The sequence below is a fragment of the Paramisgurnus dabryanus genome, chromosome 24, assembly GCF_030506205.2.
Source record: "Paramisgurnus dabryanus chromosome 24, PD_genome_1.1, whole genome shotgun sequence".
Classification (NCBI taxonomy): Eukaryota; Metazoa; Chordata; class Actinopteri; order Cypriniformes; family Cobitidae; genus Paramisgurnus; species Paramisgurnus dabryanus.
Genome location: NC_133360.1, coordinates 25,088,730 through 25,232,908, shown reverse-complemented (window position 1 = coordinate 25,232,908; position 144,179 = coordinate 25,088,730). Strand labels below are relative to the sequence as shown.

The 144,179-nt window shown below is 36.7% G+C and overlaps 9 protein-coding genes across 11 annotated transcripts; 5 read left to right on the top strand and 4 right to left on the bottom strand.

Annotated features, from left to right (window-relative positions):
- Positions 1-1,727: 1,727 nt before the first annotated feature.
- glis2a (GLIS family zinc finger 2a) lies at positions 1,728-19,624 on the top strand. The gene is made up of 7 exons (XM_065259621.2): positions 1,728-2,095; positions 10,541-10,690; positions 11,597-11,736; positions 12,375-12,545; positions 12,799-12,932; positions 14,527-14,645; positions 17,974-19,624. The coding sequence occupies exons 2-7, from the start codon at positions 10,558-10,560 to the stop codon at positions 18,633-18,635; spliced, it is 1,359 nt and encodes a 452-aa protein (XP_065115693.1). The 5' UTR covers positions 1,728-2,095; positions 10,541-10,557; the 3' UTR covers positions 18,636-19,624.
- Positions 19,625-20,008: 384 nt separating this feature from the next.
- Positions 20,009-26,101, top strand: LOC135741012 (beta-1,3-galactosyltransferase 1-like). The gene is made up of 2 exons (XM_065259622.1): positions 20,009-20,064; positions 24,650-26,101. The coding sequence occupies exons 1-2, from the start codon at positions 20,027-20,029 to the stop codon at positions 25,806-25,808; spliced, it is 1,197 nt and encodes a 398-aa protein (XP_065115694.1). The 5' UTR covers positions 20,009-20,026; the 3' UTR covers positions 25,809-26,101.
- A 6,346-nt stretch (positions 26,102-32,447) lies between these two features.
- LOC135741231 (beta-1,3-galactosyltransferase 2-like) lies at positions 32,448-33,348 on the top strand. The gene has a single exon (XM_065259888.2). It carries the CDS (start codon positions 32,558-32,560, stop codon positions 33,296-33,298), a length of 741 nt encoding a protein of 246 aa, XP_065115960.1. The 5' UTR covers positions 32,448-32,557; the 3' UTR covers positions 33,299-33,348.
- A 6,794-nt stretch (positions 33,349-40,142) lies between these two features.
- LOC135741271 (beta-1,3-galactosyltransferase 2-like) lies at positions 40,143-41,104 on the top strand. The gene has a single exon (XM_065259918.1). It carries the CDS (start codon positions 40,148-40,150, stop codon positions 41,102-41,104), a length of 957 nt encoding a protein of 318 aa, XP_065115990.1. The 5' UTR covers positions 40,143-40,147.
- A 5,744-nt stretch (positions 41,105-46,848) lies between these two features.
- On the top strand, positions 46,849-47,991 carry LOC135741229 (beta-1,3-galactosyltransferase 2-like). Its single transcript, XM_065259887.2, has one exon. It carries the CDS (start codon positions 46,849-46,851, stop codon positions 47,863-47,865), a length of 1,017 nt encoding a protein of 338 aa, XP_065115959.1. The 3' UTR covers positions 47,866-47,991.
- Positions 47,992-54,453: 6,462 nt separating this feature from the next.
- capn2l (calpain 2, (m/II) large subunit, like) lies at positions 54,454-71,227 on the bottom strand. The gene is made up of 21 exons (XM_065259609.2): positions 70,926-71,227; positions 68,892-68,961; positions 65,257-65,375; positions 65,014-65,147; positions 64,768-64,936; positions 63,087-63,170; positions 62,910-62,995; positions 61,598-61,672; positions 60,297-60,457; positions 59,767-59,936; positions 58,736-58,747; positions 58,403-58,614; positions 58,091-58,127; positions 57,944-58,009; positions 57,809-57,866; positions 57,635-57,699; positions 56,752-56,820; positions 55,612-55,690; positions 55,296-55,412; positions 55,153-55,211; positions 54,454-54,914 (listed from the first exon to the last, which is right to left on the bottom strand). The coding sequence occupies exons 1-21, from the start codon at positions 71,160-71,162 to the stop codon at positions 54,891-54,893; spliced, it is 2,103 nt and encodes a 700-aa protein (XP_065115681.1). The 5' UTR covers positions 71,163-71,227; the 3' UTR covers positions 54,454-54,890.
- A 612-nt stretch (positions 71,228-71,839) lies between these two features.
- LOC135741132 (calpain-2 catalytic subunit-like) lies at positions 71,840-114,028 on the bottom strand. Its single transcript, XM_065259777.1, has 41 exons — positions 113,777-114,028; positions 111,751-111,820; positions 99,553-99,671; positions 99,286-99,419; positions 98,760-98,925; positions 97,985-98,068; positions 97,812-97,897; positions 97,667-97,741; positions 96,889-97,049; positions 95,536-95,705; positions 95,440-95,451; positions 95,127-95,338; positions 94,630-94,666; positions 94,036-94,101; positions 93,883-93,940; positions 93,738-93,802; positions 92,286-92,364; positions 92,077-92,193; positions 91,909-91,967; positions 88,789-88,807; positions 83,296-83,537; positions 80,516-80,585; positions 79,833-79,951; positions 79,604-79,737; positions 79,291-79,459; positions 77,239-77,322; positions 76,724-76,809; positions 76,571-76,645; positions 76,000-76,160; positions 75,751-75,920; positions 75,617-75,628; positions 75,292-75,503; positions 74,965-75,001; positions 73,366-73,431; positions 73,205-73,262; positions 73,061-73,125; positions 72,794-72,862; positions 72,486-72,564; positions 72,261-72,377; positions 72,079-72,137; positions 71,840-71,983 (listed from the first exon to the last, which is right to left on the bottom strand). Exons 1-41 carry the CDS (start codon positions 114,011-114,013, stop codon positions 71,960-71,962), a joined length of 4,134 nt encoding a protein of 1,377 aa, XP_065115849.1. The 5' UTR covers positions 114,014-114,028; the 3' UTR covers positions 71,840-71,959.
- Positions 114,029-115,716: 1,688 nt separating this feature from the next.
- LOC135741010 (calpain-2 catalytic subunit-like) lies at positions 115,717-129,821 on the bottom strand. 2 transcript variants are annotated; one of them, XM_065259618.2, is made up of 13 exons: positions 128,858-129,821; positions 127,785-127,854; positions 126,150-126,268; positions 123,378-123,511; positions 122,995-123,160; positions 121,543-121,626; positions 121,366-121,451; positions 121,218-121,292; positions 120,479-120,591; positions 118,316-118,485; positions 118,076-118,087; positions 117,753-117,952; positions 115,717-117,118 (listed from the first exon to the last, which is right to left on the bottom strand). In XM_065259618.2, the coding sequence occupies exons 1-13, from the start codon at positions 129,092-129,094 to the stop codon at positions 117,079-117,081; spliced, it is 1,506 nt and encodes a 501-aa protein (XP_065115690.1). In that variant the 5' UTR covers positions 129,095-129,821; the 3' UTR covers positions 115,717-117,078. The 2 variants fall into 2 exon arrangements, with proteins under 2 accessions (XP_065115690.1, XP_065115692.1); XM_065259620.1 differs by lacking the exon at positions 115,717-117,118 and having other exon boundaries at positions 117,831-117,952; positions 118,042-118,087.
- A 148-nt stretch (positions 129,822-129,969) lies between these two features.
- LOC135741009 (calpain-2 catalytic subunit-like) lies at positions 129,970-141,401 on the bottom strand. Of its 2 annotated transcripts, XM_065259616.1 has the most exons (13): positions 141,093-141,401; positions 139,570-139,639; positions 139,157-139,275; positions 137,530-137,663; positions 137,042-137,207; positions 134,716-134,799; positions 134,535-134,620; positions 134,385-134,459; positions 131,794-131,954; positions 131,529-131,698; positions 131,314-131,325; positions 130,975-131,180; positions 129,970-130,142 (listed from the first exon to the last, which is right to left on the bottom strand). In XM_065259616.1, the coding sequence occupies exons 1-13, from the start codon at positions 141,327-141,329 to the stop codon at positions 130,103-130,105; spliced, it is 1,560 nt and encodes a 519-aa protein (XP_065115688.1). In that variant the 5' UTR covers positions 141,330-141,401; the 3' UTR covers positions 129,970-130,102. The 2 variants fall into 2 exon arrangements, with proteins under 2 accessions (XP_065115688.1, XP_065115689.1); XM_065259617.2 differs by lacking the exon at positions 129,970-130,142 and having other exon boundaries at positions 130,989-131,180; positions 131,280-131,325.
- Positions 141,402-144,179: the final 2,778 nt, after the last annotated feature.

Here is a 144,179-nt window from a genome sequence, read left to right as displayed (position 1 = left end):
AAAAGGTACAGTTTTGTACCTTTATTTCTGACGTGTAGGCTAGCGGTGGGTGTGTCAGACAGAGTTACAGCATGCATGAAGATGAAAAAGGTGTGTATGGACTTATCTAACTCTGGGGGATACGGTGAATAGGCTAAAGTCCCCAAAAGTCGGCGTGTTTCTTTAAGTGCTATAATTGTGTCCCCAGTGCTTCTATCAACCTAGAAAATGTGAAAAGATCAACCCAGTAACTTAGTTTTGGTAAATCATTCTCTGCAAGCATGTGAAAAAATAGCTCATTGAAATTTGGCTCCCCTTATGATGTCAGAAGGGGATAATGCCGCCCTCTAATATGCACTATACAACCACAACACTGCCATTTAGTGCAGAGATCAGCTCATTTGCATTTTAAAGGACACACCCAAAACGGCACATTTTTGCTCACACCTAAAAAGTGACAATTTTAATATGTTATAATAAATATATCTGTGGGGTATTTTGAGCTAAAACTTCACATATGTGCTCTGGGGATACCAAAGATTTATTTGACATCTTAAAAAAGTCTTGTGAAATGTCCCCTTTAATATTACTGAGATATTGGCTGTTTATTAATACTGTGTATCCGAGTAAAACCAGCCTCTGAAATGAAATAAGGCAGGGCTGGATTTGAATTGTCCATCGAGATCTGATTGGATCATTTGAAGTTGGGTCGTGTTGCTAATTGCTAATCGCAGCGATATTCTCCCGGGCCCCGCCCACCTGCCATACTTTATGATGGGAATTAAAGAGAGATATTTTTAGGAGGGGAGGGGATTTGCATTTTTGATTAAAGATTATGAGGGCACATGAATTTTTTAAAATTAATCAAGCTCACAGATAAATAATTTGTAAAAAAAAATACCACAATATTACAAAACAAATTAAAGTTTTTTTATTTTACTTTTATTGCGACTTTAATGCCTGATTCTGCAAAACCTTATTCTCCCAATTCCTACCAATACTTAAACTTAACAACTAATTTACTAAGTATTAATAAACAGTAATTATGAGTATATTGAAGAAAAAGTAGTTAATAGTTAGTTAATAGTGAAAATTGGACCTTAAAAAGTGTGACCAGAATTATTTATGTACTTTTATATGATTTATTTAACTTACCCAACACTGCTTGTGAAGTGAACCTACAAAAAACTTCAGAAAGTGATTGAATAACCACTAGACGGCGCTCTTCCATTGAATAAACGACGACACAAAACTCCACAGTATTACCATGTTTTTAGACACTAGTTTAAATGACATGTTTAAACAAGTATTGTTTTAATACCACTACTGCATGACGGTACCAACCATAGTACTGGTTTGTCAAGGTAGCATTAATCCTATATGAAAAATACTGTAGTATACTAATGTAGCCTACTTACTATAGTAAACTGTAGTACATCCTAGTATTCATACTATAGAATACTTACTATAATAAAGTATTAGCTTTAGCAATCTGTAGTAAATACTACTAAATATTATTTACTATATAAAGGGTTAAAACTATAGTAGTTTTAATGTGGGTATATAAGTAGAGGCTGTTCCTATTTTGTTTTTCCCCTTTGACGGACTGGAGAGCTCCAAATCGAGACAGTTTCCAGTTTTCATGATCCGAGACGCATGTCGTCACGTCTCCGGTGGGCGTGGCCATAGAGCAGGGCGGGACAGAGAGTGAATACATGGAGAGAGAGAGAGCACATCTGGAGGAAAATAAAGGATCATCATTTAATATCCTCCACCCTGTGTCTTATTCTCCACCCTCTCCGTCTCATTCTCACTGAGACACGAGCCTGGAAACAGTCGACAGGCGTCGTAAGCAAGCGACGCTCCTCTGAAATGTATTTATTTACGAACAATCTATCGTAACTTGATATCTCTGACTTTCACCTACGCTGTCAAAAGCGCTTTTACGTTTTCAATTCAAGCGTCAGTTTAATGCGCGAGTTGGATATGATGATCTGGATCCAAAAGTGTTGATGAAGACATCTGGCGTTTCAATCTGATCGGATCGCGCGCGACTCAAGCCTTCTCATCGAGTCACGTACCGACTGTATCGCGGAATCCATACGTCAGTGTTGAGGTAAAACCGCCGAGCGCATCCAGACGTGTCGATGTGTGCGTGTTATTTGCATTTCATAAATTGAAGTTCAGTTTAATCCAGACAGTCTGACCTAGTTTACCGAATACATTTTGAAGCGTCTTCAACAAGGCTTTGAAAAGTCATAAACAGATCACCTGGTGTTATATAACTTGTGACGGTCGTGTCAGGACAGCTACAGGTGTGATAGAAAGACACATGCGCGGGTGACATTTATATCCCAGGGGCGGTTTTATTATATCTGTGGTCAAATATTTGTTTATTATGACTGTTTGACTTAACAACTTCTTAAAATAAAGACGTGTCGTGTATATATCTGCAGTCTCGTTCTGTTTGTGAAATTCAAGTCTCATAATTTAATAATGAGATTAGGAGAATCAAAGTTTGATTTCAATCTATGACATGATCAGTATTAAAGATATCAGGGTAAAAATTTCACATAAATACATGTATACATTATATAGGATGATTTTATATAGAAAACAGTAAATCAAATAAATTGACTGGCTGTTTTTTTTACAGGCAGGGTCGCATTTAAGAAAATATATCAGTATTTTAAATCCATATTTTATTTTCTTGACTAATGACGAGTTCCTGTAACTTAAAAAAGGTAAAAATTGCATAACTTATTATGATGAGTTAAACCAACGTAAAAATGTATCTCACTTCTTTAAAAAAAACATAGATGTAGACAGATTAATCGGTTTTAGTTTATCGGTGGAACCGATTATAAAGTGATTAATTTGCTGAATAAATGCTGCATTAGGAGAGAAACAACAGTTTGTCTCAAGGCTGACACGATGGCAAATTGTTACACAAAAATACATGCAGATAAATTCAACCCATATGTTTAATTTCATGATTATTACCATCGATTTGCATAATTGTTTTCCAGCTGGTTAGTTTTATCCATATTGTAAGTTAATAACCAAAGAAATAAATATTCGCAGCTGTTGGCTACTTTAACTATCCAACACATCAAAATCTGATTTCAGTTCTTTTTTTATCATCACTGCGATACATATTTTTTTATTTTGATTAGATAATCATTAAGTGTCATTAAGACTACACATATACATTTATTATTTTTTTATTTTACCAGTGGGAGTTTTTCACTGATTTACTTTAATACTTATTAATATAAGTAATATATTTTTATTTATACTTTTATTTAATTTAGCATATGTTCACGGCTCAGTACTGTTTTTTATACTTTTGTAATAGATTTCAGCCCTGTTTCACTTTGAGTGTCATGTTTGTTTTTATCCAGTATCCGTTTTAAAAATTATCGGTCGATTAATCGGTTATCGGAAAGCAGGAAAAAAACATTGTTATCGGTAAAATCCACTGTCGGCTTTTATCAATTTTTATTTTTTTTAAATAATCTGTTGATTAATCAGTAATCTGTAAAATCCACTATCGAATTTTATTCAATATCCATAAAAAAACCTAGCGATTGATTAATCGTTGTCGGAAAGCAGGGAACAAACTTTGTTATCAGTATCGGTAAAATCCACTATCAAATTTTATCCCGTATCTATTTAAAAAACTATCGATTGATTAATCGGTTATCGGAAAGCAGGGAACAAACTTTGTTATCAGTATCGGTAAAATCCACTATCGAATTTTATTCAATATCTATAAAAAAAACCTAACGATTGATTAATCGGTTATCGGAAAGCAGGGAACAAACTGTGTTATCAGTATCGGTAAAATCCACTTTCGAATTTTATCCAGTATCTATTTAAAAAACTATTGATTGATTAATCGGTTATCAGAAAGCAGGGAACAAACTTTGTCATCAGTATCGGTAAAATCCACTATCGAATTTTATTCAATATCCATAAAAAAACCTAGCGATTGATTAATCGTTGTCGGAAAGCAGGGAACAAACTTTGTTATCAGTATCGGTAAAATCCACTATCGGATTTTATCCAGTATCCATTTAAAAAAAAACTATCGATTGATAAATCGGTTATCAGAAAGCAGGGAACAAACTTTGTTATCAGTATCGGTAAAATCCACTATCGAATTTTATTCAATATCCATAAAAAACCAATCGATTGATTAATCGTTGTCGGAAAGCAGGGAACCAACTTTGTTATCAGTATCAGTAAAATCCACTATCGGATTTTATCAAGTATCTATTTAAAAAAACAATCGGTCGATTAATCGGTTATCGGAAAGTAGGGACCAACTTAGTCATCGGTATCTGTAAGATCCACTATCGGTCGTCCTTTAAAAAAATATGGAGTGAAACTTATTGAAAAACCTAACCGGCCACAGTTCTTGGGGGTTCCCCGTTAATGTCTAGAGATTAGAGCTCTGTGATCTACATATTTTGGGATGTTTTTGGTGCCGAGCCGACGCCAGGCCAAACCCATTCCTGATGCAACAAACTGCAACATTAACCGAGGGTCTGAGAAAGCAGCCTGCAGAATGAGAGACAGATTGTGGCTCAATGTGTGTGGTTTAGTGACGTTCCAGTGGGTCGTGAGACATTGTTTGTCGTGATGTGTGTAATCCTGGCTCGGTCATACCATCCGTGTTGACTTTATATTGTGGTCTGTGCTTTTAGCGTCGGGGTTTGTCGAGTTCATAGGATTTGTGAAAGAATGGGTGAGGAAGCCGAAAGGAGAGATGAAACCGCACATTCTTTTCTTGTGAAACACCAACTACCAATGGCTGCCTCCCGAATTGGGTGTCCTTCGTAGCATTGTCCTTATAAATCTGTGGTATTACACCTATATGAGGACACCCGTGCATGTTTACTCTTTCTTGGGCAATGCATTTGTTCGTTTCCAAAAGAAACACTCCCTTCCTCCTGTTCTTGTTTTTCTCCATCATCCCTTACATCTCATTTTATTTTCTCAAGCCCCCCCCCCACCTTGGCTTGGGTTTGAGGTTGGACGGAGTTCCTGGAGGCCTTTACAAATCATGAGCAATCCAAGGGGGGAAATGGAAGGCATGGAAAATGAGGGCGAGAGTGGAGAAATATGAGTGCGTCTGAAGAATTTAAAATCGCAGTTATTCCACATCGTCCATTTTATTCTCGAGACGTGTCGTTCCTGTAGACCTTCCTCTGTGCTCCACATCCTTCTGTTGCCGTGCATGATAACCGCTTTGGCGTGTTGGGGCCGCAGCTGGTCCTTGTTATTGTTTATGAGCTTGGCTCTCTCTTTGCATTTCTAATGTACACTTAAAAGCGCAGTGGAAACAAATTGGGTGAATCTGCTGTGGCCAGAGGAATGTGTGTTTGTGTGTGTGTCTGGATAACAGACCGTACGGAGAGAGAGGGAGAAGGAAAAATGGGAATTTTAGAGGAGGGGAGGTTGTGTTGACCTTGTCTAGTTGCCAGGAGCAGGGGGTGGAGAGTGAAGGAGTGATGAAGAAAGAGAGAGGGATGGTGTTTGGGGTTTTTGCCTACTGTAGGATGTTGTTGTTTCTTCCTCATCAGTGATTCATTATTTATGTGCTTGGTTCTCCACCCTCATCCTGTTATGGATTAATGAGTCTGTGAGGGTCAGAAATCAACCGAATGAGACAAAAATATATAATAACGGTAATTAAATGTAAAAAAAAGTGTATCTTGTCTATTAGCTTGTCTATTTGCGAGGCAACAGCTATCGGATCACACAGAGCTTTTTGGCATTAATGTCCAGAACACATGGTTAGAATAAAATGTCCTTATAAAGGAAAAAATGTCCTGAAAATCAAATCCAGATGGCAAATATTGCCCCTGAATAAAAAAGTTAATTTTTGACAATGTGTGGTGTGACACTAGTGTGTGTGTGTGTGTGTCCTCGCTGTTATACATACACACCCCAACCTTTCTCTTTTTCCTCTCCCTTTTCTCTGTGCCAGACACCAAGATTGCAAGAAAAATAATAGGATTGCATCACTGAGTTTTTGGAAAGAAGGAAAGAAATTTTCACGTTATTGCATTTTACTGGGAGTCAACGAAAGGGGGTAAAGGACAGAGTTATAGAGACACTTTGAGTTATTGAGCTCATATATAGACACTTTCGGTTAGATACGTATCCAGTTATAGACCTATAAAGACACTTGCATTAATATACTTTTAGCTGCGGTGTTGTAGTAGGTGGTAGCAAGGGTGTAGCCACAGATCAAAAAGCTGAGCCTTTATGGTACGCTCATCCTTAAGGCCGACATATGGTGCATTATTTACATGTGATGCAATTTTCGGCATCGGTAGAGTATGCGAGTACTGTACGATTGAAACCCTGCGTACATTGTACGCGTAGGTCGCACATGTGCCTACAGGAGAATGTTATATGTAGCCCAGGAGATGCATTGCATTTTGTCGCAAAGTCCATGCGTCGAACGTATGTGTACATGTACGGATCAAATAAACGTTTGCGTACACGTAAAAAACAGACTATACTCCGGGATTTAAAGGCACAATATTTAATTTTCCCAGCTAGAGGTCGCTCAACAACGTCCACAGCTTGATGGTGCTGTAAAGAACATGAAATGATGGGAGCTGTAGTCTTAGTCTTCACAAGTCATATTCATGGATGATGTATTCACTCAATTAAAGTTTTACAACAGTTACAATATAATTGACTAGCAATTGACAGTTAACTAGCCCTGATGTAAGATCTTAAAGGAAAACACCACCGTTTTTCAATATTTTACTATGTTCTTACATCAGCTTAGACAAACTCAGCCTGAAGTGCTGCAAACAAAGTGTTTTTCCGTCAAACAATATAGTTCTTATTTTTTAATCACCAGGTTTTATTTTGTGCCACCATACTTACTCGTGTAACTACTCATGTAACAGTCTTTAAATAGGGAAAACATGTAAGTGTTTGGTGACTTCTTAATTAATTCCTGTTTGGATCCTAAGGAATGAATGTGGCTAGGCTAAATGCTAACACATTCACGACGCTATGTACAAAGATTAAGTGCATGCATTAAAAAAAGATAGGTATGTATTCATTAATCTAAGTTGAGGTAAGAACATAGTGAAATATAAAAAAAAATGGTGGTGTTTTCCTTTAATACACCACTGATAATATAGTTACGTATATTATATTGCATTTCTGTCAAGCGATCCTTCTAAAAGTCCCAACACATACAACACATACTTTGAATGTTATAAACCACCAATATGCGCTGTGCAGTGACACATGAAATGGACCTTGGATTAACCAACATACTTTGTAAATGAGCATGCAAGTGTGAACAGGATTTGTAAAACGTCTATTGGCATATAGGTAATGTGGTTGTTAAAGCCACTACGTTTCCTCATTCCTGCGCTAGTACAGAAAATAATTAAATGGACAGATGATTGTTTATCTAGACGTCATTGCGGCAGAGAGAGTTCAGAGGTCACTGGTAGTCATACCATGAGGTCCTGAGGACACAATGGCACTTTTTTACTGTTTTCTCAAGATTATACATATGATGCAGAATCTTTATCAGGTCTTCCTGTGTTTTCACAGAAATATTGTCTATATATCTATATCCTTCTGCTTTTACCTGTATGTCTTAATGTCTTCATACTGCATTCCATTGCTCAGCAAAGGATTTTTTTATAGAAATAAGATGTCCCCTTAAAGAAGACAATTTTGTTTCTCATTGTAAATAAATACAGTCTTGTTCAAAGTAATAGCAGTACAATGTGATTAACCAGAATAATCAAGGTTTTTAGTATATTTTTTTATTGCTACGTGGCAAACAAGTTACCAGTAGGTTCAGTAGATTCTCAGAAAACAAATGAGACCCAACATTCATGATATGCACGCTCTTAAGGCTGTGCAATTGGGCAATTAGTTGAAAGGGGTGTGTTCAAAAAAATAGCAGTGTGGCATTCAATCACTGAGGTCATCAATTTTGTGAAGAAACAGGTGTGAATCAGGTGGCCCCTATTTAAGGATGAAGCCAACACTTGTTGAACATGCATTTGAAAGCTGAGGAAAATGGGTCGTTCAAGACATTGTTCAGAAGAACAGCGTACTTTGATTAAAAAGTTGATTGGAGAGGGGAAAACCTATAAAGAGGTGCAAAAAATGATAGGCTGTTCAGCTAAAATGATCTCCAATGCCTTAAAATGGAGAGCAAAACCAGAGAGACGTGGAAGAAACGGAAGACAACCATCAAAATGGATAGAAGAATAACCAGAATGGCAAAGGCTCAGCCAATGATCACCTCCAGGATGATCAAAGACAGTCTGGAGTTACCTGTAAGTACTGTGACAGTTAGAAGACGTCTGTGTGAAGCTAATCTATTTTCAAGAATCCCCCTCAAAGTCCCTCTGTTAAAAAAAAGGCATGTGCAGAAGAGGTTACAATTTGCCAAAGAACACATCAACTGGCCTAAAGAGAAATGGAGGAACATTTTGTGGACTGATGAGAGTAAAATTGTTCTTTTTGGGTCCAAGGGCCACAGGCAGTTTGTGAGACGACCCCCAAACTCTGAATTCAAGCCACAGTACACAGTGAAGACAGTAAGCATGATATGGGCATGTTTCTCCTACTATGATGTTGGGCCTATTTATCGCATTCCAGGGATCATGGATCAGTTTGCATATGTTAAAATACTTGAAGAGGTCATGTTGCCCTATGCTGAAGAGGACATGCCCTTGAAATGGTTGTTTCAACAAGACAATGACCCAAAACACACTAGTAAACGGGCAAAGTCTTGGTTCCAAACCAACAAAACTAATGTTATGGAGTGGCCAGCCCAATCTCCAGACCTTAATCCAATTGAGAACTTGTGGGGTGATACCAAAAATGCTGTTTCTGAAGCAAAACCAAGAAATGTGAATGAATTGTGGAATGTTGTTAAAGAATCATGGAGTGGAATAACAGCTGAGAGGTGCCACAAGTTGGTTGACTCCATGCCACACAGATGTCAAGCAGTTATAAAAAACTGTGGTCATACAACTAAATATTAGTTTAGTGATTCACAGGATTGCTAAATCCCAGAAAAAAAAATGTTTGTACAAAATAGTTTTGAGTTTGTACAGTCAAAGGTAGACACTGCTATTTTTTTGAACACACCCCTTTCAACTAATTGCCCAATTGCACAGCCTTAAAGGGATAGTTCGGCCAAAAACGATATTAAACCCATGATTTACTCACCCCCAAGCTGTCCGAGTTGCATATGTCCATCGTTTTTCAGACAAACACATTTTCGGATATTTTAGAAAATATTTTAGATCTTTCTGTTCATTAAATGTAATGTCACGGGGTCCAGCAATAGTCCACGACCTTCAAGTCCAAAAAAGTGCGTCCATCCTTCACAAATTAAATCCAAACGGCTCCAGGATGATAAACAAAGGTCTTCTGTGGGTAATCCGTGCGGTGTTGTTGTAGAAATATCCATATTTAAAATGTTATTAACGTTATAAACTACCTTCCGGTAGCGCCGCCATCTTGGAGTGATCCGCATTCAGGATGAGAGCTTACGCAGCGTACAGAGTTTCTCTGCTGCTGCTCTGTGCCCCCGCCCTCCGAATTTGTCATACGTCACTAAGAAAAGTGCGTACACTACGCTAATACTCTCTCCTGAGTCTAAGATGGCGGCGCTACCGGAAGGTAGTTTATAACGTTAATAACATTTTAAATATGGATATTTCTACAACAACACCGCACGGATTACCCACAGAAGACCTTTGTTTATCATCCTGGAGCCGTTTGGATTTAATTTGTGAAGGATGGACGCACTTTTTTGGACTTGAAGGTCGTGGACTATTGCTGGACCCCGTGACATTACATTTAATGAACAGAAAGATCTAAAATATTTTCTAAAATATCCGAAAATGTGTTTGTCTGAAAAACGATGGACATATTCAACTCGGACAGCTTGGGGGTGAGTAAATCATGGGTTTAATATCGTTTTTGGCCGAACTATCCCTTTAAGAGCGTGCATATCATGAATGCTGGGTCTCGTTTGTTTTCTGAGAATCTCCTGAACCTACTGGTAACTTGTTTGCCATGTAGCAATAAAAAATATACTAAAAACCTTGATTATTCTGGTTAGTCACATTGTACTGCTATTATTTTGAACAAGACTGTACATTATAGCAAACAGCATTAGAGAGATTAAAGGGACACTCCACAATTTTTTTTTAAATATGCTCATTTTGCAGCTTCCCGGGTCTGGAGGTACCAATTTTAGCATAGCTTAGCATAATCCATTGAATCTGATTAGACCATTAGCGTCTCGCTCAAAAATAACTAAAGAGTTTTGATATTTTCCTATTTAAAACTTGACTCTTAATGCTAAAAGTGGTACCACTAGACCCAAGGGATCCAATGGATTCCCAAAACGGTAAAAATCAAATGTTTAACTCTAGGGGAGCTTGAAAATGAGCATATTTTCAAAAAAGTGTCCCTTTAAGAAAGAAAAAGAAAGAGAGCATCTGCTTAAATAAACAAGCTGTTTTGATTTCACCAGGTTGGTGGATCAAAGCTATGCTGTCATTGGACGAACCCCTGGACCTGAAGATATCCTCCGGTCGTGACAGGGCGATCAGAACGTCTATATGTGCACCGCTGCACTTTGCTCGTGCGCGGATATCACGAGCGTCACATGCCTCCAGTCCTGGTTAGTCAATCTTTGCATGTTATATACAGTGGCAAGAAAAAGTATGTGAACCCCTAGGAATAAACTGGTTTTCTACAGTGATTTGCCATAAAATGTGATTTGATGCATAAGCTACCAACACACAAATAATATGTAACAGTTTCAATAATGTCTACAACCCTTTGGCTGATAATCGTGGGTTCTTTACTTCATTGAGTGTTTTGAGTTGTGCCTTAGGAGTCATCTTGACTGTGCACCCACTTCTAGGAAGGGTAGCTACAGTATTAAACTGTCTCCATTTATAGATGACTGATGGATGTCTAAACATTTTGAGATTGTTTTGTATCCCTGAAACTGATGCTTCTTAAGGACAGCAATCTTAAAGGATTAGTCAATTTTCTTAAAAGAAATCCAGATAATTTACTCACCACCATGTCATCCAAAATGTTGATGTCTTTCTTTGTTCAAGAAGAAAATTTTGTTTTTTTGAGTAAAACATTCCAGGATTTTGTTCATTTTAATGGACTTTAATGGACCCCAACACTTAACACCACCATTTTTCAATATTTTACTATGTTCTTACCTCAACTTAGACGAATGAATACATATTTATTCAATGTGTGCACTTCTTTGTACAGCTTCTGACTCAAATTAGCTTTCATTAAAGGAATTAGTCTACGAGTACACTTACATTTTCCTCCAGCACTGTGAATGTTTAATGGATGTTTTCAAAAAAGACACAAGAAACTACATTTATTTGTGTGTTGTCAGCTTATGCACATTGTGTTTGTCTATTGTTGTGACCTAGATGAGGATCAATCACTGAAGAGGGGCTCACATACTTTTTCTTGCCTCTGTATTTTTCCATCAGTATTAAACTTTTTAAGGTGTGAGCTATGAAGAACTGACCCAGTATTTTCTCACCAGATACAGATGATAAAGACATGTCAGACTCTTCATCGTCCACTGTAGTGGATCTAAGTCTGTCCCCATCCTCCTCACCCTCACCACCCTCTCCCATAGACAGCGGTGCCAGCTGGAGTCCCACAGCACCTCTGCTGGCTGTGGTGAGTAATACACTCAAAAAATGACTTTTTTACTTAGTATTTTTGTATTGTTTTCAGTCAAAATATCTAAAAATTCTTAAATTAAGATGCCTTTTCTTGATGAGCAAAACGACCTAAGAATATAAGTCTAGTTTTTAGACAAAAATATACAATTTAAGTGAATTTGTGCAGAAAACAAGCAAAAAAATCTGCCAATGGGGTAAACAAAAAAATGTTGAACATTTTTCTCAAACACTAAATTCAAGAAAAATTCAAGAAAAATTTGCTTACCCCATTGGCAGATTTTTAGCTTGTTTTATGCACAAAATCTCTTAAATTTGATATTTTTGGTCTAAAAACTAGACTTATTTTCTTGGGTCGTTTTGCTCATCAAGAAAAAGCATCTTAATTCATGAATTATTTGATATTTTTACTGAAAACAAGTAAGAATTTACTAAGATTTTTTTTCTTGAAAATCATTTTGTGCAGTGTACTAGTCTGAACCCTTTTTAATATCAATAATGATGCATTTGCATGCAAGAAGATGGTTTGAGGAAATGTTTGGGATTGTGGTTTAGTGGTTTTCTGCTTTTGGTCTCCTATCCAAAATTACTTGGAGTTCCAGAAGCATACTGTAAGTTTCCCTGTTCAACTCACAGGAATCAGAAAGCCCAGCCTACCATGAGGAGAGCGCATCTCCGCCTCCAGGTTTTCGGTTCTTTCTGCCGATTGGTGCGGATGGTCCTCTGCGGCTGCCCTCCACAATGCTGACCGGTCAGCACTCGCCTGAGCCCTTAGCGGATGAGCAGCTGGCCTGCCGCTGGCTAAAGGTGAGCTGGTAGTATTGTTTCTGGAAAAAATAGGAAAATAGCATTTAAAATGTAACATTTTTTATCAGTATGTGCGTTTTTAGGATGGAACCCATGACCTTTGTGTTGCTAACATAAACAATGAAGCTAACAGTCAGCTACATGTCAGATAACATCTGAGAGATTTAATTGATGGTATTAGCATTTTAAGCTGCTGTTGTTGTTTCTTCCCATCTCTGTTTCTCATGCCCACTGTGCTGTCCTGACTCTATAGTGCCATCTGCTGTTCGAAAGCCTGCAGGAGTTGGTGAACCATGTGAACGACTCCCATGTCAAACCGGAGAAGAATTCGGGATACTGTTGTCACTGGGAGGGTTGTGCACGCAAGGGTAGAGGCTTTAATGCCAGGTCAGACTACACACAAACGCCTTTGTTTGTAAAGAAATGTAAATGGAGGCTTGCCATACATCTGTACTGTAAATAGTGATAATTTTAACACACATTAACCAAAGCTCTAACTAAAAAAGGGTTTACTTTATAAATCATTTGTACTTTGAAGTCACGCCTAAAGCAAAGTTTTGCAACGTTAGCTTACGTCAAAAAAAAAAAAATTCTAAAAATTTTCTGTGTAGATACAAATATCTAAATATCCTCTTAACAAGATACATTCACTTTAAAGGCACTATATTGAATAGATAAGACTTGTTTTCATGAAATGCAACTTTAAGTTTACCTCACGAAATTATGTTTCTATGTTTATTTATGCTTATTACACGGCTTGTTAAAATGCTTGATTCTGATTGGAATCAAAATGAAATGTAAATATGTATTTTAATGACATGTATGACATTATATTTACAAATGACTAAACCAAATAGTGCTTTATAAAGTGTGACATTTTAATGCCTCGAAAGTAAAAGCGTTTTCCTCATGGTCTGTATTTGCAAATAAACTAGCAAATAAAATCAATATTAAAGGATAAGTCAATTTTCTTAAAAAAATCCAGATAATTTACTCACCACCATGTCATCCAAAATGTTGATGTCTTTCTTTGTTCAGTCGAGAAGAAATTATGTTTTTTGAGGGAAACATTCTAGGATTTTTCTAATTTTAATGGACTTTAATGGACCCCAACACTTAACAGTTTTAATGCAGTTTAAAATTGCGAAAAGATTGTCATTTTTGACAAGAAAAATAAAAAATATGCACTTTTAAACCACAACTTCTCATCTATCTCTGGTCCTGTGATGCGCCAGCGCAACCTCACGTAATACGTCATCACGTCAAGAGGTCACAGATGACGAATGCGAAACTACGCCCCAGTGTTTAAAAGTGTGGAGAAAGAGGACCGTTCAGACGTTGTTGTTGGTTGAATAATACTTATTAATGTCTTTGTGTCAGTTTATTGTTTAAAATGGTCCGCAAATGTGCGTTTCATATATGTAACACGTGACCTTTCCACGACATGACGCAATTACGTGAGTTCGCGCTGGCTCGTCACACAGCTGGAGGAAGACGAGAAGTTGTAGTTTAAAAATGCATTTATTTTTATTTTTTGTCAAAAATGACAATTGTTTCGCTAGATAAGACCCTTATGCTTCGTTTGGGATCGTTTAGAGTCCTTTGAAACTGCAATTTTAAACTGCATTAAAACTGTTAAGTGTTGGGGTCCATTAAAGTCCATTAAAATGAGAAAAATCCTGGAATGTTTTCCTCAAAAAAACATAATTTCTTCTCGACTGAACAAAGAAAGACATCAACATTTTGGATGACATGGTGGTGAGTAAATATCTGGATTTTATTTAAGAAAATTTACTAATCCTTTAATCTTACATTTGAGCACATATTGGTTCTAGTTATAAATGCCTCCATCATTCATATGATTATCAATCCATGTGTAAACCTATCAAAAGCTCTACCCCTTCTTGAACATGTTGAGAGGTGTTTGCTCATGGATAACGTTCGTATTTGAGTGCTGATGAAATCCATTTATTTTGCACAGGTACAAGATGCTGATTCATATTCGTACTCATACAAATGAGAAACCTCATCACTGCCCTACCTGCCAAAAGAGTTTCTCACGCCTGGAGAACCTTAAAATACACACACGCTCACATACAGGTGAGACATTTACTATGTGGATTGGCTACTATATATAAAACACCTGAAAAATATACAATATTATAATAATATTCTAATTATTTATGTCTGAAGTCCAATTTTTTTCTGGTTTCACAAAGAAGGCTTAAAGGGTTAGTGCATCCCAAAATTATAATTTGATCATAAATCACTTACCCCTGGGTCATTCTAACGCACCAAGTCCTCCAATTGTCTTCAGAACACATTTTAGATATTTTTTATGAAAACCATGAGGATTGTGACTGTGCCATAGACTTTAGCTTGATTTACAATTCTTTCCCCAGAAAAGAATAAAAAAGGCATTAACTTCCACAGTAGTTTTAAAAACAAATACGATGGAAGTCAATGGGTACCGTCAACTGTGTGTTTACCATCATTTATCAAAAAATCGTATTTTTTATTTAATGCGTTAATAACAAATTAATTTTAACACCACTAATTTTATTAACGTGCAATTAACGCAACGCATCTCTCTTTGACTCTTCGTCTAGCCCATAGTTGGATAAATTGAGAGGCAGCCTTAGACAGAAAAAGTGACCCGTGATGTAAAAATAAGAACATTAAGCTCTCGTCTAGGGAATCCAATGCTTTAAATGGACGTTGAACATCTATAATGATCTTTCCTTGTACGTTTTCTTTTAGACCATCCTAAATCCTTAATCTAATACAAAGGATGCGTGTTCATCAACTTGCGCGTCTCACTTTGGTTTCGCAGGAATTAGAAAACAGGACTTGCTTGGTTTTGAAAGAGATAATAAGAGAGATTAAGTTTGGGACCTGATTGATGTTTAAAGAATTATTAATAGCAGCAAGCGGATGGTTCTGTTGAAAATGTAAACAGGCTGGTGTACATTTAAATAAAGCATATTTGTCCACACCCATGTTGATTAGAGTATTAAATAAAAAAATTGTTACATTAAGGTTAAATTTAAAACAGATAAAAATCAATTAATCATGAGTTAACTCATGACAATCATGCGATTAATCTGGATTAAATATTTTATCTAATTCTATAATATTTGCTTCCCAACTATGGAAGTTAATGGTTACAGCAGCCGGGTGCTTACCGTCATTTATCAAAATATCTTCTTTTATGTTTATCAAAATAAAAATGTTATTCAACATGAGGATGAATAAATGATGATTTTTTTATTTTTGGGTGAACTGTACCTTTAAGTCAAATTTTCAAGCAATTAAAAATAAGTAATTAGGCTAAATAAACTTAAATAAAGTCAACCGAATTTGTTTGTTTATAACCTCGTACAACCTTTACAATTATGCATTTTATCCAAAGCGATTTACAATGTATTAAATGTATACATTTATCAGTATATGTGTTTCATGGGATTCGAACCCACAACCTTTGCCCAGTTATTGGAATGCTGTACCAAGTGAGCTACAGTAACACAACACTACACAAGCCATTCAAAACCCGAACAATGTATTGACACCCATAAGTCAAAACTTTGGCTTATAAATAACACATGGTTAAGGCAAAAATATAAAAAAAACTAAACTAGCCTACTAAACTAGCTTTTCTTAGGTAATTTTCTTATTTATGATCATAATTTCTGTAATAGGTTCACTAATATATTTTTGTAGGTGGTTTGATTGACACACACATAGCAAACTAATTCTACATACGGGTCAGTGTCAAAAATGGTTTGGCAAAAAAATTATTATAATTTTTTTTAAACATGTTTTAAAAGAATGCATCAGGTTTATTTCGATAGACATTGTATTTATGTTAATTTAATGCAATAAAAAATTACATTTGCACCATTTTTATGAAAGTTAAGACTTAATGGACCTGAAAATGTCAAATGGTGTAACCGCCAATAGGCTTTATGCCCAGCTGCACTACTTCCTGAACTTCAGCCAGCTTCTTGTTTCCTGTCTGCCATTATTGGCCAAACTGATAAATCCAGGTGTGTCTGATTATTGTTTTTGTGACTACTGATGTCAGGCACACCTGGATTAATCAGTTTGTCCAATAATGGCAGACAGGAAACAAGGAGCTGGCTGAAGTTCAGGAAGTAGTGCAGCTGGGCATAAAGCCTATTATGCCAAAAAATGAGAAATATTAAATATTTTATTAACCTTGATGGCATGTAAGCATAACCATAAAAAACATTTTTTAAATATAATTTTACTAGTTAATTCTAAATGTAAATTTTCATTTCATTTTTGTAACATTTGTCCTGATATATGCTGAAAACAGCTCTGTTTTCTAAATAATCTTTGACAAATAATGTAAAAATGTATGTAAAAAATCTAAACTACATAATTATATTTTATTCCACATTTTTTTAGAATATATTTATTAGTGATGCACCGATGTATCGGCCGCCGATATTTATCGGCCGATTTTTGATGAATTTGAAACCATCGGCATATGGGCAATAGCACGAGACAAGCCCAAAACCGATTGTTTATTAATTAACTGCATAAAGAAATCCATTATATGTAAAAAAATTAAAAAAGAGTTAATGTTGTTAATAAAATAAATGCTGAATAGCCAAAACCAACTTTGAAGGTTGTCATGCTGTCTTATTATATTTGTTTTAGCTTAATTTGTGCCTCTCTTATTATGTTGGTCAGTTGAATGTTAATTAGATCAAATCCATGTTCAGTAAAAATAATATGATGTAGAAGTAAACTAGCTAATAGACCAACTGTATAGTGTTGTATACAAGTGTTTAATATCGGTATTGGCATCGGTATCGGCCAGAAGTTGTCTGTTTAAATCGGTATCGGCCCAAAAAAATCCTATCGGTGCATCCCTAATATTTATATTTTAATTTAAAAAAATACTAGTTACACCAATTGACACAGACCAGTTACACCACATTGACATTTTTACAATTATCCCTGAAATATTCTTTCAAAATGAAAAAAAAAAACAGAAATTTTAGACTTGGTCTTCAAAAAAGAGAATGTATGCAAGTAATCTGCAAATTTATTTTGAAATTTTAACCCTTTACATTTAATTGAACCATATGGACACAAAATAATCAACGTGACGGCATTGACCCATATATTCAGGAAGGATTTTTGGTATAGTTTTGGCATCCCTAGTGCACAAACACTCCACACTTTAACACACATCACATTTGTCCACATTCGCAGTATAACAGGTTTTAACATGCCTGTATGCACCTCCCTGTTTGACTGACCCTTGCATTCCTTCACTACACTTTTTCATTATCCTTTTTTAAACACAAAACATTTGTTAACCTTAAAATAAACTGATGAGAATGCTTTAAAGCTACAGTATAATAATCCTTTTCTTGTCCTTTTGCCCTGCTAGGAGAAAAGCCGTACATCTGCCCGTATGAAGGCTGCAACAAACGCTACTCGAACTCCAGCGACCGTTTCAAACACACCCGCACGCATTACGTGGACAAGCCCTACTGTTGCAAAATGGTAGGCTGTCTGAAACGCTACACCGACCCCAGCTCCCTCCGCAAACACATCAAGGCGCACGGTCACGCCGTTGCACAAGATCAGGGCAGCTCGACCAAAGTGGAAGGTCTGATGAGAGGAAGTCATTCGGAAGGTCCTTCCCCAATGGATGGCAGAGGGATGGACCCTCGGTACCCAGGGAGGTCTCATTTTAACCTGCCTGGGGTGGCAAGCGGCTTGCTCGGATCTCATGCCTTGAACACCCTTGCGGGATGTCCCCTTGGCGGTCATCCCCTCGATCTCTCAATGCTCAGCCCTCTATTGGGAGCAGGACCTGTGCTGTACCCCAGCTCTCATGCTTTAGGGCTCGGGAAGGTGCCGATCCTTCACCCTCTGCTGTTACCGTCTCTAGGGCTCAGTGGGGGGAGAAGGGAAATGGGGGTGGAGGAAGAGGAGGATATTGATGACGATGATGATAAGGGCAGGTTGGGAGCCGGGCGTAGCCCTCATTCATGGGTTGTGATCCCCCCAGGCATGCTATTTTTGAAACAGGTGGTGACCACATAAAGGGGCTGGTTAGACTTGTTTACATTGCACAACATGATTGTCGACAAACACGACTGTCGACAATGTTGTCCATTTGTCTGGATACCTGCTATATATACACTTTGTCTATAATAGTGCCATATAATAGTAGTAAAGGAATAGTTCACCCAAAATTTTTGATTTAACCAAATTCACTGTTTCTTTAAACCATACAGAAAGAAATGATAATTTACGGAACTCGTTCACAAAAATGTGTTTGTCAATCATAAAACTGCATTGCCTATGTGGTCATAATGGTAGATAAGAGCTCAATAAAAAAGGACTTTGAAGTATAGGAGAGGTCGCAATTCAACGACAACCGAGTAAACCAAAAGCTATTTAAAAGACGTGTAGCTTGACCGCTATAAATAAGTAAAAGCATGTATTGTTATAAATGCTTTTTGTGTCTGTTTGTTTAAAGACGCGACATCGATTGTGTCAAAATCTTTCACCATTTGTTACCCATTATTCGCAGATTTTTAAACGTTTATGCATGGCTGACGTATCTCACTGGTGTACAACCGGATCCCAGTTGCTCTGGGAATCCCATATCTAAAGCTTTTTTGATGACGTGGCACATTTAATATATGCCACGCACAATGAACGAATGGTAAGACTATGGCCTGTGATGGCCAGCGCGAGTATTTTATTGATATATTTGCACAGTTGTATATTTTATCAAACATATTTTTACCAGTACCAAGTGCCTTCTGATGTAAGGTAGTTAGTGACGAAATATAATGTATGGAATACATTTGGATTGTATATTGTCTGTATGTATGTATATATTCAATAGGCTACTATCGTATGTAACCGCAACGTTTTTTATTGACAATGAGGCTCATTGAGCTAATGCTAGCTATCTTGCTATACCGCAGGACATCTGCCAATGTGACTGGAATGAAATGTATGGAAAAGGCCTAGATAAAAACTATGACTCATACATTCAATAAAAGAAATGCAATATTAAAGTTGTGTACAGCGTCATTTCTAAGAATTTAAGATTATGCTCAAAGCCTGCGCCCATTCAAATGACTGTTGTTGAAAAGGACCTTTTGTAAATAATAAGTGGTTGAGATTTTGACATTGTAACAACAATGTACTGTAAAACTGACATAACCTGTTTCCCATTAACTATTTGTATTGAATGCTTAATGGTGTGGGTATAGTATGCGTGTGTTATACTTTCACATATAATCTTTTCAAATAAACAAAACAATACTAGTCTGACTCCCCACACCTATCCCCATTGCCAATGAATACCCGTATCAGGTAGAAGGAGGCGGGCTGTCTGTAATTGTAAAGCAGCTGTAACTTTCAGGTTTACTGTTAGAATAGCTGCTGATTGAATACAGACACACACACACCGAGACATGGAGTTAAAAATCTGCAACAGGACTGGCTGGATGAGGTAAGCTGTATGATTTTTTTTTATCTATTAAGTCATCTATAATAATTTAAAACGAAGTTGAAGTAATTTGATATTTTATATGGTGTTTTGCTACTCTAAGCATTGGGTTAAAAAGAGACAAACCCAGCTGTTGGGTTAAATTAACCCAGAAAATGTTTATAATATCCAATATTTTCATTAATTTTCATTTTTGTCTTGCTAGTAAAATATCTCTATGCAAATATAGTAAAATTATGTGATGTTAGAGTTCCTTCACTCTTAACCCGAATAAGTTGACATTACTAAAAATTTCCGAGGAAACCCATTTAAATTGTACATTTAACTTAAAATTTCTAGTTCAGTAAACTTAATTTTAAGTTGATTTAAATTGTACTATCAATTGCTTTGTTCAACAAATCTACGAGTTCAAAGATTTTCTATTTTGAATTCCTTTATATTATCTTTGGTGTTATAAAATTGGCTGCAGGACCGGATGGCTGCTTGCCTGAGTTGGGCTATCTTGAACCCACCATTCCCACCTATCGTGTTGCAAGTCATGTGCTGTTCATGTTGTAAGGTGTACTGACTATGTGCTTATGTTGCTAAGGTGTTTTTTTCCTGTTCCCAAACTGTACTCCCTTTGGAGCATAGTCTGGGGGTTTGTCTTTTTTAACCTAACCTTCCTCATGTAATGCTGTATTTCTTCTATATGTTCTGTCGACCTGTTCTGTCCACCCCATTGTTTTTTATGTATTGTATGTATGGACAGGTTGATGGTTTAATTTCGTTGTATTGTAAAGTACAATGACAATAAAAGCACATCCATCCATCCACATCCATCCATCCATAAATGGTATTTTAACACAAAATTTATGACTGACTATAAGTCAATCATAAACGTGATTCTCAGCAACTGTGTTTACTGTCAGTACTGTGTAGGGAAATACAATACAATGTTCTGAACAGGGTTCATGTAAGGTAACACTGATCACCTGAACGGTGACTTCACAAAATTATCATTTACAACAAAACAACATCAATAATATAAGAGCTTAAAGCAATATGACATTTTATTAACAAATATTTAAGATAGTGAAAGTTCTTATCAGGTTTTATTCTGCAGAAAATAATCAAAATATTCAGGCGCCAAGAATTATGGGTATTCTCCACAACAATTTCAGTTTACTTAAATGTTTTAGTTTAATGGATTTTGTATGCTTAAAAGTTAAAGTTTTTAACTTTGGTCCAAAACACAAAATATTAAGTGATGTTTACTTTATTGTTTAAGTAAAGATGACTATCTGGGTTAAGAGTGTTGTAACTGTATAAAAAGATTTCTTGGTTCAACTTCGCATTAAAATTTTGAGTTCATTCAGTTTTACTTTTAAATTGTTTTTGCTAATATTTTTTATTTGAATTGAGGCATTTTTGGGCAACCAGGTAACTAGGGGTGGGTGATAAATCGTCTGCAATTCTCATGAGTAAAGCAGTCACTCCAGAAAAACGCAGTTATGCGATCGCATGATTTAATGCATAATCAACCAAAGTCTGCATATTTATGCGGGGGACGCATTTTTTCAAATACACCGCACTTTCGCAGCATAAATGCAGATTTTCGTGCGCAAAATATGCGGGGCTTGCATGATTTCATAATCCCCGCATTTTCGTAGTAAAAATCACATATATCTTAGCAGAAAGTTGAAAAATTTTGCATTAACCTCACACAATCGCAGCCATGTCTCCTGTTGCCATGGGAACTTTATGAAGTGACGTGATTATGTGATGTGAACATCATTGAAAAGATGCAAAAGCTGAAAATATTGTTTGCAAGCTCCCGCAATTTGCGCATAAAGTTGAATAAATATCCCACATATTCCATTGCATTTTTTAAAGAAAACCTGCCGCAATATCAAGAATTTTTGCCGGCAACAATCACAAAAAAACTCAGTGTTTTTCTGGGAGGACTGGTAAAGCCATTTTGGTAATTAGTAATAAATCGCCATCACCTGCTTTCAGATGGAGCGGCATTTACTACATAGAGCCATAATTCCCGAGAAGCTAGGCGAAATCGCTTCCATAATCGTGGACAAATCGCCTCTGATAATGTATGCGATTTTGCCGAGCTTCTTCTGTGAAATACGGCTCTGTGTAGTAAATGCCGCTCCAACTGATAGCAGATAATAGCGATTTAATCACGAAACAGGCTTTACTGATGAGATACGCATGAGTATCGCAGGCGATTTATTGACCAGCCCTGCAAGTAAGTTAACTTACTTTTTTAAGTTGAACCATCTGGTTTTTACGTTTTCATTTAATTTGTTAGATCTATGCCTAAAAAGAGAAAAATTACCAAAGAAATACCCTTAGTCCAAACCATATTAACATTATTTTTATGTCTTTGTATGTCATAATGTAGTTGCTCTATTGCAGTACTTTCCAATTCTGGTCCTCGAACATTCAAAAGATGTCCCCCTATTTAACACACCTGATTTAACTTATCAGCTTGTTAGGGAGACATGTTTACCATTTTGCAAGGAGGCTGATAAGTTGAATCAGGTGTTTTAAATAAGGAGACATCTAAAACTTTTTGGGAGAGGGTGCTCGAGGACCAGGATTGGGAAGCACTGCTCTACTGAATCTAATGTTATAGAAACACTTGACCTAATAGCAGTGAGTGGACTTGAGTGGACGACATCAGTGTGTCCAAATGAACAATGCATTATCCCCATTAAAAATATGTACTATGGGGGTCCCGCAAGGGTCGATTTTAGGGCCGCTGCTCTTTAGTATATAAATGACCTTCCATTAGTATGTAATGATATTGATTTGGTGATGTATGCAGATGATACCGTGTTGTACACTCATGGGAAGAATGCTACAGAGGTTGCTTTAAAAATTAACGAATGTAATGCATAAGGTTGTGGAATGGTTACATAGCTCATGTCTCACTTTGAATATTGAAAAGACTGTAACCATGTTTTTTAAAAATAGATGTAAACTTAAAGAATGCCCTGAGGTCTAAGTAAATGGGCATATAATTAAAAATGTGGACGAATTTAAATATCTGGGTGTTATCCTGGACCCAACTCTTACTTTTAAAAAACATGTAAAAAAATTGAGTAGTACACTTAAATTTAATCTTTTAAATTTCAGACATATAAGAAACTATCTTACTATTGAGGCATCAACTACTTATTTAAATGCAATGATTGTTCCGCACTTTTTGTATTGTATGACAAGTTGGTCTCAAGCAAGTAAGACAGCATTGAGACCACTTGAATCATAATATAAAACAGCCCTTAAGATCCATGATAAAAAACATATCAATATCACCACTGCAAAATAATGACTTAATACAATATTTTAAGTTTTGAAAATTTGATAATGTATTCAAATGTTTGTCTACTTTTTAAAATAATTCATAATGGTGTCGCTCCTCCACTAAAAAAAAGTATTTCACTCAACTCAGAAAAAAAGAGCTACTCGATCAGCCACTAGAGGAGAGTGCAATATTCCAAATCGTAAAACTTCTTTTGGTAAATCATCTTTTTCTTTTGTGGCTATAACTCAGTGGAATACTCTCCCCACACACCTTATTACGTGTACAAATCCTTTTATCTTCTCGGGTTTGATAAAAGCTTGGTTACTGTCACAACAAAACTGTACACACTTGTGATGTGTGTGTGTGATTGAAATTGGGATAGGTAAGGATTTATTGCATATTTGTGTTTGGGTGGGATTAATTTTTGGAAGGAGGATTAATTGAGGAAATGAAAGTCTTAATTGTAAATTAAGAGTGATTGTGATGTAAAATTTTAAATTTAAATGTTCTTGTATTTTATTTGTATGGAATTTTATATTATTGTGTTGTTGACCTGTCTAGGGACTACAGGCGGAAAATAGCACTTGTGCTACAACCTGGCACAAGGCATCTTTCCTTGTTTTAATACAAGGTTAATGTTAATTTTGTGCATCGTACACGCTTAAATAAAATGAAACTGAAACTGAGTGGCGGCTGGTGACTTCTTTTATAAAGGGCGCTAGATGCGAAGTTCGTCACAACATGTATGTAGCCCGTCATGTGTGTGGTTCGTAATTTCAAAATATGTGATCTGAGCGTCGAGAGATCCTGTGTGCATCACGTGTCTTGTAAAAATAAGTGCCTGCTGCAGACACGTCTAAAGGGTTTATTACAAAAGAGTGTTTGCCAGATACTCGCATAATCTCATGCGTAATCAAAGTTTAGTGTTAAGGGAGTGTCTTGCGTGTATTGCATAAATTGACAAAATAAGGGATGCACACAGGATTTCTCCACACGCAGAACACATATTTTGAAAAAAGGAACCACACACGACACTCCGAACACTTATTTTGAATTAGCGCCCCTCGGTTAAGCAGTCACGAGCCGCCATTGCCTAATAGCAATTTGATTTGATACTTATGGCAGCTAAGGTTAAAAAAAAAAGTGTTCATATTAGTACCTCAGAGGTAGTGGTACCAAAGAGTGCATATTTATACCTAAATAGTACATATTAAGACCTTTTAAAGGGTACAGCTTGGGAGCATTTTTTTTTCTAAAAATGTACTTATTGTTTCTCTTTCTTAGATATCATCTGACTGAGGATAGATCTCCACACAGATGTCACATTAGAAGAGGATTAATTTTCCTAATAATATTGACATTCTTACTGTCACTTGTTCTGTACATCTCTGATGTCTCTCACATCCTACCTATGACTTCTAACACTTTATATAAACACGTTGTAAATCGGATATCATCGTATTCTAAAGTAATTCCCTTGGAAATACCTTTTCCACGTCAAACTCAAATTCAACAAAGTAGTACTACAAATTCAACAAAGAGTACTACAAATTCAACAAAGAGTACTACAAATTCAACAAAGAGTACTACACAAATAACATCCACAGTAAACTGGGTGCGTTATCACGTAGCTTATCCGTACAACTATCATTTCATCCTGGATGAACCTGAGAAATGTCAGCAGAACCCATTCCTGGTCTTGATGGTCCCTGTGGCCCCCCATCAACTGAAGGCTCGGAACGCAATCCGGAGCACGTGGGGAAATGAGACCACGGTCCGGGGAAAAGCAGTGCTGACTTTGTTCATGGTGGGCTTGCGTGATGGACCCAGTAGTAATGAAACCCAACAACAGCTACAGGAGGAGAGCCAACAACATGGAGACATCCTGCAAAGCAACTTTACGGACTCATACGTCAACCTGACCATAAAGACGATGGTAATCATGGACTGGTTGGCCACTCGCTGCGCTCAAGCGTCTTTTGGCATGAAAGTCGATTCTGACATGTTTTTGAACCTGGAGAATTTGATGAGCCTCTTATTGGCACCGGAAACACCCAAACAGAACTACATCACGGGCATGGTAATGAGAGGCCAAACTGTGATCAGAAACCCAAACTCAAAATGGTACGTTCCAGTGGAGCTGTACCCAGAACCATACTACCCAGTATACTTGTTGGGAATGGGATATGTTTTCTCCAACGATCTTCCCCCCAAAATAGTTGAGGCTTCCAAGGAGATAAAGCCTTTTAACATAGAGGACGCATATGTGGGTGCTTGTCTTAAACGTTTAGAAATTCAACCCTCACAGCCCCCAGACCCTTCTAAATTCAGATCCTATTTAAATAAATATAACCGGGATGAGTTTCTGAAGGTCATTACAACAATCCTGAATTCTCCTCAGCAACTATTAGATTTCTGGAAGGATGTTAAAAGGTCTGCATGAAGAAAATCACATACATCGCATCACGTATGAGTTTTCTGTTTGAATTCCTGATGTGGTGTTTGTCTATACTGTGGATCAGTTACATTTATGTAAAACCGTAGAGCGGTTTTAAACAAGTTTTGTCATTTTTTGATACATTGTGTGTTATTTTGTGCGTTTATGCATTTGGCGGACACTTTTATTAGTACATTTATCCGTATGTGTGTTCCCTAGGGATCAAACCTACGACCGCTGTGCTGCTAATGCAATGGTTTTTCGGTTGACTATAGGAACACTGACAATGTTTGATGGAATTTTTTAGATGGATAAAAATTAATGTGCAACGTTGTTACATGCATGACGTTTAGGAAACTCAAATAATGCATAGTAGAAATTTTTTTTTATTTATTTATTATTTTACACAAGGATTTCTTTGTTTTTGTGAAGTAGGCTTTAAATGTATGAGACCAAAAAGTGCAAAATGTTGTTTTCAGCTGTGTGACCCACCAGGATGTTGGATGGCAAGAAAGCAGCAGTTAACATTGGGCTCTCCATAGAGAGGCAGCTCAAGCTGGTTATTTTTTTATTTGTTTCAAGCTATGAATATTTAAATAACCTCTCAACAAATAAAAATAAGATATGAACTGTAAAAAAAATGTGTTGCACTTAAATCAACTTCAAATTATTTTTCAACTTTTTAGTAATAAATTGCTGTATGAATTATTAAGTTAAATTAGCTTAAGTTATTTAAATTTTATTTGTATAATTTAGAGCAACTCCTTTACTAGTCGAGAAAGTTGAAATTAATTGTAAATTAAAATGTATTTTTACAGTTTACAACTTTTGGGCACCTGCGATCTATACAATGCACCCGATTCCGTATTTTATAGTCCCTAAAACTGCCAGATTACTCCAATTTGGCAATCTTTGCATATATTTAGTGGAAAATTTCTCACCACCAGGATTAAATTTATATTCATTTATATCATATTGTATTATAACTAAATCAAAATAATGAAAATAACAATAACATTTAGTCTGAACACAAGTTTAAACTAATATTTTCACATCAATTTTGCATGTTTACTTGACAACGTAATAAGAAAATTGTGCAATGATGATGATTTATGGCTAAAATGCAATAATTAACCATAACCTAGGTCAGGAACATTTCCTTGTCAGTTTTATTGCACTACAAACATTCAGTATTTAGGCTATAAATCACCCACTCCTTAACCTGTGGACAATGGACAATGGCAGATAGCGTTCTCTAGCCCCGCTAACGGGGCGTCCCCCTAAGTGTGTGACGACACATGAAAACTATCAATAAAAATATTTTGTGTCATTTTCAACAAAATGCTGTTTTTAATTGCTAAAATATAAAAAAATATCTTTGGGCTGAACTATATAGTAGGGGTTAGATTTACTAGGGATTTCTAACTGTGTAAAGCCTTTCATGTGTTATAAAGGCTAATCTGAATGTGTTAAATGTCTAATATATATATATATATATATATATATATATATATATATATATATATATATATATATATATCGGGGGGTCGCGCACTCGAGTGTTTGTGTGCATGCGCTTCAGACATCAGCGTCAGACATCGCTTTTGAGTCTTGTCAGTCTTAGTAACTCTTTTAACATCAATCAGGTTCCGAACTTTATCTCTCTTAATAATTGTTTTAACATCAAGCAAATCTTGCAGTCTATTTTCTATAATTTCTGAATGCTTTAAAAACAAATCCAAAAAGTGAAAGAAGACGGATCTTTGCTTTAGATTAGATTTAGATTTGGGACGGTACACCTCTCAGGAAACGTGCAGATAAAGATCATTTGAGATGTTTAATGACTATTTAGAGCAGGGTTCTCAAAGTTTACATTCAAAGGTCCAAATCTGAATTCTCATCATTTTCATAGGTCCGGAAAAACTTAAAAATCATTCGTTTATATAACAAATCAACACAAATAGTTTGGGAAAAACAAGTGTATTTTGCATTTAAAGTAAAATTTTTTTTTAAACAAACACAAGAAATATGCCAAAAGTACCAGGTGCAAAATACAGAGCAACCTAATTAGAGAAATGGCACAGTTTGTTCTCCATCAGATGCATAAACCGTGGCAAAAAAGGTGTGGTTGGTAGGCAGAGACACTGACCAAAATTAGGGGTGCACCTATAAACTGGCTGATTATGCGTACTATGCTTCTCAATGAATTACGGTGAAATGCCGCTACATCCAAAAGCCAGGGGGCGCTCTTGGGCAGAAACTTAATATGCGCTGCAGACGAAGAACCAGACAAACGCAGCTCCAGGAAATGTCTAAGGATATTTATATTGCTGTTCTTCAAACCTTTTCAGGTATTTCATAATAATAATGAATATGTATAAAGATTAAGTGTTGCTTTTTCAAAAGCCTGTTTTAAACGACTCAAACAAACAGTGATATCTGGGTGTGATGGCTACAGCATCACACAGGAAATTTTAAAAAAAGATTATACTCTTAAATCTAAAAAGAAAAAAACCTACACGAATGGTTAACAAGTTTAATATGCATTTGTAAAGTAGCAAATGCACACATTTAATCAATCACATAGAAATTAATGCACTTGTAATATGAAGTAGACGCGGATCCGTATCCGTTATTAACGCGTTAATTTTGACAGCCCTTCTATAAATACTAAAATACATAATCTTACGGTTACAACAGAAAGTCACATGAATACAAATCAAATTAAAGTAATTTAATCTAACAATACATTTAAACTGAAAGGAATGAAAGATTCATGCGTGCTCACTTTCTCATAATTAACTTAACATAGGAAACTTACATAGTTCAATAAAGCACACAAGGCAGGAGACATAACATTTTTCAGTAGCAACACATAAGAATCCTCCATGTAGCATGAACAAAGGGCAGGGGCTGTGCACAGGTGCTGTCTAATAAAGTCTGTGGCTGATTAAGGCTAATTAATTAAAGGTGTGGTGAGCTGCATGGGGAACTTAAAGACAAAGTGAGCGTGGCAACAGCAAGACGGAGGGGAAACTTCCAAACAATGCTGAACAGGGTTCGTGTAAGGTAACACTGATCACCTGAACGGTGACTTCACAAAATTATAATATACAACAAAACAACATCAATAATATAAGAGCTTAAAGCAATATGACATTTTATTAATAAATATTTAAGTTAGAGATGGGAGAAATGAAGCTTTTCGAAGCTTCAAATCAATTGAACCAATTGCTTCGAAAATTGATTCAGTTTTTCGAAGCAGTTCGAAACACCACACACGCTGGCGACCCCTGCTGGTCAAAATAGTGTAAAAGCAGATATGTCCAAACATTTTGCACTTTTTTTTTTTTACAAAATAATAGCAAGATTTGTCGTAAAATATGTTTTAAAAATTATTTAACCTAATTAAGACATAGCTAAAAGTGTATTGTGTTTTTAGTTTTATTTAGGGCAAACAAATCATTAAAACTAACTACCCTTTTAATTATGCACATTTTTGTCATTAAATCTGTCTATAAACAAAAAGTAGACAGAATGGGAGTGTAATTAGTCAGAAGGATAAATGTTTTATGAACTTGCATAATAAAACTGACCCGAGTTCACCTAAACATATTAGACACTGCTCATGTGATCAACTCCCCCTAGTGGTGAACCATCGGATTTTCGAAACAGTTATGATGTAATGAAGCCTCGTTTGCTAAAATCACGTGACTTGGGCCAGTTTAAAACACGCTCCGAACCACTGATTCGAAACAAAAGATTCGTAAATGTTTCGAAGCCTCATGAAGCACTGCTTCGAAAACGACCATCACTAATTTAAGTAGTGAAAGTTTTTATTCTGTAAAAAAGCAAAAAAAATCAAAATATATAGGCGCACAGGATTACAGGTATTCCTCAAAACAAGTTCAGTTTACTTAAATGTTTTAGTTTAATGGATTTTTTATGCTTAAAAGTTAAATGAACAAACCTTTTTAACTTTGTTCCAAAATACAAAATATTAGGTGATGTTTACTGTATTGTTTAAGTAAAGATGACTATCTGGGTTAAGAGTGTAACAAGAAATTACCTTACGTAAGAAGTTACTTCTATACTGAGAGGATATTTACAGACCATGTGAACCCATCTTTGTATGATCTTTTCAAGTTAAATAAAAAATATTAAATACAGAGGTAGGATGTTAAAAGGGCAGAGTTCATATTCTGTCTCAAAATGGCACGGTTGGGTACACTTAGATGTTCTTAAGATAATCTTAAGAAGTACTAAAGTATATTTTTTTGTATATTTAGAACAGAAAAGTGTGTGAAAATAGAGCACTATAAGTGCATTAAGAACATTTTCATCTGGAAAGTTAAAAGTAATGTAAGAGTTTATTTTACAGCCTTTTGTTGTAATCCCGCAGTTTTCAACTGTAATTGGACAAATGTAAAAATTGGGCTAGTTTTCATTCCTTTTGGGCGGGTTTTAGGTTGTCATTGGGCTGGAAATTTTTCCTGGACCTGGCAACCCTGAATCACATGACTTAACGCATAATCAGCCAAAGTCCGCATATTTATGCAGGGATGCATTTTTATCAAATACGACGCACTTTCGCAGCATAAATTGCAGATTTCTGTGCACAAAATATGCATGATTTCATAATCCCGGCATTTTCGTAGTAAAAATCACATATATCTTAGCAGAAAGTTGAAAAATTTTCATTTACAAGCGCAGCCATGTCTTCTGTTGCCATGGGAACGTTATGAAGTGACGTGATTATGTGATGTGAACATCATTGAAACGATGCAAAAGCTGAAAATAATTTTTAGCAAGTTCACAAAGTTTTTGCAAGTTTACCGCGATTTATTCAAGGTATGCAAATTTTGCAAGTTCGCACATTTTTATTGCATAAAATTGAATAAATATCCTCTATATTCCACTGCATATTTTAAGAAAACGTGCCGCAATATCAAGGATTTTTGCCGGCAACAATAACAAAAAACTCCACGTTTTTCTGGAAGGACTGGTAAAGCCATTTTGGTAATTAGTAGTAAATCGCCATCACCTGCTTTCAGATGGAGCGGCATTTACTACATAGAGCCGTAATTCCTGAGAAGCTAGGCGAAATCGCTTCCATAATCGTGGACAAATCACCTCCGATAATGTATGCGATTTTGCCGATCTTCTTCTGTGAAATACGGCTCTGTGTAGTAAATGCCGCTCCATCTGAAAGCAGGTGATGGCGATTTAATCACGAAACATGCTTTACTGATGAGATACGCATGAGTATCGCAGGCGATTTATCAACCAATGCTACAGTTAAGTTGAACCAACTGGTTTTTACGTTTTCATAAATTTTGTTAGATCTATGCCTAAAATGAGAAAAAATACAGAAGAAATACCCTGAATCCAAAATCGAATTAAATTTTTTTAAGTCTATGTATGTCATAATGTAGTTGCTCTATTGCAGTGCTTCCCAATCCTGGTCCTCGAACATTCAAAAGATGTCCCCTTATTTAACACACCTGATTTAACTCATCAGCTTGTTAGGTAGACATGTTTACCATTTTGGAAGGAGGCTGATAAGTTGAATCAGGTGTTTTAAATAAGGAGACATCTAAAACTTTTTGGGAGAGGGTGCTCGAGGACCAGGATTGGGAAGCACTGCTCTACTGAATGTAATGTTATAGAAACACTTGACCTTATAGCAGTGGCGGCTGGTGACTTCTTTTATCGAGGGCGCTCGATGTGAAGTTTGTCACAACATTTATTTAGCCCGTCATGTGTTGTTCCTTTTTTCAAAATATATGTTCTGCGCATCGAGAGATCCTGTGTGCATCACGTGTCTTGTAAAATTAAGTGCCTGCTGCAGATGCGTCTAAAGGGTTTATTACAAAAGAGTGTTTGCCAGATACTCGCATAATCTCATGCGTAATCAAAGTTTACTGTTAAGGGAGTGTCTTGCGTGTATTTTGTGAACGTGAGCGTTTCTTTTATCATAAACGGTTTTGACGCGTGTGCAGCAGGCACTTATTTTGACAAAATAAGGGATGCACAAAGGATCTCTCCACACGCAGAACACATATTTTGAAAGAGGGAACCACACACATGACTGTCCGAACACTTATTTTGAATTAGTGCCCCTCGGTAATGCAGTCACGAGCCGCCAATGCCTAATAGCAATTTGACTGGAGACTATAATGGCAGCTAAGGCTAAAAAAATGTGTTCATATTAGTACCTCAGAGGTAGTGGTACCAAAGATTGCATATTTGTACCTAAATAGTACATATTAAGACCTTTTTAAAGGGTACAGCTTGGGAGCATTTTTTTCTTTCTAAAAATGTACTTATTGTTTCTCTTTCTTAGATATCATCTGACTCCATACAGATGTCACATTAGAAGAGTATTCATTTTCCTAGTTATATTGACATTCTTACTGTCACTTGTTCTGTACATCTCTGATGTCTCTCACATCCTACCTACGACCTCTAACACTTTATATAAACACGGTGTAAATCGGATATCATCGTATTCTAAAGTAATTCCCTTGGAAATACCTTTTCCACGTCAAACTCAAATTCAACAAAGTAGTACTACAAATTCAACAAAGAGTACTACAAATTCAACAAAGAGTACTACAAATTCAACAAAGAGTACTACACAAAATACATCCACAGTAAACTGGGTGCGTTATCACGTAGCTTATCCGTACAACTATCATTTCATCCTGGATGAACCTAAGAAATGTCTCCAGCAGAACCCATTCCTGGTCTTGATGGTCCCTGTGGCCCCCCATCAACTGGAGGCTCGGAACGCAATCCGGAGCACGTGGGGAAATGAGACCACGGTCCGGGGAAAAGCAGTGCTGACTTTGTTCATGGTGGGCTTGCGTGATGGACCCAGTAGTAATGAAACCCAACAACAGCTACAGGAGGAGAGCCAACAACATGGAGACATCCTGCAAAGCAACTTTACGGACTCATACGTCAACCTGACCATAAAGACGATGGTAATCATGGACTGGTTGGCCACTCGCTGCGCTCAAGCGTCTTTTGGTATGAAAGTCGATTCTGACATGTTTTTGAACCTGGAGAATTTGATGAGCCTCTTATTGGCACCGGAAACACCCAAACAGAACTACATCACGGGCATGGTTATGAGAGGCAGAACTGTAGTCAGAAACCCAAACTCAAAATGGTACGTTCCAGTGGAGCTGTACCCAGAACCATACTACCCCGTATACTTGTTGGGAATGGGATATGTTTTCTCCAACGATCTTCCCCCCAAAATAGTTGAGGCTTCCAAGGAGATAAAGCCTTTTAACATAGAGGACGCATATGTGGGTGCTTGTCTTAAACGCTTAGAAATTCAACCCTCACGGCCCCCAGACCCTTCTAAATTCAGATCCTATTTAAAAAAATATAACCGGGATGAGTTTCTGAAGGTCATTACAACAATCCTGAAATCTCCTCAGCAACTACTAGATTTCTGGAAGGATGTTAAAAGGTCTGCATGAAGTGAATCGCATACTGTACATCGCATCACGTATGAGTTTTCTGTTTGAATTCCTGATGTGGTGCTTGTCTATACTGTGGATCAGTTACATTTATGTAAAACCGTAGAGCGGTTTTAAACACGTTTTGACATTTTTGATACATTGTGTGTTATTTTGTGCGTTTATGCATTTGGACACTTTATTAGTACATTTATCCATATGTGTGTTCCCTGGGGATCAAACCTACGACTGTTGTGCTGCTAACGCAATGGTTTTTTGGTTCTCTAGCCCCTCTAAAGTGTGTGACGTCACATGAAAACTATCAATAAAAATATTTTCTGGCATTTTCAAAAAATGCTGTTTTTAATTGCTTAAATATAAAAATATATATATATATTTGGGCTGAACTATACAGTATGGGTTAGATTTACTAGGGATTTCTAACTGTGTAAAGCCTTTCATGTGTTTTAAAGGCTAATTACTTATTAATGTATTGTATTATCAGTAAAGATAAAAATTCAGGGCCGGATTCACAGAAATATTCATAAGAGAAAAATAAAAAGGATATTACTGAAAAAAATACCTTAAAAAATTGAGTAAATAAAAAAAATGTTTTTTCAGTGTAAGATATTAGGCTAAAAAACATGTGTTTATTTTTTACACATTTCTGTGTTATGCTCTTTAACACAATATGTAATTTTAACATCATAATGTGTCATTTTGTGTTGATTCTGTTAAAATAAATAACAGTGACGACACAAGATGTGTTAAAAGTAACACACGATGCGTTGTTCCAACACTGAAAAAAATTATTCATTTAATTTACTCAATTCTTTTAAGGTAAGTGGTTGCAATCACTTTATTTAAGCTACATTTAAACAAAAATTGTCCAATAAATTTTATTTTTCAATTTTTTTGGTTTTAAATGTAGCTTAAATAAATTGATTGCAACCACTTGCCTTAAAAAAAAAGAGTTAATTGAATTAATAATTTGTTTTCAGTGAATAATAACACAAAGATATGTCTACATTCTTAAAAGGATATGTACATTTTTAAGCTTTTAACACATTATGTGTCATGTTAAAATAGCGCACAAGTTGTGTTAAAAGTAACACAAAATGTGTTGTTTCAATAATAACACAGAGATGGGTGGATTCTGGGACAACGCATTTAGTGTGTAGTGATGTTGTTCATAAGTACAATTTATTACACTGAAAAAATGTATTCATTCATTTTTTTTAAGGTAAGTGGTTGCAATCAATTTATTTAAGCTACATTAAAAAAAAAAAAAAAAATCGAAAAAATAAATAACATAAAAAACGTTTGTTTAAATGTAGCTTAAATAAATTCATTGCAACCACTTACCTTAAAAAATTGAGTTAATTGAATGAATCAATTTTTTCAGTGTATCAAGTTCTCAAATATTTACATGAGAACATCTCTTTTTTTTTAACGATACACATAACACTCTTTATCTTTTTAAGACATCTTGATCATAAACCCAATATACAGATGCATATCTATATTTCTATATCTATATACATATATTCAACATCAATCCCTAATATTCCAATCGGCCTATCATGCAAATCAAGCACTCTGTACCATCCGCGTCCGGCTCCGTCTTACGTGCATTGTGAATTAAACAGTCCAAATTGCATTTTGTAACTACACAATGCAATGTCAGATTTGAAACAATTAAATTAACTACAAATATTTTACTTTTGGAGATTTAAGACAACTGTGATGTTATCCAAACTTAAATATGTTATTTAAGACAGCTTCTGTTTTGAGAATTTTAATTCTGAAGAAAAATTTTTGGGTTAATAAAATATATTTATTTGAGTTACAACCATATTAATGGATATTTCCTTTTGCTCCATTTTAGCTATTTAAGAAAACGTGCAAATTCGTCCTATATTGAAATTACTTAAATTTAACACTCATAGTATCTCTCATTATTGAATGCAAGGATAAAGCTTTATTTAAATAATGCTATGGTCCAATAAGTACAGCGGAGAGCTGTGTTTTTAAAGTCAGTGGCAGTTCTGGGAAGAAGAAAAAGGTGTTTTGCATGAAACACTAAGTAAATATGGTTTAGTTGGTTCCCTTAGCGACTACCACAATAAATGTATGCAGAAACTTTAACAGATCATGTTTTCTATTAATGTTATCTACTTTGCTTCCTCTTATACGGCAATTTCAATTCATCTGATTGTTTCCCCTGACACACCCTTTATTCAGCTGGTTTTATTGACACTACTATCTGCCAACGATCTTTCATATTGAAACATAATGATACCACCTGACCAATCATAGAAAAACACAAGAAGCAGTAAGACCCTACCTTCATTGACTTTAGCCCTTAAACAAACCTCCACATGCTATCATTCATATGACAAAGTCTAGCGAAAACATGGGCATCTTGCACACCATCCCAACAGAGTAGCTCACTACATCAATATACTCTAAAACGGGTGCCCAACCCTGCTCCTGGAGGGCTACCATCCTGGAGACTTCAGGTCCAACCCAGCTCCAACACACCTGTCTGTAATTATCAAGCAACCCTGAACACCTTGATTAGCTGCTTCAGCTGTGTTTGATTGGGGTTGGAGCTAAAATCTGAAGGACGGTAGCCCTCCAGGAACAGGGTTGGGCACCTCTGCTCTAAAAAGTTAAAACAATTGACTTGGTTATGCAAGTCAATTTAACCTATTTTAAAGGAACAGTATGTAGGATTGTGGCCAAAACTGGTACTGCAATGCAAAAACTTGTGGCTAAAACTGGTACTGCAATCTCACAACTGGTCACCAATACACAACATGAAAACATAAACATAGTTGAGGGCTGCAACTCCACTTTTTAAATGACAAAATCCTGGCCAGACCACTGTCGCCGGTGATATAAGTTTTTGAAATGAAAATGATTTCTTAATGTCTAGTGACATATCAGGGCCATTTTATGATTAATTGACATACATTTCTTACATACTGTTCCTTTAATTTTTGTTAAGTTGACAAAATATATCTACCACATTTCTGTTTCTACCTGTCTAAGTTCTTCACAGCTCTAGTATTTACAAGGTCACAGCTTAACATTCACCTTGACTTTTGCATCCCATGCAAATAATGCAGGTAGGATGAGTATGAGGCTGCTGGGTAATCTCATAGACCTTAAAGAAATGTCACATTTTACAGACTGCTAAAAGCACGTATGTAGAGTTAAAACACCAACACAACCACAGCTTTGTGAAATATGGCCAAATGAGATATGATGGACTGGTAAGATGATAACCCATAACATAGGGTGGAAGAATCGAATGGAATAAAAAGGTGGGAGGAGCTAGGAGGAAGTTGCAGATAAGACTTTGGTGGACTTTGGACAGATGTGTCCCTCTTGTTCTCAGGAAAAAGATAAGGTATGTGTTTGTTATCATATCTAATGGCTTTATGCAGCTCGGAGTAAATGGCCTTAAGTCATTAGAATTGTCTGTTGTTTTTTTTAAATAGCAGACTGAATTTACATTAGTTATACACTGAATATAATTTGCATTTAAGCCTGTCAGCATAATGACCAGACATCTGAAAAATGTTGAACACTAAAATATTTTTTATTTAGTGTAATTTTACATTATATATTGATTGTTTGGATATTACTTGAAGTATAAAATAAAGGTGCTACAAAAGGTTCTTCACAACGACGTCAGACAAGCACGTAACTTGAATATAAGGTTATGCTTACTCTGGAAATTTATTTATTGATATTTAGGTGAACAATCCAGCAATATTAGTATATGCACTCTAAAAATGGCTGGGTTATTTTTTTGACCCATAATGGGTAAATATTGGACAGGACACATGCTGGGTTAAAATTGACACAATGCTGGGTTGTTTAAACCCAACTGTTGGGTTATTATACCCCATGGTTGCATAACAACACGCCAACATTGGGTCATTTTTAACCCAGCATGTGTTCTGTCCAAATATTTACCCATTATGGGTCAAAAATAACACAGACATTTTTAGAGTGTACCGTATTTGTATCAATGTCATTATTCACAAAAATAATGAAAATTTTTAATTTACTCAACCTCAGGCAATCCAAGAAGATTTTTTAGCTGACATTGTGGTGCCTGATGCCGATTACCTGATGCTTTGGATTATCGGTTATAAATAACGTTCAGCTTCGTTTCTGGCACAGATTCATAGATTGGCAATTTATGGTCAGGAGATGCAGGGATTACTTTGTGTTGCATGTATCTGTATTTTGGACTTTTAAAGACACGGTACCCGGGGACTTGCCTTATCCTACTTATACTACTACTATCAATCAGGACCTTAAAATCTTCTTTACTGTTCTACTGAAGTAACAATGTCACTTACATCTTCTAAGGCCTGAGGGTGAGTAAATTAATTGCATGTTTTATTATTATTTAATATATTAAGTTACAACCATCCAACCAAAAGTACATTTCATAGATAACTAAAAGGGTGCCTGGAAGTTCATGAGAATACTAGCATCCGAGAAACTCCAAATGGGACCTCATTTTTAAGGTCTTGTCACAAGCAGCCATTATACAAAAATAATGTGACCACTTGGTTTAAAAAGTGAAAGGTGTTCTACCTAAATGTGCATTGTTTAACTTTAAGAAGGATCTCTTGACAGAGATGCAATATAATATGTAAGAAATAATTGACGACGGGCCGTTGAATTATAAGAAAATAATGCACACCCAAGGTGGTAATGCGGCACGACGTGAAGCAATTCATCAAGGGAGTCAATTCCTATATGCCCATCTTTACAGCAGAAAATAATGCGTTTACAGCCTGGTACAAAAAGTGTTTTTGGTCTATATAGCTTATATTGCCCTTCACGATAACTGTGAGGGGAGTGAATTTTTCTGTAACTCATCCGTTTAAATTATATTAAGTCTTAATGTTCTGCATAATTAAGGTCGTGGCCACTTGAGTGACGGGTGAACTGCCACTGCTTTCACTATCACCGAGCTAGGCGGGAGCAACCAGCCACTTCAGCTTCACGCACGTCACACCTCTTTACCCATTTCCGTTTATCTGTGAGTGCACGGGGACGTGATGCCAAGATGGCGACGGCAGATCCTGCCAACTATTGGCCTCAAAAAAGCTCTTCACAAACCTATGGGTGACTTCACAGACACTACATCCATATTTTTTACAATCTTTGGTAGCACCTAAAAAATCAGTTTTATAAACGAACATTTTCTCACTTTAAAGGTATAGCAGGTATTTCCCTGATTTTTTTAGGAGAACCGCCCCTCCACTTTTTTAAAAAAAAGCACATAAGCAACACTCGACCTACTCCCGAGAGGGAACGCCTATTAACGTGTGCACGAGAGAGCATGCACGAGCCTAGTTCTTCTCTTCGCTCTGTTTACAAGTTGCTGCCGGCATGGTTCATACATTGAGATGTTTACCATGTCTGCATGGTGCGTTACTTGTGCCAGGGCTAGCATCGCTAATCATAGCTTACATCAACTTTTACTAGCAGTAATTTTAAATGGATTTCTCCAAATAGCATGCCAAACTTTACCTGTCCAGTAGAAACTTCGCGACTGAGGCATCAGTGGGAAACCTAACCTGTGTGAAATATTCTCCCAAAAACACTCTGGTCTTGTTTCTTTTTTTTTTCTTCCTGTCATACAATTCGTAAGCAGTTTTTGAAAAAATACGGTGAGAACGCGAGCTTCAATGAATGGCTAAAACCGTAGCCCACCACACATATACACCTGAAAGAGCGCATGCGCAGAAAGCGAACCTAGGGACGAGCACGTACTATGGCCTTACGTAAACATATCATCAGAATGATTGACAACTGGAATGACCAATAGTCTTGATGATCCACCCGGAAAAGAAAATCTTCCTCTATACCTTTAAGTGAAAAATTTAAAGGGACACTCCACTTTTTTTAAAAGAATGCTAATTTTCCAGCTCCCCTAGAGTTAAACATTTGATTTTTACCATTTTGGAATCCATTCAGCTGATCTCCGGGTATGGCGCTACCACTTTTAGCATAACTTAGCATAATTTATTGAATCTGATTAGGCCATTAGAATAACGCTAAAAAATAACCAAAGAGTTTCAATACTTTTCCTATATAAAACTTCTTCTGTAGTTAAATTTTTAACTAAAAATTAAAAGTTTCTAGGCAGATATGCTAGGAACTATACTCTTATTCTGGTTTAATAATAAAGGATTTTGCTGCCGTAACATGGCTGCAGCAGGCTTAGTGATATTACGCACTGCCCAAAAATAGTCCCCTTGGTAACTTTCAATAGCAGGGGACTATTTTCAGGCGCTACTTAATATCACTACGCCTGCTGCAGCCATGTTACGGCAGCAAAGTCCTTGATTTTTACACCAGAATGAGAGTATAGTTCCTAGCCATATTTGCCTCGAAATTCGCAATTTAGTCTTAGTACACGATGTAACTACAGAAGAGTCAAGTTTTAAATAGAAAAAATATCAAAACTCTTTGATTATTTTCTACCGCGATGCTAATGGTATAATCAGATTTAATAAATTATGCTAAGGCTAAGCTATGCTAAAAACGATAGCGGCAGATAATGATCATATTTTCAAAAAAAGTGGAGTGTTCTTTTAAGGGAAAAAACTTCAAAATATCTTCAATTGGTAACCTAAAATATTTAAACATTTTTCACTTATAGTGAACATTTGAAGGCGTTACCGATTGAAAAAATTTTATCCAACTTTTCATAGAGTATAGTAAAGTATCTGATGAATAAGATTTAAGTATTCATAAGATGAATGTAATATTTGTCTATAATATAGTAACCGATGTTTCATTGCCTTTATTTCAGCCTCATTCAGACAGATGATCCATAAGACTTGGCTACTGCCTAGTCTCCTGATTCTAGGAAATATTTTACTGCTGTGTTTCACTGTCGTGACCCTTGAAAGACGAAAGCTGTGGAGGCTGCCGAAAAGATTAGGACCCTACCATGTTGCTTACCCTCAAAGATACAAATTCATAATTGATCAACCAGATAAATGTGCACAGCAAAATCCTTTCGTGGTGATTATTGTGCCTGTGGCGCCTAATAACGTTGATGCTCGCAATGCTATCCGAATGTCATGGGGACGTGACAAGCTTGTCCAGGAGAAAGTGGCGCTCGTTCTGTTTCTCCTCGGCTCACATTATGGAACCGATGCGGACAGACTACAAGAACAACTCCGGATTGAGAGCGAGCAGTACCAAGACCTGCTCCAGAGTAACTTTAAGGATACCTATAGGAATCTAACCATTAAAACAATGGTAATGATGGAGTGGCTAAACAAGAAGTGTCCACAGGCGTCTTATGCCGTGAAGGTGGATGCAGACGTGCTCCTCAACATTAGAAACCTTATGAGCATGCTAGTGAATCTGAATCCACTGCAAAGGAACTACATCACTGGCCTGGTTTTGTTCGGCAACAGTGTCCTGCGAGATCGATCCAGCAAGTTTTATATCCCTCATGAAGTCTACCCCAAATCCAGATATCCTCCGTATCCTCTGGGAATGTGCTACATCTTTTCTATGGACCTACCAGAGAAGATTGTACGTGCTTCGATGCATATCAGACCTATATTTATAGAGGATGCATATGTTGGCATGTGTCTGAATCGTTTGGGTATTAGACCTAAAAAACCACCAAATATTCAACAGTTTGTGGTTAAACCGCCTCATTACAATCGCTGTCTCTATTCGAAACTAATAGCAGTACTTACAAACAGCCCAACTAAGTTGGTTGCTTACTGGACAGATATCCACACCTCCAGGACACCATGCTGAGGTGTTTATTAAAGCGATTTTTGGTAGAAAACAGTAAAACACAAAAATGATTTAGCTTGGTTTTCACAGGCAGGGTCATTTGCGTTTCTGACCGCTTTAAAATTGGATTTGAGTGAATCAGATCACATAATTTTGGACCCATTTTAAACCTGTACATAGTGCTGACTACTTATGATCCCATGGATGTTATACCAGGTGTAAACAGGGCCTGTGTATGTGCTTGTGAGCAATTTGCATCCTGAACTAAAGTAACAATAACAAGACTTGGAAATGTAAATCTCCTCTTTGTAGAATTTACATTTCTTGACTACAACTATGACCTGTCAGTTTATAAAGTTATGACCTAAGGTTATGTAAATAAACCCTCATGAAATATACAAAGTTTTTGTATTACTTTTGAATGTTCCAATTTTAACAAAAAGCAGCTGTAGCTAGAATTTCATAGGAAAATTATATTTAGAGATTTTTATTAAATTGTGTATAAAATTAACATACAACTGTATTTTTCTGTTTTCCCCCCTAAAAATTATTTTCAGGAACCTTTAAATGTAAAATAAAAAAATATATAGCACAAATATATTATCAGGATTCAAGCATGTTCAGAAAATGGGGAATGATGCTGTACAATAAGTTATAGCATAAAATATATGTCGAATTGACAAAAATAAAGATTTTTTCAATGTGGATACAGTTGGTTATTAGTTGTTCGGTTAAAAGTTTTTTTTGACTGAATCATGTATCACTTAATCATGGTTCACTAAAAATTGCTAATGAAGATGGTTTCATGTAACAATTTTAATAAAACAAACTTTGCAATAACATACCGACAATATGTGTATGTTGTCTATTCTGTTGGTAACCAGGTTGTAACACTGTTATAAGATTGTGAAAAATATGTCCGGATTCAAACATTTCAGACATTCTAGCATAATATTGTAGCCAGCTTTAATGTCAAAGTTGGCTGAAGTGAATAAAAATGACGTACAACTCGAAGACGCTGTCAATGCTTCCCTAAAGGGCCCATATTATGGAAAATCAACTTTTACAAAGTGTTTAGACATAAATGTGTGTTGGGAGAGTGTGAACACAACCAAATGAAACAAATCCACCCTCTCCTTTTTACTCCATGCTTTAAAACAAAGCAATCTCATTTAGACATGCTATTTTGATTCTCTTGTTAATGTGATGTCACATTTACAATGCCCCACCCACTGCCACTGACTGACTGGTTAATTTTAGCCAACAGCTTTTCTAAAAGTGTTTTTTTTGTGCTGTAGCACATTTGCATTTAAAGACGCATAAAAACAGCTTCTACCTAAAAAGGGCCATTTTGTACACTTATTTTAAGATTTTTTTCTTACCCCATTAGCAGATTTATTTGCTTGTTTTAAGCACAAATTGACTTTAATTTAAAAAAAATTGTCTAAAAACTAGATTTAAAAAGATGCATGTGCCTTTTTAGGTCATTTTGCTCATCAAGAAAATGTTTTTTTTTTTTATTTAAGAATTTGTAGATATTTGTTCTGTAAACAAGGCAAACATACTAAGTAAAAAGTCATTTTTAGCAGTGGGTCCTTCAAACTTAAACGCAAATAACAGTGTTATGTTTCCTTCTGTTATTCTGTTATTATCTGTAGGGGACAAAAAGGAGTTGAAATGATTAATCATTAAAAAATTACTGGTCGTCCCTCTTTTATCAAAAATAGCTGAAACATAACATGTTAGGTCAGAATCTATGATATATGTGCTTCCCATACGAACTTCAACTTTTGGGTTGACAAGATATATTAATATTAGTCATAATGGGCCACACCTGACAAATAAAAAATAAATCTACTACATGAAACAGTCTATCAAAATTCTTTTCACTCTTTATGTCACAAGAGTCTGGGGATGAAGCATGCCAAGTTTTCTGTGCGAATCAATTGAGCCGCCTGGGACGAGTTTGATAAATTTGCTAAAATTAATAAATGGCTAAAATCATCACCTAAAACATCTTTTATTGTGACATTGTCGCATAATGTATGGGTTATACAATTTTATAAATTCTAAAAAAAACTGATTTGTGGGTAGGCAAAGTGCAATAGACCCTTTTACTGTTTGTACACAATGATGACGTGGCAGCGTATGCGTGCGCATCTTGGCAACGGAAGTATATATCTATGCCACCTGCACCTACAGGGTATGCAAAGCATCCACAACTTCCAATACTTAACAGACACGGCAGCAAACCAGAAACAGGACTTGAGTCTGGTTTTGCTTTTAGGTGATGTTATAGGGTTGCCAGTAGTCAGCAGCAAAGCCATACAAATAGCCTGAACTGCACTGTATGTGGGCTTGAAACGTTGCTATAAGTTTATGAAGTCATGGTCATTTTAAAATTTAGACTTGATATCAAGAATAATTTTGAATCTCTTTATCACAGCCATCCAAAACAATAACTGAAATATAAAATAACTATTACTCTGTGTAGAGTTCAAGGTTACATGGAAAAGTACAATACTACAAGGCTGTCTTTGCAGAAACTTACATCATAGTTTAGTTATGGCATTTACCAAGGGGGTGCTAAAAACTGCTAAAGCTAACCAGCCAATTTTTAAAACATGGGTATGCACAAAACAATGCTGAAAACGTGCATACGCCAGTTCCCACGCAAAGGTTGTGATCCATAAAAACAAAACTTGACTTGCAGGGTGGGATTTGAGGTTGATTCATGCACTTGCAGGTCATCTGTGATTTATAAAGGGACCATTGCTTTGTTTTATAAGTCTTAAAATTTTATGGCATATGTCATTTTTGGCTTTTGTGCGTTCGTAGACTATTAGTGAGGATCCTACACACAGTTTTATAAATGAGACCCCTAATCTTTAGGTCTAATAAAAGGTTTATAAACTAACTTACACACAAACTAAAAGTCCTACCTTCTGTATTCCTTGCAAATAAATGCACAAGGGCTTAAACCTTGAAATAAGGGATAATTCACCCAAAAATAAACATGATGTCATTATTCTTTTCAATCTTATATACTTTTCTTTGTTCTGCTGAACACAAAGAAAAATATTTGTAATCAAGCAGAAAACCGGAGCGCCATTGACTTCCATAGTAGGAATAGAACATACTATGGAAGTCAGGGTGCTCAAAAACGTTTTATTTTCAAACTTGCTCAAATAAAAATATACATTTATACAGGTATGTAATAACTTGAGCGTAAGTAAATGCAGACAAAATTTTCATTTTTGAGTGAACTGTCACTTATAGTTTAAAAGATTATGACAGAAGTAGGCTAGAATATGTAAGGTGTATTAAAATATTAGATTTATAAGCCAGAGCCTATTTGCTATGAACATTTACCATTACTGTACTTTTATGCTCATTCGATTTTTAAGATAGAATAATGTAATAAGATGTTTTAAAGAAAGATGTTTAATTGTTCAGATCTTGAAAACGTAATGTAAGCCCTCTCAAATAAACAGTAGCCTACACCTATGCTATTTTACTGTATGAATGACTTTATAGTGTAGTCAGGTTGACTCAAAAATGATTTTTTTTATTTTAGTAACATTGATTTGAAAATGGAAGAAAAAAGGGTTACCTGACAACATAAAATAAAGGTAATGAACCGTAAAGGTCCGCAAAGAAAAAACGCGCTACTCCACGGTAGGCAGTGGGGCTCAAATTCAAACAGCCTCGGGTGTGGCTTGACGGCTTTACACGGGAGACACCTGTTGTTTTAGATATGGACGCATACGAAATGGACGCTTTTGTCCGGGGGCAAACATACCGAGGCAACACTTGAAAGACTGGACTGAAAGACAGCTGAACACTTTTTATAAATAAAAGTTTTGGTTAATAAACGGCAGGCGAACGAAGACCAGGCAGTACACAGCACAAACAGTGACCGTTGGTCAGGTGTTCGCCTCACTTTGCTTCATCCCTTTCCACACGCTTCGGAATTTAGTGTAAGTACGTTTCTTACCATCACTTGCAAAGTTTGCTGTAGATTCATACACTTAACTGCTTCTGAGTCCATTACAGATGATTACGGTGTTAATTTACCTGAGATTCATAACCGGTTTGTTTTCGTCTTAAAAAACTCAATAGGTTGTCAAGGAAACGGCGCGTGCAATATAGGCTATTATTAATGAGATATCGCGAGAATTCGAAAGGAAAATATGAAGCGTTATTAAAATTTTTAACAAAAGTAGCACTGCAAACAGAAAATATACAAAGTGGTTTTTTTACTATAGCGATATGTTAAAAATATGATTATTTCCCTTGCTGCTTTGCATTAGTAGGCGAGTTATTACGGATATGAAAAGTCTTGTCCGACGTTATATTTAGGATATAACTATTTCATCATTCATATAAGAAGCCTTATTTATCATAATGAGGTTTTTAAAATCTTAGCCACCATTACGAAGAGCTCACCTTGTAGCCTAGTTTAGTTTCGTTCAACCTGCCAGTTGGTTGAATATAATCACAGTATCCTGACAAGGATGAGGTTTTATTTAAGGGCAGAACCAGATTTAATAATAGACCCAAATGTTATTCTATCATGTTTTCCTTGAGTACCTCGTCATGGCATTGTCAAGGTAACACTGACTGTTTAAAAAGATGCATGTGCTTTTCTCCCATAAGACCTGTTGTTGTTCTTCAGAAAAATACTAAAACGATAACCAGATTATTCATATCACACTTTATTTGTAAACAGAAATACCTTTAACTTTATAATAAGTCTGAGAACTTTAATTATTACTGACGCCTAATAATTTTTCTACATAGAGAACTGATTTTATTTTATTTTATGCATTAAAGCAATGCACACGTTTTAGAAAAGCTAATAATGTAATTTTTAATCCTAAATTTGATATATTACTTTATTAATCTATAATATTTATACTTTTTAAAATTCTGATATATTGGTATATTTTTTTGCATTTCTGTCTCTTATGTTATTTGGCAATGTTCAGTTTACCCCATGATGGGGTAAAAAACAAGAAAAACCAGAAACTACTCCAGTTTCCTCCCAAAGCCTAATACCATGCACAATAGGTAAATCCCTCAACTTGTGTATCGAATAACCAGTTTTTTAGCCATAGATGCTGGAATGGCATTTAGAATAAACAAACAAATACACAGAACAAGAAAAACTACAAAATTCTGAATTGTGCAATTTCAAATTTAAATGCAATTTTAAGGCCTGGTTTTACAGACAAAACTTAGCTAAAGCCAGGACTAGCCCTTAGTTAGATTAAGATGTTGAAGCATCTTTTAACATGCGATTAATTGACTATTTTATTGCTTTGACATTTAATTCTCATAATTTTTTTTCATTGTTTACGAAATATTTTCTCATATTTTTGTGATTTGTTAAATTAAATATTTTGCAAGGTTTACCTGGCAGTAAATATTAATAGCCTACACATAACACATATAATCTGATACGGTCTCGTTTATACAGGCGCTACAGCTCCCCCTTGTGTTTTTAGAGAGATATGCAATCATTGCGGTGATCTGAAATCATCACGATGAAGTCAAACAATCGCGATAAGAGAATTATTTAATCATTGTGACAGCCCTAAGTGCAAGTAATTATTCAAGTCTTGTCTGTGAAACCTGGGGTAAATTTACATATTAAAAAAAAATATGCGTTTTTTTTAATAAAAACTTACAATCTTTTTAATGTCCAAAACTATTCACATTTCACAGCGTTTTGTTTTCGTCTAGCTGTGCCGGTCAGACAGATGTCCTATCAGAGGTGGTGTCTGGTTGGTCTCCTAGTTCCAGGAACTGCTTTGCTGCTGTATTTAACATATAACCCTGTAAGAAGAAAATGGGGAAACCAAGAGGAGTACCCTTTTGTGAGAGAAACACATGACAATGAAACAGGAGTGGAAGACTTAATAGAAGGGGAACCAGATATGTACCATGTCGCTTACCCTCGAAAATATAAATTCATCATTGACCAGCCACATATATGTAAAGAGAAAAAACCTTTCGTGGTGGTCATTGTACCTGTGACCCCTGAGAACACTGAGGGCCGCGATGCCATCCGAAACACATGGGGTGGAGAAAAGCCTTTTGCGGACAAGGTGGCGCTGGTTCTGTTTCTTTTGGGCTCACATAGCGGAACCGATAAAGAGGCATTACAGGAGCGACTTTACAATGAAAGCAAGCACTACCAAGATCTTTTGCAGAGTAACTTTCAGGATTCCTATAGGAATTTAACTATTAAAACTATGGTGATGATGGAATGGCTAAGCGAGAAGTGTCCACAGGCGTCTTATGCTGTAAAGGTGGATGCAGACGTGCTCCTCAACATCAGAAACCTAATAAACATGCTTGCGAGTCTGAAAATGGTGAAAAGCAATTACATGACCGGTCTAGTTTGGTTTGAAAGCACTGTTTTAAGAGATCCATCTAGCAAGTTTTATATGCCATACGATGTGTTTCCTAAAGACTTTTACCCTCCGTATCCTCTCGGCATGTGCTACATCTTTTCTTTAGACCTACCGCTAAAGTTTCTACAACAGTCAAGGCGAATTAAACCTATTTTTATAGAAGACGCATATCTTGGAATGTGCCTGGAGCGCCTGGGTATCGTCCCTACCAAACCACCGAATATGGACCAGTTTGTGGTCATACCACCAAAGCGGTACAATCGATGTTACTATACTACACTAATAGCCGTGATGACGGAAAGCACAGACCAGCTGGTTACCTATTGGACAGATATCAACTTCTCTAGCACAGCCTGCTAAGGTGTTTGTATGATAAATTTGTACAATATTTTCGATTGATGGACCAAAAATGTTTCCTTAAGGGTGTTTATTTCTTGACCTCCTCAATAATCTAAATGAACAAAATACAATCAGCCTCTTCAGCATCCAGTTTTCATACAAGCTTACATTAATCTGCATTTAAAGCTACCCCCCCCCATTTGAATGAGGAGCGTGTGCTTAATTGGCTTTATGCCCAGCTGCACTACTTCCTGAACTTCAGCCAGCTCCTTGTTTCCTGTCTGCCATTATTGGACAAACTGATTGATCCAGGTGTGCCTAACCTCAGTAGTCACAAACAAACTGATTAATCCAGGTGTGCCTGACCTCAGTAGTCACAACAACAATAATCAGACACACCTGGATTAATCAGTTTGTCCAATAATGGAAGACAGGAAACAAGGAGCTGGCTGAAGTTCAGAAAGTAGTGCAGCTGGGCATAAAGCCTATTATGTAAGGATTAGTTGGAAGATGAATTGAACTGAAATGAAGACGTGACCTGTGTTATATATAAACTTTTTAAGATGTTGTTTTATTTGAACCCATACACATCATAGAGAAATGGTCATTTTCAGGAACAATATGGATAAATAAAGGTAAAAATGTTATTAGTGTCCTGACATTTTTGTTAAATGAATATGGAAGTTTTGTTATTTATTTATTTATTGTTATGTTAAGGGATTTTGCTACATTGTTCAAGAAAGACTGTAGCTCAGTGCAATGTTTTTAAAACTCCTAAAAAAAGCAAAATGGAACATTATTTTACTCAAAGTATAGTTACAGAAGATTTGTTATATATTGCAGGTGTTGCATTTTGTGATTTTTATCATTGAAACACATTTTTTTTTGATATCTCACAGGCACAGCTCTAATAAAAATTCACAGCTCCTACACTGCAAAAAAAATATTTTCCAGAAAAAAAATTATTTGTATTTTTTATCTTGTTTTCAGTAAAAATATCTAAAGATTCTTAAATTAAGATGCTTTTTCTTTATGAGCAAAACGACCCAAAGAAAATAAGTCTAGTTTTTAGACCAAAAATATCAAATTTAAGCATAAAACAAGCAAAAAAAAAAAAAAAAAAAAAAAAAAAAATGGAATTTTGTGTTTAATAAAAATGTACAAGATTTTTTTGCTTACCCCATTGGCAGATTTTTTTTTGCAGATTTTTTTGCTTGTTTTATACACAAAATCACTTGAATTTGATATTTTTGGTCTAAAAACTAGACTTAATTTTTTGGGTCATTTTGCTCATCAAGATAAAGCATCTTAATTTAAGAATTGTTAGATATTTTTACTGAAAACAAGACAAAAATACAAATAATTTTTTTTCTGGAAAATATTTTTTTTGCAGTGTAGGAGCTGTGAATTTTTATTAGAGCTGTGCCTGTGAGATATCAAAAAAAAATGTGTGTACAGAGAAACATATTGCGACAACATTGTAAATTGCGAAGGGATTTTTGATATCTCGAACGTTGTTGCCATGGCGACGCATCAAAGTTTACTTTAATTTCAGGCATATTTAAGGCTCTTGGCGTGCTTGATTAACTTAAAATTTGGCACACACATCAGAGTTGTCGGCTGTTATGTGTGGACAAAAAGGTCAGACAAATGTGTGTGTCTAAAGTGGCTCACTAGCGCCTCCGTGTGTCTAAAATGTGGTTTTCTTTTACCTACAGTCCCCAAATGGGTCATAGCTATAAGGGTTTTTGTTTTACTTTGGATACAATAAGATATGGTTTTTAATTCCGGATCAGTTTTCCTCTGCTGTGCCAGAATATGTACATTGACCTGTTTATGAATGTGTGTGTGTATGAGGTATCTGTGTCCTTTATAAAAGATGAAGAAAATGAATAGCTAAAAATCGAAGGACTAATAATTTACTGTAAATGAATAGCAATAAAGCTCTGGATGAACGTTGAAGTTGTCATTTTAACTTTTGGAGTGCTGTCTATCTTTTTTTAGCCCACCACCACCCCCCCTCTTCGGAGGACAACTTTATTATTTATTAAAGCAAATTATCTACAATATATGTTACAATACAGACAATAGATGTATATACAGTGTATTATACAGTGTTATTTGTGCACTATCTATTTATCTATCTATCTATCTATCTATCTATCTATCTATCTATCTATCTATCTATCTATCTATCTATCTATCTATCTATCTATCTATCTATCTATCTATCTATCTATCTATCTATCTATCTATCTATCTATCTATCTATCTTTGGCCCGCCACCACCCCCCCTCTTCGGAGGACAACTATATTATTTATTAAAGCAAATTATCTACACAATATGTTACAATACAGACAATAGATGTATATACAGTGCATTTATACAGTGTTATGTGTGCATTGTTATATGTCTGTCTATCTATCTACCTACCTATTTTTGGCCCGCCACCACCCCCCCTCTTCGGAGGACAACTTTATTATTTATTAAAACAAATTATCTACACAATATGTAACAATACACACAATAAATGTATATACAGTGCATTATACAGTGTTATTTGTGCATTATCTATCTATCTATCTATCTATCTATCTATCTATCTATCTATCTATCTATCTATCTATCTATCTATCTATCTATCTATCTATCTATCTATCTATCTATCTATCTACCTACCTACCTACCTATTTTTGGCCCGCCACCACCCCCCCTCTTCGGAGGACAACTTTATTATTTATTAAAGCAAATTATCTACACAATATGTAACAATACAGACAATAAATGTATATACAGTGCATTATACAGTGTTATTTGTGCATTATCTATCTATCTATCTATCTATCTATCTATCTATCTATCTATCTATCTATCTATCTATCTACCTACATATTTTTGGCCCGCCACCACCCCCCCTCTTCGGAGGACAACTTTATTATTTATTTAAGCAAATTATCTACACAATATGTAACAATACAGACAATAGATGTATATACAGTGCATTATACAGTGTTATTTGTGCATTATCTATCTATCTATCTATCTATCTATCTATCTATCTATCTATCTATCTATCTATCTATCTATCTATCTGCCTGCCTGCCTATCTATCTGCCTATCTATCTTTAGTGTAAGGTGTTTACTTAGCCTCCAAATTCTCCAGATCTGAATCCAATCGAGCATCTGTGGGATGTGCATGACAAACAAGAAAATTATCAGCATACATTTTCCTTCTTTTGTATGGCAAAATCTTTAAACTTAAATCCTTGGTGTATGTTTGTGATTTACAGATTCTGTAGAATGTATAGAAATTATTTCTCTAGTGATTTTTTTGGCCACCCTAATATGGGTCTAACTTTACCCGACCACCCCTGAAAAAAAGCTCAAGCTACGCCCCTGTCTTTAGGGGTTTCTGAATAGTTATTGGACATTTAAAAACAATGTAACGTTATTTAAATTTCATTAAAATATATAATTCATTATAATTATATTATAATTAATATAGGGGAGAGCGGGGCACAACCTAAAGCTTTTTGACTTCGGCTCTATCATTCAAAATTATTTAAGTTATATAAATCATATTTTTTACACAATCAACACACACATCTCTGCTACAAATGAGCACTTAAAGTTTGTTTGTGGGACCTACCGTTATCATACAATTACACCGAAAGTGACAGGAGTGCAAACGTTACAACTTACCCCATACTGAAAAAGACCAGCATAAGCTGGTGAGCTGGTTTAAGCTGGTGTCCCAGCTTGGTTTAAGCTGGTGTAGCAAGCTGGTCTAGCTGTGTTTTGGTCACTTTTAAAGCTGTGCCTGGCTGGGAGGACCGGCTTAAACCAGCTACTGCCACTTTAAACCAGATAAAACTAGCTCATACTGGTCTTAGCTGGATTTTTCAGTAGGGTTTGGTTAATTGTTAAACACCTGCTAGAAAAATTGGTTAAAAGACAAATAATTAAATACAATTGTTTCTAAATACTTAAGGTGGAAGGGTGAAAGGGCTGCACAATTAAGACAAAAAAAAATCATTATTGTCATCAATCATTTTTGTGTCAATTTACACAACGCTCATACCTGTCAACATTTCAGTACCGAAATCTGAGAGACTTACAAAACGCCAAAAATGTCCCCGTGATAAACAATACACGATACACATTTAAAAAGTCGTGTGTGTTGTTGTATTTGTCCTCGAGATATCGAAGTCTTCCGTCGATCTGTTGTCAAAATTTATTAATTGTGTTTTTCGCGGTATCCATGCTAATTATACTAATATATCAAAATTGTGCAGCTGGGTTGTAGGTTGCCAGGTTGAGTTCACAATCGGATTGAAATTTGTACGAGGTATTGATTGTGTGAGTACGATGCGTTTCGTACAAGATCTGCCAACTGGACAACCTTAGAATATTATTTTGATGTGTGATTTGTTGACAGGTATGAGCTTAATAAACTGTAATAAAAAGCATGTTAATTAATTATCATATTACCAAAAGCAGATAGAGTCTAACACAAGTGTCCGTGCTTCGGAATCTTTCCTACCTGTCCTGCATTGTTTCTCAGCTAAGTGTTTTCGACCTTTACAGCTCCTACCCCTACCACTTATGACCAAACTCACTGCAAAATTCGCTTTATATAGCTGCGTCCCCCATTGTTGCGTCATGCGTTCTAAATTCCATGATGTCATCTGTGTTAACATCTGGGTCACGTGGGTACCGAGTCATCCAACCAACCACGATGGAGGAGGCGGGAGAAATTCCACACAGACAAACCGGAGGCTTGTTCGACTTTAGGCGGCGCCGCAAGAACCGACAGCCGGATGACGTCAAAGTACCGCGAGAACGATTAGAGAAAACATACGAAGTCTAATGTCGTCTCGCTCTCGCGGTACTTCGACATCATTCAGCTGTCGGTTCTTGCGGTGTAGTGCAGTGTAAATGAGGCACTACACTTCTTAACTTTCAAATAAATGTTATGGTTCTCATTCTTTACTTTTAACTGTGTGTTACAGTTACAATAATTAAATCCACTATCATGTTTTATTTTATCTAACATTAAAAAAACGATTTTTCTTTATAGACATTTTCCATCTTTAAATTATAGGCTTGTAAATTTGTTAGACTGATAAGAGACTTTAATATATTTGAGGATGAATCACCCCTGTTTGTTCCATTTTATTCCTTTATATTTTTTTGTTTATTTCTCCTAATTTTTGCGCGCCTTGCTATTGCTTTTTTATGTATGCCATTATGAGTGTACATTTTGTTCATACTTTTTATTCATGAAAGTCCACTAGATGGCACCATGTTTATTTGATTCAAAGTTTAAGAGAGTGCGCTTGACTTCCATTATAGGAAAATATTTTGGAATTGTGATAAATGATGAAGAAGATATTTTGATAAATGATGGTAAGCACCCATTGCATTCCATCGTATTTTTTATTCCTGCTATGGAGTTTTATATTTATTTTAAGAAGACAGCCTACAACAGTATGTCATATTTGCAAAATAGAGATTTTAAAGATGTTTGGGGATATTCACACATAATTTATATACAGAAAAACAAGACAGCAGAGTTAAAAAAAACACACACATCATGGTTTTTCAAACCATTAAACATTTGGACAGGCTGTGTCATCAGCATTTCCTATTTGAGCAATTTTTAATATTTAGCAAAATCATATTAATAGTTCATTCATCATCATTTTTTGGGCACCTAAAATACTTTTGAAAAGTAAAATACTTTTGAAAAGTATTTTTTGTTTGTACAATTATATTTTTCGTTTCCTCAGGTTGGCGCACGCGCGCCACCGCGCGTTCTCTCGCGCGCCTCTTCTGACGGTGGAAACCGAATGTGCAAGTACTGAAATTAAAGATACATAACATCATTCATACAAGTAAACACCGGTAGCTACATCTTTTTGTCACGAAAATACCAAATAAAAATTATATCAATCTGAATTCTTGCTATACAATACTATTCAAAAGTTTTGGGTGAATTGAATTAAACATGCCTCATTATCCTACAATAATTTTTCATATATAGGTGTATACCAACATTTTAACAAGCTATTTTTGTGTAATAGATCAGAGTAGATGGTAATTCCGGTTTAATAAGCATTTTATTCAAGGCTAAACCTCAAAAATATGGTCGATAAAATGGCATTTTTGAAAATTCTGGGTTAAAGATGACTATACTGAAGATGCTAAAATATAATATAAATTTAATTACATTTTTTGACTAACTCCTATGCTATTTCTTTATAGTCACCAAAGATCGGTCCGTGGACCCCATTTACTCCTATAGTAGGATTAAAGAATACTATGGACCTGAATGGGGTCCACAAACTGTTTGGTTACAAAATTTTTTCAAAATATCTTCCCTTGTGTTCATCAGAACAAAGACATTTATGCGGGGTTGTAACAACATGAGAGTGAGAAAATGATGACACAAATGTAATTTTTGTGTGAACTATCTCTTTAAGTATTAATAAAGAATGAATAAGTGACCCTAAAATATTGATCAGTAGTGTATCTGTTAGCAAAGAGTTGCAATGATCACAAAAAATGTTTTTAACACCATTTTTCCACAAAAGATGAGAACAAACCAAAGTCACACAATTTATTTACTTCCATTCATGATTACACTTCAGTAAAAATAGAAACCTTAAGCCGTTTGTCTGATGTATTAATAAATAAACCAAAAAAGTCACAGTCCAACTTTTTCACCCATCTTAACCATTATAAACTCTAAAAAGAGGAAATTTCCCTTCATACCCCCTCATTATAATTTGTATAATTCAACTATTATTACTATAATAAAAAATCCAACATCATCTCTTATTACACCAAGGTGTAAAGCACATTTTTAGCATCATGTGTGTAATATGTGGAGCTGCATGTGTGGCAGAGCCGAGACTAAATTACATTAATCATAATGTATCAAGCACCAATAGACTACTTGAGTTTTTTGTTAATTTCTGGATAATCCTTAGATGTCACAGTGTAATGCACAGAAACTAATCCAGATCTCAGCAATCTTTCTTCAAAGCATGGACAGGTTCAGCCACTAGAGGGAAACAAAATACAGTTTTAATAGCAGTCACCATATGCATAAAAAGATCATATTGTAAAGAATTTTGTTACTATAGAGGTCTAAAAGTTATAACTGACAGCCCTAAAAATATGTCTTGCATGATTCTTTGGGGAACAAGTTGCACAAGTGTATATAGTTCATCATGAAAACTATTTTTATAGACCAAATACTTCTGGACTGATTCTAGATCAGCATTGGGTCAGAAACCTACCTCCAACATGTTCAGCTCTACGGTTCCGTTCTTGTCTTTATCCAGCACTTTAAATATCTCTGCAATGACAAGTTGCCACATTAGGGTTTATATACGGAAATGCATTAATATTTCAAATCATTATTTTATCATTAAAAACTTACTGAACATGGATTCCAGACGCATTAGGCAGCTCACAAAGTTGTCAAAGTCAATGGTAAGATCGGGCTCACTGTATCGAGCTACCAGTACCTGATGTAGAGCGTTGTTTAGAGAAAAGCCTGTGGTATACAAATGACAACAAATCTTTAATACTTTCTATAATATCTCTGTTGACTCGAGAGCTGCAGTAGATGTGAAGAAATGATATTGTTTAAAGAAACAAAAATCTTACAGAATAAAAAACAAGGTATGGTTTAGATTAGAAAGACACGAGAATGAGTAAACTACCGAGTGTTATTTTAATAGGCAAGATCAGACCTGATTTCTCTATGGCTTCTCTTAACTCCATCGAGCTCATTGTGCCTGAACGATCCTTGTCATTTTTACAGAAGATGTCCTGATGGGATAAACACAGGAAGACTATGATGATAGCACACTTAATACATCCATCTTAAGAGCAAATAATCTGCATGTGGCATCATGACATAAGGAGGTGCATACGAGACGAGAAGCGCAGGTGTCGCACACTAGACGTTTACATTTAATAGCGCAAGCTTGCGCAGATGCAAAATATGCATTAGCAGAATATGTTAATCGTTAACAATTTGGAACAAATATGTTATTTCATGTTTAAGGAGACCGGGTGTGCCTCATAAGCCTTGAAAAGTGAGGCCTCTGGCTCTTTGATCGCCCCCTGGTGGCTGGCTGCAGTACAAGTCATAAACCCGCCATCTCCATTCAAACGAATGGGACTCTGCTCTAAATAAAAAAAATTATTTACACTTCCAATAAAAGTTTCCGAAAGATGGTTTTGGTCCTTTCAAGTAGTTTTTATCACGCTGATATATGTTCAAGTCTTCATTATTGTGGTAAGTTTCATTTTAGCATGTAATTTGATGCAATAGAAACGGGGCGTGACGTTATGAATTGGTCGCGCGGAAGTTTAATACCGCGGCTCCGCCTCTGGCTCCACGGACGATTCCTTCTGCGCATGCCTTGGCTCCAAACTGACGTTTTTACGTAACATGGCGGCGACCGTGGTCGGACATTTTTGGCTTCAATTTATTACAATGGTGGGAGCCGACGTCACGTCGTCCATCTTTTTTTACAGTCTATGAAGGAGACATTTCACAAGAATATATTAAGATGTAAAATAAATCTTTGATGTCCCGAGAGTACGTATGTGAAGTTTTAGCTCAAAATATCATATAGATAATTTATTTTAACATGTTAAAATTGCCACTTTGTAGGTGTGAGCAAATTTTTTTTGATCTTTGCACTAAATGGCAGTGCCGTGGTTGGATAGTGCAGATTAAGGGGCGGTATTATCCCCTTCTGACATCACAAGGAGGAGAGCCAAATTTTAATGACCTATACATGGCGCCATGTGGCGTGGCTCGCGTGTGCGACCTCCTATAGTGAACAAACCGTAGAGATGATAGAAGTATGAAAACATACCAGATAGGTCTCAACTTTGGTCCAGAGAATCTTAAACTCCACCAAGCCTAGTTTTCCAGTGCCGTCTTTCTGAGACATGAGTAAAGGGAATAAAATACAATACACATGCATCCTTAAAATAACAGAAACCTGTGACAAACCATTTGTGCGTTCACAATTTAAATAAACATCGACAGAAGTTGCGTGACTACGAAGCACAACGGCACAAAAAAAAAGAAACTAATATTTTGTCACTTGTTGCAGCTATGGCAGGTTAGAAGGAGAATTTTAAAGCTATGCATTGTAAAAAAAAAAAAATAGTTCAACTTAAAGCAAGTTACCTGATTGCGTTAAAATTTAGAGTTAATTTAACTTAAAGGAACACTCCAACTTTTTGTGGACTTTAGCTTATTCAGTGTATCCTCCAGAGTTAGATAAGTTTATACAAACCTTTTTCATCTCTGTGCATGCCGTAACCCTATCTGACGCATCCACCGCTAGCCTAGCTTAGCACAAAGACTTGATTGGAAGCAGTATGCTAGCTGGAGCCATTTACTTCCAGTCTTTGTGCTAAGCTAGGCTAGCCGTGGGTGCGTCAGACAAGAGTTACGGCATACACAGAGATGAAAAAGATATGTATGCTCTTATCTAACTCTGGGGAATATGGTAAAAAAGTTAAAATCCCCAAAAGTCGGCGTGTTCCTTTAAAAATATCAGTTGACACAACTGTTTTGAGTTAACTCATATTTTGTTTAAGTTAAATTAACTCAAAGATTTTAAGGCATCCAGCTAACATACTTTTTTAAGTTGAACCAACTTCTTTTAACAGTGTCTGTGGATGGTTTAGCATGTAAATATGTTAACAAAATGTGTTATACAAAATTTTATTTGTTCAGAAGGATACATCCAGTAAATTCACCATGTTGCGACAAGTGTCCAAACTAAATCCATCGGTTTTGATGTCTTGACCTTCAACAAAAGTTTTAAAATAATTAATAATTACAATATTTAATAACACCGTATAATCACAAATAACACTACTATATGTAATCTATATGTAAAAAGTCTACGAACTTACGTTTAGATATCACTTTGTTCAGGATAGTTCTCAGCTCAAAGGGAGAAATTTCCTTGTCCTTGAAAAGGTAAAAAATTTGGTTATGGTTACGCAAAATACATTTGAACAAAAATTAAAATTTTGTGTCCTACTCACTGCCCCAGATAGTTGTCCAAAGAGATTTCTGAAGCGGCTATCAATGTCAGACTCGTTGATTTCGATCTGTAACATTGATGATAATAAAAAAATCAAAATAACAAATGTTTATGTAATAAAATAAATGAACAATTAACAAAAAAATACCTCTGATCCCTTGAATTCATTAGGGTCATCAAGCTGTCTAAAAAACAAACACATTTTGGTGACGACAAACATAAATAAACAGTTTAACATTATTGTACAATATAATATGCAGTCCTCCGCACATAAGGATTTAGTTTGTGATAACGCCAACTAGCTGACATGGCTAACTGTCATTTGGATAGAAAATATTGATTATATTGAGACGAAATGTACAGTGGATATATCAAATCAGTGGATGGTGTGATTGACCAATCAGAGTCGAGTACTCCAAAAATCAACAACACAATAACAATTCATCCACAATAAACTCACTGGAACTCCGCCTGCTTCTCGGAGAACACACGGACGCAGAAGTCTCCATCCATATTGGGTTCAAAAGTGGAGGGTACGATGAGGTACTCTCCAGGAGGAAGACAGAATCGAGAGCAGACTTCTCGTAGGTTGACGAAGGTCTCGGAGCGAGCAGCTGAAGCGTTCCTCACGAAGAAATTACGATCCAGATGGACGTTCCTCTGACCGACAAACTACAATAGTTGATGATATATCAGGTAAATGTTATTAGAAATAAAGTTTTAGGTGAAACAGACCAAGATAATGTGTTATGTACAGTACAGTAGCAAGTTGTAGCTATATTGCAGTCCATACCTCTGGTGGCACCTGTGGATGATAATATAGGAAATGTTTAGCAAGTGTTGTTTGGGAGCAAAGAGCACCATAACTTTACACTAATTCATTCCTTCACTTGTGTGTTTTTCATTCTGTCTACGCTGGAGATGAATGGCCTCTCATTATCAAATTTGTAGCCTTAAAACAATTGGTCCGTTGTTAGAGAACATTATAAGTTGCGCTGTCGACAACTTTTAAGCGGTCACTGCATGATATGAAGCACCAAACTATCCGTTCATTGACCATCTGATGCCTATGCCATGTAACATGAAAAGTTTGAATCATAGATATATATAAAGGCTAGATTTCTCGGCCACTCTGCTTGCCAAATGAGTGGAACGTCCGCATTTGGCGGCCATCTTACCACAGGCAGCTCGCTCACTCATAGCATTGACTTTTAATGGTGCATGTACTTTTAAATGACCATAACTTGCTTAATTTTCTACCAATTATTACACGGTTTGGTTTGTTATAAACGTCAAAGATGTACCTATGACACTGCATACTTATACTAAAAAAAATTCATGAAACGTTAAAGCATCCAGAATTATAGCCACGTTAATAACGTTTGTAAGAAACCAGCCGTTTGAAAATTGGTAGAAAATTGAGCAAGTTATGGTCATTTAAAAGTACATGCACCATTAAAACTCAATGCTACAAGTGAGCGAGCTGCCTGTGGTAAGATGGCCGCCAGGTGATGACGTACGAGACTCCGCCGTAACACATCTAGCCTTTATACATATCTATGGTTTGAATATTAACATTTGCAATCTGATTGGTTGGCTTAGCACAATTTCTGCCAGTTAAAGTGCATCAGTTTTGTTTACGAAGCACTAGGGATACAATAAGTGGTTTTTAGAGGAACTTATCACAGGATCACGGCCTTTTTTAGGCATAGGCGCACATAGATGCCTAGTGAGCGCAATGTAAACTTAAAAGTGTGAGACTACTCATCCAGTACAGACACAATGTGAGATTGGTATATGACTGCTGTAGTTCTGCTTTCGTACCTCATAGATGGCAAAGCCTACTGTGTGCATGTCTTCTCCCATCTTTCTCATTTTACGGCGGTTCTTCTGGATCAGACCCACGACGAAGCTGCACCCAGTTTCATTATCGGTCGGGTCATCGTCCTGTTCCTCCAGTTTGATTAAAAACTGAGGGTTCATCCAGAACGAGGCTATAGGGAAGTTAATATAGGTTAACAGAATCTGATCTGGATATCTTGAGATACTGAGATCCTGATATATTTCAGTCAATTTTTGCACTGTAAATAATTCAACTTAAAATATTAGTTGACTCAAAAAAAGTAATATTTTGAGGTTTAACAAAGTAACTTACTTTTCTACAGTGTTTACGTAGATATTTTAGTTTTTTTCTAGTTGTGGTTGTATGTACTTAATAATAGTGGTTTATTGTTTTTATTTTGATATTAATCACATTCATCATTAATAATTCAATCTAATATGATTTCCATGCTAACTAGTTTAGTCCAATTTATTGGGATGTTGTTCTGTTGAGGGTTAATCCAGCACATTACCTGGATAGTTCCTGCAGCCACCAGCGGTGGATCCTCTTCTCCAGTTACCGTCAAACTTAGAAAGCGCCCACTTATTAATGGTGTCATCTGACAGAGCATCAGGTGTCAGGTTACAGATCTCCACCCGTGAGTAATTACTCAGAAAATCTGAGAAAGACATCCTGAAATACAGAGCAATATCTCTTCAATCACAAACATTGGGGTGCTGGATTTTAGTAGAAAACGTTTCAGGTAGACATTTTGTGAAGTAACAAAACTGCAGATATTTAAAGAGAAATTATTTTGGATTAAACTTAAAACATGTTCATCAAAGGTATTTATTTACATTTTAGTGCAATCTTATGCATCTAATGGACTTTTTATACTAAACGACAGTTTATCCCATGATATAAGAGCAATTATACAACTGGCTGTTGAATGCTTTATTCTGATTGGTTGAGAAATGTTCCACAGGTATGCATTATTTTTCAATAAACGCACATCTGACCTATCAAATGTGTTAAAATAACCACTAGAGCAATGTTTGTGGTAACTGTGGTATAAGCAGAATAATTGACGACAGGCCACTGGATTATAAGACAATAATGCACACTCAAGTTGGTAATGCGGCGCAAAGCGTTACCACAAACATCGCTCTGGTGCCTATTTTTAAGACATTTGACAAGTTAGTGTGTGGTTTACAGAAAAATAATCAACACCCATGGAACATTTTTCAGCCAATCAGAATAAAGCATCAGAATAAAGAAGGGAACCTTTAAATATAATGCACACCTGCTGTGTAACACCTGGCGTTGTGACGCATTAGGCTGTGTATTGTTTTTGAATAATTCAACGGCCGTTGTCAGTTATTCCTTATGTATTTAAAAAACAATCATATTTTTGTTTGTCATAAAGTTTTTGCAAATTCATTATATCTTCATGATGCTTTGAGTTACGCTAAATAATAATAAAGTAAGAAAATTAAGGGGGTTGCACACCGTACGCGCAGCTAATCCCTGTGCAGCGTCTAGGACAACTCGTAGGAAGTGCACATTAAATAGCGCGAGCTTAGTCAGATAGCGTCTACTTCAAAATGCAAAATATACGTTAGCAGCCAATGTTAATCGTTAATGATTTGGGACATATATGATGTAAGTGGCGCGACAGGAATTTGAGCAACTTCCTGAGTCAAAGCTGGGCAACGTGGACAGGCGGCACCATGTGCGTATACTCATAGAAAACAATGTTTTCAAAATTTTTTTGAATGGCGCGTCTCAAAACACCAAAATTAAAAGATTTATATGTTTAATATGTAAGATTACCAGAACTCTCCATCTTCTGCTTTACAGCACAGTCTCTCTCGGTCACTATCGCTGATGTTACTCCATTCTGATGACCTTATAGACCAATCACATCATTAAATAACAGTTAACAAACAATGCATCATCATATTAACTTTGCCCAAACTGACAAACTACAGCAAGTAAAAGTGCATACATTCCAAACAAAGCTAATTTACCTATAGAAAGTCTTAGAGGGACACTCCATTTTTTTGAAAATATGCAAATTTTCCAGCTCCCCTATAGTTAAACATTTGATTTTTACCGTTTTGGAATCCATTCAGCCGATCTCCGTGTCTGGTGGTACCACTTTTAGCATAGCTTAGCATAATCCATTGAATCAGATTAGACCGTTAGCATCGCACTAAAAATTAACAAAGAGTTTTTATATTTTTCCTATTTAAAACTTGACTCTTCTGTAGTTACATCGTGTACTAAGACTGACAGAAAAATTAAAAGTTGTGATTTTCTAGGCAGATATGGCTAGGAACTATACTCTCATTCTGGCGTAATAATCAAGGACTTTGCTGCTGTAACATGGCTGCAGGAGGTGCAATGATATTACGCAGTGCCCGAAAATAGTCCTCTTGGCAACCTTCAATAGATTTTAATTTTCTGTTGGTCTTAGTACATGATGTAACTACAGAAGAGTCAAATTTTAAATAGGAAAAATATTGAAACTCTTTCGTCATTTTTTTGCGCGATGCTAATGGTCTAATCTGATTCAATGGATTATGCTAAGCTATGCTAAAGTGGTACCACCAGACCCGGAGATCGGCTGAATGGATTCCAAAACGGTAAAAATCAAATGTTTAACTTTAGGGGAGCTGGAAAATTAAAAAAAGTTTTTAAAAAGTTTAAAGATCCTACACTGTAACAAAAACAACCTTTTAAGGGCTCACAAAGAGTGCGAACAAAAGCCAAGTTAAACTAAACTACAGTTTCTGGTGTCAAAAGTGCTTTTGTTTAAGTTTATACAGACAAGCATTACATGAATAACTAGGTGTAAAATATTCAGTATAAAGGTGGGGTTATGTTGATGTAAAATGAAGAAGAGTTGGTTGTAGGTAGGTGTAAACGGATTGATGTTTAGGAGGGGCAGTCCTTCCTACACCTAGGGGCATATGGGCGTAAACAGTTCCTGTCACTTCTAGACTGCACGTCTGCAAAGTGTCATGGGTGTGACTCTTTTCTATTATGCAGCCTAAGCTGCCATATGCTTAAAATATAATGTTTTGTAAAGGATAAAGGGTCTTCTGTGTATCTTAAACAAGAAGCATACAGAGTTACCCACCCATCACTCCAGGGGCCGGTCCATTCCACCTGACCCCAGGGGTTTCTAATCCGAATTATCTTGGTTAGTTGACCCCTGCAGTCCACCTGTGCAGACAGATAATTTGTGTTAAAAATAACATGTATTGATTTGTTTTCCAATTCAAATATATTGCTAGTCCACAAAGGCAACGCTGACCTCTTCAGCTCCTGTTACAGAGTAGGCGTGTCCTTTAACAAGCTTCTGTTTGGTTATCGCCTCCGAGTCAGCCGAGCTGGTGATCTGAAGCAAACCGAAACATCCTACACGTTACTAACAATTACATAACCAGTTGCACAAGACATAACTAGTTGACACGTTGTTATTACGGTTTCACAATAGCTGCACAACAGAACCAGTTATTTTTCATCTGTTCTGGTTACACATTCCTAACGAAAAGTGTTTCAGCAAATTGTGATTTTTTTGTGATTTACTGTTTTCTACATAAAATCATGTAAAGAGGATTCTGTAATAATATAACCTTGATATCGTCAATATTGACTGAGTAAGGTCATGTCGATGATTAAAATCATTGTGAAATCCAACTTTATGCTCCCAATCTCATAATTAGATTATAATGGGGCGTACGCACCAAACGCGAATTCAACAATTTGCGCGAGTTAATTGCATACAAAGTCAATGCAAAGACGCGAATAGATGCTAACTCATGTGGGCCGATGGGAATGACACGAAAAGAACGCGCGATTGCAGCGCAAACATGAGCTATTTGTCTCAAACGCGTCTTCACGCAAGTTGAAAATATTTAACTCAAGCGAAAAATTCGCACGACACGAAGTTAAATACCTCGCGTTTGGTGTGTACGCAGCATCTGGATTTGACATTTCTAGTTGTCTTAGCAGCAGCCGTCTATTTCTCAGCAACTTTAACTTAAATTTTTTTAAAAACAATTTTAACTTAAATTATGTCAACTATTCACAGGTCAAAACTTAAATTGAATTGATCTGCAAAACCAATTTGTTTTAATTTCATGCTGCATTTTTACAGTGCAATTCCCTAGTGATTTTTCCCTCATAATTTTGACTTATTAGCAGTAGGCTAAACATTGACAATTAATCTGATAACTAATAAATCAGGGTTCCCACACCTTAGTTAACTTCAAATTTAAGGACTTTCTAGGTGCAATATCCTCAAATTCAAGGACTAAATGTGGGGACACATTTCAAGTGAGAGCAAGGTTTCATCGTGTTACCTTTTAAGATACATTGTTACAGTTCCCTTTTGAGGGAACTCGCGCTGCGTCACTGCGGTGACACTTTGGGGACGCCTCCAAGGTTAAGTGCGTCTGAATGTGTATATCAAATTCAACCAATGGTGAGGCTTAACAACAAAGACAGGGTGACGCGGGAGCCAGGAAGTATATCACTATCTGAAATATTGCCAAAGACGTCGTTACAGGGATGCAGGAAGTATGGCAAGGGAGACGCAGCGTCTCGTTCCCTTCTCAGAGAACAACAGTTACATATGTAACCCGAGACGTTTTTATGTGTCAAACAACACAATTATGCAAAAAAGCATTTTGTTATGAATCAACATTCACATACAGAAGATATAAGCATTTAAAGCGAACAGTTTAGCACGTGTGCTTAAAAAGTCTAACATTTTTAAGATATTATCCTACACTACACAGGGAATAACATGGATTTTTTTTCCAGAAAACCTCTTGCATATAATAGATTTAAGCACTTTCAATGACTGTATATATGTATGTATATTTTCAAAAATTTCCCAGCGCCTGGATTTTTTCCCCCCAGATTCACAAACTGTAAATTCACGAACCCTGTAAATGAACACATACACACACAAACATGAGGTTTCTTACATCTATCGAGCAGCCAAGCAGTGATCCCCAGCTCAGAGCCTTTTGGATGGTTTTAAAGAGGTTTGGATTGGCTTTTGCTAGTTCATGGGCCTCGGCGATGCCTCCCGTAAAATCCTCAAAACCCTCTGTGGTGGATCCACCGGAGAGAGCTTCATAACAGCCATTCAGCCTGAAAACAAGAATGTTTATTACCATACATTATTATGCTAAAACTGTGACTTTACTGGGCTAAATATACACACTTACTTTGCGTAAGCTTTTTCCAGGAGAGCGCTCCAGAACTCTGAACCTTCAGCCGAGTGAACAAAAAGCAACTCGCCGTTCCTGGTGGGCAGACGGTCATCAATGACGACATCCACCCAATCACCAAACTGCCAGAACTAATAAGATAAGGGCGATATTGATGTTACAATTTTGTGTACTTTTGAACACGGGTACATGCTGTGTAATTTGTTAGTTGGTTGTTTGAGTAAACGAGAAGTTATTAACCTGGAAATGAAATATTCCTGCATAATCACAATCAAAACTCTGACCAGACGGCACCACACGAGCAAACACGTCCTGATTCAGGGTTAAAGATGCAATGGCCGCTAGAAGCCAACAGTCACCTGTAAAACCATAAGCAGACATGACACATGTTAATGATAAAAACCTGATTTACTTTGAATTGTAACATTGATTTATGTTCTTGTTGTAAGAATTTAGTTCAGCAAAACTTGTGTTGCGTCCGAAACCGCCTACTTCCATACTATATAGTAGGGAAGAGTACCATTTTTCAGAAAAACATACTTTTAAAAGATGATGTTTAGACCGAGATATATTTTTGCTGTAGTCAATAACTCACAAGTGTTGTTTATCAATACCAGGTGAAATTTTGAACAAATGTAAAAATAATTTAGTATAATTTCACTTTAAACATAAGTAGCGCTTTGTTACATTTGACCCTGTCATCAGGGACGAAAGTAACACAACAGAACAAGATAGATTTTTGTGTTACACTTGTTTTTAGTAAATATACATGACTTTGACCTTGTAAATATGTAACCGCAAACATATTCTGTAATTTATCTTTACAAAAAAATAATGAAATTACAGTTTCATTTTAAATTTCAGTTTTATCAAATGTTTTAAAAGCAACCTGACACTACACACTTGAATTGTTGAAAATAAAACATTTTTTAACAGTTTGAACACTATAAAATTAAATTAAATCAAATTAGAATTATATAAATTTTCAACATAATGCAACAGTTTTAGCAGCGGGACAAAACTAACAAGTGTTACTTTCGTCCTGACAGGAATTCCTGACATTTTAACCCGATTTACTTTTATTTTGAAAACCTCTGAGATGGATGTGTTACAGCACTAAATAACCTGTAGATTGATCAGTACTGTAACACATGAAACCAGAAACACAATGCGTTATAAGTAAAACATTAACGCTTTATTATAATTTACTTATTATGGTTGAAATCAGCTTTCTGGACCTAGACGCGCAAAACGGTGACGAAATAGCGCGATTTTTGTCAGCTCTGTCAAGGGTTGTGTGTTAAAGGTGCTGTCATAGTTTGGAATGCAAATGTTATTAGGACTTTGTTACATTCGTCCCGCGTTACTTTCGCCCCGGTTCTCCCCTAGGCCAAAAGCAGTAGACGAGGTGTGTGTCCGAATTAGGGATGCTAAACAATTAATCGCGATTAATCGTTAGCAGAATAAAAGTTTTTGTTTACATCACATTTGTGTGTAATCTGTGTATAATAAATATGTATATATATAAATATGAACACATTAATGTATAATTTTAAGAACAAAAAAAATGTATATATTAAGTATTTATATTTATATATAATATAAATTATACATAAATATACAAATGTATATACACATGTAAACATTTCTAAAACATATACATGCATGTGTGTACATTTATTTATACAAAGTTATTATACACAGTTCACACACATATATGATGTAAACAAAAACTTTTATTCTGCTAACGATTAATCACGATTAATCGTTAAGCATCCCTAGTCCGAATTCATGGAATTGGAAAAACAGTAGGATGACCTTCTACTTCCAGCAAGACTAAGAAGATGTGAATAAAGTGTTTACATGGCCGGCCACATACGCCGATTAAAAATGTTTTAATACAATTATACTTGCGATTATTAATCACATTATTTTTATCGAAGTATTGTGTTTACATGAGGTAAGGTTTAATCGCAATATTGCCAAAATCCTATTATGATCGCATTATAATGGTGAATGTAAACGTGGTCAATGTGTAGTAAATCAGTGTCCTTACCAGTACCTCCCAAACCCATATACACAACATATTGATTTGTGATCCAAGGTAGCTAGCTGAGACACACTTGAACAACATGCTACAAGAACGAACTTTTACAAAGAGAACTTTCCAAATTTGTGTCTGTATCAAATGAAAGGGGCATTTAGTAGAAGCTGTACAAGAAATGCCATTTTTGAGAAATGCATTTTCTGTTTAATGGTACTTACATTTTAATAATAAAAAAATTGGGGTCTTTACTTACACTCTTATATATGCACGGTTATTTTCAACTCCGCGTTGGGCCCAAAATGGATGAACCCAACCTATTGGATTGTAATTTATACTAGGTTGTTGGGTCAAATATACACAAATTCTAGGTTAATTTAACACAATGGCAGGGTTTGTCCCTTTCTAACCCAATGCTCGAATGAAAATCCCCCAGCATTTTTTGGGGGTATAGCTCACTGGGAGTGAATCTAGGCAAAATCCAGTTGTGTTACAGTATCATGACTAAACTTAAATTCCTGTTGACCAAACCTTTAACCGTCATGTTTTCAGACACCACCTGTACTATTATTCTTTGCCCCACATATTGTATAGAATCATGAACTTTTCTTTATAGCCACCCAACTCTGTTAAAAGCCATCGCGGCCTGACCACCATGTAATGACCATTGTGATTGACAGGTCTGCTTATGTTTTTCCGCTGAGCTCATATCTCACAAACATCTTCCATCACGGTTAAGTGGAAAATATAGCTGCTATGGTGACACACAGAATAGGTACAGCAGTCATCTGAACCGCAGGGGAGTGGCGCATGATCCTGAGTGACTCAATATTTGGGTTGTAAGGAGTAGAGCAAGTTTAACAGGATGTTTGTTAAGTATGCGTGTAAATGCGATTTGGAGCAACACATACAAATACATCTGAGACATCTCCATATTCCGAGATTGGAATTCCCTTCTCATTCTCAAGTAAGAAACTCATTAAAGAGCTTTCAAATATTCAAATAAACTATTCTTAAAACGACTCAACAACTGTTTTTATTGATTCTTTGCAGAGTTAAAGTTAGATTTGTTCCACGAAGGCCATTTATTGAACCATCTACAGAACGCCTACCCCAAATGAATACCATTCTTTTTTGAATGTTGATTGGTTCTTTTAACTCTTTCCCAGCCATCGTCAACTCAGAGGAAACGCTTCCCTGCCAATTTCAAGATTTTCCGCCAAAATTTTCTGGAAGGCATTAAACTTTTGTGAAAATCATGAAAAACGCTGGCGCTGGCTGGCAACTTAAAAAAAAAACGCTGGTGGGGAAAGAGTTAACTGGAAGGCGGGACTTTCATCGCCAGTGCGCTTATATTGAGTGTGCATCAGTCCCGTATTTAAAGTGCTCAATATTGTTAAATCCAATATCTTTGTTATAGCTCATCCATACAGTAATTTACTTAAATAAACATAATAATTGTAAATGTTACTATGAAAGGTTAAGTTTAACCAAACCGGTGGTGTAAATTCACAGATGTGCGAAGAAAAAGCAGAACAGCTATGGCAGCCTAACGGTTAAAGAATTCAAAGATAGAAAAAAGTATTTAATTGTTTTCTGTTCTTTATAAATAAATATGTGGATCATTTGCCCTCCCATCAGTCTTCTAAAGAAACCCCCTAAACCAGAAAACCTGCTTTTGTGGCTTGTCAATAGCTAACGCATATCAAAGAGACGGACATACAATACCGTTCTTTTGTTATTACCTTTTGTAAAGCTCCATGGTTAACTTACTCAACAATAGATTGATATTACAGCTAAATGCTGTTTAACACAAGCTATACGGACTCACCCAATGCACCCTGACAGATGTCGGTCCTGCTCGCTCCTCCACTAATAAACGTTGGACTGGATGTCAATTCCTGTACCACAAAACACACATATCAAAAACACAAATCACAGGTGAATCACTGCGAAAAATGGGGTCACCATAAAAAAAAAAAATTGAAATAATGTAAACCAGGGATTTTAACCTTTACCAAAATTACAGTAAGGAATCTCAAGACTGATACTAACCTGTGCCCATGTGCAGTAGCTGAAACAACCTCGATAAATATGTTTTTTTTTTTTTTTCGTAAATTAAGCTTAAGAGCATTATGACTCAACTTGTATACTTAAATGTTCTCATTTCTTTGTATGAATTCAATACTTGGCTTGATGGCTACATCTGGTGGAAATTTTGTGTCAATAGCCCACTTATGTCAAGTTTAATTGTTGGTCAGAAATATTGTGTTTTATTGTGATTTTAGCGCATGATTCTAGAGAAATCTGTCTTTCCCCATTCCAGTAGATATGACTTTAGTCTTGCATGACAAAATGAAATGCCTCAAAGCATTGCAAACATGGCCACATATTTTTTTTACATTGTAATGGCACGACTTCCCTAAAGGGACTTTTATTTCATTTGGTCATTAAGGCATATAATTTATAATCCATTATAATGAATTAAAGATTTATATTTTAATTGTATAAACTGCGGCTCTGTTTAGCATTACTACATCAAAGTTAAAGTATAGTTAGAAATACATTTTGAAATGAATAAATGTCTGCATTTGTGATACTTTGTGCATTTTACAACTTCTTGTTTATACAATACATGCATGTTCAAGACAGACAGGAATGGTTTTGACATCCAACCCTGTGAGTACAATAGTAAACATCACTCATACCAGCTCATATTCACTTTAATGGCCTCTGAAAGGCTTCTGGTAAGCCATAATCCATTATGGGCTTTGCAGAGTATACGCATGCAAGTAAAAATGATAGTATGCACACTGGAGGAGTGTCTGTACTTCCTGGTTGGTCTGGTTGGTCGAGTTTGGATTAACATGTAAAGGTTTAACGTTATTGTCGGTTTATATGTTTGTTGTTTTTTTCTACATAACAAACATAACATTTAAGTAGCATGGTAAGTGGCTGGAAAGGCAGGATTTGAATTAAGTCGCAATTAAATTAAAATAAAAATTAATTATTTATCTGCTCATTATTTTAATTTTTTCCATTTATGTGCCCTCATAATCTTTAATCAAAAAAAAAAAATCTCATCCTCCAAACGATCTCTCTTTACTTCCGGTCACCACGGGGACAATCGCTATTCGCTACGTCGTTTCATGGTGACTTTAATATCAGGTTGCAAAACATAAATAATGTTAATGGTACGGTAAAGACCTGTTGATTGGTTAACCATTATATATTACACAAGGAAATCCATGACATTTTACTGTGAATGTGCAAACTGTGTTTTAATTTGTAAAAGCAGTGCAATTGCATTTTTACTGTACGTTTTAAGCAACCGCGTGCTGCCTAAAGCACTTTTAGTTACTGTGAGGGTTTCATAATCTGTTCAAAAAGCAAACTTACTGGAAACAGAAATTATTCAAGACTATGAACCAGATCCAATGGCCTCCAGTTAGTATAAAAGAAAGTCAAGGTCAAATTTGTATGATGTGAAATATTATAATGATGGGTGTGAACACTTCCACCATGCAAATGTCTGTGTAACAAATAACAAAGAGCTATATATCAATCATATTGTACACTGCATTTTATTTCATATATTATGTTTTGTTGTAAATTCATGTAGTTTACTGTATAACTTTATCACATTTTTTAAGCTTTGATAAGTAATACAATTAGAAAAACAAACCATGGTTTTATTATAGTAAACGGGTAATACATGTTTTACGGTATATTTACCAAAGTTGTAATACAAACACATAACTACTGTAATAAAACCACAGTTTATTAACGTATTTCCTACTACGTGCACTTAATGTATAATGTTTTATTTTGTTAACGCAATATTTATGTAGCTAACGTTACTCACCGTAGGTCTGAGCCATTTAACCCCGCGCACTTTGGGTGAATTTGGTCCCAGTTCCTTAAATCCGAGCGCGGCTGGAATTGCTTCAAACGCGTCGTCTTGATACAATCTTCCGCTCTCCACACACTCGCGCTTCAGAGCTTCATAATCCTGATTCAGGAATTTCACCGCGTTCGCGTTGGTACCGATTCCCGCCGCCCGTGCCCGGTTCTGTTGGAGCGTAGCCGCGATGCCCGACATCTCTGCTCGTCAGTAAACAAACAGTGAGCGCTCACCTGAGAACACCGAGCGTTAAATGACGAGGGCGTGGGGGCGGCGGCGCGCGAGGATGGAGTGCAACGGGAAATGAAAGAGAGATGGGGAGCTGGCACGCGACGGTTTTGATACAAAAACAAAGTTTTGTATATTTAAAATCGGTGAAGTTTAAATTAATAAGCTAGGAGCTGGTTTAAGGTGCAGGTGGTTTTAAGATGGTCCTCCCAGCCTGGCAAAGGTCAAGCTTGTGGGTCAGCTGATCTTACAGCCTGACCAGCTAAGGTGCTACTAGACCTGTTAAAACCAGCTCACCAGCTTGCTGGTCTTAGCTGTATTTTTCAGTAGGGTAATTTAATAATTATTAAATTATTATCTGTATTACTCAAAACTAAAATATTTGGGTAAATAATTTAATATGTATTACATTATATTAATATTAATTATTAATATTTAATTATATATATATATATATATATATATATATATATATATATATATATATATATATATATATATATATATATATATTTAAATATAAATAATTATCATATAAAGCTATACATTTTTGGATTATAATACTTAGGAATACTTGTAAGCCTCTTTAAATAAAATGCATATATGTAAATGTGATATAAATGTATACATTTGTTAAGTAGACTGTATGAATAATGCAACACAGCTTTATTTGATTTCCATCTGATATACACCATGAACATAATGCATTTTGAAGACAATTCCAACTCGACCAGCCAAGGAATTTTCTCCTGGGAATTTTCTGTTTTTCAGTTGAGGGCCAAGCAAAGCCACTATAACACAGAGCAAACACAAACACATAATCTGTAATGATACACTGATATTATACAAAAATAATGCATAATCTGCAGTAACATTTGCACTTCACCTGCAGGATATCCAGCTCGATTTTCCCTGTGTTCTTCTTATCGAACAATTTAAACGTTTCTGCGTAGATAATAAAAAATCAGGTAAACTATTTCTGCTAAATTTACAGATGAGATTAAACTGGATCTGATAGTTAATGGGACATGAAATCATCTCTTCTTTTAAATCCACATCGGAACTTACTGAAGAGCATCTCCAAACGGATCAGGCAGCCCACAAAGCTATCAAAGTCAATGGCGTACTCCTGGTCGGCATAACGTGAGACTATCACCTGAAGTATTTCCCCGTTCACCTGGAACCCTTTGGAGAAAACGCACAGATACAGATTTTATCATGACTTTTCACATCAAAGCCAAAAAAAGTAATCCGATAGGTAAATCATATAAAACTAGTTGAAATGACAGTTACCTGCTTCTTTTATTGCATCTCTCATCTCGAGGGAACTCAAAGTGCCTGACCTGTCTCCGTCACGTCTTTTAAAAATTTCCTGGTGAGAGAAAATAAAGTTTAATATTTACATCACCAAACACAATAAAACGTTTTCATAGCTTTTCTGCACAGATTTTGCTTATTCGTGGGATTTCTTTGCTTATTTTTAATATCTTCAACTTGTATAATTCAAGTAGTGACAACTAAATTTCATTGAATCCATGTTGCCATCATCATATTTAGTATATCGAACTAAATAACTTTATTATTGATTTGGTGTGATATACCAAATATTTCTGGATCTTCAGCCACAGGGTGTGAAACTCCACCAGACCAAGTTTGCCACTGCCATCTTTCTGGACTGAGGGTCAAGGGTCATGACAGTGTTTTGATAGTCATGTGACTAAGACCGCATTCTGTTGCTGTGGGCTTATGATGACATTACACTAGATGTAACTATATGGATAAAAGTAATTTTATACCATTTCACAACCAATGTACAGTCTAGTAATCCATGTATAATTTATTCATATGATCCAGTGAGGAAAGGATACATCTAGCAGGCTGATCATTTGACCACACGTTTGCACACTGAAACCATCAGTCTTTACATCACTTCCTGTGTAAAAACAATACAAAATCTTACTGTGTGAATAACCAACAATCCTTAAGTTAGTCTTAAAAGTGAACTTTCTTACTTTTAGACACAATGTGGTTCAATATCTTCTGTAGCTCTGGGACAGACACCTCTGAGTCCTGAATAGAAAACATACAAAATTACACCTCAACATTACTGTGATCAAAACTGTAAATAAAATAAAATAAAAATAATAAAAGACTAGACAGTCGTTCGACTCACATTTCCAGCGACCTGCATAAACAGGCGTTTAAATTGTGGGTCCACATCACTCTCAGATATATAATACTGAAAAAAATAAAGAGAAATCATGTGCAAATGTTATCTGATTATGTTGTATGTTAGATTAAATTTAAATGACAGAAAGACATACTATAGATTACACGTATGTAAATTTATATATGTAAATGTGTAGTATAAAATCATTTTTTATATTTATGTACATGCTAGGGCAGCAAGATATATTGAAATTATTAAAATAATGCAAGTATGCAAATGATTCGAGCTTTGTGACATGGTGCATTATCCTGCTGAAAGTAGCCATCAGAGGATGCGTACATGGTGGTCATAAAGGGATGGACATGGACAGAAACAATGCTCAGGTAGGCCGTGGCATTCAGATGATGCCCAATTGGCACTAAGGGGCCTAAAGTGTGCCAAGAAAACATCCTCCACACCATTACACCACCACCAGCAGCCTGCACAGTGGTAACAAGGCATGATGGATCCATGTTCTCATTCTGTTTACGCCAAATTCTGACTCTACCATCTGAATGTCTCAACAGAAATTGAGACTCATGAGACCAGGCAACATTTTTCCAGTCTTCAACTGTCCAATTTTGGTGAGCTTGTGCAAATTGTAGCCTCTTTTTCCTATTTGTAGTGGAGATGAGTGGTACCCTGTGGGGTCTTCTGCTGTTGTAGCCCATCCGCCTCAAGGTAGGCATGGGCCGATTACCGGTTTCAAGGTATACCGAGGTTTAAAACGGTCAAGGTTTCAAAACCACTAAAATGTTCTGTGATACCGTCTCCAAGGTATGAGCTGTGCTTATACAAAATTCATTAAATCATGAAGTCATGTGATTGATTTGATGTTTACATTTAATATACATTACGAAAATATTATATGTGTTGAAAGCATATTATAATTTAAAGGCTTTATTGTACCTGGCTTTTGAAAATAACACCTTTTAGTGTTGCAATGGCAAAACCGCAACACCGTGAAACCGTGGTATTTTTGCTAAAGGTTATCATACCGCCAGAATCTTATACCGGCCCATGCCTACCTCAAGGTTGTGCGTGTTGTGGCTTCACAAATGCTTTGCTGCATACCTTGGTTTTAAAGAGTCAAAGTTGCTCTTCTATCAGCTTGAATCAGTCGGCCCATTCTCCTCTGACCTCTAGCATCAACAAGGCATTTTTCGCCCACAGGACTGGCGCATACTAAATCTTTTTCCCTTTTCACATCATTCTTTGTTAACCCTAGAAATGGTTGTGCGTGAAAATCCCAGTAACTGAGCAGATTGTGAAATACTCAGACGGGCCCGTCTGGCACCAACAACCATGCCACGCTCAAAATTGCTTAAATCACCTTTCTTTCCCATTCTGACAGTCAGATTGGAGTTCAGGAGATTGTCTTGACCAGGTCCACACCCCTAAATGCATTGAAGCAACTGCCATGCGATTGATTGATTAGATAATTGCATTAATGAGAAATTGAACAGGTGTTCCTAATAATCCTTAAGGTGAGTGTATATATCATGCAGCCCCAGTAAAAGAATAGTACATACACTGTTGTAATGCATGCAATTTGTAATTTACCTTTTTCAAGTTTGCAGTGATATCTTCATCCATTGGACTACACAGAAAAAGACAGAAATTTATCCATCATTCATTTGTTTGTTAAGGGTAACAATTTAAATGTGGGGCTGGCTTTTGAGTCCAAGTCAAGTTAATGTAAAAGGTCAGCTATTGTTAAAAGGTTTAATGCTGATGTGTGTTTTATTGTTGCCCTTAGTAAAATGAAAGAAGAGTACCACTATGTGGTGAAAATGTAAAACTACACTAGCACTCATTTTTAAAATGAAGCCTATTAAAACAAGCACTCTCAGCTATCTCATAGTATTACAAAACACGTTATAGACAAACCTGGCGGCCACCTCTTTCTCTGTAAACACACGCAGTATGAAACTTCCCTTGCGATGGGGCTCAAAAGTGGAGGGGATGATGACATATTCTCCAGGAGGCAACTTAAAGCGCTCGCTTAATTCTCGCAGGTTGATGAAGGTGCTGCTGTCAGCAATCGGTTTTGTACGCAGCAGCACATCAGGGCCGAGAAGAACATTACTGCGACCCTTAAACTGCAAAAACATTCAACAAACACAAATAAACTAAATGTGATAGAGAAGATATTAAGATGGATTAGGTGCTCCACAAACATTCAAAGAAAACATTTAAGAAAATCTGTACACACCTCATCTGGAACCTGCAACAGACATACAAAGAGACATTATTTTAGTAGATCAAACTCAAAAAATTCTGATTTAAAAGATTAGCTGTAAAACTAGTTTAATTGTTTATATCTGCATGTAACCAGTGTTAGGTTACCTCATAGATGGCAAAGCCAATCGTATTCAGGTCCTTTCCAAGACGTTTATCTTTGCGCCCATCTTTTTGCATCAGTCCCACCAAAAAAGTGCAACCATCTTCTCCATCATAAGGGTCATCATCAACATCCTCAAGCTTGAACACAAACTGAGGGTTTGAGGAGAACGTAACTGGAAAGAGAAAGTGCAGGGAAGACTTAGAAAACACACATTTATGTTGTAATGTGATCTTTTGATTGGTTTAAGATACCTCTATTGTTTCTGCATCCTCCTGCGGTGGATCCCACTCTCCAGTTGCCGTCAAACTGGCAGTAGCTCCAGCGACCCACCTCTTCACTGGTCAAAGTGTCTGGAGTCAGATTACAAATCTCCAGCCTTGAGAAATTCTGCACAAAGTCTGAATATGCCATCCTGACAGGAAGAGAAAGAGCAGGAAATATTAGATAAATTAAATCTGTAATAGTTCGGTAGGTCAATGGAGTACGATAAGCGCATGCGGGAAAACGAGTGAATCGATTTTCGAGTCGATTCATTAAAATGAATCGTATGAGCGAACAGATTCACTATAACGAATCGAATCTTTGAAGAAACCAACGTCACCAAGCATGGTTTATTTACGTTAATTGAGTATTATACATTCGCAAGTCATAATCATGTTACTACAATTTACGATTAACTAAGAATAATAATCAACTTTTTAATTGTTTATATTCTGAAAAAAGACTTGATGACGTAAGCAGCCTTGAAGAAATGCGACCTCCGGAAGCTGCAGCCTTCGGATTAAGAAACGGCAACAGATGGATTTTTTCAAGCTTTCTTACCAGAACTCTCCATCCTCAGATGAATAACCCAGTTTCGCTTTCTCCTCTGGAAGGACATTATCCCACTCGCTGGAGCTGAAGAAAAGATTTACGTACAGAGCTGTCAGGTGAGATTAGACCATGACAAAAAGAATGCGTCGGGAATAAACTCACTTATCACTCCACGCGCCCGTCCACTCCACCTGACCCCACGGGTTCCTGACACGAACCAACTGCACTGGACTCCCCATGTAGTGAACCTGAATTTAAGAGCCACAGTCCTTTTCTGTTATTAAAGCATTTTAGTAAGTTTAAAGGAGACATTTCACAAGGCTTTTTAAGATGTCAAATAAATCTTTGGTGTGCATATGTGAAGTTCTAGCTCAAAATACCACATAGGTAATTTATTATAACATGTTAAAATTGACACTTTGTAGGTGTGTGCATAAATGTGCCGTTTTGGGTGTGTCCTTTAAAATGCAAATGAGCTGATCTCTGCACTAAAGATATCCCCTTCTGACATCACAAGGGGAGCCAAATGTCAATGACCTCTTTTTTCACATGCTTGTGGAGAATGGTTTATCAAAACTAAGTTTTTCTTAATCACATTTTCTAGGTTGATAAAAGCACTGGGTACCCAATTATAGCACCTAAACATGAAAAAAGTCAGATTTTAACTCGTGTCTTACCTCTTCTGCGCCAGTGAGGGAGTACGCGTGTCCTTTCACCAGCTTCAGGCTGGTCACTGCCTCTGTTTCATACGCACTGGTTATCTAGGAGAAAGATACTAGTTTAGGGAAGGTAGTAGGGATGGGCATTCGATTAAATTTTTTTAGTCGATTGTCGGGAGAATTAACGATCGACTATCGATTAATCATTAATTTTTTATAATAAATAATTATTATTTAACTTATTATTGAAAAATGTTGAATACAAAAATAAAGCTTGTTTTCCTCCATGAGACCTTTATTACAAGATCAACTTGTGGCAAACAGTTAAACTACATTTAGTTAGACAAACGGACCATATTATGCGCTTGAATATGCGGCGCTCTAAAGCAGCGGAACCTGCAGCTGCGAGCCACATTCTTAAACAGAGACCTCATTTGTTCAAAAAAATCATGACCTCTTCATGATTATTTTTTTGAAATCAAAACGGAAGGTCACAGATAACGGAGTATGGTGTCAAATATTGTACCCTGGTGGTAAAATGTTGAATTGCTGCCACACAGTGAAATTCATTTAATTGCTTCAAGACACACGCTACGCTAGGCAACGCAACCTGCATTAGATAAAAAAAGTATTCGATTAATCAATAACAAATTAACGCCATCGACTAAATTCTTAACGATCAATTATCGATCGTTGGTTAATCATGCCCATCCCTAGAAGGTAGGCTACACAATTGTCCTGATTTAAAAGAGTAGTTAAAAGCAGTGGCGTCTCTTAGTGTCTTGTGTGTATTTTGTGAACGTGAGCGTCTCCTTTATCACAAACGGTTTTGACGCGTGTGCAGCAGGCACTTATTTTGACAAAACACGTGATGCACATGGTTCACATGATGCAACAAACACATATTTTGAAAACATAAGCAAAACACACGACACTCCGAACACTTATTTTGAAATTGCGACCCTCGGAAGAGAAGTCACGGACCGCCACTGTTTAAAAGAAAATTGAAAATGATCCCATTCTTGTGACAAAACAAACATATGACACAAGGAGTCATATAGCAAGAGCCAATGTGATTCTTTGTTACTGACGTGCAGCTATATTTTAATTTACCGTCCTGATCTGTTTACATTAATACACGATGTAAGTTTAAAATATTTATCGTTTTCTCGCACAAATGTGTTGCTTCACTGCACCCAATAGATACATTTCTATTATTTTAAAGTGCACCTATTTCATTGCTAAAAAACAATGTTATTTTGTGTTTATTTTTATAATACAATGTGTTTGCGTGGTTTATGGTTAAAAAACATTATTTTCCACATACCGTACATTTTTGTAGCTCCAAATATCCCTGTCTTCCTTAAACGCACGGATTTTGTACAAAACTCATCGATTTGATAAGCGCAGTGGCCAGCTAATCTGTACGTTGTGATTGGTCTAAATACCTCTGACGTCAGCCAGAAATGTGACGCTCCTTACCATGTTTGAAAGATTCGCTCACAATGCAATGCTAGCAGTCAAAGCGGGAGGAATTATGATAATGTCGGTCTTGTCTATATCACCAATAAATCCCAGGAAGTAAACTGTTGCATACAATCTGTGTGTTAGTTGTAGTCCACGAAAAGAGATTTACGTTGGAAACGATAACTCACGTCATTGTTTACTTTTGGGGTTTGTACATTTTGCATATCTTACACACCAAAGGAAATCAAGTTATTAAAAATATAATAAAAGTAATGCATTTGGGACGACATGATGGTGAGTAATTTATGAGAGAATTTTCAGATTTGGGTGAACTACTTTTTTTAGAGATTCATCAAAACTGACTGCAGGTATTTAGTAAAAAACAAAAAATGGTAAATAAACCTTCATTTAAATATGGGCGTGTCCAAGCTATATGCACATGTTTTGGGTTATATGCACTGCTATTTTTAGTAAATCTCCCACAACACACTCACATGCAAAATTAAAAGGTTTCTACATGTCAGTGTATGTTATGTTGTCATTGCCTTTACATTTTAGCCCAATTAACATACAATAAACCCAGTAGAAGTGAAGTATACTCACATCGATGGAGCACCCAAGCAGAGAGCCCAACCCAAGTGCTTTCTGAATGATCTTAAACAGATATGGAGGGGCTTTACTCAATTCATAGCTCTCAGCAATCCCTCCCGTAAAGTCTTCAAAACCCTCAGTGGTGTTACCACCTGTCAGAGCTTCATATGAGCCGGTGACCCTTTTAAAACATAGCAGGAGTTATATTTTTGTGCATTCACTACTAGGTGTACTAAAACAAACAGCACTGTGTAAATTGACACAGTCAAACCCATGACTTTGCCATTGTCAATGCCATGGTCTACCAGTTAAGCTACACACTCACTTTGCATAGGCCTTCTCCAGCAGGGCGCTCCAGAACTCTGTACCTTCTGCCGAATGAACGAACAGCAGCTTTCCGTCTCTGGTAGGCAGACGATCATCAACGACAACATCCACCCATTCACCATATTGCCAGAACTAAAGAAAGTAGTAGATCGGCATCAGTCGGACCACTTTTTTGTCTGACGTGTTTTGAACCACAGTCGTACAATTTAGACGCTACTGAATCTGACCTGAAAGTGATAGATGCCAGCATAATCGTCCCCAAAGCTCTGACCAGGCGGGACAACACGCTCCAAAATGTTGTTATCTAGGGTCAAAGAGGCAATGGCTGCCAGAAGCCAACAGTCACCTGCACAGAGATCATGAGATAGATTTGGTTATTCTTGCTTTTATGCAAACTCGCTTACAGTGCACACAGGGAGGAACCTAGGCTTAATGTGTTGCTTAAGCATCAACATGGGCTTAAATTGATCTTGCAATGAAAAAAACCTTGTTTAAACCTATCACCTTTACAGTAAGTTTGCCAATATACTGTCTGTAAGCACTAGATCACACCACCATATACTGCAATGATGTCATTATTTCAAATATAGAGATTGTATTCGTGGTCACGGTGCACAAAGCAATGTCCACTAATATGAGTCTGTGTGAGTCTAGGGTGGAGTGCAGTAATATGAAAGTCAACATAAATAAAGACACACCAGTGTTACATCAACAGATAGCTACATGATTTTTTATCATAACTAAATGGCAAATCAGATATTGTAGTAGTTGATAATAAATAGCCTGGCTATAGTTGCATATACATCACCAGCTGTATTTGACACCCTACCTGTTAAAAACAACATAATCACCACGTTAGGGGATTCATAAATAATTCAGTGTTCAACCATAACATGTTACTTCAATTCACCTAAAGCCCCTTGGCAGATGTCAGTCCGCTTGGCACCATCCACAATAAACTGAGGGTCTGAACACAGCTCCTTTAAAACAGGGAAGATCAAAGCACAGTTACAACTATGTTTATTGTTACACATGAATAGCAATGTCATATTTGCTTTTAGCAAACAGAATACACAAAAGATTAGTCATACAGATATGTGTTTGTTTCTACAGGATACGGATGATTATAATAGCAGGTATATTGGTGTCCAAAATCTTATAGAGCATATTTTATTGATTGATTGATTTATTATAAGAAGTGAAAAACATACAATATATGACTAAACACAACAAAGACAAAAAATATATTATTATTAAGCAACGATAATAAGCAAATAATAAACAATTATTAATAATAATATAGATATTTAAGTTACAATTGTATTAATAATAACAATAATAATTCTATAAAAAAAATGTGGTACTCATTGTCATTGATCACGAGATGTTACAAACCTTAAAAATATAATATTTTTAGTTGTGGGCAAAGATTAATCAGATAAAAAAATGAGCTTTTGCATAATATATGTGTGTGTGCTGTGTGTTGTTATTATTATATTACTATGTATATACAAAACACACACATTCATGTAAGAATGTAACATTGTAACATTTCAGTGGCGGCCCCTGACTTCTTTTTTCGAGGGCGCTCGATGCGAAGTTCGTCACAACATTTATGTAGCCCATCATGTGTTTGGTTCGTTATTTCAAAATATGTGTTCTGCGCGTCGAGAGATCCTATGTGCATCACGTGTCTTGTCAAAATAAGTGCCAGATACTCGCATAATCTCATGCATTATCAAAGTTTACTGTTAAGGGAGTGTCTTGCGAGTATTTTGTGAACGTGAGCGTCTCTTTTATCATAAACGGTTTTGATGTGTGTGCAGCAGGCATTTATTTTGACAAAAAACGTGATGCACATGGTTCACATGACGCAACAAATACATATTTTGAAGACGCAAGCAACATGACATTCCGAACGCATATTTTGAATTTGCACCCACAGATGAGCAGTCATGAGCCGCCACTGGAACATTTACATGTCTATATATATATACACAGACCAAAAGTTGGACACACTCGTTCTTTATTTATATATTTTTCCACATAACAGAATATTAATAAACTCGTCCAAACTATAGCATAACACAAAATGCAACTGTGGGAATTATGTTGGTGACTGAAAGCATTTAAAATAAATCAAATTTTTTTTTATGCAAAACCATACTCGATTCATTTAATCAAGAAGCTTCTTGAAGTTTTACTTTAGACTGAATTTTAAAGAATATTGAAGGACTTCACATTTCATCTGGGCTCTTATTGACAGATATTTCTTTAATATTCAGTGCAAGTCATCTATTTTAAAAATAATATTTTAAAATAAAAATTTTGTTTTCTAATAACAGAAATTAATCTGTTTGGCAAGGTGTAGTTTTTTCTACAAACGTAATTTAATGCATTTAACCATACACCTTCAGAATAAATGATTTTTAAAATCATAGTTAACATTTTAGCCAAGTGTGTCTAAATTTTTGGTCTGTACTGTGTATATATATATATATATATATATATATATATATATATATATATATATATATATATATATATATATATATATATATATATATATATATATATATATATATATATAACAAAAAAAATATATAAATAAAACATTTCTAAAATGTATACATGTATGTGTGTGTGTTTAAATATACATAATAATTACACACAACACCACACACAAATATTATGCAAAAACTCCCTTTTATTTTGTATGCGATTAATCACAAATTAATTTCTGCCCACTACTAAATATTTATATATTGTAAATATTTGTATTTAAAATTGGTTGAAAATAATAATTTCCTGTTGAGAGAGAAGAAGAGATATTATCATTATCAGATATATCATATTTAATGCTGTGGCTAGTGTATATTTAATGGCCAAACGGTTAAAACAGTCTTATTTATATGACAATGGGAAATAATCAGCCAAACCTGTTGTATAAACAGACACTCAGACATCTCACCTCAGGAAACCTGAGTGGCTGTCGGTTGCCAAGTATTACATGCACACACATATGACTTGAACAAAACCCATTCATTTAGATGTTTGTATATGCAGCACATTTATTGTTACCTGACAAAACATTTGACATTGTCTTTAAATATTTGTTTTCATCATTACTGTATACTAGCATCTGATTTTGTTATAGAATAATTTCTACATTTTTTACATTTTCTAATAAATCTTTTTTTCCAGACGGCAAGAGTAAACCTTTAAAATGTATTGTGCTTTTAAATCAAATAAAATCGCAGCATATTTTCTGATTAATGCGTCTAATACATAAGGATGTCAAATACACCAATAGATGTTTTCTCAAACGCAAATATAAATCAATTACACATTTTTGCTGAATTTTATATTAAAACAAAGGGATGAAGGTGAAACACGCCTTTATTCCAGGTAGTCCGCTATAGAGAAGAATAATAGCGTCTCTAATATTTACCTACGTGTACGCTTGACTTGTGCAGATAAAAGGTGAAACATAGACATAAACACAGGTGTGCCTATGAGAACTAAGCTAGACTTCAATTGTCTTCATAATATAGCCGAAGGTTAATGACATTTTCTATTCTTTTGCCCTTCCCTAAACACTTAACTTCCCCTTCAGCTAACAATAGATTTAAAGGAATGATTTGGTGTTTAGTATTTTTTTGCCACCAAAAATACAAGAAGATACTACACCTTTGGTCTTTTCCACTCCACTCCTTTGGTCTTTGAGGAAAATCTTCCGAGTTCATTGTATCCCAGAGAGTCAGGGACCGCAGAAAAGGTCGGATCATAGAACAATGCTTTCTTCTCCAAACATTCACGCTTCAGACTCTCATAGTCCTGCTTGTTAAATGGTATCGCTTTCTCATTTGTCCCAACACCTTCTTCTCTATCCTGCCTTTTAGAAAGAAACTTTGCAATGCTGCTCATTCTGCCTATTCATCAAACGTGTTCACACTCACAGTGAGCTTTAAAGTCCTGTTTAGTGTATGAGTGGTTATTTGAGCCCATGTTGGTTTTAAAGTGAGAGGGCGGGGTCATGCTCACCTGTGTGCAGGTGAAGAGCTTATGGGGGAAGGTGTTGCCTGGATTCACAATGGCTTAGCATCAAATGACCACGTAGTACACATGAATATAATTCTGTAAAGCATGAGTAGACGCAAGAATTTAGCTGTGGTTGGAAAACATTTATCGATGCTGTTGTTGTTTTCTCCCCTTTCCAGATCCCTCCAGAGGATTGACAAGGATGAGGCTGTTGGCTTGTATCTAGGACAGCATTCAGAGGGAACTATCTTATCAAAGACATTGCATTCTGGCAAGAGACAACATCTAAAAAGATTTCATCAAGCTCATATCTACCTCTAAGACAAACACCTCAGCATGAATGATCACATGTGTTTCTCTTCTTGCACCCCCCTCTCTCCCCCTCCTCACATGTTGGTCTAGAGATGCTCAAACTCACAAATATAAATCACATTCAATGAAAGTGTATACACATTTGGTGTCCTTTTGATGGTCTCAGGCGTCTAATAAAATGGTCTCATTCCTTTAGGTGTGGGAAAATCCAATATGAACAAATAGAAATTAGGCTAAACTATAGGCAACTGGAAATTCCACCCAGGTATCTCTCTCAAATTGCCCCCTGACCCACAGATATCAATGACATAGCCGTCTACAACAATAAACAAACATAAACAATTTGATAAGGCTGGGTATTTAAGAAAAGGTGTTAGAGGGTTCTGGGAATTTGTAAACAGATCTCCCGCACGATCGCTGTGTAGTTTTCATCTCCAGGTAACATTTTCAAACCCTCTCATTTCGTACCATTATGGTTTTGTATGATTGATCAAAGCATTATTTTGTTTTAAGTTGGATTTGAAATATTTCTCACGATTGATTTATTGGTTGAATTGACTTTTGAATTATTGTGTTGTTTACCTGGTTAATACATTGTTACATTTGTATTCATTCTATATAATTTTCTCTATATCAGGGCTTCTCAAAGTTTACATTCAAAGGTCCAAATCTGAATTCTCATCATTTTCATAGGTCCGGAAAAACTGGTTATTACAAAAACTGTGTAAAAAATGATGTAAATCATTTGTTTATATAACAAATCAACACAAAATACGGTGGCCCTGAAGTGCAAACCACAACAACAAATTACTAAACAACAACAACAACAAATTAAAAAACACTACAACAAATTAAAAAACACCACAACAAATTAAAAAACACTGCAACAAATTAAAAAACACCACAACAAATTAAAAAACACTGCAACAAATTAAAAAACAACAACAAATTAAAAAAACACTACAGCAAATTAAAAACACAACTACAAATTAAAAACACTACAACAAAATAAAAAACTATAGCAGAATAAAAAACACAACCGCAAGTTAAAAAAACACTACAACAAAATAAAAAACACTACAACAAAATAAAAAACAACTACAAAATAAAAAACACTACAACAAATTAAAAAACACAACTACAAATTAAAAAACACAACAACAAATTAAAAACACAACTACAAATTAAAAAACACAACTACATTAACCTACAGGAAGAGGTAGGTACCAGTGGGCAACATGAGACATCGCTGATTGGACGACACTGCAGTTCGGCTTTTGAACCGGAAGTTATTCTTCCTGTAGCGCCTGTTTTGGAGAGGAGGAAGGACAGCAAAATGTTTTGCCCAAACTGCGGAAAAGAACTGGTTGAGCTGTCCCCGAACTGCAGTGTCGTCCAATCAGTGATGTCTCATGTTGCCCACTGGTACCTACCTCTTCCGGTAGGTTAATGTAGTTCTGTTTTTTATTTGTAGTTGTGTTTTTAATTTGTTGTTGTGTTTTTTAATTTGTAGTTGTGTTTTTTAATTTGTTGTAGTGTTTTTTTTAACTTGCTGCTGTGTTTTTTATTTTGTTATGGTTTTTTATTTTGTTGTAGTGTTTTTTAATTTGTTGTAGTGTTTTTTTAACTTGCTGCTGTGTTTTTTATTTTGTTATGGTTTTTTATTTTGTTGTAGTGTTTTTTAATTTGTTGTAGTGTTTTTTTTACTTGCTGTTGTGCTTTTTATTTTGTTATGTTTTTTTATTTTGTTGTAGTGTTTTTTAATTTGTAGTTGTGTTTTTAATTTGTTGTAGTGTTTTTTAATTTTTAGTTGTGTTTTTTAATTTTCTGTAGTTTTTTTAACTTGCTGTTGTGCTTTTTATTTTGTTATGGTTTTTTATTTTGTTGTAGTGTTTTTTAATTTGTAGTTGTGTTTTTAATTTGTTGTAGTGTTTTTTAATTTTTAGTTGTGTTTTTTAATTTGCTGTAGTGTTTTTTTAACTTGGTGTTGTGTTTTTTATTTTGTATTTGTTTTTTATTTTGTTGTAGTGTTTTTTAATTCGCTGTAGCGGTTTTTAATTTGCTGAAGTGTTTTTTTATTTTGTTGTTGTTTTTTAATTTGTTGCAGTGTTTTTTAATTTGTTGTGCTGTTTTTTAATTTGTTGTTGTCGTTTAGTAATTTGTTGTTGTGGTTTGCACTTCAGGGCCACCGTACTAATAGTTTGGAAAAAAGTATTTTCTAATAAAGTACATTCATTACAAGTGTATTTTGCATTTAAAGAAAACAAAAAATGTAAACATGAAACACAAGAAATATGCCAAACGTAACCAGGTGCAAAATACAAAGCAATGTCAGAAATGGCAAATTTTTTTTTCCATCAGATGAATGAACCGTGGCAAAAAAAGGTGTGGTTGGTAGACGGAGACACTGATCTAAATTAGGGGTGTAGCTATATATTGGCCAATGATGCTTGCTTGCTATGCTTCTCAATGAGATACGGTGAAATGCCGCTACATCCAAAAGCCAGAGGGCGCGCTCGTGCAAAAACTCAAGATGCGCTTCAAACGAAGAACCACAGACACGCAGCTCCAGGAAATGTCTTAAGGATATATTTATATTGCTGTTCTTCAACCCTTTTCAGGTATTTTCATGATGATAAAGAATATGTCTAATGATTATGTTTGACAAATGTTGCCTTTTCAAATGCATGTAAGGAGTTACTGATCAAAAGCCGTAGTACATGAAATAGCTGTGCATAATATCTTGGTGTGATAGCTACAGCGTCACACGGGACATTTTTAAATAACTTCAGACTACTGTACTCTTAAATACAGAAAACCCCCAGAAACGAGTGGTTTACAAGTTTAATATGCATTTTTAAAGTAGCAAATGCACACATTTAATCAATCACATAGAAATTAATGCACTTGCAATATGAAGTGGATGCCGGTCCGAATCAAATTCCGTTTGAGAACCCCTGCTCTACATTATTGACTCTTCTAAATTACTATAAAGTATTACGATATATCTTTGTTACCACATAGAGCGTCATAACCTGAAAACCATGCCCACCATGTCTGTTTTTTTTTTTTTTTTGGCTTTCTGGCTTTTTACCTACTATGGAAGTCAATGGGGCTCTTGATCGGTTTGGTTACAAACATTCCTCAAAATATCTTCCTTCAAGTTCATCAGAACAAGGACATTTATACAGGTTTGTAAATAAATGATGAAAAATGTTACATTTTTGGGTGTACTATCCCTTTAAATTATGCTAATACTAGGATATAGAATTAGAGTATTAGTTACTGCATTATTTTATTTCTAACAAAATAGTGTACCTTGATGTACTCCATCATAGACTATTGTTATTATATAGCTTGGGACTATTTAAATAAGAAATAACTCCATATGCTCTATTTATTTTTTCTTTATTCTTCACGCTATTCCAGCATCTATGACTATATTCATTGCCAGAACCGGTTAATCCATACACAGGTTAGGGGAGGGGCAATTTGGTATCTCCAATTCACCTAACTTGCATGTTTTTGGATTGTTGCAGGAAACCGGAATACCCGGAGACGGAGTAAACCCACGCTGACACATGGAGAACATCTAATCTTCACACAGAAAGGTCACCTGACCTAGCCGGAGCTTAAACCAGCAGTGTTGTATTCGAGACCAGCTCATTCGAGTCCGAGTCAAGACGAAAGGGTTGAGTCCAAGTCAAGACCGAGACCAGAGAAGGTCGAGTCCGAGTCAAGACCGAGTCCACATGAAATTGGTTCTGAGAAAAGACTTAAGGTCATAGTCTGTGCTTTGGCATTTCTGATGTCACTCAATTCATGTTTTGTTAAAAATGTCAAATCCACCCTCAGTTTAATGACTTTGAAATCCACTTTATAATATTAGGTCCTACAATATACACAGATCCACTGTAACACAAACCACAGCATACCAATTTACAAAATAAATGCATTATTTATAAAAACAAAATAATAATTTAGTTAAATAAAGATAATTGATAATAAGCTACAGTACTGTGCAAAAGTCTTAGGCCACCACCACCAGACTTGTTGTTTTATAAGTTTTAATGTCCATCCATATTTATTTTTTAATCTATTTTAAACAGAAAATATGTACAAAATAAAAATTCTTCTTTAAGCATCGTCTGTGTTTAGTGTGACCTCTCTTGGCACTAAACACATCTTGAGCGTTTTTGAGCAAAATGAAGTAAAAAGACAAATTTCTTTAAAATTAGGCATTAGGATTAAATTTTATTTGATTTAGGTCCTGCAGTTTCCTGCTATTGCTCAAGTGGAAGGGGAGTTTACCCTGTAAACTTGACACATCAGTTTAAATTTTTGTACAGTTTTTAATACTACATACACGTTTCCTGTATTTTCTAGTTGTATTCTACTACATAGACTGAAAAATAATTATATATGATCACTGTAACATTGCAAAAACAACAAATCTAATTGTGGCATGGTGGCCTAAGACTTTTCCACAATACATTTATATTTGAAAATTTAAATGAATAAATAAATGTTATTATGGTATTGTGTAAACAATTATCACCAACCACATATTCATTTAGCTTCTAAGATATAAATCAAGAATAAAATATAAATAATACAGAAATATATGTAGACTAAATTTACAATATTGTGCTGACTCATTTACTGCTGGAATTATGTGTAGTGCCACTCTGTGCTTTAGCGCCACCGTCTTATCATTTTGGGTAACAGCGGGTAATGCTTAAATCTCACTGGACGCCGACGGGTGCGTTTTATTGCACTGCCATGAGGTAAATGAGGTCATGGCAGTGCAAAAACCTCCTCAGGTCTGACCGTCTGACCTCGTGCCAGTCTGATGGGCACAAAAAAAATCAACAATCACTGTTTGTGTTACATCAGTTTAAAGAAACAGTAATATATATTTTAAAAGGGACTCGGGTGGTCAAAATGCTCACGAGACCATGACAAGACCAAGACCATTAAAATATGGTGATTTATTTCACTAATTCCATTCCAAAAGTGAAACTTGTATATTATACTCATTCATTACACACAGACTGATATATTTCGAATGTTTATTTCTTAAAATTTTGATGATTATAACTAAGGAAAATCCCAAAACGAAAATTTTAACATGTTATAATAAATTTTCTGTGGGGTATTTTGAGCTAAAACTTCACATAGGTACTCTGGAGACACCAAGTATTTATTTCACATCTTAAAAAAATCTTGTAAAAATGTCCCCTTTTAGGCTGAAGTATAGTAAATGTTTTACGTGTACGCAGGGGTCTGCATAGTGTGCATGAACATGAACAACATTAAAAAAAGATTAATACATGCTGAAAAACTATATTGTTTCCTGTTAGTTCATGTAAGCTAATGTATTTACTAATGTTAATGAATACAACCTTAAAGGTGCAGTGTGTAAATTTTAGCGGCATCCCTCGCTTGTGAAACGCATAAAGATGCTACGGTAGCCACCACAGGACAAACACGTCACCAGGGGCGTCATGCACTAATTTTTTTTAAGGGGGCACAGTGTCAACAGCTCACAGAAATTTGTGCATACATAGACATCAAACGAAATATTATAGAGCTTTCAGTCTTTTCCATGGCACTTACATTTCTAACAATCTAATTTTGCTTTCATGCAAAAACCTCCAAAATAAAAGTGATGACTAAATTTAATATCAAATACTATTCAATCGGAATAATGACACATTTGCATCATATTTAGATCTGAAACGGCATGTTTTATTTATTTAAGTCTTTATGGCTTGTTTAATTGTGTCATTAATGCATTTTGCACAACAACTGCATTATCATATAAAATTAATATAATTTTAAATCCATAAAGTATATAAACAACGAAAATGACATAAGCTATAGCCACGTGATTGATTTTAATGTTCAATAATGATTTAAAAAAAAATATGTTTAGATAAAATTATTAGAGGAACGGATTTTTGCATTAAATTTTACCTCATATGTGAGCATGTGCGATTCCGCGCCCGCGTGAACTCTGGCGAACTTTGGCGTTGTGCCAAGAAGATGAATCTCTGCTAATATAACGTTGAGACGGTCACATTTAAAACCATACATTTTCTACACAGAGGAGGTTAACTGCACATTACCGTACTGGGGTTTGGAAATGTTGTGAGCGTTTCTAACACGTTTTAATTCCTCAGATAGCCAAATGCAGCAGCAAGCCAGCAACAGGAGAGAGCTCGTGAGCGCGCCCAGACGCTGATGACGTCTGCGACTGCGTTGACTGCAGCGCCAGCTGCCGCCAGAATAAAAGTAATGTAACATGATCAAAACACTATCAAAACGGCGAAAATCTCCGAAAAGTGACAAGGATGCAGCACAGAATGTAAAACAGTGTGCATATTAAATAGATTAAAGGTCAAATAACAGATTAATGGACGCTTATTAGATTTTGAGGTTGGATGCAAAATCCATTGGCTCAAAAAACCAAGGGGGCACGTGCCCCCTTAGTTTGAATGGGCATGACGCCTCTGCACGTCACCATCAGAGACAATTTATTAAGCAAAATTTGTCCATTAAGGGCTTCTGTAGAAACATGGCGGCACAAAATGGCGACTTCCATGTAAGGGGACCCTCTGTATATATAGATAAAAACGGCTCATTTTAAGGTAATAAAAACATAATGGTTCTTAATACACCACTGATAATATAGTTATGTAGATTATATTGCATTTCTTTCAAGGGATTCCTCTAAAAGTTACACACTGCACCTTTAAAGTTGCAGTGTGTAATTTTTAGTAGGATCTCTTGAAAGAAATGCAAAATAATATACAAAACATATATTATTAGTGGAGTATAAAGACCTTTTATAATAAACCGTTATGATTTTTTAACCTTAGAATGAGACGTTTTTATCTACATACCCTTACATGGAGGTCGCCATTTTGTGCCACCATGTTTCTACAGAAGCTCTTAATGGACAAACTTTTTTATTAAGTTGTCTCCAATCATGACATGTTTGTCCTGTGGTGGCTACCGTAGCTTCTCTATGCATTTCAAAAGCGATGGGTGAGCTGTGAACTGAGCTGTTGGTTGCAATTTGGAACCTCACCACTAGATGGCGCTAAAATTTACACACTGCACCTTTAATGTAAAGTGTTACCAATATTATGGGTAAAAAAATGAAGTTTATAATAAATGAAATATTGTAATAATAAATGATTAATGAAATGAAACACAAAAGTATACTCTTAGACATGAAACACATTTTTTTTTCAAGAAACTCGAGATCCTGAGATCCTTTACCATGAACAAATTGCATTTCAAAGACAGTTTAAAATAAATTTAAATGATACACTCAGGTTTATTTTCCTTTATCAGCCAACACATTCTTCTCCTTGGAATTCCCAATCTTCTGTTTTTGCAGGAAATTTGTGGATTTTTAACTGAGGGCCAAACAAAGCCACTACAAAACAAAGCACATAGACACAATAATGATCTATAGACCCCTTCAAGGTTTGTAAACATTGAATGACTATCGGGTGCGCGCGCAGCATGGGGTCAAACTGTTCATACCATCCAGGCTTTATAATTTAATCTAACAGGGCTGAAAAATGATGATTTACCTCAAATGAAGTGAGCACTACAAACACAAGCCTCTTTGATATTTGCATTGTCCCAGTCTGCACGTTAATTGCTTGCAGCCGCAGATGTTGTATTTTTTTGTTTTTGAGATTCTGCAGGAATCGCGAAAACTTAACGGAAGACCTGGTGCGATTTTCAAAGCCCACAACGTAAGTAGGCATTTTTGACGATACCGAATAATACGCAACTCAATCTGCTGTCATGACTTTTCTGACCCCGACATGCGCAGTGGGAACCGCCTGTGACGTGAACCGTGAAGGGGTCTATAAACTCTTTCAATTTCATTTAAATTGATAATCTGAATTAACATTTGCACTTTACCTGCAGGATATCCAGCTCGATTTTCCCAGTATTCTTCTTATTGAACAATTTAAATATTTCTGTGTAGATCAAAAAATCAAATAAACATAACATTTTTGGTAATGTGACAGAATAAACTGGATCTGATAGTTAGTAATGGGACAGAAAATCATCCACATCAGAACTTACTGAAGAGCATCTCCAAACGGATCAGGCAGCCCACAAAGCTATCAAAGTCAATGGCATAATGAGGGTCGGCATAACGTGAGACTATCACCTGAAGTATTTCACCGTTCACCTGGAACCCTTTGGAAAAACACACAGATTAACATTTTCATAATACATTAAGGAGAAAAGATCTGTCTGTCCTAACATAAACAAATGTAAATGATAATTACCTGCTATTTTTAGTGCATCTCTCATCTCATTGGAACTCATAGTGCCTGACTTGTCCGTGTCACGGTTCTTAAAAATGTCCTGGTGAGGACGGAAAATAATTTTTAGTATTTACATCGAATAGAATTGCACATACAATTGCTGCTTTATGGCAACACTTAATTTTTTTACCCTAAAAAAAGATTCATTCAATTTACTCCAATTTTTTAATGTAAGTTACTGCAATACATTTTTTTTTAAATGTAGCTTAAATAAATTTATTGCAACCACTTACCTTACAAAAATTTATTAAATAGAATAAATAATTTTTTGTGTGTATTGTACTGTAAATACAGTTGACACTTCTCTTTTGAGTTTTTAGTCCTGTGCGTGCAGATTTTGGTTATTTACAAGATTAAAAACTGCTTTCTGCAACCAAATTCACTACCAAATATTTCTGGATCTTTATCCACAGTGTTTGAAAATCCACTAGGCCAAGTTTGCCACTGCCATCTTTCTGCACTGAGAGTCAAGGGTCATGATGGGGTTATGATAGTCATGTGATTAATACTGCATTCTGTGCGCTTACAATAAAATGACACAAGAATATATGAGGATATCTGATTATTCTAAAAATAACCCTTACAATGTGCAGATGTAATAATTCAGATAAAATTGTAAACATTAGGTTTGTTATTAGATGTATAAATGTTTAAAAGAGACGCTTACGTTCAAAAAATACTTACAAGACACAAATTTAAAACTAAAATCTGATAACTCATGAGATTAAGCGAGTATCTGGCAAACCTGAACGTTTTTTGATCATAAGCCCCTTCGAACCATCTGCAGCAGGCTCGTATTTTGACATGACATGTGATTGCACATAGGTTCACATGACGCGCCAAACATATATTTTGAAAAACATTATTTTATAGTATTTTATAACCCATACAGTATACAGTGCAAAAAATAAATTTCAAGAAAAAAATTCTTAGTATTTTTGTCTTGTTTTCAGTAAAAATATCTAAAAATTTCTTAAATTCAGATGCTTTTTCTTGATGACCAAAACGACCCAAGAAAATAAGTCTAGTTTTTAAACCAAAAATATCAAATTTAGGTGATTTTGTGCATAAAACAAGCAAAAAAAATCTGCTTATGGGGTAAGCAAAAAATCTTGAAAATTTTTCTTAAACACTAAATTTAAGAAAATTTGCTTACCCCATTGGCAGATTTTTTTGCTTGTTTTATGCACAAAATCACTTAAATTTGATATTTTTGGTCTAAAAACTAGACTTATTTTCTTGCGTAATTTTACTCATTTAGAAAAAAGCATCTTAATTTAAGAATTTTTTGATATTTTTACTGAAAACAAAACAAAAATACTAAGATTTTTTTTCTAGAAAATCATTTTTTGCAGTGTATAATCCACTAATCCATGCATTAATTGTTCATATGATCCAGTGAGGAAAGGATACATCTAGTAAGCTGATAATGTGACGACATGTTTCCATACTGAAACCATCAGTCTTTATATCAGTTCCTGTGTAAGAACAATACAAAATGTTACTGTGAGAATAACCAACCGTCAGGATATTTAAGTCTTAATGTGAATTTTCTTACTTTTAGACACAAAGTTGTTTAGCATCTGCTGTAGCTCCACCACAGACAGCTGTGAGTCCTTAAAAGAAAAGACAAAATTACACCTCGACATTACCGTGATAAATAATAAAACAATAATGCAAAAAATAAATACCACTCAGTCATTGAACTCACATTTCCAGCAAACTTCATAAAAAGTTGTTTATAACTTGGGTCCACATCACACTCAGATATGTAATCCTGATAAAAATAAAAATATATAAGGCAACTGCAGCTAAACTCGGTTGTCACTTCACTTTTTATTGCTTAACCTAATCCTGTTCCGTACACACTTCAGTGTGTAACAAACAAAAACTTGTGTGTAGTGTGTACAGAACTGAACTGAACAACTATTCGTAGATGAATTATATCTTGTCAAACAAAAGAAAAATTTCATGTCAGTTGCTCATGTCTTTTCCTAATATCGAACAACAAAACATTCTAATATAATACAAACTATATGTAATAGATCAGAGGTTCTCAAACTGGGGCCCCAGTTTTATGACATTTTATAAAATACATTCATTTATCATGAATTCTGTGAAATGAATCCTAAAAAAATAAGGCAGCACTACTTTGTTTAATTTAATGTTTTGTTTAATTAAAATTTGAAGTTTTAGAACCGTTTTGTCATAAATTTTCTTTGGGGGGGCCGCGAAGGAATGCATCGTACACAAAGGGGGCCGCACACTGAAAAAGTTTGAGAACCACTGTAATAGATTATTTTACCTTTGTAATATTTGCAGTGATATTTACATCCATTGGGCTGCATGGAAAGGAGACAGAAATATATCCATTGTGCACTTGTTAGTTAAGGTAACAATGTATCAAGGGGGTTAATACTTTGTGTCAGAAAACATCATTTGGATTACTTTAGTGATGATACTTTAATGAGTTAACTTTTTAGGGCTTTCCCCAACTGCAATGGATTTGACTGATGGCGCTCTAACAAGTAAACAGGAATATGCACTAAATTAAAGAAAAAGTGAATCACTGGTCTTAAAAAGTGGGTGGGTCTTGTACATTAACACACATAATGGTTCTGATGCCCATGACCCCAACCCTAAACCCAAGTTCTAACCCTTTAAAGTGGAGCCAGAAAGTGAGGGCTGACCAACATGTCCTTACTTTGCTCTTTTTAAAGATAGCTATACAAGTACACATACACATCTTTTAAAACAAGCACTTGGCAGTACCATAGTATCATAAACATATTTTGGACAAACCTGGCGACCGCCTCTTTCTCTGTAAACACACGCAGTACGAAACTACCCTGCCGATTGGGCTCAAAAGTGCAGGGAATGATGACATATTCTCCAGGAGGCAACTTAAAGCGTTCGCTTATCTCTCGCATGCTGGCGAAAGACTTGGTCCCCGCAACCATTTTTTTTTGCAGCAGCACATCCGAGCCAAAATGAACATTACTGCGACCCTTGTACTGGAAAAACATTCATAGCCACAAACACATATCAAGATGGATTACATTACCAAACTTTCAAAGAAAACTTTTATTACACTACATACAGAGCATGTACACACCTCATCTGGAACCTGAAACACAGATACAAAAGGACATTGTAATGTTGTCAGTAAGACTTGTGTCAGTGTTTATATCTGTATGTGTGTTAGGGTTACCTTATAGATGGCAAATCCAATGCTATTCAGGTCCCTTCCAAAGCGTTTATCTTTGCGCCTATCTTTCTGCATCAATCCAACCAGCAAAGTGCAACCATCCTTTCCATCATGAGGGTCATCATCAACATCCTCAAGCTTGATCACAAACTGAGGGTTCGAGCAGAACGTACCTGGAGAGAGAGAAAGTGAGAACCCTTGTGGGCCGTTTTTAACAACAAAAAAAGAAACTTTCTATGCAGTTTGGCTGCGTTTTGTGGTCCTGAAAGCGCAACGGTAAATGGTTTCCAAAGGCAAATTATTGTGAAAATCTGGGAAGTCATGTGCATACTTCTTCCACCCCATTAAGACACCAAGCGACTAGCAGTAGCAGAGCGATTCATTCCAATCGAAGCTTGGTGACTTATTAAAGGTAGGGTAACAGATTTGATCCTGAAACATTTTTAGTTATGCTGGTTAAAAGTCTCCTCACATCCTGATAGCAATCACTGTGTTAAGTTGTTTAAATGTATGTGTAGAAATTTATGTCATCTATGACCAAAAAATGTTCAACAAATCATAGATTTCGGTCCGAACGGACGTTTCCTTTTTTGTCCCTCATACGTAAGCGTAATTTGAATTCCCACCGCGCAGCGAGTCCACGCATACACCATACGTCATCGGCGCGTTCAAGTGCACTCACCTCCTGTCTGTAAACAGTGAGAACAGCAAAGTTTTCTGCTGAATTGACAACCTACACAGTAGCCATAAAACTAAATGCATCTTTTATAACAACAACAGCAAAAACTGCCTAGATTAGCAAAGAGCAAAAACCCAAATTAACATCGGTAACTTTACTGCTTTACCACGAGATGCATACAGCTGCAGGAGGCAGAGGGTCTGAAAGGGTCGTTGCACTGTTTATTTTGGTAAGGTAAGTACGCGATATGTTTGTATTGAGATGGATTCAGATATTCTACTTTGATGAAACATTGTGTTGCTTATGAAATTTGTGTTCGTTTACGGATTAGCATAACGATATAGTTACTACCTCTACACAACCGAACGTGTGCTTAAACTAATTCTGATGTAAACCAGTTGTTTATGTTGGTTATTTTGGAAGTGTTATTCACTTTGTACTGCAAAGTTTTCTCACTTTTTCAGTTTTCTGAGACATGAGACGTGACCGTCTGATCTGTGCGTGTTCATGTGTTTTGTAAGAGCCGTGACTTTGGGTGGCGATTTGACTTGAGGGTGGGATCGGGATTTCATTGCTAGGCGGCTACCGTTAGCATTTTTTCAAAATGTGTTATCCTACCTTTAACTAAACTAATCTTGTGATTACCTCTTAAGTATCTTGTAATTGGTTTAAAATACCTCTATTGTTACTGCACCCTCCTGCCGTGGATCCTGGTCTCCAGTTGCCGTCAAACTGGCAGTAACTCCAGTGACCCACCTCTTCACTGGTCAAAGTGTCTGGAGTCAGATTACAAATCTCCAGCCTTGAGAAATACTGCACAAAGTCTGAATATGCCATCCTGACAGGAAGAGAAAGAGAAGGAAATATGTCTATAAGATGAACTTAATATGAAATAAGTACATCTGGAAAAATTTGTCAAAGGTCTGGTTTGTCTCAAGGGACACTCCACATTTTTTGAAAATATGCAAATTTTCTATTTTCGGCTACTTTGTAATATCATTGCACCTCCTGCAGTCATGTTACGGCAGCAAGTCCTTGATTATCACACCGGAACGAGAGTATAGTTCCTAGCCATATCGGCCTAGAAAATCGCAACTTTTAATTTTCCGCCGGTCTTAGTACACGATGTAACTACAGAAGAGTCCAGTTTTAAATCGGAAAAATATCGAAACTCTGGTTATTTTTGAGCGTGATGCTAATGGTCTAATCAGATTCAATAGATTATGCTAAGCTATGCTAAAAGTCTTACCGCCAGAATCAGCTGAATGGATTCCAAAATGGTAAAAATCAAATGTTTAACTCTGGGGACCTAAAAATTTAGCATATTTTCCAAAAAGTGGAGTGTCCCTTTAAAGGACAAAACCCCATAAAGCTGTACTGAATTTCTACTTTTTGTTTCAAATATGAATGCATTTTGTTTAATTTACTTAAATGGCCTGATCTTAAGTTTCTTACCAGAATTCTCCATCCTCAGCTGAATAATTCAGTTTAGCTTTCTCCTTCGGTGGGACATTACTCCATTCGCTGGACCTGAAGAAAATATTTTTTTTACGAAGCTCTCAGGTACGATTACACAACTCACAATCGGGAATAAACTCACTTATCGCTCCACGGGCCTGTCCACTCCACCTTACCCCACGGGTTCCTGATACGAACCAGCTGCACCGGGCGTCCCATGTAGTGAACCTTAGTTTTAAAAGGAAATCAGCAGGACTCTTTATGCTAATTGCTTATATTTAAAAAAAAAAGTATATTTTACAAACAGTTTCTCACCTCCTCTGCGCCAGTAAGGGAGTATGCGTGTCTTTTCACCAGCTTCAGGCTGGTCACCGCTTCCAATTCATTTGCATTTGCATTCTACAGTCAGATAATCAGAGTAATCAGAGTTTAATGTTAATCGTCTGATTGCTCTTTTGCAAGGACTTCTGGGTTGGTAAAGTGCGTAAAGCCTGCAGCAGTGCGGGCCTCGCCGAAGACCGCATCAAGGGTGCAAAGATTTTTGAGCGCTGATGAGCACACTTCGGAGCTTAAAAATTACAGTTTGGTCACCCTACGGACTCGTAGATTAAAAAAAGCATGCGCAATTTAAAGTCACGAGACCAAAAGTCCACTTGAAGTGCACCATTTGGGACAGGAGCTTTATCAATCGTTTCGGTACACTTTATATTTTAAGTACTTTTTGAAAAAAGGTTGTTAGTTGTGTTTTGTATGTTGTGTTTTATATAAATGGGTTTGTTATTTGCCCTAAATGCCTGAATAGTGTAATGTGTAATATAAATACAATTAATCCTGACGGTTTATATCCCAATGCTTGTCATCATAGCAAAATTATACCCCAATATATATAATTTAATACCCTAATATATTAAGTTTCACCTGCTGCCGGTATAAACGCTAATTAAATAAACACATTTGTTGGTCGTATTTAGGGGAATGGAAAAACGACCAAAACAATAGTTTGGCGGATAGGTTGGTAATATTGTCTTTGCATTGACATTATGGTCAACAACTTAAACCCAGTAGAAATTATGAAAGTTTGATTACTTACAATGGAGCAGCCAAGCAGGGAGCCCAACCCAAGTGCTTTCTGAATGATCTTAAACAGATATGGAGGGGCTTTACTCAATTCATAGCTCTCAGCAATCCCTCCTGTAAAGTCCTCAAAACCTTCAGTGGTGTTACCACCCGTCAGAGCTTCATACGAGCCATTGAGCCTACAAAATATTATGTATACATTTATACATGTGGCAGAAGCTTTAATCCACTTTTAACCTGGTGTTGTTAATGCCATGCTGCACCAGGAACAAATATTTAATACTTTATGTATTTTTAATATGCGTACTTTTGTATTATATGTATATTTTTTATATACCCCCTTATTTAGTGGAAGTCAAATATGCAAAATTCTCCATTTCATGAACATTGTATGTTTTGCAGGCAATGTAAGCTGTGTATTTTGTTAGCTGAGGCTTACCAATCATTTCGAATGTCTCAGATATCATGGTGTTCTGCATTAGGTCCTTTATTATTATGAATAAACACATAACCTTTACCTTTCTATATCTCATACTCACTTTGCATAGGCCTTCTCCAGCAGGGCGCTCCAATACTCTGAACCCTCGGCTGAGTGAACGAACAGCAGCTTTCCATTTTTGGTAGGCAGGCGGTCATCAATGACAACATCCACCCATTCACCATACTGCCAGAACTAAAGCGAAAAGGCATCAGTCAACCCCCCTTGTTGGTCAGATTTTTTGACACATGTCCCTCCACTTTTTGTTTTTCTGACAGAATGAACTTGAGATACCATAAAAATGATTAAGATTCATAACAAATCTGACCTGAAAGTGAAAAATGCCGGCGTAACCATCCTTGAAGCTCTGATCAGGCGGGACTACAAGTTCCAGAATGTTGTTATCTAGAGTCAAAGAGGCAATGGCTGCCAGAAGCCAACAGTCACCTGCACAGAGATCAAAGGTCATGAGATAGAGACTCCTTATTCATTTTTCAATTAGCTGATGCTTTTATGCAAACTCACAATAAATATAGTAATCTGGGTGCAACCTGGGTTTAAAGGCACGATATGTAGGATTTTTCGCCGCTAGAGGTCGCTATTTCACAATAGCAAAGGTAAAGCATAATGACATCATGAAGGAGAGTGGAATGATGGGAGATGTTGTTTTCAACATCCAGAGAGTTAATTAACTAATTTTTCTCACCTGTACGTTTATAACATTATTTTATGACATCATAACGAACAACCCAATCTCGCGAAAATTTGTGTTATCTTTACAAAAAATTGACTTAACGTTTTCGTGTTATTGACACAAAATCGCTGTTTTCATCTTAAAAAATCTTATTATTATGTTGGCTTGACAAAGCCAACATACTGTTCTTCGATCTAAGCTTATTAGTGGTGCTTGCATTTATGCAAAGCATCACTATTACTATCTTGCATACTTATTATTATTATTAGTGGTGCTTGCATTTATGCAAGGCATCACTATTACTATTGCTCATACTTATTCTTATTATTCTTATTCTGGACACTTTTTTCGGCGCGTAACTCGTCCCGCACGGTTTGTCATAGACCCATGAAAGATAGCTCAAAATGACCGGTTTATTGAGGAGAGGTGTGCTATGACTTTTATAAGGGATCGGGTGCAGGATTTTCGAAAGGGGGGCGAAAAACCACCCGAAAAATCCCATTGACTTAACATTGCGCCCAACTTTGACGGGTCATAGCTCAGCTCGAGGATTTGGTAGAAACTTGTGGGTTACAACATTTGAAGAGGGTGGTAGACTCTGTAAGAACATACATCACAATGGGGTGAAAGTTGTACCCCTGGGGTGTAGGAGGCGCCCAAAAGTGCCCCATTGACTTATAATGGGTCACGGAACATGCCCATATAAGGGAATAAGAATTTTCCTGATGGGATATCTTCGAATTACAGTGTCGTAGAATCAAGGGGGTGGGCTTATTTTACTCAGGCATCCAATCAGTCTCTCGGGAGCGTCCCAGAGCTATTAAGCCACGCCCCTAGCAACCATTTTGGGCACCCTAGCAACATCTCCCATAGACTGCCATTATAAAATGCCCAGATGGATATCTTTGTAGCACAGTGTCATAGAGACATGGGGGTGGGCTCATTTTACTCAGGCATCCAATCAGTCTCTCGGGATCCTTAAAGACTTACCAAGCCACGCCCCTAGCAACCACTTTTGAGCACCCTAGCAACATAAAATTCAAACAGTTATATCTCGGCATCAGAACATCGTAGAGACACGGGGGTTGGACCGTTTTACTTGTGACTAGGGGTGTAACAATTGGGCACATCATTGGCCACTCCCAAGCCACGCCCCTAGCAACCAAATTTGAGCACCCTAGCAACCGAATAAACAAAGCCTTATATCTCCGCATCAGAACATCGTAGAGACACGGGGTTTGGACCGTTTTACTTGTGACTCGGAGTGTAATCACTGGGCACATCATTGGCCACTCCCAAGCCACGCCCCTAGCAACCAAATACAGTACCCTAGCAACAGAGTAAACAAAGCCTTATATCTCCGCATCAGAACATCGTAGAGACACGGGGGTTGGACCGTTTTACTTGTGACTCGGAGTGTAATCACTGGGAACATAATTGGCCACTCCCAAGCCACCCCCCTAGCAACCAAATACAGTACCCTAGCAACAGAGTAAACAAAGCCTTATATCTCCGCATCAGAACATCGTAGAGACACGGGGGTTGGACCGTTTTACTTGTGACTCGGAGTGTAATCACTGGGCACATCATTGGCCACTCCCAAGCCACGCCCCTAGCAACCAAATACAGTACCCTAGCAACAGAGTAAACAAAGCCTTATATCTCCGCATCAGAACATCGTAGAGACATGGGGTTTGGACCGTTTGACTCGTGACTCGGAGGGTAATCACTTGTGGATGCCATTTTTTTCCCTAGCAACCAAATACAGTACCCTAGCAACAGAGTAAACAAAGCATTATATCTCCGCATCAGAACATCGTAGAGACACGGGGGTTGGACCGTTTGACTCATGACTCGGAGGGTAATCACTAGTGGATGCAATTTTTTTCCCTAGCAACCAAATACAGTACCCTAGCAACAGAGTAAACAAAGCCTTATATCTCCGCATCAGAACATCGTAGAGACACGGGGTTTGGACCGTTTGACTCGTGACTCGGAGGGTAATCACTAGTGGATGCCATTTTTTTCCCTAGCAACCAAATACAGTACCCTAGCAACAGAGTAAACAAAGCCTTATATCTCCGCATCAGAACATCGTAGAGACACGGGGGTTGGATCGTTTGACTCGTGACTCGGAGGGTAATCACTAGTGGATGCCATTTTTTTCCTTAGCAACCAAATACAGTACCCTAGCAACAGAGTAAACAAAGCCTTATATCTCCGCATCAGAACATCGTAGAGACACGGGGGTTGGATCGTTTGACTCGTGACTCGGAGGGTAATCACTAGTGGATGCCATTTTTTTCCTTAGCAACCAAATACAGTACCCTAGCAACAGAGTAAACAAAGCCTTATATCTCCGCATCAGAACATCGTAGAGACACGGGGGTTGGACCGTTTGACCCATGACTCGGAGGGTAATCACTAGTGGATGCCATTTTTTCCCTAGCAACCAAATACAGTACCCTAGCAACAGAGTAAACAAACCCTTATATCTCCGCATCAGAACATCGTAGAGACACGGGGTTTGGACCGTTTGACTCGTGACTCGGAGTGTAATCACTAGTGGATGCCAATTTTCTCCCTAGCAACCAAATACATTACCCTAGCAACAGAGTAAACAAAGCATTATATCTCCGCATCAGAACATCGTAGAGACACGGGGGTTGGACCGTTTGACTCATGACTCGGAGGGTAATCACTAGTGGATGCAATTTTTTTCCCTAGCAACCAAATACAGTACCCTAGCAACAGAGTAAACAAAGCCTTATATCTCCGCATCAGAACATCGTAGAGACACGGGGTTTGGACCGTTTGACTCGTGACTCGGAGGGTAATCACTAGTGGATGCCATTTTTTTCCCTAGCAACCAAATACAGTACCCTAGCAACAGAGTAAACAAAGCCTTATATCTCCGCATCAGAACATCGTAGAGACACGGGGGTTGGATCGTTTGACTCGTGACTCGGAGGGTAATCACTAGTGGATGCCATTTTTTTCCTTAGCAACCAAATACAGTACCCTAGCAACAGAGTAAACAAAGCCTTATATCTCCGCATCAGAACATCGTAGAGACACGGGGGTTGGATCGTTTGACTCGTGACTCGGAGGGTAATCACTAGTGGATGCCATTTTTTTCCTTAGCAACCAAATACAGTACCCTAGCAACAGAGTAAACAAAGCCTTATATCTCCGCATCAGAACATCGTAGAGACACGGGGGTTGGACCGTTTGACCCATGACTCGGAGGGTAATCACTAGTGGATGCCATTTTTTCCCTAGCAACCAAATACAGTACCCTAGCAACAGAGTAAACAAACCCTTATATCTCCGCATCAGAACATCGTAGAGACACGGGGTTTGGACCGTTTGACTCGTGACTCGGAGTGTAATCACTAGTGGATGCCAATTTTCTCCCTAGCAACCAAATACATTACCCTAGCAACAGAGTAAACAAAGCCTTTTATCTCCACATCAGAACATCGCAGAGACACGGGGGTTGGACCGTTTGACTCGTATCTCGGAGTGTAATCACTAGTGGATGCCAATTTTTTCCCTAGCAACCAAATACAGTACCCTAGCAACAGAGTAAACAAAGCCTTATATCTCCGCATCAGAACATCGTAGAGACACGGGGGTTTGACCGTTTGACTCGTGACTCGGAGTGTAATCACTAGTGGATGCCAATTTTCTCCCTAGCAACCAAATACAGTACCCTAGCAACCGAATAAACAAAGCCTTATATCTTCGCATCAGAATATCGTAGAGACATGTGGGTTGAATTGTTTTTTCTTTTGGCTTGGAGTATAATCATATATTGTCCCCCGAAATTTGCCACAGCAAGCACCACTTCACATTTTCTTCAGGAAATGTACCTATCTAGTTATGTTGGCTTGACAAAGCCAACATACTGATATTGCATTTAAACTTATTATTATTATTATTATTATTCTTCTGAGACTATTTTTCTGCAGCTAACTCGTCCTACAGCTTTCAAGCTACATCCACCAAATTTTCCACGGACATTCAAACTGGTCTGACGAAGCGGGCTATATCTTTTCAAAGGGATCCGACTTATAGAATTCCTAAAACGGGACATCAAAATTCCGAAAGTCCCATTGACTTAACATTGGACAAACTTTGACGGGTCATAGCTGCGAGTGAGAAACTTGTAGAAACTTGTGGCTTACCACATTTAAGGAGGCTGACAGGCTGTGTAAGAACATACCTCACAATGGGGTGTAAGCTGTACCCCTGGGGTGTAAGAGGCCCCCAAAATTTCCCATTGACTTATAATGGGGCAGGAAACATGCCCATAAAAGGGAATAAAAGCGTCCCAGATGGAATATCTTCACTTTAGAGTGTCTTAGAGACATGGGGGTGGGCTCATTTTACTCAAGCATCCAATCAGTCTCTTAGGATCACCCCAGAGCTATTAAGCCACGCCCCTAGCAACAATTTTGGGTACCCTAGCAACATCTCCCATAGACTACCATTATAAAAAGCCCAGATGGATATCTTTGCAGCACAGTGTCATAGAGACATGGGGGTGGGCTTATTTTACTAAGGCATCCAATCAGTCTCTTAGGATTCTTATTGAGCTATTAAGCCACGCCCCTAGCAACCAAATATAAGCACCCTAGCAACATAATAAACAAAGCCTTATATCTCTGGATCCGAACATCATAGAGACACAGGGGTTGGGTCTTTTGCTCATGTTAGCTTCATGCTAGCTTCATGCTAAGTCATACTAGCTTCATGCTAGTTTCATGCTAGCTTTATGCTAATTTCATGATAAATCTTGCTAACTTCATGGTAAATCATGTTAGCATCATGCTAGCTTCATGCTAATTAATGTTAGCATCATGCTAGCTTCATGCTAATAATGTTAGCATCATGTTAGCTTCATGCTAATTAATGTTAGCATCATGTTAGCTTCATGCTAATTAATTAATGTTAGCATCATGCTAGCTTCATGCTAATTAATTTTAGCGTCATGCTAGCTTCATGCTAATTCATGTTAGCGTCGTGCTAGCTTCATGCTAATTCATGTTAGCGTCGTGCTAGCTTCATGCTAATTCATGTTAGCGTCATGCTAGCTTCATGCTAATTCATGTTAACGTCGTGCTAGCTTCATGCTAATTCATGTTAGCGTCGTGCTAGCTTCATGCTAATTCATGTTAGCGTCGTACTAGCTTCATGCTAATTCATGTTAGCTTCATGCTAATCCATGTTAGCATCATGCTAGCTTCATGCTAATTCATGTTAGCACAATGCTAATTCATGTTAGCATCATGCTAGCTTCATGCTAATTCATGTTAGCATCATGCTAGCTTCATGCTAATTCATGTTAGCATCATGCTAGCTTCATGCTAATTCATGTTAGCATCATGCTAGCTTCATGCTAATTCATGTTAGCATCATGCTAGCTTCATGCTTATTCATGTTAGTATCATGCTAGCTTCATGCTAATTCATGTTAGCATCATGTTAGCTTCATGCTAATTCATGTTAGCATCATGCTAGCTTCATGCTAATTCATGTTAGCATCATGTTAGCTTCATGCTAATTCATGTTAGCATCATGCTAGCTTCATGCTAATTCATGTTATCATCATGCTAGCTTCATGCTAATTCATGTTAACATCATGCTAGCTTCATGCTAATTCATGTTAGCATCATGCTAGCTTCATGCTAATTCATGTTAGCATCATGCTAGCTTCATGCTAATTCATGTTAGCATCATGATAGCTTCATGCTAATTCATGTTAGCATCATGCTAGCTTCATGCTAATTCATGTTAGCATCATGCTAGCTTCATGCTATTTCATGTTAGCATCATGCTAGCTTCATGCTAATCATGCTTACTTGATGCTAGCTTCATGCTAATCATGTTAGCTTCATGCTAGCTTCAGGCTAATCATGCTAGCTTCATGTTAAATCAGGCTAGCTTCATACTTAAACATACTAACAGCCAGATAGCCTACTAAACTTAACTTCTGTCAAACCGTTTAAACGTACAGGCTACGCTTTGTCAAGCCAACATAAAGTTTGTCAACAAACTTTTCTATCTAGTTATTATTATTATTCTTCTTTTTCTGGACACTTTTTCGGCGCGTAACTCGTCCCGCACGCTTCGTCGTAGACCCATAAATTAGGGCTCAAATCGACCGGCTTATTGAGGAGAGGTGTGCTATGACTTTTATAAGCGATCGGGTGCAGGATTTCCGAAAGGGGGGCGAAAAACCACCCAAAAAATCCCATTGACTTAACATTGCGCCCAACTTTGACGAGTCATAGCTCCGCTCGAGGATTTTGTAGAAACATGTAGGTTACAACATTTGAAGAGGGTGGTAGGCTCTGTAAGAACATGGATCACAATGGGGTGTAAGTTGTACCCCTGGGGTGTAAGAGGTGCCCAAAAGTGCCCCAATGAAAAGTCAATGGGGCAAAATCCCATAGACTTACCATTGCAAAAATTTTGACGGGTCATAGGTCCGAGCCAGGATTTCATAGAAACATGTGGGTTACTAAATTTGAAGAGGGTGCTAGACTCTGTCAGGACGTCCCCCACAATGGGGTGTAAGGTTACCATAGCAACCATTTTGGGCACCCTAGCAACCTATACCATAGACTGCCATTATAAAATGCCCGGATGGATATCTTTGCACCACAATGTCATAGAGACATGGGGGTGGGCTCATTTTACTCAGGCATCCAATCAGTCTCACAGGATCCTTACAGACTTACTAAGCCACGCCCCTAGCAACCACTTTTGAGCACCCTAGCAACATAAAATACAAACAGTTATATCTCGGCATCAGAACATCGTAGAGACACGGGGGTTGGACCGTTTTACTTGTGACTCGGAGTGTAATCACTGGGCACATAATTGGGCACTCCCAAGCCACGCCCCTAGCAACCAAATACAGTACCCTAGCAACAGAGTAAACAAAGCCTTATATCTCCGCATCAGAACATCGTAGAGACACGGGGGTTGAACCGTTTTACTTGTGACTCGGAGTGTAATCACTAGGCACATCATTGGCCACTCCCAAGCCACGCCCCTAGCAACCAAATACAGTACCCTAGCAACAGAGTAAACAAAGCCTTATATCTCCACATCAGAACATCGTAGAGACACGGGGGTTGGACCGTTTTACTTGTGACTCGGAGTGTAATCACTAGGCACATCATTGGCCACTCCCAAGCCACGCCCCTAGCAACCAAATACAGTACCCTAGCAACAGAGTAAACAAAGCCTTATAACTCCGCATCAGAACATCGTAAAGACATGGGGGTTGGACCGTTTGACTCGTGACTCGGAGGGTAATCACTAGTGGATGCCATTTTTTCCCCTAGCAACCAAATACAGTACCCTAGCAACAGAGTAAACAAAGCCTTATATCTCTGCTTCAGAACATCGTAGAGACACGGGGGTTGGACCGTTTTACTTTTGGCTTGGAGTATAATCATAAATTGTCCCCTGAAATTTGCCACGGCAAGCACCACTCACATTTTCTTCAGGAAATGTACCTATCTAGTTATTATTATTATTCTTCTTCTGTTCATACTTTTTACCAATTGTAACTCCTCCTAGAGCTTTCAAGCTACACCCACAAAACTTTACAAAACTTTTAAGACTGGTCCATAGATGGGTGCTATGACTTTTCTAACTGATGGGACCTACCGAATTCCTAAACGGGGCGCTCAAACACCCCAAATTTTCCATTGACTTAACATTGCGACAAACTTTGACGGGTCATAGCTGCAAGCGAGAAATTTGTAGAAACTTGTGGGTTACCACATTTGAAGAGGCTGGCAGGCACTGTAAGAACATACATCACATTGGGGTGTAAGTTTCACCCCTGGGGCGTAAGGACCACCCAAATTTCCCCATTGACTTATAATAGGGGAGGGAACATGCCCATATTAGGGAATAAAAGCGTCCCAGATGGAATATCTTCACTTTAGAGTGTCGTAGAGACATGGGGGTGGGCTCAATTTAGTCAGGCATCCAATCAGTCTCTCAGGATCGCCCCATAGCTATTAAGCCACGCCCCTAGCAACCATTTTTGGGCACCCTAGCAACATATCCCATAGACTGCCATTATAAAATGCCCAGATGGATATCTTTGCAGCACAGTGTCACAGAGACATGGGGGTGGGCTCATTTTACTCAGGCATCCAATCAGTCTCGGAGGATTCTTATTGAGGTATTAAGCCACGCCCCTAGCAACCAAATATGAGCACCCTAGCAACATAATAAACAAAGCCTTATATCTCTGGATCCGAACATCATAGAGACATGGGGGTTGGGTCTTTTGGTCATGTTAGCCTTATGCTAGCTCCATGCTAAGTCATACTAGCTTCATGCTAGTTTCGTGCTAGCTTTATGCTAATTTCATAATAAATCTTGCTAACTTCATGCTAATCATGTTAGCATCATGCTAGCTTCATACTAATTCATGTTAGCATCATGCTAACTTCATGTTAATTCATGTTAGCATCGTGCTAGCTTCATGATAATTCATGTTAGCATCGTGCTAGCTTCATGATAATTCATGTTAGCATCGTGCTAGCTTCATGCTAATTCATGTTAGCATCGTGCTAGCTTCATGCTAATTCATGTTAGCATCGTGCTAGCTTCATGCTAATTCATGTTAACGTCGTGCTAGCTTCATGCTAATTCATGTTAGCGTCGTGCTAGCTTCATGCTAATTCATGTTAACGTCGTGCTAGCTTCATGCTAATTCATGTTAGCGTCGTGCTAGCTTCATGCTAATTCATGTTAACGTCGTGCTAGCTTCATGCTAATTCATGTTAGCGTCGTGCTAGCTTCATGCTAATTCATGTTAGCATCGTGCTAGCTTCATAATAATTCATGTTAGCATCGTGCTAGCTTCATGCTAATTCATGTTAACGTCGTGCTAGCTTCATGCTAATTCATGTTAGCATCGTGCTAGCTTCATGCTAATTCATGTTAGCATCGTGCTAGCTTCATGCTAATTCATATTAACGTCGTGCTAGCTTCATGCTAATTCATGTTAGCGTCGTGCTAGCTTCATGCTAATTCATGTTAACGTCGTGATAGCTTCATGCTAATTCATGTTAGCGTCGTGCTAGCTTCATGCTAATTCATGTTAACGTTGTGCTAGCTTCATGCTAATTCATGTTAGCTTCATGCTAATCATGCTAGCATCATGCTAGCTTCATGCTAATCATGCTAGCATCATGCTAATCATGCTAGCATCGTGCTAGCATCATGCTAATCATGCTAGCATCGTGCTAGCTTCATGCTAATCATGCTAGCATCGTGCTAGCTTCATGCTAATTCATGTTAGCATCGTGCTAGCTTCATGCTAATTCATGTTAGCATCGTGCCAGCTTCATGCTAATTCATGTTAGCATCGTGCCAGCTTCATGCTAATTCATGTAAGCATCGTGCTAGCTTCATGCTAATTCATGTTAGCATCGTGCTAGCTTCATGCTAATTCATGTTAGCATCGTGCTAGCTTCATGCTAATTCATGTTAACATCGTGCTAGCTTCATGCTAATTCATGTTAGCATCTTGCTAGCTTCATGCTAATTCATGTTAACATCGTGCTAGCTTCATGATAATTCATGTTAGCATCGTGCTAGCTTCATGATAATTCATTTTAGCATCGTGCTAGCTTCATGGTAATTCATGTTAGCATCGTGCTAGCTTCATGCTAATTCATGTTAGCATCGTGCTAGCTTCATGCTAATTCATGTTAGCATCGTGCTAGCTTCATGCTAATTCATGTTAGCATCGTGCTAGCTTCATGCTAATTCATGTTAACGTCGTGCTAGCTTCATGCTAATTCATGTTAACGTCGTGCTAGCTTCATGCTAATTCATGTTAGCGTTGTGCTAGCTTCATGCTAATTCATGTTAGCTTCATGCTAATCATGATTAGCATGAAGCTAGCATGATGCTAGCATGATTAGCAGGAAGCTAACATGATGCTAGCATCATGCTAGCTTCATGCTAATCATGCTAGCATCATGCTAATCATGCTATCATCGTGCTAGCTTCATGCTAATCATGCTATCATCGTGCTAGCTTCATGCTAATCATGCTAGCATCGTGCTAGCTTCATGCTAATTCATGTTAGCATCGTGCTAGCTTCATGCTAATTCATGTTAGCATCGTGCTAGCTTCATGCTAATTCATGTTAGCATCGTGCCAGCTTCATGCTAATTCATGTTAGCATCGTGCTAGCCTCATGCTAATTCATGTTAGCATCGTGCTAGCTTCATGCTAATTCATGTTAGCATCGTGCTAGCTTCATGCTAATTCATGTTAGCATTGTGCTAGCTTCATGCTAATTCATGTTAGCATCGTGCTAGCTTTATGCTTATTCATGTTAGCGTCGTGCTAGCTTCATGCTAATTCATGTTAACGTCGTGCTAGCTTCATGCTAATTCATGTTAACGTCGTGCTAGCTTCATGCTAATTCATGTTAGCGTCGTGCTAGCTTCATGCTATTTCATGTTAGCATCATGCTAGCTTCATGTTAATTCATGTTAGCATCATGTTAGCTTCATGCTAATTCATGTTAACATCATGCTAGCTTCATGCTAATTTATGTTAGCATCATGCTAGCTTCATGCTAATTCATGTTAGCATCATGCTAGCTTCATGCTAATTCATGTTAGCACAATGCTAATTCATGTTAGCATCATGCTAGCTTCATGCTAATTCAAGTTAACATCATGCTAGCTTCATGCTAATTCATGTTAGCACAATGCTAATTCATGTTAGCATCATGCTAGCTTCATGCTAATTCATGTTAGCATCATGCTAGCTTCATGCTAATTCATGTCAGCATCATGCTAGCTTCATGCTAATTCATGTTAGCTTCATGCTAATTCATGTTAGCATCATGCTAGCTTCATGCTAATTCATGTTAGCATCATGCTAGCTTCATGCTAATTCATGTTAGCATTATGCTAACTTACTGCTAAACATGCTAACATGGTAACTTTTGGTATCATGTTTACGGAAAGTTATAATACTAAACTAAACTTGTTTTAAATTTCTCTCAATCTGTTTTAAACGTTCAGGCTAGGCTTTGTCAAGCCAACATAAAGTTTGTCTTCAAACTTTTCTATCTAGTTTTATATTTAGTTTTCTCATCGTTATTTCATATTTTTATCGTAATGGCATATGTTTATCGTTATTTCATATTTTTTCGTTATTTCATTATCTGAGGGGAATTTTATGCTAAAACTTCACATAGGTACTCTGGAGACACCAAAGATTTATTTTACATCTTCAAAAAGTCCCCTTTAAGTCACTAAAAGAGAATGCAAGGAAGAAACAAGGCAGACAAAACAGGAGTTTCTCTGGATTTACCAATCCTTGGGAACTTTGGGGATAATGTTAGTACACAGCTGCGTTAAATATATCACACTTTGCAAGTGGTTTTTGGAAATTTTATTACAAAAATCTTACTTTAAGTGTCAACATGAGCTTACTTAAGGACATGAGCTTAACCTAAAGACTTTGAGTTATTGAGCTAACCACTAAGCCACATCCCCAAAATCTTAAGTCTTTTTCCACAACTTTTATTTGTTGAACACACACACGCACACATACAGCGGGGAAAATAAGGATTTGACACATCAGCATTTTTATCAGTAAGGGGATTTCTAAGTGGGCTATTGACAAAAAATTTCCACCAGATGTAGCCATCAAGCCAAATATTGAATTCATACAAAGAAATCAGAACATTTAAGTATACAAGTTGAGGCATAATAAATAAAGTGAAATGACACCCAAACCATGGCATGTATCTTTAGTTTACCTAAAGCCCCTTGGCAGATGTCGGTCCGCTTGGCACCATCCACAATAAACTGGGGTTTTGAACACAGCTCCTTTAAAACAGGGAAGTTAAAAAACTTTTCATATTTCATGAATAAAGGCAGTTGATTTATATGCAATTAATTTAAGTAAATTATTATGAAATTTTTACTTTTATATTTAAAAAAAAAAATCGCCTATTCATTAATGTTTTCTGTGATCTGATGTAGTGATAAACTGAACTTTGAAATTTCCACATCCAACTGCTATCTCGACATGTTAATGTTAGAGTGTTTTCAAATATGTTGGTGCGCACCGTGGTGCGACCTCGGAGCGCACCAAAATACATTGTATAATTTTTCAGTTAGTGCGGTTCACATATTCTTTTTTTACTGTACTTGAAATGCCGCACCGTACACCACGTGACAACGGTCAGAGCTGTCATTGGTCTCTGACAGCTGTTACCGTCTCATGACCACCCCCAAGTTTCCACGACAACCAGCCTGACAGGGAGAGCGCAGCTATCAAGATGTGGAGATAAACGATGCACGTCTTTGCGAAGTTTCTTTGCTTGAACGCAAAATTGCGTAGCTGTTCTATTAAAGCCTTACTCACGGAGCCGTTTGCTAAAGAGCACGTAATGCCACTTTTTGTGTGTGGAGGACAGCTATGCATTTATAAAATCATCAGCTCAAACGTAAAGGAAACAGCGAATCTCTGCAACGGACCAGGATTGGGTTGTTTGTTGTTAACCCACAATATAACACCCGGCTCACGTCACAACGAAAGCCCAGTGGCTCAAACATGTGGAGAACTTCCTGTATTTGGTTCGGCCCGAGGTCCAGCAGTGTTCACACCACAAGTGGGTCGCCCCAGAGTTCGGCAACAGCTGTTTAGAGCGGTCTCGGAGCGGCCGTTTAGTGCGCACCCGAGTGCGGGTGATGTGTTCACACTGACACAAACAAACCGTACTCGGAGCGACACGTCATTTGGGCCGACCTAAACAGTGTATGTGTGAAAGCACCCTTAGTTTAATATTCATGTATAGATAATATATAGATAAAACCGTCAAATAAATAAGACAGTAAAGTTAAATCTGAATATCAATAATTTGTGGTTCGCGACTATGCTGTAGCACAACTAATGAGCCCTTAATTGCAGATTGATGGGACTAAAAGTGGCCATGGACTTTTCATCACACCCTGCTCGTAAAACACTATAGCAGCACACTGGCTTATTGATGCTCAGACCATTTTATGACACCACAGTTCGTAAAACTCACAGGGGTCCAGATGGGTTCGTGTCCATGTGCCTCTTTAATTAGGAGTGCTAAAGGGTGCATTGATGTAGGGTAGGTGATGTAAGTGACTGTGATGGCTGTACATTGACAAGTACTAACGTTGTTTTATTCATTGAAATGTTTGGAATAGTCATACGCTCATTTTTTCAGTAGCCTTCTATAGTTCATTTTAAGTTTACTTTAAAAAAGTTACTGCAAAAATGAAAAAGTTATGGATTTTTTTTTCTTACTGAACTATCATACGCATTTTTTTCTATGAATGGATGAATGACATCAGCAACAAGCTATTGTTTAGGTATTTTAAGCACAATACAGTGTAATCTTTGTACATCATTTTTTTTAAAAAAATCAGTACCATCCTGTTTTCCAAGATGTTCTACACGCATTGTCTATTAATTCCTTTTTCCGTTTTCTTTGTATTTTGCACTTTGTTTTTAATACAGTGTTTTGTGCTGAGACAAAGTGGATCAACTTGTCGGACATCATTCTGGGTATTGGCATGTACAGTGGCTCTGAATTGTCTCAAAATTCTTGCTACTGATGCGAAAAACAGAAAAATGAACCTCTGATTTTTTTTTACGATAGATGAAAGTTTAAAGGCAGTGTAAATGTGATTGACACAATGTGAGGTCTTATTTATTCTGTAATGTGCGGAAAATTCAAACAAATAAAAGTTTCCAAAAATTTGGCATTTACATCTATATCCAAACACATTAAAAGTTTACATTACCTTTGGTCTTTTCCACTCCACTCCCTGGACCTTGGAGGAATTCGGTCCCAGTTCATTGTAGCCCAGAGACTCAGAAACCGCAGGGAAGGTCAGATCATAAAACAATGTTTTTTTCTCCAAACATTCACGTTTCAGACTCTGGTAGTCCTGTTGGTTAAATGGTATCGCCTTCTTGTTTGTCCCAACACCGTCTTCTCTATCCTGCCTTTTAGCGAGAAACTTTGCAATGTTGCTCATTCTGCCTATTTATCAAATGCACAGTGCGCTCTTGAGTCCTGTATAGTTTGTGAGTGGTTATATGAGCACATAATGCTGGTTTTAAAGGATAAAGTTGGTCATTGAAGCTGTGTGAGGGGCGGGGTCATGGTCACCTGTGAATGCATCATTCTGAAAAGTACTTAAATGTGTCTAGACTGAGGTTAGAAAACATGTACTATATCTTTTGGTGGTTTTCTGTACATTTTTAAAAAAATAGTATGGACCTTACTGTAGATCCTAAGAATTTTCAAATGATAGATCACATATTAAAGGGACACTTTTTAAAAATATGCTTAGTTTCCAGCTCCCCTAGAGTTAAACATTTGATTTTTAGCTGATCTCCGGGTCTGGCAGTACCACTTTTAGCATAGCTTAACATAATCCATTGAATCTGATTAGACCATTAGCATCATGCTAAAAAATGACCAAAGCGTTTTGATATTTTTCCTATTTAAAACTTGACTCTTCTGTAGTTACATCGTGTACTAAGACCGATAGAAAATTTAAAGTTGTGATTTTCTTTCGCCGATATGGCTAGGAACTATACTCTCATTCTGGCGTAATAATCAAGAACTTGCTTCCGTAACATGGCTGCAGCAGGCGTAGTGATATTACGCAGCGCCTGAAAATAGTCCCCTTGGTATCTTTCAATAGTAGCAGGAGACTATTTTCGGGCACTGCGTGATATCATTGCGGCTCCTGCAACCATGTTACGGAAGCAAAGTATGATACGCCAAATTACAATTTTGTGTGCATATGTATTGCACAACTTTTCACACTGCATGCTATTTATACTTATTTCCATGGGACTGGGTTGGTTTTTACCGTCTACACGACAACAAAATCTTTACCCTAGCTGGGGTTTTCATAAAAGTTCTTATGGATTTGCCGGTGGACGAACAGCCAAACTGCATAGAAAAAGCTACGGTTTTGAAAATACCCGTGTACGTGTGGACAGTTCCTAATGAAATGTTTTGCATTTATTTACTCAAAAATGAAATTGGGGAAAATGGTCAAAATAAGAAAGAAGATGCAGTATTATTGGATCCTGAATGCTACAAAGAAAACAAGTTTTTACACAACACAATGCTAATGTTTGACTCAAAAAGAATTTGATGGAATAACCCTCATTTTTAATATTTCATGGGTCTTTGCATGCTCTCAGTCTTCTACTGTAATGTTGGTGCATGAAGCTAGTGATTGTCGCTTTCGAAGCACTTCTGAGGCTTCGAAACTTTTACGAATCTTTTGTTTCGAATCAATTGGGTTTTCACGTGATTTTAGCAAACGAGGCTTCATTACGTCATAACAGTTTCGAAACTTTTTGAAAATCCGATGATTTCCGAGGTCAGTTTTATTATCCAAGTTCATAAAACATTCATCCTTCTGACTAATAACACTACCGTTTTGTTTACTTTTTGTTTATAGGCAGATTTACTGACAAAAATGTGCATAATTAAAAGGGGAGTTAGTTTTAATGATTTGTTTGCCCTAAATAAAACTAAAAACAAATAATACAATTTAAATTATGTGTTAATTAAGTTAAATTAATGTTTTTTTAAAGCATATTTTAATAAAAATCTTGTTATTATTTTGTAAAAAAAGTGTAAAATGTTTGGACATATCTGCTTTTACACTATTTTGACCAGCAGGTGTCGCCAGCGTGTGTGGTGTTTTGAACGCTTCGGAAAAACTGAATCAATTTTCGAAGCAATTGGTTCAGTTTCTCCCATCACTACGTGAAGCAGTCAAATGCAGAGGATCCAAGTGCAGTATTTAATATAAAAGTAAATCCAAACAGGCAGGTACAAACATAATACAAAACAGTAAACACGAACAAAGACAGAGCATTACATGAACAATCACCGACATCAAAAAAGTCAAACACTGGGGTTAAATCATAGACTGTAAAAATAGATGGACGACGCCTGTTCGCTCTCTTCCATTGGTGAAAAGTGAAGCCGCCAGTGTCCCGACATGGCACTGACATCTTGGGTCTTGAGTCTGCGCAGTAGCGATTTCGGGACCAGTCATGCGCAGTAGTGAGCAGGAAGTAAAGCCGCGAAATCAAAACCCCGCCCTCGCTCTCGTAGAATGCGCATATCACACGATATCACAGCTGTCAATCATGACGTGACACCACAGTTTTTATATCATTAAATAACTAACTAAACACAAACCTATTTTAAAAACAAACATTTGAATTTACATCAGCGTGATAAAAACTACATTAAATGACAGAAACCAACTTCGGAAAAAAGATAACTGAAGTGTAATTCATTTTTTTAGTTGGTCTCAAGTCCCATTGAATAACATGGGGAGGCGGGGTTTATGACCTATACTGGGACCAGTCACTGGGGGGCGATCGAGACGTTTTGGCTTCACTTTTCAGGGCTTGTGCAGCATGCTTTGGTTAAATACACTGGTAAATGAGAAACACATGGAGGAAGAATCAGCACGCACCACGCAGACCAATGAAACAAAAGAACTACAAAGAACTACAAAACATGGCAGACATGGACAGAACTTCAAAATAAGAGTCTAAACACAGGGAAACACAGAACAGAGTCATGACATTTACATTGCTGTAAAATGCTGGTAAAATGATAATAATACATCTAGAAATGATGATTAAAGGCAAAACTGTGGTGGTCTCTTTATTTCTTCATGTTTGTATATGTATATATAATATTTCTAAAATTATATAAAATTTTCACAGTCTCAGACACTTATCATACTGTTGCACTTTATTGCAAGTCATCACCGGTCAAAGCCATTGTTGCTATGACTGGTACAAGTGGTACAGCACTGACACATATGTGAACATTTATATCAAGTTTATTCTATTTATATAGCACATATAAAAACATCAAAAAGGCGAACAAAGTGCTGTACAAAAAAATATAAATTATATACTTCATAACAGTTTTGCATCTATTTCTAACTATAAATTACCATTTGTTTCAGGATAAAGTTTGACATTTTTCTGTAATTAACAATATGCATGAAACATAACAGTTCTTGCATTATTCTTCGTCTCTGGTTTACACATCCAATGGCTTGCGTGACATTAAGTGCAATTCCCTGTAATATAAAAATAAATAAACAATTAGTTGGCAAAGATAATTATTAACTTTATCCAAAATCATCAAATCTAACAAATATTAATATCTGACATATGTCCTAAGCTGGTGCATAACAGAGGCAATGTCAGTATCTTGAAGAACATGGTTCTGTAGTTAGCAGCAGAACACAACATAAATAAAACAAATCTAATCATATTACATAAACCTTTTGTTCATTCATATATGTCCAAATAGTAATAGAGAGAATAGGCAACAGAGGTAGGAATCCTGTAAAACCAAAATAAAATAATATTGAGATTAGAATCTGGCAAACACAAGCGTCTCTTTTATCATAAACCCTTTAGATGCGTCTGCAGCAGGCACTTATTTTGACAAGACACGTGATGCACATGGGATCACTCGACGCGCCAAACACATATTTTGAAATTACGAAGCACACACATGATGGGTTACATATACATGTTGTGACGAACTTCGCATCGAACAACGTCGAAAAAAAAGGCATCGGCCGCCACTGATAATTCGGAAACGAATTATTACGACGACCCCGATAACTAATCTATAAGTTTGCATCATACTGTTAATATCTATTAAAAGTTTTATAATATTAAATAAACACATTATAGACAAACCTGGTGTCCACCTCTTTCTCTGTAAACACACGCAGTACGAAACTTCCCTGGCGATTGCGCTCAGAAGTGGAGGGAATGATGACGTATTCTCCAGGAGGCAACTTATAGCGCTCGCTTATCTCTCGGCCTCTTAAATACTCGCTCTCCACAACCTTTTTTTTAGGCACGTCGGTGCCGAGATGAACATTGCGGCCCTTGTACTGCAAAAACATTTATAGACACACACACACATGAGATGAATGTATCAAGATGGATTACATCAAAAAACTAAAAAAAGAGATCATGTTACCCTTATGTACAACACAAACAGATCATGTACACACCTTATTTGGAACCTGAAACAAACATACAAAAGGAAATTATTTTTCTAATACTGAAAGTCAAATTGTGATACAAGGTGGAACAAATTTAGTTGTAGAATTACACCAAAGATATGGTATAATTCTACAACTAAAGGTACTATTGGTAATTGGTAATTTTGGAGGTAATGATGACATAATGTAAGACACAGTAAGACCTGTGTCAGTGTTAATATCTGTACTGCTGCTGGATGTGTGTGTTACCTTATAGATAGTAAATCCAATGCTTTTCAGGTCCTTTCCAAAGCGTTTGTCTTTACGCCCATCTTTCTGCATCAATCCCACCAGCAAAGTGCAACCATCCTTTCCATCATGAGGGTCATCATCAACATCTTCAAGCTTGATCACAAACTGAGAGTTTGAGGAGAACGTACCTGGAAAAAGAAAAAGAGAAGGTTTATGGGCCGTTTTACAAGAAGAAACTTTTTGTGCATTTGGTATTGAAACACCCATAGCCTTGATGGTCGATAGGGGGATGTGGTGATTGACAGTGATTAAACACGAGCGAAAGTGACCTTTGGAGACCATATGGGCGTGTCCAGCGACCCGAGAAAGTTAGGAAAAGTTTAACTTTATGTAAATGATGAACGATTTCCAGGAGCGACTACCAATGGGAGCGAAGCAGTGCCTAACATGCATTTTCGTTGATCGGATCACAAGTGGACGACGTTAATGCCAGGTGTAAACGGTGTTCAAAACGTTTTGAGCTCCTCCACTTTCAACCACATCCAGAGGTAGTCGAAACCACTTTCGATCGGATCGCTTTGGAGTCGCGGGACGCATATGTGGTTGAATGTGTTTGAACAGCCACACGCGACCGCCTTCTCTCCGCCCATTTATCTTATCTGAAGTATTAAACACCAATTTTACGTCTTTTTTTGACTTCTGGCGTGAACATACGGTGAACAGCGCTATTTTTAGCCTTTCATTGATAAAACTAAAGCGGAGGATCTCCGTAGTTTCGTTTTGAAAGCGTGTGAAAGTTGCGCGATCCTATTTCATCAATTGCGCTAAAAATTCTGAGAAAGCTCTTACATACACACGTACAAAACACTGTGCAGCACGTTTACTTGCTAAACAAGCAGTGGACTCCGACATGATATAGTTTGTGTCCATATAAACTCATAATTACTCCCGCTCGTGTTTGAATGACAGCAGAGAGACTCGCCCACCGTCTCACAGACCACCCCCTCACAGTATTCAGGACAGAAGCGGCTGAAAGTGGACAAAAGAGACGATTTAAACGATGTAGGCTGTGACGGCTGCGCCACACGTAAGCGCAATGTCATTAGCATGCGCTACTGGTAAACAAATGCTAGTACTCAGCTTGTAGCAGCAAACACACTGTGCGTTAATCTTGCTGAATTTCTCACACTGTCAGACATTATCATAGGCTATCTTTGGTCGCCAGACCGGGAAAACGTACGTCTTTGAACCTTTTTCATTGTGAGACATAGGACCACCAACTACAGAAATCGCGACAATTATTTCACAAAGGCAATCTTTCGTCTGGGACAGCCAAAAATAGTACAGTGTATTCCGATGATCTAATAGATGATCTGATTCATTAAAAGATGTTATAACTCCGTCATGTACGTAAAATCATCAACTACTGTATGTTGTTGAACCAACGTGATTCAAACAATGGATGTACAACAAAGTAACTATGTTTTGTGACTAGCTAGATCACGACGCATTGTACTATGGTAGTTAATTAAGCAGAGAGTTGCATCATTGTACAAGAAACTTGTCCAAACAGGATTAGTTTCAAAAACTTAAGAGTTTTCTGATTTTAAAACAATTGATGTCATGTAAACCTGTGCTTCTGCAACCCATCCTCATGCCCGTGGCGTCAATATTTGACGCACTTGACCATGCGTCAATATGTTACGCGGAGGGTATACCTTTCGCGTCATTTTTTGACGAACTGGGGACTTCAATACTATTACGTCCGTTGCATTCTCTTTCCTATTTTCTTACAATTTTCGCGTCGGTTTAGGGTTAGATTTACATAATGACATCCCTACCCAAACCTAACTCTAACCCCAACGCCAGGTGACAACTGTGTCTAACCCCAACGCCAGGTGACAACTGTTTAAACTGTTTAATTTCGCGTACACTGTTTAATATGCATAATCTAACCCTAAACCGACGCGAAAATGGTAAGAAAATAGGAAAGAGAATGCAACGGACGTAATAGTATTGAAGTCCCCAGTTCGTCAAAAAATGACGCGAAAGGTATACCCTCCGCGTAACATATTGACGCATGGTCAAGTGCGTCAAATATTGACGCCATGGGCATGAGGATGTGTAGCTGAAGTATGTGAAATGACACATAAATGTTGTGATATGATCTTGGTGTGATACCTTCAAACTGGCAGTAGTTCCAGCGACCCACCTCTTCACTGGTCAAAGTGTCTGGAGTCAGATTACAAATCTCCAGCCTTGAGAAATTTCGCACAAAGTCTGAATATGCAATCCTGGCAGGAAGAGAAAGAGCAGAAAATACTGTTTGTCTATAAGATGACCTAAATTTTAAATAATTAAAAACATTAAGGGCCAGATTTACTTACAGCTTGCGCGATGTTGGGATTTACTAAAGACGCGCAGTGGATCATTAGCGCTAAAAATGTTTTATTTTTGCGGCTGACCTTTGCATATGCATTTCTAGGAGTTCCCTTTCAGACGCAACATTTTTGGGAGGAGATTATTTAAATGATTCACACTACGTGATTTACTAATGTGCGTGTTATGACTGGTAATTGCGCTATTATTTAACGCAGAAAAAAATCATATCTTATCGTTTCTAAAATACAATCTACTTTCGCTTGCCGCAGCATCATGTCGCAGCTGGTTAGGACAATTTTTTTTTAAAAAGATACCTTTCATTGTGTGTTGTGGCGTTGCGTCTAGTTAGGACACGGTATAAGAGAAAACGTTTCATGCATTGTACTGTGGCATCAAACGTCTTTCAATTTCCAACACTTCAGAACTTTGTTATTGAAACTGAATCTGAACCTTACGTATTGTCACGGTATGCAATGTCAGACACAGGGGTGAGTGTGTTAGTTTTGGGTTGTTGAGTTGAAAGTTCAAGCTTTCTTACCAGAATTCTCCATCTTCAGCTGAATAATTCAGTTTAGCTTTCTCCTTCGGCGGGACATTATTCCATTCTTTGGAGCTATAAAGAAAATACTTTTTTTACAAAGCTCTCAGGTAAGATTACACAATGAACGTTTCGGGAATGAACTCACTTATCGCTCCATGGGCCTGTCCACTCCACCTTACCCCACGGGTTTCTGATACGAACCAGCTCCACCTCTCGCCCCATGTAGTGAACCTGAGTTTTGGGAGGAAATCAGAAGAAATATTTCCAGTTATTGCTTATATTTATGGATTTTTGTAACCATAATTTACAAACAGTGTATCACCTTCTCAGCACCAGTAATGGAGTATGCGTGTCTTTTCACCAGCTTCAGTTTGGTCTCAAACTCCAATTCATCCTCATTGCCAATCTAGTAAACAGGTCAGATAATACTAGTTTAAATTGATTTGGTGCACGCTCTAATTAAGGCAACATTAATGCAAATACATAAAACTGTATCTAGTGATGTAGCCATGCTGGAAAAATTATTTTCAAGAAAAAAAATGTTAGTATTTTTGTCTTGTTTTCAGTAAAAATATCTAAAAATTCTTAAATTAAGATGCTTTTTTTATGAGCAAAACGATCCAAGAAAATAAGTCTTGTTTTAAGACCAAAAAATATCAAATGTGATTTTGTGCATAAAACAAGCAAAAAAATCTGCCATGGGGTAAGCAAAAAAAAATCTTGAATATTGTTCTTAAACACTAAATTCAAGAAAAATTCAAGAAAAATTTGCTTACCGCATTGGCAGATTTTTTTGCTTGTTTTATGCACAAAATCACTTAAATTTGATATTTTTGGTCTAAAACTAGAATTATTCTCTTGGGTCGTTTTGCTCATCAAGAAAAAGCATCTTAATTTAAGAATTTTTAGATATTTTTACTGAAAACAAGACAAAATACTATGATTTTTTTTTCTTGAAAATTATTTTTCGCAGTGTCTGCATACAATACAAATAAAGAGCTCAGATGCAAAAGCCGTTAAACACCACCTCTGTCAAAAATTAGATAATGGTATGCACCGAATGCTCTTGGCACATTTTATATGTTACCAAAGACCTTTGCTAAAGTTGGAATCCACTTAATCGCTTCAAATCCACTTAACAAAGTGGAGGTTTTTGCCAAAAGGTGTGCATGTACTTAGGGGGTTTTGCAGGAAAAGTCAAATTTGGTGACTAGTGGCATTTGTGAAAATAAGCCATTTCAGTAACTGACCAATACACATTTCATTGCCATTAAAGTAAAAATTACTGAACCGAAACATGAGAGCCTGATAAAAAAGCTAATTTATAAGAAAACATGGCAGACGCATTTAGAGGGTTTTGCAACTCCTCAAATGTAAAAAAAAAATTGGATTCAAACTTTGTCTTATAGGTCTTATAGACATGGAACTAAAATAGAAACCTAAAATGTTTTGGGTAATAAACTTGAAAACATGGCATTTTACAATCTATTCAATATGATTTTTAGTTAAGAATCCTTGGAAAGAGATTCGTAACTATTAAACATGTACACGTCTATATGTTATGTTGTCTTTGCTATTACATTATGGTCACAGTAACATAAACCTAGTAGAAATAGCAGGGCTAGTCAACTGGCGGCCGTTACGAGATTTTTGGTTGTTGAGATATTCGGTTTCACGGACGGCTTATGTGAATATTTATTTAAGATGTTTTTTTAAATCTGGCCATCAAAGAATGAGTGGCTGAAGACCCGTGAAATAAAGTATGATTACTTACAATGCAGCAGCCAAGCAGGGAGCCCAACCCAAGTGCTTTCTGAATGATCTTAAACAGATATGGAGGGGGTTTACTCAGCTCACAGATCTCAGCAATACCTCCCGTAAAGTCCTCAAAACCCTCAGTGGTGAGGCCGCCACTCAGAGCTTCATACGAGCCGTTGACCCTACAAAATATACTCTTACATTTACACATGTGGCAGACACTTTAATACGCTTTTGCTGTTAATGCCATGCTCTACCAGTTAAGCCACAGGAGCACATTTAATATTTTATAATTTTATGCATACCTATCAAACTGACTCAGTTAAAATGTTGTTCTTCGTTGTAGGTACTTATTATAAATAAACAGATAACCTGCACCTTTCTATATCTCATACTTACTTTGCATAGGCCTTCTCCAGCAGGGCGCTCCAGAACTCTGAACGCTCCGCTGACTGAACAAACAGCAGCTTTCCGTTTCTGGTAGGCAAACGATCATCAACGACAACATCCACCCATTCACCATACTGCCACAACTACAGAAAGCAGATCGGCATCACTCAACCCCTGTATTGGTCAAATATTTTTGATTTTCTGAATGAATGAACTTCATATGTCATACATATGATTCTATGTTTACATTTTTTTTTTAAGTTAAGTGTTAAAGTTAAAGTTTTTTAAAGGCACAATATGTAGGCATGTGACATTAAAGGGATAGTTCATCCAAAAATGGAAATTCTGTCATCATTTACTCATTCTCATTTTGTTACAAACCTCTATACATTTTTTTTTGATGAACACGAATGTATTTTGGAAGATATTTTGAGGAATGTTTGTAACCAAACCAATCATGAGCCCCTTTTACTTCCATAGTAGGAAAAAATAATACATTGAAAGTGAATGGGGCTCAGGAACAGTTTGGTTAAAAAGAACATATTGTAACAGTGGCAAGAAAAAGTATGTGAACCCCTAGGAATGAACTGGTTTTCTACAGTGATTTGCCAAAAATGTGATCTGATCCTCATCTAGGTCACAACAATAGACAAACACAATGTGCATAAGCTGACAACACACAAATAATTCTAGTTTTTTATTTTCTGAAAACACCCATTAAACATTCACAGTGCTGGAGGAAAATGAAAGTGAACCCATAGACTAATTACTTTAATGAAAGCTAATTTGTATCAGCTGCTGCCAAACTGGAGTCAAATTTATAAAATGAGTTTAACCTTGGAGAACCGAACAACCCTTCTCTTAGTATCAATTAACATTGGCCAAATTTGACCCGTAGGCTCTACAGGGTTAAAGGTGTGGTTTAGTGATAGTTTGACTGATTAAAAGACACTCAAATATTTTAAGATTGCTGTCCTTGAGAAGCATCAGCTCTTATAAACCATTCCTCTCTAAAGATATCAGATCAAGAGTTGTTGCACTCCATAAGGCTGAAAAGGGATACAAAACAATCTCAAAATGTTTAGACATCCATCAATCGACAGTTAGACAAATTGTCTATAAATAAAGACAGTTTAATACTGTAGCTACTCTTCCTAGAAGTTAGCGCACAGCCAAGATGACTCCTTATGCACAATGCAGAATACTCAACGAAGTAAAGAAAAACCCATGAGTAACAGCTAAAGGCTTGAAGACATCATTGGGACTGGCCACATTTCTGTTCATGAGTCTACCATACCTAAGTCTGGAGGGTACAGTGTTCTTACTGCTCACTGCTCTCCTGATAAACATTGCTGTGAGCCTGAAGTTTGCAAAAGAGCACCAAAAGGCCCTGCTGAAAAAGAAGTTGACTTGATCTGGAAAAATACTATGGCGCAAAAAGGGCACCGCTTAGCAACATCAATACATCATCCCAACAGTGAAGATTGGTGGAGGGAACATCATGATTTGGGCATGCTTTGCTGCCTCAGGGCCTGGGGACCACTTGCCTCATAGAGGGGAAAATTAATTCCCACGTTTAACAAAATATCATACAGGATAATGTCAGGGTGGCTGTTCGCCAGTTGAAGCTCAGAAGAAGTTGGTTGATGCAGCAGGACAATGACCTTGAGCATTGAAGTAAATCCACCACAAACTAGCTTAAGAAAACAAAATGTGCCATTTAGGGTGGCCTAGTCAAAGCCCAGACCTTAACCTCATAGAAATGACCTAAAGAGAGCGGTCCACACCAGACATCCTACAAATATGTGTAAGTTAAAGTGGTTTTGTAAAGGGGAATGGGCAAAAATTCTTTCTGAACGATGTGCAGTTCTGATTCGCTGGTCACAGACCCGGTTGTCAGACTGGCGGTACAAGGCGGCGAAGGCGTTGGATAGGAGGTCGGGTTGGTAAATGCATATGTGTTTGTGTGTATGTGTGTAAAAGTTATTGTATGTGTAGGCCTGGAGAGTTGCTACTCCCGGCATCAAATCTAGGCGCCTCAGTCCGCAAGATTGTAATAGCGATACACAGCAAGTTGCCATCAGGTACCAGACAGAGTCAACTATCAGCAGGTGTCTGTGAAAGTGAAGGGAGGAATGCAGGAGCGTCTCGCCTGGGGTGGCCATTCGTGCCAGTTCCGCTGGACACGTCCCAAACACGTTGACCAATGCGACTTCCGGAGAACGCACCTGAAAACATGTTCAGGACGTGTCCGGCGGCACTGGCACAAATGGCCACCCTAGTCTTGCCTTAGTGCTCTTTTGGGGGAGTTGTTGTTCAACACCGGCCTTGGCTGAGGCCAGTGCTGGTTAAGGGGAGCCGAAAGATTGGTCTTGGGGGCAAGTAGCCACATTCCAATTTACACCACTACTCTCTTAGTCCATGCCATTCTGGTCTCTGAATCGATCAATTTTCCTTTCCAAAGCCGTAAGCTTCTCCATGATGTAATCCATATTGCGGTTATCAGTCTCAGTCTTAATGCTGACCGTTCTGCCCACTGCTTTAATCATGACAGGCAGCATTGGGGGGTTTTGGACAACTGTTACCATTGTGTTACCAAAGACACAAGAAACAAGAATTATTTGTCAGCTTATGTACATTGTGTTTGTCCATCGTTGTGACCTAGATGAGGATCAGATCACATTTTTCTGGCAAATCATTTAATTCCCAGGGGTGTACATAGTTTTTCTTTTCTGTAGTTGCAGACTTTTAGACCCCACTGAATGTTCTTGCAAATCTTACCTGAAAGTGAAAAATGCCAACATAATCGTCCCCAAAGCTCTGACCAGGCGGGACTACACGCTCCAAAATGTTGGTATCTAGAGTCAAAGAGGCAATGGCTGCCAGAAGCCAACAGTCACCTGCACAGAGATAAAAAGTCATGAGATAGAGACTCTTTCCCTACTGAAAAAAACCAGCTAAGACCAGCATAATCTGTTGAGCTGGTTTTAGCTGGTCTCCCAGCTTGGTTTTAGCTGGTATTGCTGGTGTAGGAAGCTCATCTAGCTGTGTTTTGGTCACTTTTTAAGCTGGTAGACCAGCTGACCCACCAGCATGACCAGCTTTGCCAGGCTGGAAGGACCAGCTTAGACCAGCTACTGCCACCTTAAACCAGATAAAACCAGCTACCAACTTATGCTGGATTTTTCAGTAGGGTAATTTTAAATTCTTTCTTTAGCTGATGCTTTTATGCAAACAAGTGATTTTGTTATCTTGCTGAAGGATATGATGGTTATAGTTCATGATTAAAACCATGTTAAAACATACAGCTTTTGGGTTACCGACCGAAGCACTAAGCCACATCTCAATATCTCATTAAGGCCTGGTTTCACACACAAGGCTTAGCTAAAGCCAAGACTAGGCCTTAGCTAGATTAAGACGTTTAAGAATTTTTTATAAACATGCCTAGAAAAATATGTTACGGGTGTGAATCTTAAAGGGATAGTTTGGCCAAAAATGGGATTAAACCCATGATTTACTCACCCCCAAGATGTCCATCGTTTTTCAGACAAACACATTTTCGATATTTTATAAAATGTTTTAGATCTTTCAGTTGATTAAATGTAATGTTACGGGGTCCACCCATAGTCCACGACCTTCAAGTCCAAAAAAGTGCGTCCATTCTTCACAAATTAAATCCAAACGGCTCCAGGATGATAAACAAAGGTCTTCTGAGGGTAATCCGTGCGGTGTTGTTGTAGAAATATCCATATTTAAAACTTTATTAACTAAAATAAATACCTTCCGGTAGCGCCGCCATCTTAGTCGCGTCCGCATTCAGGATGAGAGCTTACGCAGCCTACGGAGGCTACTCTGCTGCTGCTCTGTGCCCCCGCCCTCCGAATTTGTCATACGTCACTAAGAAAAGTGCGTACACTACGCTAATACTCTCTCCTGAATACAGAGGAGTCTAAGATGGCGGCGCTACCGGAAGGTATTTATTTAAAACGTTAATAAAGTTTTAAACATGGATATTTCTACAACAACACCGCGCGGATTACCCTCAGAAGACCTTTGTTTATCATCCTGGAGCCGTTTGGATTTAATTTGTGAAGGATGGACGCACTTTTTTTGGACTTGAAGGTCGTGGACCCCGTAACTTCACATTTAATCAACTGAAAAATCTAAAACATTTTCTAAAATATCCGAAAATGTGTTTGTCTGAAAAACGATGGACATATGCAATTCGGACAGCTTGGGGGTGAGTAAATCATGGGTTTAATATCATTTTTGGCCGAACTATCCCTTTAAGACAAATCAATTGCATTGTCATATTTTAAGATCTGTACGTGCAAGTTATTTTCAGACAGCTCGAACATGGTTTAATCTTGGTTAAACCATGGTTGTCTTTTACCACAACTTTTTTATTTGGTTTACCTAATTTCCCTTGGCAGATGTCAGTCCGCCTGGCACCATCCACAATAAACTGGGGTTTTGAACACAGCTTCTATAACAGGGAAGATTAAAGCATCACCACGTGAAAAACAAAACAATCATTACTTCCGTTTCATGGCGACTTTAACATATTTTTTATAAACATATATAACACCCTTTTTACAATGATGAGGTTTATAAAGCATTATGAATTATATGCTTAATGATGCATTAAAATTCAAATGTGTATGTGTGTAATATGATAAAAAAACATTAGAAGATTTTTACAGGTACTACTAAAATCGATTTTCCTAGAATGCCAGCACAAGTTAAAAACAAGAATAGCGTGAAGAATGTGGATTAGCAGAACTGTTTGTTTTGTTTCAGCTCTTTAGAAATGTGGGCGTGCAGATCAGTGTTTCAGTGCATAAACAATATGAACTGTAACACGTATAGCTTAATAATAGGCTAGCCTAACAATGGGATTGGCTATATGAGTGTGAAACTACGAACAGTACACATGTCATGGTTTTAATAAACTGAAAAAATATTTTCACGCCATTTTGTTTACATCACAATACATGACGTCAAAATTAATGTTAAGTTGTTGCATTTTTTTAGTAATTTTAAGTTTACTTTAAGTTATTCAACCAAAGTTACTCCAAAAATAAAACAGGGTTATGAATTTCTTTCTTTTTTTTGATATCATACGCATTATTACTACAGGTATGAATGAATGAATGATGAGCAACAAGCCATTGTTCAGCTAACTTTAGCACAATACAGTGTAATCTTTCTTACACCCTTGGTTTTGAAATCAATACCATCTTGTTTTTCAAGATATTTTGCACTCGTCTGCCACAGTTTGTCTTTATATTCATCTTTTAATTCTTTTTTATTCACTATTTTGTTCGTACACTCTTAAAAATAAAGGTGATTGAAATGGTATGCATAGAAGAATCTTTTTTGAAAGAACCAAAGGTTCTTTAAAAAAACATTTGTTTATGCATTTTTCTAAGCTTTTTTTCACCTTGAAGAACATTTTGTAAAACAGAAACACTTAAACGTTATATTACCTGTGGTCTTTTCCACTCCACCCCTTGTGCCTTGGGGGAATTCGGTCCCAGTTCATTGTAGCCCAGAGACTCAGAATCCGCTGGAAAGGTCGGGTCACGAAACAATATATTTTTCTTCAAACATTCACGCTTCAGGCTCTCGTAGTCCTGCTTGTTAAATTGTATCGCATTCTTGTTTGTCCCAACACCTTCTTCTCTATCCTGTCTTTTACCAAGAAACTTGGCAGTGCTGCTCATTCTGCCTATTTATCAAATGTGTTCGATTCACAGTGCGCTCCTGTTTAGTGTGTGAGTGGTTATAAGGGGCGGAGTCACAGTCACCTGTGATTACATCATTCTGAAAGTACGTATATGTATGAGACACATTTATATCAGATGAAAGATTTTAGATGAGGTTGGAAAACATTTACTATCTCTCTTGGTGTTTTTCTGAACGTATTTGAGAAATTAATGTGGACATTTGGTCCTGAGAAATTTCTATGTTTATAACTCACTAGTGATACGTCACTAAACATTTTTGCTATCAATCAAACTGACAGTCACACCATTTTCACTTTGTTTTTCCTTCTTTGTGCTGGAAAATAAGGTGGATTAACTTGTCAGATGCTATTGTGGATTTTGTCCGTCGCTTGAACAGCTCTGAATCTCAAAACCAAAGACGATGACGCGAGTTATCATCCCCCAGATTTCCAGAGTGTCGATTACGATTAGTTTCGGTCCCTGAAAACAAGCTCTGACGTTTCGCTGAGGAAGAAAATTGGTCATGTTCACGTGGATAATAATGACCAGTTATCATGATCAGCTTAACATTGGATTCTCAAAAATATGCAAAGTTCGCGACTCTCTAAAAGACATCCAAGAATTTTGCTTGAGGCAGTTATGGAGTCAAAAAGTTTTGGTTCTAAAAAGTGAAGAGATATGCTTCAAACAGATGTTTAACGGGAGCGTCTCATTGGTGTGGCTGTTGATGAAGTGCACAATGTTGTTTTATGGTGAGTAATGTTGTTTATTTAGATGCTATTGGTTGACTGGTTATTTCAATAACTGAGTTGTTGCCAGCCTGCTCGTTATTGTGGGGAGTCCGAAACGTGACGTAAACATACACAATCAGCTGTCTTTCTCTGAATAGGTTTGTCTTTTATTGATCAACATTCGACATTCAGACTTAGTAAAATATACAGTAGCCTACAGGACTTTTCATTCTATGGATTTTTACATGCATTTTGTAAAAATGTTATATGTGTACTACAGTAAATGGCATTGGTGTTTCTTCAAGTGCAATGCCCTGTAATAAAAAAACAAAAAAAAATTGTTAGTTGACAAATATTAGTGTGGTATCTTTCAATAGCAGGGGACTATTTTCGGGCACTACGTAATATCATTGCGCCTCTTGCAGCCATGTTACAGCAGCAAGGTCCTTGATTATTACGCCAGAATTAGAGTATAGTTCCTAGCCATATTGGCCTAGAAAATCGCAACTTTAAATTTTCTGGTGGTTCTTGGTATACGATGTAACTACAGAAGAGTCAAGTTTTAAATAGGAAAAATACACTGCAAAAAAATGATTTTCAAGAAAAAAATGTTCTTAGTATTTTTGTCTTGTTTTCAGTAAAAATATCGAATTTTGTTTAAATGAAGATGCTTTTTCTTGATGAGCAAATTGACCCAAGAAAACAAGTCTAGTGTTTAGACCAAAAATATCAAATTTAAGTGATTTTGTGCATAAATAAGCAATAATAATAAAATAATAATAATCTGCCAATAGGGTAAGCAAAAAAATCTTGAACATTTTTCTTAAACACTTAATTCAACAAAAATTCGCTAACCCCATTGGCAGATTTTTTTTGCATGTTTTAGGCACAAAATCACTTAAATTTGATATTTTTTGTCTAAAAACTAGACTTATTTTCTTGGGACGTTTTGCTCATCAAGAAAAAGCATCTTAATTTAAGAATTTTTAGATATTTTTACTAAAAAAGACAAAAATATTAAGATTTTTTTTTCTTGAAAATCATTTTTTGCAGTGCACAAAGATAGCTAAATAAGTACAAACACGCATATATATAAAACAAGCACTTGGCAGTATTATAAATTAAATAAACACATTTTAGACAAACCTGGCGACCGCCTCTTTCTCTGTAAACACACGCAGTATGAAACTTCCCTGGCATTTGGGCTCGTAAGTGGAGGGGATGATGACATATTCTCCAGGAGGCAACTTAAAGCGCTCGCTTATCTCTCGGCCGGTGAAATACTCGCTCTCTGCAACCTTTTTGTTATGCATCAGCACGTCTCGGCTGAGATGAACATTTTGATCCTTGTACTGCAAAAACATTTATAGCCACAAATACACGCATATGTGAGATGAAGATATCAAGATGGATTACATTAACAAACTTTCAAAGAAAACTTTTAAAGTTACCCTTATGTACAAAACAAATAAAGCATGTACACACCTCATCTGGAACCTGAAACACACATACGACAGGATATTACTTTTCTAATATTAAAAGTCATATTGTTATACAAGGTGGAAAAAATCAGTTGTGTAATTACACGAAAAAGGTTTAAGATGCTGCTGGTGGTAATTTTAGCTGTTATGTTGTAGGTCATGATGACTGCAATGTTGTCAGTAAGACTTGTGTCAGTGTTGGTGTGTGCGTTAGGTTACCCTATAGATAGTAAATCCAATGCAATTCAGGTTCTTTCCAATGCGTTTATCTTTACGCCCATCTTTCTGCATCAATCCCACCAGCAAAGTGCAACCATCTTCTCCATCATGAGGGTCATCATCAACATCCTCAAGCTTGATCACAAACTGAGGGTTTGTGGAGAACGTATCTGGAGAGAGAAGGTGAGAAGACTTGGCTGTTTACACAACAACAATGCAATGCTTTAAGTCATACATTTTTTTCTCAATCTTGTGATTAGTTTACCCATGTATTTGCGGCAGCCTCCTGCGGTTGATCCCACTATCCAGTTGCCGTCAAACTGGCAGTAGCTCCAGCGACACACTTCTTTACTGGTCAAAGTGTCTGGAGTCAGATTACAAATCTCCAACAATGAGAAATTCCTCACAAAGTCTGAATATGCCATCCTGACAGGAAGAGGAAGAGCAGGAAATATGTATATAAGATTAAGAAAGTATTTACCAAGTTCAACTGCAAATGTGTCAGTGGTTTGGTAAGTCAATGAAGTACACAAATATTTGGTCTTAAAAAAAGCTGCTAATAAAAATAAACCGCTGTCCTGAAATGTTTTTTTTTTTTTTTTGTTATTTTTTGTTTCTGGAATTATTTAAATAATTTAAACCTTAATCAGTGTTTCCAGGGGACCCCACTGGAGTTTTCCTTCATGTTTAAAGTGTTACCTTCATCTCAGGGGCCTGAAACTCTGTGACTTTTTCTAAGTAATCTGTCTAAACATGCACAAAAAACTGGGCTTGATTTGGTTGTTCTAAAGGTGCTCAATAGGAAAATTCAACTGCAGTAGCCACCGTTCAACCTGAAGAGAGCAGCACTCAGACGTTTTACACCATATATTGTAGTATTGAAACACTTTATACCCAAATGTCCAAAAAGTTTCCTAAAATCAATGAACAGCACTAATAAATCCCCATTCTTACAGATCATTAACTTAAAAAAGTTGTTTAGGGTTTAATTACTCTTTAAGGTGTTTGGGATCAAAACATCCAGCATTCTGGAAATGTGCCTATAACCATTTTTCCATTCAACGATAAGATTAAGAAAATCTTTAGAGAGTTCTTTGCTTTTACCCATCATGAAGTCTTTCCAGTGTGCCTCTTGGGTAATGAGAAGCCTTTATAGGCCATTAGTTAGTACTAGAGCAGCTTATATCAATTAGTACCGAAAGGGGGCAGTGTTTCTCTCAATACTGACAGATTTCAGGTGATCTCCTGGCTTTCTATGCCATTTTGCACCTTGTTCTCTTCATGTGTTCAATACTTATTCCCTGTGTCATTTCACTTTATTTATTATGACTCAACTTGTATACTTAAATGTTCTGATTTCTTTGTATGAATTCCATATTTATGGCTACATCTGATTAAAATTTTGTGTCAATAGCCCACTTACAAATCCCATTACTGATTAAAATGCTGCTGTGTCAAATAATTATTTTCCCAGCTGTATATGTAGTGGGAAAAATCAGTATGAGTAATGAGTACTGTAGTATGACCAAATCCTTAGTATGGCAAAAACAGTATGTGAAAAATACCCAGATGGAGCGGAATACCTGCCAAATTCAAGCCGGGCAGCTCATCAGATCATGAGTCAAAAATCATTTAGAGATCTCCTTAGGTACTCAAGATTAACATGAGATTGGCAGAAACTGTATATAGTATATCTCTCTTAAGTGTCTATTAGATTCTCACTTTTACTGTGTTTGTGTAATGAGCGTTATTGATTTAAATACAAGTAGGCTGTATATAGTGTAGACTCACTGTGGCATCATTTGCATTCTAAAAATCTTTTAGATTAATCGTTTGTTTTTAACCCTTGTGCATTGTTCAAATTCACTACCCTTTCGTGTTGTCTGTGCATGAAAACATCCACTAAATTAAACAACTGTAAAAATGTATCAGATGAATATTTGTTTTGCCTAAATCTGTTAATCAACCTCAGTCCTGTTTACAAAAATCCAAGATTTTAACTATTTAATTGCCAAGTTCATAAATTATGGAAAAAAGTCAGATTTTTAATATAAAAATTGTGGACTGGATATGTTTTACCTTTTATCAAAGTCGTTGGCATGTCAAAGATTAATAAAAACATTGGCTATGATGCATTGGTAGTTTTTGTGCAGCATCATATTTTATTTTTTTTCTCCCTCATTTATTTTTTGTGGCTGTTTTTGCCCCATTGACTTATATTATAATGACATTTTTTGATTGCAAAGTCATGACATCATATAATCATGCATTCTTGATTGTTGCTGGTTTTTACTTTTGCAAAGAGGTAAAATTTGTCATTTTTACTATTGATCACCATGTGGCACCATTAGTAGGCCTGTGCAAAAACAAAGCTTAATTTCTGGCTTGTACATTAAGTTATATTGTAATTATTTCTATTATTATTATTATTATACAGCATATTATTGTGCTTATTTAACACAAAATTGTTTTCAATTTCAAAGCATATTCCCAAAATATGTGTCAATATAAGATTTGGCACCAAAAATCATTCCATTTGCTGAAACACAGAGAAAGTTGTGGTCAAATTAAGACTAAAAAACCCTATAGTGCATGAAAACACCCCCATCAACACATAGGGTTAATGCATCAATGCAAAATATTTAATGCTTCCAAATGCATTGTAAAAAATTGTTGTATGTGTTTGCGCTTAAAAGAGCTCCAAAAAAGGAGTCGATTTCCTTTAATGAAAGTAAATCTTTCAATTTCCAACGCTTTCGAATCTGAACTTTACGTATTGTCACAGTATGCAATGTCAGACACAGGGGTGAGTGTGCTAGTTTTGGTTTATTGAGTTGAAAGTTCAAGTTTTCTTACCAGAATTCTCCATCCTCAGCTGAATGATTCAGTTTAGCTTTCTCCGTATGTGGGACATTATTCCATTCATTGGAGCTGAAGAAAAGATTTTTTTTAACAAAGCTCTCACGTAGATTTCACAACTCGCAAAGAACGATAAAATAAACGTACTTATCGCTCCACGGGCCTGTCCACTCCACCTCACCCCACGGGTTCCTTATACGAACCAGCTGCACCTTGTGCCCCATGTAGTGAACCTGAGTTTTGGGAGGAAATCAGCAGGATTCTTTTCACTTATTGCTTTTATTTCAGCATTTTTGTAACTGTAAATGTTTTTTAGAAAGTGCCTCACCTCCTTTGCACCAGTAAGGGAGTATGCGTGTCTTTTCACCAGCTTCAGGCTGGTCATCGCCTCCAATTCATTCTCACTGGCACTCTAGTAAACAGGTCAGAAAATACTATAGGTTAAAAATTGATTTAAAACTACATTTGGTGCACTCACTAATTAAAGGCAACATTGATGCAAATACATAAAACTGTGATGTAACCATGCTGAAAATAACCTACTGAATAGAAACAGTAACTGCATATAATACAAATTAAGAGCTTAGATGCAAAAGCCGCTAAATGGCACCTCCGTCAGAAAGATCATAATGGTATTACTAAATGCTCTTAGCACATATTATACATTCATCAAATGAAGAGTTTCGTTGCAAAACGAGATAACTCCGTTTTTTCAATTCTTCAGAAATCTCGTTTTTTGGTTGTTCATTCCAATTAATATCAATTCAACTGCAGTTGGTTTGTTTTAATAATAACACGATAAAATAATAATAAACATGTTTTGACAAAAATTTTAAAAACGGAGTTATCTCGTTTTGCAACGAAACTCTTCAAATACTTTACAGAGCAGCAGCAGAGAAACGTCCGTACGCTGTGTAAAGCTCTGATCGTGAATGCGGACGCGACTAAGATGGCGGCATTACCGGATGCAGATTACCATTAGAAGGCCTTTGTTTATCATCGTGGAGCTGTTTGGATTTAATTTGTGAAGGATGGATGCACATTTTTTGGACTTGAAGGTCGTGGACCCCATAACTTCACATTTGATCAACTGAAAGATCTAAAAAAAATTCTAAAATAACTGAAAATGTCATCGTCTGAAAAATGATGGACATATGCATCTCGAACGGCTTCGGGGTGAGTAAATCATGCGTTTAATATAATTTTTGGCCGAACTATCCCTTTAAGAAAAATATAAACTAATAAATTAAAATGTCCTAAAAAATGTGTATAATATATTTAATTTTTTATACATGTGTCAGTGACAAAAAACGGTTTGGCAAGATGAGAAAAAAATCAGGTTTATTTCAATGCACATACAGCATTTATGTTAATTTTATGCAATAACAAATTACATTTGCACCATTTTTATGAAAGTTAAGACTGAATGAACCTGAAAATGTCAAATGGTGTAACCGTCAATTGCGCCAAAGAATGAGAAATATAAAATATTTTATCAATTTTGATGGCATGTAAGTGTAATCATAAAAACAAGTAAAATATAATTTTATTAGTTAGTTCTAAATGTAATTTTTAATGCGTTTTTGTAACATTTGTCCTGATATATGCTGAAAACACCTCTGATTTCTAAATAATCTTTGCAAAATTATGTAAAAATGTATGTAAAAAAATCAAATTACACTAAACTAGATGATTATATTTTATTCCACATTTTTTATGAATATATTTATATTTTCATTTAAAAAAATACTAGTTACACCAAATGACACAGACCGGTTACACCACATTGCCATTTTTACAATTATCCCCCAAATATTCTTTCAAAATGAAATAAAACCAGAAATTTTAGACTTGGTCCTCAATAAAGAGAATGTATGCAAGTAATCAGCAAATTTATTTTACATTATGGACACAAAATAATTAACGTCATGGCATTGACCCATATATGGTATATTTAGTTTTTGTTGTTTTTATACCACGTGAGGTGGCGGATCTGCGCAAATAGGTCCTGGAACACAGACAGTCAAAACTCGAAAGGTCCTGGATCCTGTTCTGGCTCAAATTAAGCCCTGGTTAAAGTATACAAACATTGTGGGCGACACACTAATAACCATATGCAAACACAACAGTATAACTGCAATATCATTTATTTTTATATTCATTTACATGTTTACTTTTATTTCAATATTACTCTCACCTAATAAGATGGGTAGGCAGTGGCACAATGTATGGAGCCCTGCGTATCCATTTTTATTATAGCTGCGTGCAACAGCACACACAAACTAATAGGCAAACTTTATCTGACGAATACAAGCAGATTTCCTGAGTTTGATGCATCTGTGGACTTTAATTGTATAGCTGGCCTAGGTGTTTTCTCTGGTATCCCCAGAATGTGTCTACAAAGTTTCAGCTCAAAATACACCATAGATCTTTTATTATATGATGCTAAACATGGCCATTTGTTGCTGCAATGAAAATGCACTATTTTTGTGCGTGTCTCTTTAAATGCAAAGAAAGCTTCGGTTCCCCTCCCTGTATGCAAAGTAGGGGGTGGAGTGCCTACACATGTGCTTTGGACTACATTAAAACATGTGTCTCAGGTTAAGAAAGAGATTTTTAAATATTAAAAATGAATATGTGAGTATAATACTTACAATGGAGCAGCCAAGCAGGGATCCCATCCCAAGTGCTTTCTGAATGATCTTAAACAGATGTGGAGGTGCTTCACTCAGCTCATAGCTCTCAGCAATACCTCCTGTAAAGTCCTCAAAACCCTCAGTGGCGAATCCGCCAATCAGAGCTTCATACGAGCCGTTGAGCCTACAAAATATACGTACATTTATGCATTTACCCTTGTGTTAATGCCATGGTCTACCAGTTGAGTCGCTTGAAAACATTTAATATTTTATTGTATAGTTTTTTCAATAGTGTACGTGCAGTCTTATGCGTACCTTTGTATGATTTATTTGTGATCGCCCGGAAGTCAAATATGTATTGTTTTTTTGCTGGCAATGTAAACTGTGTATTTTGTTGACTGTTGGCTTACCAATCATTACGTATGACATCAGGTTGTTCCGCATTGTAGGTACTTTATTATTATGGATAAATACATAACCGGTACCTTTCAATATCTCATGCTTACTTTGCATAGGCTTTCTCCAGCAAGGCGCTCCAATATTCTGAACCCTCTGCTGAGTGAACAAACAGCAGCTTTCCATTTTTGGTGGGCAGCTGGTCATCAACGACAACATCCACCCATTTACCGTACTGCCAGAACTACAGAGAGCAGATCGGCATTAGTCAACCTCCTTTATTGGTCACATTTTGTGGACCAATTTTGGCCAACCAATTGATTTTCTGACTGAACGAACTTGAGATGCCATACAAATGATTATTTGTTTAAAAAAAACTTTAAGTAAAAAAAACTTTAAAGGCTCAATACACTTACCTAAAGGATTATTAGGAACACCTGTTCAATTTCTCATTAATGCAATTATCTAATCAACCAATCACATGGCAGTTGCTTCAATGCATTTAGGGGTGTGGTCCTGGTCAAGACAATCTCCTGAATTCCAAACTGAATGTCAGAATGGGAAAGAAAGGTGATTTAAGCAATTTTGAGCGTGGATGTTTGTTGGTGCATGATGGGCCGTCCTGAGTATTTTACAATCTGCTCAGTTACTGGGATTTTCACACACACCATTTCTAGGGTTTACAAAGAATGGTGTGAAAAGGGAAAACCATCCAGTATGTGGCAGTCCTGTGGGCGAAAATGCCTTGTTGATGCTAGAGGTCAGAGGAGAATGGCCCGACTGATTCAAGCTGATAGAAGAGCAACTTTGACTGAAATAACCACTCGTTACAACCGAGGTATGCAGCAAAGCATTTGTGAAGCCACAACACGCACAATCTTGAGGCGGATGGGCTACAACAGCAGAAGACCCCACTAGGTACCACTCATCTCCACTACAAATAGGAAAAAGAGGCTACAATTTGCACAAGCTCACCAAAATTGGACAGTTGAAGACTGGAAAAATGTTGCCTGGTCTGATGAGTCTCGATTTCTGTTGAGACATTCAGATGGTAGAGTCAGAATTTGGCGTAACAGAATGAGAAAATGGATCCATCATGCCTTGTTACCACTGTGCAGGCTGGTGGTGGTGGTGTAATGGTGTGGGGGATGTTTTCTTGGCACACTTTAGACCCCTTAGTGGCAATTTGGCATCGTTTAAATGCCACGGCCTACCTGAGCATTGTTTCTGACCATGTCCATCCCTTTATGACCACCATGTACCCATCCTCTGATGGCTACTTCCATCAGGATAATGCCCCATGTAACAAAACTTAAATCATTTTAAATGAGTTCACTGTACTAAAATGGCCCCCACAAGCACCAGATCCTCACCCAATATCTTTGGGATGTGGTAAAACGGGAGCTTCGTGCCCTCGATTTGCATTCCACAAATCTCCATCAACTGCAAGATACTATACAATCAATATGAGCCAACATTTCTAAAGAATGCTTTCAGCAATTTGTTGAATCAATGCCACGTAAAATTAAGGCAGTTCTTCACAGTATTAGTATGGTGTTTCTAATAATCCTTTAGATGAGTATATGTAATATCTATTGTACTTTCAATTGGCATGCAATGCAAAGAGGAGGGATGTTACACATAACGCTGTGGTTCTTGAGTATTTTAGTACAAAAATTTGACATATTGTTAGTTGCAGACTTTTAGACCCCACTGAATGTTCATGACAAATCTGACCTTAAAGTGAAATATGCCGGCGTAATCGTGCTTGAGACACTGATCAGGACAGACAACACGCTCCAAAATGTTTTTATCCAGTGTCAGAGAGGCAATGGCTGCCAGAAGCCAACAGTCACCTGTACAGAGATCAAAAGCCATGAGATAGTGACTCATTATTTATTCTTCAATTAGCTGATGCTTTTATGCAAAAAAAGTGTCAACATGAGATTATATTTTCTTGCTCAAGGACATGATGGTGACTAAACCCTTGTTTGAACCTACAGCCTTTAAGTTACCGACTAAACCACAGCTCCCAATATCTCATAAAGTCTTTTCCAAAAACATTTTATGTTGGACAATCATGTGGAAGCACTATTCCAGTGCTGTTTTCGTGTGGTCACCCTAAACCATGACATGTAACTTAAGTTTACCTAATTCCCCTTGGCAGATGTCAGTCCGCTTGGCACCATCTACAATAAACTGGGGTTTTGAACACAGCTCCTTTAAAAAAGGGAAGATTAAAGCACAATTACAACTTTCTGCCTACGGTAAACATGTATAACAATGTTGTAACATTATACAAACAGCATAGATTAAAGAGATAGTTTACCCAAAAATGTAAATTCTGTTATAATTTTATCATCCTCATGTTGCTCTAAACTCGTAAAAAATATTTTTACCGTAACATGGCTCCAGCAGGCGCAATAATATTATGTAATGCCCGAAAAGACGAAAGTTACTAAGGGGACTATTTTCGGCTGTTGCGTAATATCATTGCGCATCCTGCAGCCATGTTACGGCAGCAAAGTCCTTGATTATTACGCCAGAATTTGAGTATAGTCCCTAGCCATATCTGCCTAAAAAATCACAACTTTTAATTTTCCGTCGGTCTTAGTACACGATGTAACTGCAGAAGAGTCAAGTTTTAAATAGGAAAAATATTGAAACTCTTTGGTTATTTTTTAGCGCGATGCTAATGGTCTAATCAGATTCAATGGATTATGCTAAGCTATGCTAAAAGTGCTAGCGCCAGATGCGAAGATCAGCTGAAAAGTTGAGTGTCCCTTCTAAAATAAAGCAGGGTTATGGATTTCTTTCTGTTTTTAGATATCATACCAATTATTGACTACTAATGAATGAATAAACGACATTAGCAACAAGTTATTGTTGAGCTACTTAGAGCGCAATGCAGTGTAATCTTTCAGACACCCTTTGTTTGAAATCTTGTTTTTCAAGCCGTTCTCATCATTTGCCACAATTTGTCTTTATATTCCTTTCATTCCGTTCTCTTTGTCTCAAAGCACTGTATTAAAACAAAGTGGATCAACTTGTCAGACGCCATTCTGGTTGTTGACTTGTACAATGGCTTTGAATTGTCTCAAAATGTTTTATGATGGACATCCTGTGTGCAAACTTCTTAAAGGGCTGCCAACCTATGTGTTTTCATCAAAATAAAAATAGTCTCTGTTATTCCCAGAATGTGTCTGTAAAGTTTCAGGTCAGATCTTTCATTATACGATGTTGAACGTGGGCATTTGTGGCTGCAATAAAAAAACGCACTGTCTCTTTAAATGCAAAGAAAGCTTCTGTTCACCTCCCCGTATGCAAACTAGGGGGTAAAACGCTTACACATGTGCTTTGGACTACATTAAAACATGTGTCACAGGCAGAAAGTTGAGCTATGCGGTCATAAGGCGTAGTCTGTGAGCGGTTATGGGTGTGGCTTAATCAATGTGACATCACATTGATAGTGGATCCCCAACAGCCTGTTTTACGATTGATAGAAAAGATGGATTTGTATAATAACAAAATATATCTGCACACACACTGGTAGAAACACATTTAAAAGTGCATTTTCTAGGTGGGCTTTAAGTCTTTGAGGACAGTTTCCAAAAATTTGCAATTCGCATGTATATCTAAACATGTCCACAAACACATTAAAAGTTTACATTACCTTTGGTCTTTTCCACTCCACTCCTTGGACCTTAGAGGAATTCGGTCCCAGTTCCTCGTAGCCCAGAGACTCAGAAGCCGCAGGGAAAGTCGGATCACAAAACAATGTGTTTTTCTCCAAACATTCATGCTTCAGACTCTTGTAGTCCTGCTTGTTAAATGGTATGGCATTCTTGTTTGTCCCAACACCGCCGCCTCTATCCGGTCTCTTAGCAAGAAACTTTGCAGTGCTGCTCATTTTGCCTATTTCGATTTAATTCAACAAGCACAGTGCGCTCTTGTGCTTGTTTGTCTTGTGTGTGTGGTTATATGAGCGCATGATGCTGGTTTTAAAGTATGAAGTTGGTCATTGACATAGTGTGAGGGGCGGGGTCACGGTCACCTGTGATTACATCATTCTCAAAAGTATACATACATGTAGAAACATTTATATCAGATGAAAGAATTAAGCTCTTAATGGTATTTTGTACATTTTTGAGAAATTGATATAGACGTTTGGTGTAGTTTATTTTTTTACAAATTTTATTTTTCGTTTTTGTCATCTTTCAAATTTGTCATGCTTATAAACTTTGCACACTGAGTTAGCAACAGGCTATTGTTTAAGTAACTTAAGCACAAAACTAAATATCCTCTGGGCAAGTCACCTTATTACCAATTGTTCATCGGGCGCTACAGTAATAGCTGCCCATTGGTCCAGCTGTGCTTGTGTTCACTACTCACTGGGATTGGTTCAATGCATTTCAAGTGTGGGCTACCACCATAATTGACAATATTTCACTTTCACTTTCAATCTGTCTTTATATTTCATCTCTTTGTATTCTACACTTTGTCATACTTTGTGCTGCGAGCCAAAGTTGATTAACTTGTCAGATGCTATTATTGATTTTGGCATTCACTTGAACAGTAGCTCTAAAAAAGGATTTTTAAAAGCAGTCTGTCAACGTGATTGACACAAAGGTATTTATTTTAAAACATGCAAAAATTATGGATGAGAATTTTAGACTCAGTTTGCAAACTTCATAAGTCTGAAACAGTACTGTAGATGAGGGGGAGGAAGATTAAAAAAAATTTTTTGTGGATAATTTGGTTTTCTCCTCCTTTTACTAGAATTATTTAAAAAAATCTTATTTACCCAGAGGCACCAAGGCGTTTCTCCTGCGGCTGGGGTATGTTTTCAATTGTTTTCAATGGAAGCGCCGCGCTTTTGTCATTTTTGTTTAACGACTAATAAACAAAACAGATGCAGAAATGCTGGCAAGCAGCCACAGTTTGCGCGAGCCTGGCGTTTTTTGCCACTTTGGTGTACACGCCCCCATATACACAATGCAGCTGCACGCAAATATAGACATCACAAAGTTTTATCACTAGGTGGCCATGTTTGCAATGCCTCAGGCCATGTTTACTTTAATGCATTTACCTTTTAAAACTCATTACTTTTGCCGCCTTTCATTTAGACTATGCCATTAACTGAGTCGCTCGCAAATGCCGCAGACCCTGTTTTAGTTTGAGAACTCCAAGGTTGTGCTGTAGATGAATGTAGACGGGGTCTTATGTAAATGAACAGCTGGTTTTAACATGACAGCGCATTATTTTCTAAGTAAAATTATTTTTATTCAAGTAAATAGAGGTTTTGCCCAAAATACAGGTAAGCTGTTATTAGAGTAATAAGTTATTTTACAATTTTATGCCCATGCCCAGTGGGCTTGAATGGTCATGTTTCATGAATCTCTTCAGCACTTTATCAGGCATTATACTGAGATACTGTAGCACAAACACAGATTGAAATAAAACCAAAAACAATTTATTGGTTTGATTTATGGCAGTTTGGTTGGTGCATCCCTTACTAAAGTTATGGTAGATAATAGTAGCAATGCTAGCAATAGCAAGCTCGCTTAGAAAGCAAAAGATCCCATCCTCGCTTTTAAAATTGTACTTGTAACAATAATAAATGTAGCTTTAACACTAATATTTTAAAGCTTTTAGGCTGTAAATTATTGTCATAAAATTCATGTTTATTAGTGTTAGAAGACAATAACTTTGCTGATGTGAGTTAATACGTACGTCTGCACCATGAGACAGTTACTGAGATGGAGGGAAAAAACAGCATTCAAGTGACAAATTGATGATAGTATAAAATTGTGTTTATTGAATAACCTTGGTAGTTGCATTCTAAGTCTAACTTTATCTGAATATAAACCGATTCAACGTGTTATTATACCAAGACAGTAGACACTTTGTAATTTCAAAACTTCCCAAGACATTCCCTTATCCGTACCTGTGAAGACTACTGAGCCCCTAAGGGGAAAAGGAGCAAAAATTAAATAAAGTTTAGTTTCGCGTGCGCGCGTGAAACTATCGCGTCGCACGTGAAACTATCGCGTCGCACGTGAAACTATCGCTTAGTTTATCGATACTTTCACGTGCGCGAGCGAAAGTTTCATGTGCACATGCGATAGTTTCACGTGCACGTGCAATAGTTTCACGAGCGTGAACGAAAGTTTCACGTGAGCACATGAAACTAAACTTTTGCTTTTTTTGTGTGTCACCTTAGGGGCTCGGTAGAAGACAATGCAGCACCAGGCATAAGATTAATAACAATAATAAAAATAAGAAATGATAGAATAAATATATAACAAAAAAATTCTAGTAAATGTTAGGCTAACACTTTATGTCTCTGTAATTGTTAGTTAATGATAATACAGTTGTTAATGTTAATTAATTGTGCATTAAAGGCGGAGTCCACGATGTTTGAAAAACGCTTTGGAAAAGGAGACGGGCCGACTACCAAAACACACTTATAGCCAATCAAATCAAATCAAATGCCGGGTTTCGTATGTGTGGGGCGGGTCTATCAACAGAAGGTCCAGATTCTATTGGGGTAGGGGCGTGTTTGTTTAGGTGATTTCAAATATCAACATTGGCTTTCAGAGATCATGGACTCCGCCTTTAACCGATGTGAACAGATTTTAAAAATGTATTAGTAAATGCTGAAATTAACATTATCTAAGATTAATAAATGCTGTAGAAGTATCAATCATTGTTAGTTCATTGTTGAAAAATGTTACCAATGTTAGTAAATATAATTATT

Coding starts and splice junctions, on each gene's coding strand:
- glis2a (XM_065259621.2), top strand. CDS start 10,558: ATGCTGTCATTGGACGAACCCCTGGACCTGAAGATATCCTCCGGTCGT. Junction 11,737..12,374: donor CAGCACCTCTGCTGGCTGTG/GTGAGTAATACA, acceptor TTCAACTCACAG/GAATCAGAAAGCCCAGCCTA. Junction 14,646..17,973: donor ACACACACGCTCACATACAG/GTGAGACATTTA, acceptor TTGCCCTGCTAG/GAGAAAAGCCGTACATCTGC.
- LOC135741012 (XM_065259622.1), top strand. CDS start 20,027: ATGGAGTTAAAAATCTGCAACAGGACTGGCTGGATGAG. Junction 20,065..24,649: donor AACAGGACTGGCTGGATGAG/GTAAGCTGTATG, acceptor TCTCTTTCTTAG/ATATCATCTGACTGAGGATA.
- LOC135741231 (XM_065259888.2), top strand. CDS start 32,558: ATGGTCCCTGTGGCCCCCCATCAACTGGAGGCTCGGAACGCAATCCGG.
- LOC135741271 (XM_065259918.1), top strand. CDS start 40,148: ATGATCCATAAGACTTGGCTACTGCCTAGTCTCCTGATTCTAGGAAAT.
- LOC135741229 (XM_065259887.2), top strand. CDS start 46,849: ATGTCCTATCAGAGGTGGTGTCTGGTTGGTCTCCTAGTTCCAGGAACT.
- capn2l (XM_065259609.2), bottom strand. CDS start 71,162: ATGTCGGGCATCGCGGCTACGCTCCAACAGAACCGGGCACGGGCGGCG. Junction 68,962..70,925: donor TTAAATGGCTCAGACCTACG/GTGAGTAACGTT, acceptor TTTGTGGTACAG/GAATTGACATCCAGTCCAAC. Junction 57,700..57,808: donor GAACAAAGTGATATCTAAAC/GTAAGTTCGTAG, acceptor CTTTTGTTGAAG/GTCAAGACATCAAAACCGAT.
- LOC135741132 (XM_065259777.1), bottom strand. CDS start 114,013: ATGAGCAACATTGCAAAGTTTCTCGCTAAAAGGCAGGATAGAGAAGAC. Junction 95,706..96,888: donor AGGGTGCAGTAACAATAGAG/GTATTTTAAACC, acceptor CTCTCTCTCCAG/GTACGTTCTGCTCGAACCCT. Junction 75,921..75,999: donor AGGATGCAGAAACAATAGAG/GTATCTTAAACC, acceptor TTCTCTTTCCAG/TTACGTTCTCCTCAAACCCT.
- LOC135741010 (XM_065259618.2), bottom strand. CDS start 129,094: ATGAGCAGCACTGCCAAGTTTCTTGGTAAAAGACAGGATAGAGAAGAA. Junction 120,592..121,217: donor GCTGAAGATGGAGAATTCTG/GTAAGAAAGCTT, acceptor TCTTCCTGCCAG/GATTGCATATTCAGACTTTG. Junction 117,119..117,752: donor GAGAAAGAGGTGGACACCAG/GTTTGTCTATAA, acceptor TTTATATTACAG/GGAATTGCACTTAATGTCAC.
- LOC135741009 (XM_065259616.1), bottom strand. CDS start 141,329: ATGAGCAGCACTGCAAAGTTTCTTGCTAAGAGACCGGATAGAGGCGGC. Junction 134,621..134,715: donor CCCTTACTGGTGCAAAGGAG/GTGAGGCACTTT, acceptor CCCAAAACTCAG/GTTCACTACATGGGGCACAA. Junction 131,955..134,384: donor GCTGAGGATGGAGAATTCTG/GTAAGAAAACTT, acceptor TCTTCCTGTCAG/GATGGCATATTCAGACTTTG.